Below are 144,179 nucleotides of genomic sequence, written 5' to 3' on the forward strand. Positions count from 1 at the left end.
TATGGACACAATATATTTACGGACACACACAACAAAAAAACATGCTTCGCATCGCAGTTCTAAAACAGTTCTCTCTCGAACCAGAGTGTCAGTGTGTGTGGGAGGAGTCGGATTAGCCTAGAGCACGTGATTATCACGCGCTCACTAGATGAAATTAACTGATAGATTAATAATTTTAATTGGAATTTCCAACAGTCTGGTGTTCAATGCCTGGAAGCAGATCTTGTGATACACTTCAAACGATCCTGGGAAAACATCATCCATGAGTCTTGGGTTTTCCTTCACTTGAGGAAATGCAAATACAGGAGGGATGAATACCCTAGCTGCACTTATGCATGTTTCAACAGTAACCAAAACTCCTCATTCGGCTGAGGACAAGCTACCCACTTGCTTTTTGCCTCGTAGACTCAACACTTTTGAAGGCTTGTTTGGCACTGTTAGAATTCCTGTTTCATCAACATTATAAATATCATTTGGAGTGATCCTATGTTTACTTAATAGAGAATTCAAAAGTTAAAAAAACTGCTTAACTGCAGTGCGATTAAACCCTTTTGCTCGGACCATACCCGTGGGTTCTGGATTTTGGTGACTAAGTTCTTCATGCCTGCCTAGAAATGATTAAAACCAACACTTCCCAGCCATTTTTTTTCCTGTGTTAAAATTATGCTTAATATTGTTTCTCTCAGCTAACCCAATGCTAGCATTTGTTTGTCCGTTAGAGTTATACCAAATAATCTCTCTTCTAGAGCCAATACATGCTCACGCGTTTTTTTCTTGTTCAGCATTGAATACTGTCTCTTATCTGTCCAACTTTTTCACTGCTGCCAATCCAGGGGTCAATGTATTTGTACGAGCCTTTTTTACATTTCTTTCAATATAGTAATAATAATATAGTAAAAGTATTAGGCCAACAAATAAATAGGTGGATAAAACGGGATATAAAAAAACTCTATCCCGTTTTATCCAACTCATAAGTATCCCGTTTTGTCAGACTCAGACACTTTTCAAAACAAACATGGCTGCTACCTAAACGTGAAAGAAAAATTAGATTGACTAGACATGAGAATACTCGTTAATAAATGCTTCATTAAATGTAATACTCACCGGAATTGTAATCCTATATATATAGGCAGTACAATGTGAAAAACAACGCACGTAAATGTAGAAAGTAGCAAAAAAATGGAGTAAAAAAGTTTTGAGATCTACAGCTTTGTATCAACTAGTGATCTCGAGACGGTACGCACTGAAAATGATATAATCACAGTCAAATAACAAGTTTCTGTCGTCGTCCGCTAGACAGCTGCAATAGTCTGGTCCCTAGGCGAGGTATCCCATTTTGTCCGACTATCCCGTTTTATCCAACTGTCCCCTATTAATTGGTAATAAAAATGAACCTAGCTTGCCAATCTGTTTTTTTAGCCCTAGACAAAAGATTTCGGCTAGCCTTAAAAAAGTACTGAAAACTATTATTTTCTTATTATTGACGCCCAGGAGTTGAAACTTAACTTGAAGCCAAATGAAAAGCTTTATGAATAAAAACATTTAATAAAGACTGTTCACATTAAATTGGAATTTATGTAAAATGCGTTTTAGTTAAATTTGACAGCAAATACTTGTGATGCGTAAAGCACAAAAACAAATGAAACAGAATAACTAGTCCAATTCGAATATAAGGATGACCATAATAACTAGTCCAATTTCGAATATATGGATGAATACAAACTTAGAGTTCATATATAATTATTGAATAATTTAAAAATGCGGAATGCGTACTTGACGTCATGTCGCTTCATTACTCTTCTTCCAGTAAAAACCTCATTCGAACGTGTCGAGAAATTTAGACGAAACTTTAGTAGGTCTCCCAACACTTGATGACTTGTTGGAAACAGCCTTCTTTTAACGGTTCGTTAGAAAAAGTAACCATTTTCACTTTAATATTTGGAGTAGATTATTTATGAATAGGTGGTGGTATACTGACTGTGAATAATCAAAGGAGTGTTCTTCAAGTCTGTAGACTGTTTCAAACGTTTTATAGAGATCTTTCTAGAATTGTTAATGCTCTAATATTTGTAATTTTTAATGTTCTCGGGATGTTTTTCAAAGGTCCAATTATGTCAAGATGAATTTTGTCGAATCTTTCTAATGTTGGTAGATACCTCCCAAGCGATTTATATACGTGTCGCTGTTTCTTGGAACTTTGACAAGATATACAGGCCTTAATGAATTTCTTGACATCCTTGTACATTGAAGGCCATGTACACTTCTTTGACTCTGTGTTTTGCTTGAGCTCCTTGAGGACATAGATTACTTTTCGAAAACAATTGGAGGCATACATGGTTGTGGTTTTCGGAAAGAAATATTGCAATATAAATAGAAGAACAAACTTAGAGATCATAAATAATAAAAGCAGAAAATAATTTGATTTATGTCTTAAATGTGTGTACTCAGCAGATATGTAACGTAAGAATGTTTGGTTGAGTTATCCGCTGTTTTTGCTCAACTGTCATCTCTATTGGATACAAGGATTATGTGTTGTCTGTATTTTCGAGTTGTCACTCACACAAACATTAACACCCATTGTACAAATTATAGTATCGCAAGCAAGGATTGTCAAAAGTGTATAGTTATATTTTCTGTATCAATCTAATTTCTACATTGGTAGATATATATTTCTTTACCCAAAATAAAATGTAACATCATTCAGAATAATATCGTATTCAATTATCGTTTTGTATAATATTTATAATATTCTCATATTCAATGCACAGATATGTATTATCTATAGCCGGTGACCTGGGTATATCAGAGCCTGGCGTTGTCTAATATAAATAATAGAATAGAAATAATAGAATAGAATAGAAATAATGAAAAGAATAGAATAGAAATAATGAAAAGAATAGAATAGAAATAATAGAATAGAAATAATGAAAAGAATAGAATAGAAATAATGAAAAGAATAGAATAGAAATATTGAAAAGAATAGAATATAAATAATGGAAGTAGTTACTTATGAGCTTTGGCTTCTTAGTACCAACAATTTATAAGTATTATTTTTTTTAAAAAAAATTATGATAATAATACCTTTAAAGGATCCCTTGTATTCTTATCCTTTAAAGGACCTTTAAAGAAGAATATTATAAGGGTCTTCAATGGTTTTTCGAAAAATATCTCCGATTACTTGTTAAAATTATGTTTTAAAGTATGTATCATTCTTTGTTTTATGCAAAACTAATATTAAGTTATTTCCCGTAACCACATGTAAATGCATTTGAAATGCCACTTAGTTTCAGCTCTCTCGTGATAAGGCTCTCAAAATTTTGGCAAAATTATCAAAAATTATGATTATAAGATTTAGTTTGTCTTTTAGACATATACAGAGTTTTTAATTTTCTACCACTCTTAAAAATTTTACCTTGGGCAATTCAAATTTGGTCGATATGAGTCCTATCAGAACATGCACAGAGGTACCAATATTGGGATGTCTAGATTTTTTTAATATTGGTTCTATAATGGCCTATATAGGGCCTACATTGGCCAATATAGAACCTACATTGGTTAAATAATAGATAAAACATATCGGGAGAATTTGACAGTTCTATATAGGACCGATATTGGTTGTAAAGTGGCTGTAAAATATCGGGTAAATCGGAAAATTCAATATAGGGCAGTATCGCAACAATAAAGGCCCTTTGAACCCTTACTGGAGCCAAGATTCATGAATATTGGCCCAGTGAGGAATCAAGACGGGCCCGACTTAGCCTAATTGGGGCCCGGGGCAAGAAAGTTCTTTGGGGGGGCCCCCCTCTGCTTCACTACTTCAGTAATGAATAACCGAACTTTATGGAGGTATTTAAATTTTTCACCTCATTATAGATAACATAATACGAAAATTGACTAGAACCTGGACAGACGAAATATCTTTCAGTCCATTTTATTATTTTTCTGACTATTCTGTGTCCATCATGCCGATTGCAGTTTTTTGATTAATCATCTAGCTGCGAAAAATTCATATCCATGCTGACAGGGCGGAATTCAGCTAAATTTTCGCAGCGTCCATGACTCAATTAAGCCAATCAAAACCCCGTACTTTTGTAGACATATCGCATTTTGCGATATGTAAAAATGCAGGATTTTGATTGGCCATATTTGTCCATCGTAATTGCAAAAATTTTGCTGAATTCCGCCCTAAAAAGTCACGGATTTGCGAAATATAGATTTTTTGTGTTTATACGATAGATTAATGAAGAAACTAACATGAAACTGACAGGATTTTACACTGCACTGATATTTTGTTTAAAAAAAAGTTCAGTAAAGAAGGAAACTTAAAATAGACTTTCTATTCGATTTGGGGGTCCGGGGCAACAGCCCCTGCCTTAGTCAGGCCCTGGACCCAAATTGTTTTGCTGCGAGGGGCATAGTAGTCAGCCCTAATATTATAATATGGTTTAAGAATTTTAAATTCTTGACTAAAGAGCAATTAATTAGTATTATTAATAGTAAGTGTTAATTTGTTTTAGTATTGGAGTTTAATTATACTACATTTCTATTTTCTTCTTAGTTTCGCTTTTTTGTTTTGATAAGCAAGAACATTTTATTTATTACTTATTATTTCTTTCACATTTCAGGCGTAGGAAAAGCAAGTTTGGTTCGAACATATATCAGTGGAAAATTCGAAGGTAATTTACATAAAAATTAATTTTTGTTTAAGCATACTTTTTTAAAATTAATTTAAAAATATTCATTTTAAGATAATAGTTTAATACTAGTGGGCTGCGCCCCCTGCTGGTTAACGCTCACCAACCCCAGAAAATTGCTACGCAATCTTATATGGTTTGCTTCGCACACCAAGCTCGCTTCGCTCGCTACTAACTTAGGTACATTGCAAATGCACAAAATTCTAAGAATTCAAAACAATCATTCAAATCCATATAACAACTTTTTTTTTTTTTAAAGTTGTTATATGGATTTGATAACGATGATACCCCAATGAGGTGGTGCACCATCTTGTTGCAAAAAGTTGGCTGAAGCTCTTCTAGTTGTGGAAATACGAAGGTATCATCGAATACGAAGGTATATGTGGGTATCATCGTTCGTAGTTCTTTGAATGACCATTTTCCAGGAAGATGTGGGCGAGGAGGTTCAGTTTCTTGGCCATCCAGATCACCTGATATAACGCCGCTGGACTTTTTTCTTTGGGGATTTATAAAGGACAATGTTTACAGGAGGATCGTGTCGAACATTGATGACCTAAAAGCCAGAATTACAACCGTAATAGCCTCTGTAAATGCCGACATGCTTGCCGCTACCTGGCTTGAAATTGACTATCGACTTGCGACGAAGGGGGCACACCTGGAAGTTCACTGACAAGGGTCATGAAACTTTTTGAGTCTATCTAACCATTTATGTTATTAATTTTAATCTATTTTTATTATTTTATGAGTTATTAAACATCAAAATGAGTCTGGGACTTTATAAACACCCTGTATATCTACAAATTGGCTTAAAATTGCTATAAGGACTCGAAACAAACAGTAATTGAGTACGTTTAGGGTTTTAAAAAAAAAGGTTTTTCCTGTTTCTTCTTTTAGTAATTTTCAAATCTGACTTTTTTTAAATCTATTGATGAAAAAAAAATCTGCAGATGCTCTGATAATCTGCAGCTCCCGTTTCCGAGCTGGAGGAATTCTGCTACCGGAATCGTAACTATCTTATGTTTTTAACCCTTTAACGCATTTGAAATTCATTTTTATATATTTTTTTCTGATTCTTTAATCACAAGCAAAAGTATATTTTGGTATTTTTCAAAAATTTATCCTTAATTTATTTTGTGAATTAAAGAAATTTCAATGAAGAATAACTGTTTCTCTTAGACCTAAGTAACCGCAAATTTGAAAAATGTTCTTTGGAAATGAGCCGTGTTAGAAAGATTTTACCTTTCACGCCGACACCGGTGTTTCATGCTGTATTTCATGTCCATAAATTATTCTACGTCAAAGGTTTAACTCTATTCTTATTTTCTCTGTTATCTACTGCTAGGACAATTTTCCATAAATTTTCAAATTTGTATCGAATGAAACAAAAAATAATAATAATTCAATGACCATTAATAGTAGTGAGATCATCATCAGCATTGGTACGACAGCCCTTTGTGAGCCTGGGCCTTCCTCAGAAGCTTTTCCCATTCTGTCTTTCCCCCAGCAATTGATTTCCAGTTCTTTACTTTTAGGATGGCAAAATCCTCATCCACACAGTCTTTCCATCTCTTTTTTGGCCTTCCTCTTGGCTTTTAATTGGAGGGGGTTGCATTAAAGACTGCTGTTCGCTCTGGGCTCATTCTCACTACATGCCCGACCCATCTCATTCTACTTAGTCTAATAGATTTAACGATATCATCACTATTAAAGATCTTATATATTTCAAAAAGTAGTGAGTTCATTGCACAAAAATATAGAACATTGTTATGACTTAAGGAGAAAGGATAAATAAAATTTTTAAAAAATTTAATGCTTTGGAGTGCACATAGTTGGTACTTTTACCTGATTATATTTTACTCATGTTTGTCAGTTAAAGTTTTACTTCAACTAAAGGGTATATCATCATTTTAGACATTTATAATCCGATATTCCACGGGGGCAACTACACTAAACGACTTAAGGTAAAGGATAAAACTGTGCATTTGTTTTTTGCGGTTCATCCTGGCAATGAGAGATTTCGTGCATTGGTGCCAATGTAAGTTCAAAAATTTCATTTTTAATTAAACTTTGTTACATTTTAGAGTTACGTAAAGCTTACTTTTTGCAAAATATTACATTACCAATAAAAAATTTATTTGATTGTATTATTTACTTACATCATCACTGTGTCGTAACTTAATTAATATTTATTTTTAATAACCATGACTAACTTCGTTGAATACAGGATTATTGGGAAAAACTTTAAGGGACGGTAGGGGGCCATCACAAGGATTCAGAATTGCTCAATTAGTTATGCTGAATTGAAAATTTTAACCACTTTCATCCTGATCAAATACTGATATCTGATGCTTTTTTAAGCTGGGTTGTTCCGTTTAAATTTAAATTATAATTTCTACTTAATTCTTTTCCTGTCTTAAACTAATTTTAAACTTTTAGAACTTTTATCTTCCCCTTAACTGATTTTGGTAAATTTATATCATCGCATAATGAGAGTTTACGCGGGAAAAATATTACTTAAATTGCTCATTTGCTTTATTTCTTACTTTATATCAAATTTTATTAGAATATAAAGAAGAAAATTTGAAAAAGATAATGCAAATTATTTTTAAAAAAATTCTCTATAACTTACCACTATTATTACAAATCTCTTTATAACAAACAAGATTGTTGCCAGATTGTTAGTGATGATGTTAGATTTCAATAAAGTTTCTTGAATGACCAGAATTCGATGGAGCAGGAACATTGATTGACATTTACCTTACTGATAAGTTAAAATCCTTTAATAAAATCTTCTCCTGAAAGAAAAAAATAAAACACTTTTGATGATCCAGTTAGAATCTACTTAAAAATTTTCTTTCCAGAATGTCGGAAAATCCACACGGTATTCTTCAGATTTTTGATATTGCAAATGTTAGTACCCTTAAGACAATTATGAAAAATTTTATTATTTACGTATAATTTGCGGTCGCGTTTGCGGCCCTGTGCACTTTTGCGATTTTTTATTCTTTTCCTATCTTACAATGAATTGTTCGTAAGACTTAATTTCCAGTAGATCACCAAGGTAAAGCGTCAATGGCGTTGGACGATGAACCAGTGGTATGTGTATGTGTCAGTGTGGGTGGGAATGAGAGTGTGCGATATCGATCCTCGTTAAATTGTTCTATCGTAAAGTACTCGATTTCACATACAGATATCTGAGCTGTCAAAGTGGGGAGCCATCCTCTGTATTGAGGATCAAAACTGTGATGGCGTGTCTTCAGATCATCCTGGGGTGTTTGCCAGACCATCGCTATTATCCCATTTTGCAGCTCTAAAGCAATTTAAATGACGTACTACTGCAACTAATTCTTTTTGCATGCCTACTTTGTCCCTTCATTTTTTTAAACTTCCTAAATTTATTTTTATATTTACCTTAATAATTAGTAAATATCCTTCAGTAATAAACTTTTCTCCTCGAAGAGAAACAGCATCAATTAAAAAAAAAAATATTTATTGATAATGCTGACAGATATATTTAAATTTTTTTTTCTTCCAGAGCAACTAGAAATGCAAGCGGTATTCTTCTGGTTTATGATACTGCAGACATTTGTACCTTTGAGAAACTTCGAGAATGGCGTGAGAAAATGAGGAAATTAACTCCAGAAGCTATCATATTCACAAGTATTTATTTTATTAATTACTTCTAGTATTTGGGCCTAGATAGCCTGGTTTGTAGGACGTTGGGATTGTGTTCTTGAGATCATGAGTTCGAATCCCGCGGGCTGAATAATTCCCATACATCAAATCAGTGGCGTATCTAGAGAAAATGGCGCCTATGGCAATCCTCCCTATCGGCGCCCCTTCTTAAAATATTTTATATATATATATATATAATACAGTACTGAAGCGCGTTTGATTTGTAAGTTTCCAAGGATTGGCTCGAAAATGGATGTGCGCGAGTTGATATTATTCTGGATAAGTTAATAATTAATAGGTTGACATTTAATTATACAATTTTAATGATTTTAGAAAAATAACATTTATTTAAGAAGAAAAAAAGAGAGAAAGAAGCATGAATTGCCGTTTGGCGCATATTTTTAGCCACGGATTTGCCCGAAATAGATTTGCACGTGGTAAAAATTATATAAATTAACCAAGAAGTTTTTAATTAACTTATTTATAATAACATACAATTAACTCAATGATTTCACATAGAATTTTATCACTTTAGTTGGGTATCAATTGTTTTTTTTCTTTCAAGTTTTGAAGAGTTTGTCAATTTTTTTGGAGAAAAAAACCATTACTTTATGTTTTTTTATTCCTATTCATTTGATTAAACATCGTATTTGAATAGATATTTTAGAAACATTAAAATTCTAAGTAATTAGTTTATTTACATTAAAATCATTTCTTTTATCGTTTAAATCAACAAAGCAAATATTTTCTTCTTTTACAATACCCAAATCTAAAAAATTTTAATTAATGTTATCATCATGATTACAAAGCAAGATTAATTCTTTGCGGTAAATATTATTTAATAAAATTGTATAACTTTGAAAATTAAAGATAATTAAATCACCAATAAATCTAAAAACATATTTAATAATAAGTGCATGATTTTTTTCTTCATAATAGTGCAAAAATAAATTAGCTAAGAGAGATGAAAGATTAGATCCTTGTGGTATTCCATCAATTTGAAAAAATATTCTTTTCCATTGTTAAGGTAGTTATTAAAAATACTATGAAAATCGCAATTAAGGATATTTTTAAAATCATAGTAATAATTCAAAAAGACATCTTTTAGTTTAAAAAGGGGAATGCTATTGAAAAGATCCTGGAAATCAAAAGTCGCAATCGGGTTAATTTTATTATCTTTAATATATTCTAAACTCGAGTGATTATTAGTGATAATTCAAGAAAAAGTTTCTTTAATGATATTGTTAATAATTAATGTTTAAGTAGGTTGAGAAAATGGAAACTATTATGAACATATTTTTGCGGCATCGTGCTTGAAATTTTTAAAAGGAAAATAAAGACAATTAAAGTATAGACATTTTAGTTTCGTTTCGAATTTTTCTTCTTTTTAGGATTATAAAACTTTTTTTAAAAATCGTATGGTAGACTTGGAACTATTCAAAAGATTTAAATATTTAATTAAAAGTTTGTATATTTAAATTAAAAATTCTTATCTTTAATTCTTGTTTGTTCATTTTATACACATAAGTCCGAAGGTGGTTGGAACCCATCAAGTAAACTAGAAAAAGAATTACCTTTGAACTTTGGTAATCCTAATTATTAGTATCAGATAATCATGTATTATTACAATTTTAATGGTTCGATAGGGAAACGTTAAATATTTTATTTTAAATTACAAAATATTACGATAAAATTGTAAGTTACTCTATTTTTCTTTAAACCCATAGAAATTAGTGCATACATTAACTTGAGCAATAAAATCAAATGTAAAAGCATACTTCCCCTTAATAAAAACATTTTTAATCGAATTTAGGTTTTTGATCTTCGTATTCCCCAGAACCTTAGACTAGAAAACAGGTCCTCCCCCTAATATATTTCCTTTAAATTTGAGCTAAATAGAATATTATTTTTATGTAAAGAAACAAAAAAGTAACAAAAGTACAATAATAACTGAAAACACATTTAGAAAATCTGCACTAATATTAAAATGTTAATAACACACATTGATTTCTTTTGTTCATATTTGAATTTGTCACATAATTTTCGCATATTTCACAAAATAAATAAAATGGAGGATAAAAGCTTTATTTCTAAGAAGAAATATTCTGAAGTAATGCAATAAATTAAAACTGTTTTGCAATAATCTTATTTTTCCAAACATGGCCATGGCTAAGGTACCAAGGGTATTGTTAAAAAAATCCATAAAAGATATGATAAAAAAATTGCTAAAAGAATTAGTTTAAAAAAATATTATTTCGAGCGGGCATAAAATGCTTTTTAAAGGAAGGTAATGTAATATTATTATTAAATATTTTAAATAGTTCTGAGAATTTTCTATAGTTACGGTTTATTAAAACCAAAGTAGGCTGTTATGTGACCAAATTACTACGTTAAATCTTAGTTAATAAAAATGTCGTTTCTTAAAATTTGCATTCAAGCGTCAATTAGTTGAAAATATTAAAAAGAAAGAAGGTAGAGAAGCTGATATTATTCAATTGATGTTTATATTAAAAATATTTCTTCATAATTTTTGCATTCTTTTTAATTGTTTTGAGTACATTTGTCAAATTTTTGTGCAAGAATAATAATTATCATTATTTATCTAAATTTTCAGCTTATATTTTTAAGGATTTATTACAAGGTCTATTAAATATCAGAGAGAATAAATGTGATACGGGTTTGAAGTATCAGTTCTGCTCTTGTTGGTGTACAATGACTAGGATGTAAAAGAGCAACAGCCCCGGGCATCCAGCCAAAACGAGCATTCAATATATCAAAGGAACACACTAAAACGTTACATCAATTAGCAATTAGTTTAAGATAATTACAATTATAGAATAATTATTTTTATTATAGAATGAAATACTATAAAAGACAAATATTTCTTAATGTCTAATATTTAATCAAAGAAAGAACATAGCCAATATTGAAATCTAACAAATAGCCCTTGATAAATTTTGTGACAGAAAAAAAAATTAAAGCCAGATAGATTTCCGGATTTCGAAAAATTTTCTAGTTTTACTATTCAATCAAATTGGTTTCGATGCCTTTCATCCCACCTGTCTCACTAGTGATTCAGCATATTTTGATACCATTTTTGTTTCGTTCTTACTTCATATTAATTTGTTTGCGACAATTAATTTGTATACCTTTTTTTACTACATTTTTGCGAGGAGTTTAAAAATATAATATTGAAAGCATTAACTGAAATTAATTTTTTTTTATACACCTCTTTTACTTGTATCATTCACACACCCGCAAGCATCTGTCTGCTCTAAATAATGAGATAATATAAATACGTGTGAAGTTATTTAAATTCATAATCATAAGTATTAATTAATTGTTGTTTTGAATTGACAATTTCAGTCATTCTTTAGGTATTTAAAACTGCAGCATATCACATGAAAGTATTAAATATATCACTTTTACAATATTAAAGTAAAATAAAAAGGAATTCTGATCCTTAGGAACAGATATTAAGTATTCTTATGATCGAATGATGGGGCAAAATTACCTTTTAAACTAATCAAAAACTTTTTTTATATTTTACACTAAAAAATTGCTTATTTTTAAATAATTTATTAATATTCAAATTGTTTAACAAATATGCTCCCGTCTAATGACAACGAAGTATTTTATTTTATCCAGTGATTTATTTATATTTTTTATTTGTTCTTATTTTATTAAATTAAATGAAAATAAAACTTCATTAAAATAAAACTAAAGCTGCCAAAATTTCATATATAGTTTCGATTTACAATTTTAAGAAGTTGTTTCGACTTTGCTTTAAAAATTTAAAAGCCTTTTTAAATAAAAAAAATTTAGAAGCCTTCTTAACTTTAAACACATAACTTTAACAAGAAAAATCAAGGAGTTAAAAATGGAAACAAATATGATCAATAAACAATAAAATCATAAGCTAACTAAATAAATGAATTTTGTGTCTGAAATATAATATTACAAATTAAACATATTTCATATTTAGGGGAAACATGGAAAATTTGGTCATACAGGAGATTTAAACAAATGATGCTTCAGATTTCTTACTTTTCATTAGTAAATAACTATTAAATTTGATGTTTCTTTAAACAAAATTATCAAATTTTTTTATACACTTATTGCTTTGTTGGTTCTTTAACTACTCATCCTTCAGAATAAATTGGGACAAATTACCCTTTAATAAGAACATTTGACCCAGTTTTTTAGCTCTTAAAAAATTATTTATAAAATATATTTTTTAATTTGATAAAGTTTCGAATTTGGGTAAAAAATATTGATGTAAACAGGGGACAAATATTATAAGCTATTAGATAATAAATAATTTCAACTTTAAAATTTATTATGTTAAAAATTGTTTTAATAAAAAACTGTGCAAACTTTTCATGTTTTCCCTAACTGCAACAAAAGTTGATTTAATAAAAACATTTGCTTACCTCCACAGGTGAAAAATTTCTGTCTTCTTGATATCCTACAAAAATTTGATACAGAAATTCCTCGTTCGCGGATTCATGTACAATTAATTTGGAAAATTACAAAATAAAATCAGTTACAATAATTAAGTAAACTAAACAATTAAGCTAGTTGGAACATTTAAGATAATTAAAGAATATCTAAATTTTAAATCAGAAAAAAAATAATAAATTAGGAAAAATATTTAAATTTTGTTTAAAAGGAAAAATTAAAATTGAACGAGGACCAATTTAACGATAATGTGACAAAACGCAAATCTCGAGACAGAATGACCCAAAGAATACTAAGAAGACCCTTCCCCTATTTACAGCCCTAAGAATTTTTTGTTTCAAACAATTTATGACCAGGAATCAGACAAAAGGGTGTTTCGAGGATATCTGATATTTCCGAAGCTGGGAAAAAAAGAGCCCAAGGCAATTTAAAGAAACTAAAAGCATTTTCTCACAGAGTAAAGTGAGGAGGCTATTTGACAACTCTGTGGGTGGTAGCTGGGAAAGAGGGGATATTTTCGTTACCGGAAAGAGTGTTTTATTGCTCTTTTGAATAGAAAAGTGAAGAGTAACAATTTTATAATTGTAAACACTTCTTCGTTTAGATTTTGAAAGGCGTCCGACAATCTAAAAAAGAAAAACAATGTATTATGGGCTTCAGAGGACTCCAGCTCCGAATAAAACTTTTCTAAAAAAGAAGAAAAAAGTGGGATCTGGGGGACCTTTTATGTTATAAATAATAAATGAGTTAGAATTTAAAGAGAAAAAAAAAACAATTAATGCCATGAGATTTTAGACTTTTCGGGGGCCCCTATGGAACTCGGGGCCCTGGGCCAGGGCCCACTGGGCCCATCCTTAAAAACGGCTCTGGGAGAGACGAAATGCACGTTTATAGAAAAAATGATTTAAAGTTCATATGATCAAATTTAATCTTAACACATAGATCGACAAATACATAATTATTAATAAAGTAAATTTTTGCATTAGCGGTTATTCGTTTAAACATTTAATGGTGCAGAGACATTTTTTTTATATTTAAATATTGTCTGGGGTAATAAGTAAGTTTAAAATTTTAAGCGGTTAAAAATTTACCCAATCGAGAACCTTTAGATTAAAATGCAACTTCAGTTTACAAGCAACAAATAATTAATATTTAAAATAAAGGATGTAACCATCGATATTTTTTAGACGAAGTCATTATCCGAATAAGTCTTTCCAAAATTTAAAAAAAAAAGCGAAATATAAATCTTTTGAATATTTTGAGGACAGAGGGCTTTTTGAATTTTTATAAAAATGCATATGTTTAATAAATAAACAAGCTCGAATTTTTCTATAAGATGTTTATTATTAATTTTTTCTTATTTTCTTAAAATAAAGGGAATTAATTAATGAAAAAAAATTTTTATTGTGCTGCTTTAATAGATAGTTATAAAATACATATGTGCCTACAAATAAGCCTCAAATACATATAAGCCTCAGTGATATTTTCTTCCATTTTATTTTAATTATAATGGACAAATAAGATGCTTTGAAATTAAAAAAAATACTAAGTAAGGTCTTGATAAATTACACAACTCTTTTTTTTCTCAATTTGTAAACAAAAGAATTATTTAAACTTGAGCTTAAGTCATTAATTTAAAATTAAAATTGAGTGTGAATAATATTTCTGTGACTTAAGGGCAAAATTAAAAAAAAAAAAAAAAAAAAAGATCAGTTTGAACAATTAACGATACGTTCCTTAATCTATTCATTCAATAAATAAATTAACCAATTAAAAATAAATAAATTGAACTTTTATGAGTGTTTAAACCTAAAATCTATCTTTTAATGAATGAAAGGAAATCTATTTCGTAATGCTACCTAATTTACACAAAAATATTTACTTATTGCAATTATGTTTCCAACATTTCAAATTTTAACATTCGTTTTTTCTTCCCATTAGGACATTGTTTTTAATAATAATACAATAACGAGCATTTAATTCACGAAGTTCACTTTTTGTTACCAAAATATCATTGTGCATATTAAACGATTTTGTTTTATAAAAATAATTATATACAAAAACAAAATATTATAATGTAGTAAACGCCCCTCTGAATCTGCATATACAGAGATACAAACTTGCTCTGCTCCGTATAGAAAAATATTTTTTATTGAGTGCAAAAGTTACATTTATTGTATGATTCTTTGTTTATTTAATGTAAAACCATTTTCCCTTTCTACGTTTAAATAATAAATAATTGAAAAAAATCACGTGAAACATACTTTTGTTTACTGTTATTTTGTTTTGGTTATTTTGAGAATTATAAATTTTACCAGAATTATCTTAAATTCTGCATGGTTTCGTTTTTGACTACCACTGAATAAAATATTTTAAAGAAAGTGGAGCAGTTGGCATTGCTAGAAAGTATATCGATCGCTATAAAATATAACGTGAAATAATGAAGTGAGCATGATTTCAATACATAAGAAATGATTACTTACAATTTAATCCTTGATTTTCAGAAAATCCTAATACTTCGTTTAAATTACATTTATGGCTGTCTGGTTTAAGCAAGGCAAAGGCACCTCCTGTTTTTAGTATTTAAATGTTTTGTGACAGTGATTCCCACCATGTGTGGCAAAACTTTCCTTTTTGAAAGGATTTACGCTAATTTACAGCAAGGGTTCTATTTGTATATTCAACAAATTCGAAAGTCGCTTTTCAAAGTGATTTTCACCCCTGATAAAATTTAAGATAATTGGGCTAAACTGGACAGGGACACCCCATGGTTTTCACATCTCTTTGCCCTCTGTCACCACCAAAGGGCTATTTTCTATGCCTGCAGGTGTTCTATTCATCCCCAGATAATTGCCCTTTTACATCCTGGTAATGTGATATGAAGAGATGTTTATCTTGTCTTTTTGCTTGTGGTACTGGAAAAAGAAAGATTTATCTGAGGATCCGATCATTGTAAGTTTTTATTCTGCTTTCTGGAGAGTTTTCTAAATGATTCTTTTCAATGTTTTATTTATTTTTTTGAAATTTGTATTATTGTTTTTAAAATTTGTATTAGTATACGAGTTAAATTAATTTTTTTAAAACAAGCAAAATATCAAAATATTTTGAAAAATTGAAAAAACGAAAGAAACGTTGCAGTTGATTTTGCGCCTTTTTCAAATAATGCGCCCATGGCTCTAGCCATGCCTGCCATACCCTAGATACGCCACTGCATCAAATACTGACTGGTGCACGTTAAATCTGCCGGAAACGCAAAGTCTACCAAGTTCCTGCAAGAAATCAATACCTCTAAAAGTACTGAATTGGAGATTGAGCGTTCTCTGTTTAAGGTTTAAGTTACAATCTGTGTATGAATGAATTGGTTTCCCCCTGTAAAACGGGCTGTGACGTGTTCGTATGACTTAAGTCGTAACATTGGCAACAAAGGGTGCCACTGAAAATCAAGAAAAGCATTCTCTATCTTGCAAATTCGCTATAATTTCCCATGATATTGGTATGATGATATCCCTTGCTGATATTGGCAAGTAGCATAAGGAACAACTTTAAAATAAATATTACATTAGCTTTACAACTTTAAAATAAATACAACAATAGCTTTAAAATAAATATTTATACTGAAATATTACTAGCTGTTTTTATTTGGAAATTAAAGGGTTTCTGAAGTAAAAATACTAATTTGAATCGTTTGCAGAGTAATGCATGGGTTGTTTATGACCATGGAGATAGCGTAATCTTCAGTTTGTATCCCTTAGGCTTGATACAAAATGCGCATGATTTAAAACGTAAGACAACTTCTCGTGTCGAAATCTCTCCACTTCTCAGCTGCCTACGCGCAATCTCATTTTTATAAAATGAACCATCTACGATATTAGAGTATCCACTGATATAATTCAGGAACAGTTGCGTATTTAACGAAATACGAATTTAACGGATTGAGCAATAACGCAAAAATAATGTTACATTCCCAGAAAAAAAATTATCTATGACAATTTTTTTCTTAAGATTTCAAGTTTCTTTTAATGAAAATATTTTATAATTGACAGTTGGTGCTCGATCTGACCTTTTCTATAAAAGGGAAGTACTTTTTAAAGAAGGCAAAATTTTGCCAAAAGTGAAAATCTCGAATTTTTGAATGCAGTGCCAAGACTGGTGAAATGCAAATTCGCTATGATTTCCCATAGCAGGTTTTAAATTGGGCATTGCAGGGTTTCTGAAGTAAAAATACTAATTTAAATATTTTGCCGAGTAATGCAAGGGTTGTTTATGACCATGGAATTAGCGCAATCCTCAGTTTGCATCCCTTAGGATTGATACAAATTGCTCATGTTTGAAACTTTAAAAATTTCTGGATATCTCAATGGGAAAAAAATATGCGTATGTGTGCACTGTGGCATTTAGATGATACATATTAAAATTGACATTGGAAATTTCATTTATAAAATATATTTTTTTTTCCAATGGCAGGTACTGAATTTGAATCTTTGCCTATACTATGCCAGAATTGTTGCTCATTTCGCGTTACCCAGTGGGCACCTGTGAACCTAAGTCATGGAGGCGAGCAACATTGCCCACGCCACACTGCCACAAACCTGTTTTATAGGGTGGGCCACATTCACACATCAGACACACACACAACAGAGGACAGCACAAAGAGAGAGAGAAACATCCATGCCCAGAGCGGGATTCGAACCCGCAGCCTATGGCCTCGCAGTCAGGCACGCTAACCGCTCGGCCACCTGGCCGGCTTTTATAAAAAATATATTTGGGTGAGAAAATATTTGGTTTGAATATATTACTGAGGAGGAGGCATTCATTTGGTAAGACAACTTCTCGTGTCGAAATCTCTCCACTTCTCAGCTGCCTACGCGCCATCTCATTTTTATAAAATGAACTATCTATTATGTTAGAGTATCCACTAATTATAATTCAAGAATAGTTGCGTATTTAACGAATTGAGCATTAACGCAAAAATAATGTTAAGTTCCCAGGAAAAAAAATTATTTATGACTATATTTCTTAAGATTTCAAGTTTCTTTTAATGAAAATATTTTATAATTGACAGTTGGGGCTCGATCTGACTTTTTCTATGGAAGGGAAGTACTTTTTAAAGAAGGCCAAAATTTTGCCAAAAGTGAAAATCTCGAATTTTTTGAATGCAGTGCCAAGACTGGTGAAAATGTTAAAGAAGTAAGGCATTTTAAATTTAATTCAAGCTTTCATGCAAACTTATTTTACGATTCTCACCATCACTACGTACATACATCTGATATGATAGTCTCATTTTAAACTAAATTCGTGAGGTACTTAAGAAACTGAAGAAATGGCAGCGAAATTAAGAGGATTAGACGCATTATATTCACCAAATACGTTTTATATTCACCAAAATATTCAATTTCGCCAACTACAATTGCCTGCTTAAAAAATTGTGGGTTTCGAAACTTTAATATTAAAGTAGTTAAAAATTATTATTATATAAGTTTCTTAAAAAAGAAAATTTGTGTTTATAACATTCCTAATTAAACAAACGTAACAAATGTTGCAATTTTCACAATACTTTATTTAACGCTCACTCGTTTCATCAGAAAACTTTTTTTTTTCTTGAACAAAAATTCCATTCTTGTCTTGTTTATTTCTAATTTTTCTCTCTTTTCACTCTCGTTTATATAAATCTGTCATTACCTTCTCTTTTTTTTCATTTTGACAAACGATTTCGTTTAAAATTTCATTTTTATAAATTAGCCCCAGTCCACGCGTTCGTATAATTACTCGCAATTTATGTTTGACATAATCGAATATACAAGAGTTATACACACATAAAGTTTGAATGTTAATACAATTAAAGTAATATCTATTTGTAAGTGATTCAAGTTCTTAAACTTACTCGGAAATTTAAATTAACCTTTATACAACTATGATTGCATTATTGTATTTTTCTGTTAGGAGAATGTATATATAATCGATGAGATACAAATCCAGGCGTCCCGTAGTGGACTGATCGTTAAGACACGGTTCCCAGCAGATCACCGAAGTCAAGCATCACTGGCTGCGGTCAGTGGGCGGGTGGGTGACCACTTGGATCAGTCTGCGTAGGGACCGAGGGTGTGCGGTATTGGTCCTCGTTAAACTGTGCTACCGTAAAGTGCTCGACTTCGCGCGCAGGTCGTCGGGCTACCGAAGCGGGGGTGCCATCCCCTCCGCAGACGATCAAAATTGTGATGGCATGTCTTCCGATCATCCTCCGGGGTGTTTCCCAGACCGTCGCCAATAGCCCATTGTGCAGCTCTAGTGCGACGTAAATTAATAATAATAACAAATCCAGGTGTGACTTTTATTCCATTTCAAAAATTCCTGAACGTTAGCTACTGTAATATTAGTTTAATGTGACAATATGACTTTTTTTGAATATTTGCGGTAGATTTATTCTAGTAGTATAATATTTAGTATAATTAATTTATACTAAATTATTTTAGTTAGTATGATAGAGTATATAATGAAGTATTACTTTTCGAAACACCATAAGTATTATACAGTGTGTTGCAAAATTATAAGACCCACCTGAAATATCCCTCGTTTTTATAGTACATTGCATAAAACATACAATTTTAAAATAGTGAAGCAACTTAAATAAGTTGTATTTTCTCAAATAAATTAAAAAGTGAAGAAAAAAAATAGTTGGGTTCACACGCAATCGATTTTGATCAGAATTACCTGCAACACAGTATAATACATTGTATATTATTACTTAACGCGATATTAAAATAGGTTTTATGTAAGATAAGGACAAACACTCTCACACTGAAATAATAATAACTTAGTCACAAATTTCTGGAAAAACAATGCAGTACAATTCGTTTTGGCTGTTAGCTTTACAAATACTTTCAACTTTTATAATTATAATGTAATTATAATTTCATTGTAATTATAATAATTGAAAATTATAATTATAATTTTATAATTATAATTATAATTTTCAATTATTTATAATTACAATGAAATTATAAAATCAAAATCAATACAATGCCAATTATTTCGAATAAATTAAAAATAAAACCAGATAAAATTAGTCAGGTGTGCTCGCAGGGGCAAACAGATCATCGAGGGTATATTTAAGAATTTCGATGATTTTCTCCCTGCAGTCAATATCAGCATAAAGTTGATGTTGAGTGTATTGATCCCATTTTCTGCCACGGATCCTCTGGAATTTGGGACAAAATTTTATGAGGTGGTCAATGTCTTGTACTCTGTTGGAAACTTTAAAAATTTCTGGATATGTCCATGGGAAAAAATATGTCTGTATGTATGCACTGTGTCATTTAGATGATACAAATTAAAATTGACATTAGAAATTTCATTTATAAAAAATATATTTGGGTGAGAAAATATTTGGTTTGAATATATTAGTGAGGAGGAGGCATTCATATAGTACGACAACTTCTCGTGTCGAAATCTCTTCACTTCTCAGCTGCCTACGAGCCATCTCATATTTATAAAATGAACCATCTATTATGTTAGAGTATCCACTGATATAATTCAAGAACAGTTGCGTATTTAACGAATTGCGAATTTAACGAATTGAGCATTAACGCAAAAATAATGTTACATTCCCAGAAAAAAAATTTATTTATGACAATTTTTTTCTTAAGATTTCAAGTTTCTTTTATTGAAAATATTTTATAATTGACAGTTGGGGCTCGATCTGACATTTTCTATGTAAAGGAAGTACTTTTTGAAGAAGGCCAAAATTTTGCCAAGAGTGAAAATCTCGAATTTTTTGAATGCAGTGCCAAGACTGGTGAAAATGTTAAAGAAGTAAGACATTTTAAATTTAATTCAAGCTTTCATGCAAACTTATTTTACGATTCTCAACATCACTACGTACATACATCTGATACGATTGTCTCATTTTAAACTAAATTCGTGAGGTACTTAAGAAACTGAGAAAAATGGCAGCAAAACTAAGAGGATTAGACACATTATATTCACCAAATTATTCAATTTCACCAACTACAATTGCCTTCTTAAAAAATTTTGGGTTTTGAAACTTTAATATTAAAGTAATTAAAAATTATAATTAAATAAGTTTTTAAAAAAAGAAAATTTGTATTTATAACATTCCTAATTAAACAAATGTTACAAATGTTGCAATTTTCACACTCGTTTCATCAGAAATTTTTTTTTTCTTGAACAAAAATTCCATTCTTGACTTTTTTATCACTAATTTTTTTCTCTTTTCACTCTCGTTTACATCAATCAGTCATTACCTTCTCCTTTTTTTTTTCATTTCGACAGACGATTTTGTTTAAAATTTCATTTTTATAAATTACCTCTACTCAGCATTCGCATAATTTTTCGCAATTTATATTTGACATGATCGAATATAGTTATACCCACATATACTTTGAATGCAATATTAAAGAAATACGTATATATTTGTAAGTGATTCAAGTTTTTAAACTTACTCGGTAATTTAAATTAAACTTTATACAACTATGATTGAATGATTATATTTTTCTGTTGGAAGAATGTATATATAATCGATGAGATACAAAAACAGTTGTGACTTTTATTCCATTTAAAAAATTCCTGACTTTTAGCTACTTTAATATTAGTTTAATGTGACAATATGACTTTTTTTGAATATTTGCGGAAGATTTATTCTAGAAGTATTTAGTATAATTAATTTATACTAAATTATTTTAGTTAGTATGATAGAGTATATAATGAAATATTACTCTTCGAAACACCATAAGTAGTATACAGTGTGTTGCAAAATTATAAGACCCACCTGAAATATCCCTCGTTTTTATAGTACACTGCATAAAACATATAATTTTAAAATAGTGAAGCAACTTAAATAAGTTGTATTTTTCTCAAATAAATTAAATAGTGAAAAAAAATTAGTTAGGTTCACACGGCAATCGATTTTGATCAGAATTACCTGCAACACAGTATAATACATTGTATATTATTAATTAACGCGATATTAAAATAGGTTTTATGTAAGATAAGGACAAACACTCTCACACTGAAATAATAATAACTTAGTCACAAATTTCTGGAAAAACAATGCAGTACAATTTGTTTTGGCTTTAAACTTTAAAAAGCACTTTTAAGGAGGTCAAAAAATTCCGTTACACTTGAAATGGCAATGTCGAATGAGAGGAAATAACCCTTAGCCTCAAGTAGTACAATGTCAATTATTTATAATGACAATGAAATTATAAAATCAAAATAAATACAATGCCAATTATTTCGAACAATTTAACGTTTCCATTCTACTCGAAATTATATGAAAATGTGTTTTTTATTTGTCGATTTAAAATTTATTCTAGATTTATTTTAGGGTATACTTTAGAGCGTATTTTAGTCGAACTTTTCTTTACACCCTATATTATTGTAATATGGTGGTACAATGGTGTGGAGGTAAACATGGCATTCAACAGTTTTTCCTTATCATTGCTGAAGTTTAAATAAATGATAGTTAAATTGTTTCTCGTGTCAGCTTTCAAGCAATAAAATATTTCGCCTATTCAATGCTGATGTGACAAAAGTTTGATTCAAAGAAACAAAAAGATTCCTTTCACAAAACTAGTATCTTTATATTAGCTTTTGTTATTTAATTATTAAAATGTACATTGAATAATCTATAAATATATTAATCCAAATATATGAATACATACTAATCATTATTATATTGCACATTATTGTAATTGTTCACTTCATAGAATGAATCAACAAAAATAAAAACAGATGTATAACCACATTCAATCAGCAATATGTTTTTGTAAAACTTCGTAGAATGTTATATTTTATTAAAATCTCTTTACAAAATAAAAATTAAATTAGCTGACGACTTAATAAGAAACATTGTATTTTGTAATTAAAAAAAGTTTAGTAATCGTCTAACAACGAAAAATTATAAAAGAATTTTTTAGCTTACGTTTGCAAAAGTTAAACTTTTTGTAAGTTAAACACATTAGGTATTTATTTCTTGAAAAATAATATATTTAAATTTTCCTCGGATCCCCTCCCACTCATCATAAATAGTTTAAACTTTAAATTTCTCAGCAGAAAAATACGTATATTAATATAGTATAGAAAAAATTATGCCTCAGATTCAAAACTTTTATTGCTAATTAATTAGCATATCTGCAACTCATTAGTCAGCATATATTTGAGGTCACATATCCTACTGGAACCACTAAAATTGCTAAATACGATTTTTAGTGGAAAAATTATTCTAGGTGATATCCTTTTTTTCCGCCTAGTACGTTACGTTTGAATACATGCAAAGGTAACTGAAGGTTAAACGAGATTAAAAAGTTATAATTCATTCAACCCCCTTTTTTCTTTTTCTTTTTTGATTTTTATACTACACATATTCATTTTCCTTTCTTAAAAAATTGCAGATATTTGAACATATGACTTTGAGAATACTCGAAAAGAAAGAATTGATACCATTTATTCATCCTGTTAAAATTGAAATAGAAGGAAAGTCTCCCGAATGGAAGCAAAACAAGTTCGTGCCTGCTACGCGCACTACCGAGGAAGAAATACTCAATGGATCTGCTAATAAAACAGAAATTCTTCCCCAAAAAGATACAAATTATCCAGAAGATAGCGATTTGGAGTCTAGAGCTGAAGTCGAGAACTTGAGTGTGATAAAAGAAGATATTATTGGTACTCAATCAAGCAGTAAGTTAAAACCTTTAGAGATAAACGAAAATTACCATCCTTCGAATGATGAAAAAGATGTGATTCCGAAAGTAGAAAATTATATGAAAATTATATGAAAATTATATGAAGAGATGCTACTAGAAGGAAAATGTCCAGCCTGGTTTGCTTGAAGAAAAAAAATGTTATTTGCACCTATTTGGCTCCCTTTAAGTTATGATGTTTAAAGACAAGCTTGTTTTTACCTCACAGTTGTAAAGTTTTATCTGACAATTTTTATTGGTATTTTGTTTTCGCAAATTCTACTTATAATGGATGTAAACAAGACGTACAAGTTTAGTACAAGACGTAACAGGTTAAGGTCTGGTTTCTTAGGACAAGCGCCTTATCTGGGCGTCAGCGGAAAGTTGACGTAGGGCTGGCGCCAAAAAAATACTTTTTTGTTAGCTCAGCGTGAGCAGTCGGTCCAACGCAGACATTATCTCTCATTGCGCATGCGTTAATAACGTAAACAAATATTTATTTTGAATTTGTTTTGATTTTGTTATTGTCGACCAGTGTTTTAGAGAACAAATAATGACTTTGTCCAAGAAAAAACACATTATAGCTGAGCTAAATGACGAGTGCTATGTTTAATTCAGAAGCTATGTTTAATGTCAAAATCAAAATCTTGGCTGATTTCAATGTGCTGATGGATGTTGTCCGCCATTGCTTCTGTGGTTAACCCCTTGTGAAAAAATCGAGGTATAAATGAGGTATAAACGAGGTATATTTTAAAGGTATAAAGGAGGTTGTTGTTTAAATACGTCGTAAAGGTTGAAAAGGGTGCAAATGAATACCTCAAAATCAACCTCAAATATACCTTAAATATACCTCCAGAGGTATATATGCTTCAGCCTGAAGTATATTTTTTTACACTTGTGGAAGTATTTATTCAACAACCTAAGGTGTGTCATTTTACACTTCAGGTTATTATAAATCAACCTCAGGTGTATTTTGTTCGACTTCAGGTAATTATTTTTCAACCTCAGGTATCTAATTTTATGCTTGTAGAGGTAGATATTTTTCAACCTATGGTGTGTCATTTTACACTTCAGCTTATTATAAATCTACCTCAGGTGTATTTTGTTCGACATCAGGTAATTGTTTTTCAACCTCAGGTATATAATTTTATGCTTGTAGAGGTATATATTTATCAACCTGTGGTGTGTCGTTTTACACTTCTGGTTGTTATAAATCAACCTCAAATGTATTTTGTTCTACCTCAGGTAATTATTCTTCAACCTCAGGTATATAATTTTATGCTTGTAGAGGTATATATTTTTCAACCTAAGGTGGGCCATTTTACACTTCTGGTTGTTATACATCAACCTGAAGTGTATTTTAACAATTGGAAAGGTTATTTTTAATTAGCGCCATGTGTTCCATGTTCTACCTTAAGTTATTATTTCGTAACCTCAAGTATATATTTTTGTATTTTTAGAAGTATTAATTTATCAACCAAAGATGTTTTTTTTAGCACTTACGAAGGTGAGGTGTTATACGGACCACCTAGTTTATTAATTTTTAGACTCACTATATAAAAAATATAATATATATATAAAGATATTATATATATTATATGAAGAATAATGTACATTACATTTTTTTCACTAGTAGAGATCATTTATCAACCTGAAATTTTTAATATTAAACCTTCGGCAGTAATTGCTTCTTTTGTTAAGCTATAAAAGAAAGTTTCAAATGCATAATTCTTCTATAATTTTAATAGATTGATTTAAATCATCTTAAAATAACACTTATCCAAATTCTACACTTAGTAAAAATTATTTATGGGAACTCATACTCGTATTTTTAGAAGATAGTTGTCTAAGGTGCTTGAATTTTTAAAGCTATAAAACTACAAATTTAAATAATTAGTCAGCTGAAATTCAAAGTACTTTTATTTAAAACTAAAATTTCACTTTTTTTTACAAACCAACAAAATTATTTTAAATACTGTTTCCGTCTACATGTTGAAACTTGTAATTATTGGAACCTAAAAGGAAAAAAAATATAAATTAGTAAGAAAGTCATATTTACAATAATAGTGGCAGGTCTTAAAATATTAGAAAGTATTTTTTTTATCATTTAAATTAACTGGATGAAATTAATTTTCCTTTTCAGATAAATATCTTCTGCCATTTCTATTCAGTCCTCGTAGCTAAAAAGCATGACATGTATCACAGCCACAAAATAAAATACACTGAAGACAGTATTACCATTAACAACATTTACAGAAATTCAAATATACAGGGTGTTTTTAAAGTCTCGGACCCATTTTGATGTTTAATAACTCATAAAATAATAAATATAGATTAAAATTAATAACATAAATGGTTAGATAGACTCAAAAACTTTCATGAACCTTGTCAATGAACTTCCACGTGTGCCCCCTTCGTCGCACGGAGAATATCAAGTCGATAGTCAATTTCACGCCAGGTAGCGGCAAGCATGTCGGCATCCACAGAGGCTATTGCGGTTGTAATTCTGGCTTTTAGGCCATCAATGTTCGACACAATCCTCCTGTAAACATTGTCCTTTATAAATCCCCAAAGAAAAAAGTCCAGCGGCGTTATATCAGGTGATCTGGGTGGCCAAGGAATTAGACCTCCTCGCCCAATCCATCTTCCTGTAAAATGCTCATTCAAAGAACTACGAACGATGATACCCCAATGATGATGATGAGGTGGTGCACCATCTTGTTGCAAAAAGACATGTGGCTGAAGCTCTTCTAGTTGTGGAAATACGAAGTTTTCCAACATGTCTAAGTATACGACTGATGAGATTGTCTTTTCTGTAAAAAAGAAAGCTACCTCTCGTGAAATTGACTATCGACTTGATATTCTCCGTGCGACGAAGGGGGCACACGTGGAAGCTCATTGACAAGGGTCATGAAACTTTTTGAGTCTATCTAACCATTAATGTTATTAATTTTAATCTATCTTTATTATTTTATGAGTTATTAAACATCAAAATGGGTCCGGGACTTTATAAACACCCTGTATAATTCCAATCTTATTATGCAATTTTAACACTTTTTATTTTTCTATACATCTATAACATTGTGGTACTTGTAAGTTTAATAATTAGATTTCCTTCCCTTTCTTTTTTAAAAATCTTTTAACTCAATAAACCTAGTCCATATTTTTCAACTTTTTGTCAGACTTCATGAAACTAGCAGCTTTTTTTTAAATTTTTGACGCTGATTCTGAAAAGGACTTATGTTATTGCCAATCACATCAGAGTTTCTTAAAAAAATAGTTATTTTAATCAATGTAATCAAGAATCTACAATCGTTTAATAAATTAAAATTTTAAAGTTATGTACCAATTTTTATTCTTTTTTTACACTCTATCGAATAGAACAAATTACAAGCTGATAAGGAGCATTTATTTTAAAGTTGTGAGTAATTTTATGTGAGGAAAATGTCTAAGAGAGAATGATTTGAAATAATACTTTTAAAATAAATTGAGTATAATATCTCCTATATAACTTATAATACCGAGAAGAATAAAACTAATAGTTAGTTGTTACAAACACTTGTTTAAATATAAATACACATCCCATAGGATGAAACTCAAAATAATACATATTACTTTCAACAATAAATGTTTTTATTTGCAATTGATTTTATTCAATTCAGGATTAAAATTGCATACTATACTGACTTATTTCTAAAATATTTAAGATTTCCGAAATTCGCACATTTTTGAAGTAGTGAACCATAAACAGCTGCATGAAAAAGCTCATAACATTGAAACAAATTGTCATATAAACTTGAAATCGGATTTAATTTCATTCTGCCCAATATTCTAATAAGTAATAACAATCTGGTTAGTAAATAATTAACGTGGGTAAAATGCGAGAAAATAACATGTAGTGAAAATAGCAGTTTTGTGATCAAACATGAAGAAGTGAGCTAGTACAGTTACTAGTTTTCAATTATCAAATATCTAGCAAACTATTGTTATCAACAATTACATAAATTCTGTAGTTTATTTGGAGAGATTACTTTTTCTTTTAGGCATAAATTCAGAACTATATCCTAGGGGAAGGCTGAGCAGTAGCTTGCTTGTCTCTTCTTCTGCGCCGTCGCGCATGTGCTATTTACAGCCTAGGCCATCTCAGTAATATCAGGGAACTGTGGATAAGTTCTGTAAATATATATATATATATATATATATATATATATATATATATATATATATATATATATATATATATATATATATATATATATATATATATATATATATATATATATATATATATATATATATATATATATATATAAACAATAATATAAACTTTGCAACAAATATCCAAACGATAAGCATACAGCTATAGTAGAATTTCAAAGCAAAATTGCTATTTTAAAAATCTTTCAATTTTCAATGATTTATTTATAAGAGAAATTGTAAACATTTATCTCAATTAATCAGCGTGCGTACTGCTACGTTAAAACATATACATTTAAGCAAAATAAAAAGAATAGTTCTATTTGACTGAACTACAAACAATAAAATATACTGTGCAGAACCTGCTGTAATGATTCACCAGTAATGTTACCCAAAACAGTGACGAAAAATATTTCGGTTATTCTCTCTTATTGCTAAGCCTACAACGATAGCCTCTGAGAATATCCTCCAACTTAAATTATTTAAGATCAGGACGCGTCGTTAAAACAAAAATAATAAAATTTAAGTTTCAAAATTGAAGCATATTTGATTAAAAGTGATAAAACTAAATTAATAAATGTCAAGCACACTTACCGAATTTCGAATAGACTTTCGATTGTCAACACACACGCCATTTGCCGGCTCGCATGGAACTCTGGGAAGTGAGTTAGTTAATATGAAGTGTACTTTAAGCAACCTTAAAACAAGCTTAGGTATAAATAAAATGACTTCAACAGCTCAATAAATACCTCACTCTCTTTAGTTGAAATAAAGTATATTTTTTTATACCTCATAAATACCTCAATATCGTTAGTAGAAAAAAGGTATATTTTTTATACCTCGTAATTACCTCACTCTCGTTAGTTGAAATAAGGTTGATTTTTTTATACCTCATAAATACCTCTTTTGTTACAAGTGTAAGAGAATCAACCTCGTATACCTTAAAAATCATCTTATCAGTCTGGATGATTTGAAGTGAATTTAAAACAACCTCAAAATAAGCTTAGGTATAAATAAAATGAGTTCATATACCTCAATAAATACCTTTTTATCGTTAGTTGAAATAAGGTAAAAATTTTATACCTCAAAAATACCTCCTTTGTTACAAGTGTAAGAAAATAAACCTGGTATACCTTAAAAATCTCCTTATCAGTCTGGTTGATTTGAAGTGAATTCAACAACCTCAAAACAAGCTGAAGTATATATAAATCAACCTCGTACAACTTAATTACAACCTTTACGAGGTATAATTTCTATTGCTGTTTTCTCTGCAACCTTAAATATACCTCAAATAAACCTCAAAACAACCTTAATACCTCAAAAATACCTCAAATCAACCTTAAATATACCTTAAAATTTCGTAAGGGACGTCACGTTGTAATCCAACTGCAGTTGACTTGGACGGCAATTGTAGTTCAAGATGAGCGTTCGATGATGTATACTATCAAACTCACAAATGAACCAATCAGAGGTTAGCGCTGATTTCCAGCTGACGGCGTCCTGTCCTAAGAAACCAGGCCTTAAAACTTCTTGGTATTATAAAACGCAGGCGATGATAGCGTTCTCTATCAGAGATTCAATTGAAGACACTATATGAAATGTGCAGATTTTAATTTCATTTTTAGATTAAGCCAAACATAGTACTTTTAATGCTTGGAATCAAGTTTTAAAGTAAATTTTTTTAATTGTTTTTTAATAAATAAAAATTTGTTATATTTTTTTAGATCAATACTTTTAAAGATGGGTTACTTTTTCAGCGGAAATAGTTCTCTTATTTCATCAATAGATGACTGCACTGGTTAGCTCTGCTTATTTTCGAATTCTTGTGAGTGTTTATGGTGTATAATATGATTTGCCTTCAGGTGGCACCGCCATTATAAATTTGAAATTCAATCACAATAGTGATATTTATTAGAAATTTTAATTATCCTTTTAAACTGGGATTTCAGTGTATAATTATGTGTAATTAAGTTTATTTATATTTCATTAGGATTGTCTTATCACTTTTATAATGTATTATTTAATTTGTGACTGTTCTTATAATGGAACTTTTTTGTTGTTGTGATATTCACTGGTTGTGCTGCAGCTCATGGGATGATAAGCAGCTCATGGTCAGTCCGAGATTCATTCCCTTTGCTGAAAGGAGAGTAAAAGATGGTGAAGCTGAAGAACTGAAGAATGGCTGAGAGGAGAATGGACTAGGCCAGAGTCCCTGAGTGGATGAGCGGGAGTTTTGAGCAAGGTTGAGCCGAAGCCGCTATGTTCGAATCTATTTGCCTATCCACAGAGCGTCCCAATGCTGAAAGTCTGTTGTCCCACAAGTGCTAATTGCCTTACTAGAAGGAAGCCCTAAGAAGTTGGAGTGCTAATTTCGATTTTAGTACAGTTTTAAAGGAACAATTTACCCTGACTTTTCATTGTTTCTACTATATTTTAAGATATATATTTTAAGATAAGCCTTTTATTCTTAATCGTGCTTACCGGATTCAGAGAATATTGTGATCTATATATTTTTTTAAATTGATTTTAGTAGATTTCATGATAAGTGTGCCTTTTATTCTTAATTGTTTTTTCTGGATTTGGAGTAATAGAATATTGTGCCTTAGATTTTTAATTGCATTTTATTGAAAAGATAATTTTGTATTGATAAATTTTAAACTTTAAGTAACGTATAATTTGAAAATATGTGATATCTACTTGATAGCATTTGGAAATGTTTAGAGTGTGTTTTTGTTTGAAAATTTGAGTTTTAATAAAATTGGTTGCAAATGTTAAATGTTTCAAGCAATTCCTTTGTTGAACCTGGGTAGCTCTGTAACCACAGTAAATTTATTGATCACAGCATAATTAAAGTTTTAAGGGTGACAGTACAGTCTTTGAAATATAGTTATTAAAAATTGCTTTTTTCATAGCAGTAACCTTTTTTAATTTCATTCTTTAAATTTTTGTTTACTTCGGAACTAATCATTTTTTACAAGCAGGTATTTAATTTTAGCTTTAATAAAAAAAGTTACTTAAATTAAAAATCGCCTTGTGCCGATGATTCCGTTTGGGTGATTTTGGTGCAGCAGCGGTAGCTGGCGTCGTTGCACAATTAGCAAAAGGGCCGAATTTATCGAGGAGTGTCTTGAAAAAGAAATATCTGAGATAAAAATATTAAAAAAATCAATCTATCTATAAAAATCTCTTTCTCTCTCTCTCTCTCTCTCTCTCTCTCTCTATATATATATATATATATATATATATATATTTATATATATATATATATATATATATATATATATATATATATATATATATATATATATATATATATATATATATATATATATATATATATATATATATATATATATATATATATATATATATATATATATATATATATAACATATATATATATATATGTATAATATATATATATATATATTATATATATAAATTCAAAATGAAGAATGAAACAAAGAAAAATTAAAGACATGTAAAAAGGGAGAAATAATAAGTAAAAAAATAACAAGCAACAGTTTAAAAAAAAGGGTTGAAATTTTATTTAAAAAATTGGAATTCATCAGCCCACACGATTATATCCATAAAACAGAGTGCTTTCTGATATTGTATCATTAAAGCCAAAGCAAAATATATTAATACAATAGTGTAAGGAGCACTCAAAAAAATTTTTTATAAAAATTACAACAAATAAAATAGAACACAAAAAGTAAAAATATGTAAAAATAACATGTAAAAACAGAAAATAAAATAAAAAGAAAAAACAGTAAAAATGAACTATAAAGCGAGTAGCGAAATCAGATCAACTTACATGGACAGAAATTTTTCAAGAATGATTTAAAAATGTTTTCACAAAAAGATTGCCAGATTACAAAATATGAAAACAAAAGAGCAAATCGAGTGTAACAAGAGGGTTTTAAAGTGTCGTTCTTACTGCACTGTTGAAGTGATTTGTTATTCTGTCCATTGATTTGTTAGTTACCAAGGATGGGCCCGAAATGGATGTGCGCAAGGTAATATTATACTGGACAATTTTAAAAATTGACCATAAATAGTTTAGGAAAATAGATGTTTATTTTAGAAAAAATATAAAATAGAAAAGAGAAACATAAATTGCCTGTTTCGCAAATAATTTTAGCCACGGATTTGCACGAAATGGATTAGCGCATGGAAAAATTATATACATTATCAAAGAAAAAAATTTTAATAGATAATTTTAACACGGATTTGCCCGAAATGGATTTGCACATGGAAAAATTAACAAAGAAAAACATTTTAGTAGATAATTTTAGCCACGGATTTGTCCGAAATGGATTTGCACATGGAAAAATTGTATAGATTAACAAAGGAAATTATTTAGTAAAGGAATTTTTAGTAAATAATTTTAACCACGGATTTACCCGAAATGGATTTGCACATGGAAAAATTATACAAATTAACAAAGAAATTATTTAGTAAATAATTTTGGCAATAGATTTATTACAAATAACAAATTCTTAGTATTATTTCAGAATCAAAATCTAATCAAATAAAATATAAAAAAGTTGAATTAAATTGGTGAGTAGTTCACAATAAATGAAAATTAAGGAAAGAAATACAAAAAATGAAATTTAAAAACTTACTAATTTTTGTTATTTTAACTTTATTCTTAGTTTTATTTATTTTTGAGTTTGATTTATTACTTAATTTATTCTTTCAAATATACTCTAGTTGGTAGAATTATATAAAATTAATTTATTTAAGAATTATGTAGTTGTGCCATCTGTTAGCTAAAATGTGTATAATTTTTAAATTTTTAGGGATATTCATCTAATTTAATTAGTAATATTTCTTAAATAATATTTACTGAAAGGTATGTTTAAATATATAAAAAAATTTTAAAAAAATCTTCGATTAATCCATAAAATATTTATTGAAAATATCAATCGTTACAAAAGTTATTTATGAGAAGTAGAGACAGCAAAATTACCCAGTATTTCAAAAATTATATTGACTTGTACTTGACAAGTGCAATAAGCTTAAAAGACTGTTGTTTTTTTTTCCATTAATATTCTTATACTTTTTTTTAGTTAATATAATTTTCTTCTTTCTTATGGTCATTTTTACATAGGTTTTGTATAAAATCGAATTGAATTTTGAAGTCGTATTTTTAAAAATCGATTTTTCGGGAGCTTCAACTGATTTTGCTCAAAATTCGTATTTTGTCATGTACATACTTCAAAATGATGCAAAAAACTGCATACTTCGGAATAAAAATATTTTTGGACCATTATTAAATAAAATAATAAATATTTACTTAAAATTCATTTTTCGTGTAGAATTATCTTTGGACAGAAGAATTTTATAATTGTGCGCCGAAAATTTTTCAATTCTCGAAAAAAAAATGAGAAAAGAAATTCTGGAGATATGGCAAAATACGCGAAAGGTAAAATTCACGATAAGGGGTCAAAACTTTGGATCGCACTCATGACCAAACTACAGGAACCATGTTTCCCAGATTGTAGCTATCCCCTATATTTTGGGGGTCAGAAATCCTAATCCGTCGAAAAAAAGTAAAGGTATAAAGGCCGGATAAACTATTGATTTAAGCAAGATTAAATTGATAAACAAATCTATTTCAAAGGTATGATAAAGAAAGCACTTGAAAATTGTTTGCAATTAAAATAAATAAATAAAATAAGAAATAAAATTTCAGATTACCAAGGACGCCGGCAGAATAATATAAATGGGGGTGCAACCCTCTAACAAACTAGCCCCCTCCCCAACCAAAAAAAATTTAAAATGTTCTGTTATTACATTTTGTTTTGTTATGACATACTTTTATCTGTTCATTTTTTTCAAGATGCATTTCTTCATTGTTAACAAGATTTTTTTTTTTTAAATATAAGTACGGATTTCTTGTAGTTGCAAATTTTACCACGAGAAACTGGCACTGCCATAGCTACTGACTTTGAAACACAAATAACTACAAACAGAAATTTCGTGTACTAACGTGTTTGCGCACGCATTCTTATTTATTGTGTTGATGAAGTTTTACAGTTGTGAGAAGTCAGTTTGTGTTATACACCTTTGTTAAACTAAATAACTAATGGAAAATATAATATTATTTATACTCTATTAAATGAAACTTAAAAATATAGCTTAGATATCTGCCAAGTCTGTGCATGCTAAGTGTGCATAAGAAAAGAATCAAAGATGATTCAGAATTAATTGAAAACGTTATGAACTGATTTGGACAGCAAACAAGACGATTACAATTCTTGTTTGATTAAAAAAAATTTTATTTGTTATATATCAATAATTACTTAATTATTTTTTTGGGAATAAAAATATTTTTTAAAAAAAAATTGTATAACGAAATTATTTTTCTATATCTCTAATTGTTTTAAAAATAATCCAGGGGGTGCAAGTACACCTTGCACCCCGCTGCCGGTGCCCTTGAGCGCTACACTTAAAAAGAATTTAAACGATCGACCACTTTTCTTAAATGTAATTCTTTATTGATTATCATCAGTATTATAACTTAAATAAAAATTAATAATGAAAGGTGATAACTTAAATAAAAAATTAATAATGAATTAATAATTTCTCTTGTTCCTTTTTTCTATTTCATTGCATAATAAATTGTTGCGACTTGAATTTATAAATCCAAAGTGAAACTTGATGCTACAGGAGCCTTAGATGCTACTACATAATTATCACGTTGATTGTGACGTAACTTTCGTAGATTATCTCACTTTATTGAGATTCATTGTTTCGAAAGGAACTCTTTCATTTAGATAAGAGATTATCACACGACAGATGAAAGATTTCCACATTATTATTGAATATTGGAGTCGGTTGTTCAGCGAAGTCTTGAACGGTGAATGTAGCAAAATAAATGGAATGGGTAATAAAACAAACAGAACGAGCAACATAACAAATGGAATGGATAACGAAAGTCAACCTATTATAAAGCTTAAGATTGGCGTAGTAGGAGAAGCCTGTGAGTAATCTCACTTTTTTTATATTGACAATTAAATATTATTTTTTGCAATTAGGATTATGTCACTTTTTTTCTACAAGAAATTAACAATTCTTTTAAAAGTTAAAAAAAAATTATAAGAAAGTTTAAAAAAAAACAAGATCCTTACCAAGATAAAAAAACAAGTGCTTAAATGTACAGTGTTCAAAATAAAAAATGGACCACCCTGAATAACTTTTGATTTAATCATCGGATTTTCACGTTCTCTGAATAAACATACCTTTTTTTCGACGGATTTGGATTTTTGACCTCCGAAATATAGGAGATAGCCGTAATCTTGGTAATATGGCCTTCATACTTTGATCACGAGACAGGGCAAAAGTTTAGACCCCTTAATGTTAATTTCATTTTTTGTGTATTTCGCCATATCTTGAGAACTTTTTAAGCAAATTGAAAAAATTTTGCACACAATTCTAAAATTTGTTTATCCAAATATAATTCAACTCAAAATATGACTTTTAGTACATATTTATTATTATTTTTTTATCATTTTATTTGATTATAATTGAAAAAAAATTGTAAGGTATAAAATTTTTTACAGCATTTTAAAAGATTTAATTTTTACGTGGCAAAATACATAATTTGAGTTCCTAAAAAAATCGAATTTTGAAATACGGCTTCTTTAAAATCCTATTTCTGAGAAATTACTTGACCGATTTTGCTCAAATGTTGTATTTTGCTATATAAAATTACATTCTTTAAAATGGTGTAATATCTTAAATTCCTTACAATTAAAATTTCTTTTGACCAAATATTTGCATGCGTGTCGCTGTTAAATAAAATAATAAGAAATATTGAAGGAAAGTTATATTTTGCATGGAACTATCGTTGGATAAACGATTTGTATCATTGTGTGCAAAATTTTTTCATTTCGCTTAATAATTTCTGGAAACATGGCGAAATATGCAAAAAGTAAAATTAACATTAAGAGGTCCAAACTTTGGACCGCTCTCCTAACTAGACTGTGTGGACCATATTTTTAAGATTACAACTACCCCCTATATTTCAAAAATCCTTATCTGTCGAAAAAAGTTATTTAGACTAGGTGCGTTTTCGAATCGGATTTCGTAATTTAAATTACCGTCTACACTAATTAATTAACACATATTTCAGATTACCCCCTAGATAATCATTAAAATTGAGTCCTAGAAGGTGAAGATCCGATCATTAGATCAAAAGTTATTCACAGTGGTCCATTTTTTATTTTGCGCGCTGTACACAAATATCTTTTGAAGATAATGACGGCTATTAAGCAGATAAATTATATAATATGAGTTTAAATACATAAAGAAGATCTAGATATCTTTACCTTGCCATAGCCTAAAATTAATAAAAGTTTCTTACACGTATATTATTTACTTATCCTTTATTTTACAGTATTTACCGGAAATATTTATTAATCTTCCAAAAATTTGTCTGTCCACATTAAATTACAATTTATATAAAATGCGTTTTAGTTAAATTTGGCATCAAATATTTGTGATGCGTCAAGCACAGAAACAAAGTAAGCAGAATAACTAGTCCAATTCGAATATAAGGATGAATACTAACTTAGAGTTCATAAATTATAAATCGCTGTTAAATAAAATAATAAGAAATATTGAAGGAAAGTTATATTTTGCATGGAACTATCGTTGGATAAACGATTTGTATCATTGTGTGCAAAATTTTTTCATTTCGCTTAATAATTTCTGGAAACATGGCGAAATATGCAAAAAGTAAAATTAACATTAAGAGGTCCAAACTTTGGACCGCTCTCCTAACTAGACTGTGTGGTTTTCGAATCGGATTTCGTAATTTAAATTACCGTCTACACTAATTAATTAACACATATTTCAGATTACCCCCTAGATAATCATTAAAATTGAGTCCTAGAAGGTGAAGATCCGATCATTAGATCAAAAGTTATTCACAGTGGTCCATTTTTTATTTTGCGCGCTGTACACAAATATCTTTTGAAGATAATGACGGCTATTAAGCAGATAAATTATATAATATGAGTTTAAATACATAAAGAAGATCTAGATATCTTTACCTTGCCATAGCCTAAAATTAATAAAAGTTTCTTACACGTATATTATTTACTTATCCTTTATTTTACAGTATTTACCGGAAATATTTATTAATCTTCCAAAAATTTGTCTGTCCACATTAAATTACAATTTATATAAAATGCGTTTTAGTTAAATTTGGCATCAAATATTTGTGATGCGTCAAGCACAGAAACAAAGTAAGCAGAATAACTAGTCCAATTCGAATATAAGGATGAATACTAACTTAGAGTTCATAAATTATAAAATAATTTAAAAATGCAGAATGCGCGCTTGACGTCATGTCGCTTCATTACTCTGCTTCCAGTAAAAACCTCATTCGAACGTATTGAGAAATTTAGATGGAACTTTAGTAGGTCTCCCAACACGTAATGTCTTGTTGGAAACAGCCTTCTGTAACGGCTTATTAGAAAAGTAATCATTTTCACTTTAATATTTGGAGTAGCCTACTTGAATGTCTGGTGGTATGCTGACTGAGAATATTAGAACAAGTGTTCTTCTTCAAGTCTGCAAACTGTTTCAAATGATTTACAGGTATGTTTCTGGAATTGCTAATGCTCTAATATTTGTAATTTTTAATGTTCTGGGGATGTTCTTCAAAGGTTCAATTATGTCAAGATAAATTTTGTCGAATCTTTCTACTATTGGTAGATACCTCCCAAGCGATTTATATACGTGTCGCTGTATCTTGGAACATTGACAAGATGGACAGGTCTTAATGAATTTCTTGACATCTTTGTACATCGAAGGCCATGTAACTTCTTTGACACTAATTGTGTTATTGCTTGTGCTCCTTGAGGACATAGATTACTTTTCGAAAACAATTAGAGGCATATATGGTTGTGGTTTTCGGGAAGAAATATTGCAATATAAATAGAAATACAAACTTGGAGATCATAAATAATAATAAAAGCAGAAAACGTGATTTTATGTCTTAAATGTGTGTACTCAGATATGTAACGTAAGAATGTTTGGTTGAGCTACCCGCTGTTTTTGATCAACTTTCTTCTCTATTGGATACAAGGATTATGTGTTGTCTGTTTTTTCGAGTTGCCACTCACACAAACATTCACACCTATTGTGCAAATTATAGTATCGCAAGGATTGTCAAAAGTGTATAGTTATATTTTCCGTATCATTCAAATTTCTACATTGGAATATATATTTCTTTACCCAAAATAAAATGTAACATCATTCACAATAATATCGTACTCACTTATCGTTTTGTATAATATTTACAATATCCTCATATTCAATGCACAGATGTGTATTATCCATTGTCGATGACCTGTGTATACCAGAACCTGGCGTTGTCTAGTATATATAATAGAATAGAATATAAATAGTAGAATGGAATATAAATAATAAAAATAATAGAATATAAATAATGGAATGAAATATAAGTAATGAAAAGAATCGAATATAAATAATAGAATCAAATATAAATTATAAAAAGAATAGAATATAAATAATAGAATCAAATATAAATAATAAAGAGAATAAAATATAAATAATAGAAGTAGTTATTGATGAACTTTGGCTTCATAGTACCAATAACTTATAAGTACTTTTTTAAAAAAAAGAAAATTTTGATGATAATACCTTTAAAGGATCCCTTGTATTATTATCCTTTAAAGGACCTTTAAAGAATAATAATATAAGGGATCTGATCTTCAACGGGTTTTTGGAAAATATCTCCGATTGGTAGTTAAATTTCTGTTTTAAAGTATGTATTATTCTTTGTTTTATAAAACTGATGTAAAGTTATTTCTCGTAACCACTACATGTAAATGTATTTGGAATGCCATTTAGTTCCAGCTCTCTCGTGATGAGGTTCTCAAAATTTTCGCAAAATTACCAAAAATTATGATTGAAAGATTTAGCTTGTTGCTTAGACAGATACATAGTTTTTAATTTTCTACCACACGTAAAACGCCCCTAGCAACAATTTTACCATGGCCAATTATGTTCGAAATTTGGTCGATATGGGTCCTATAAGAACACGCACTGAGGTACCAATATTGGGATGTCTAGATTTTTTTTATTATTGGTCCTAGAATGGCCTATATAGGGCCTGCATTGGCCAATATAGAATCTAACATTGGATAAATTGGTAATTGGTTAACATTGGTAATGGATAAAACATATCGGGAGAATTTGACAATTCTATATAGGACCGATACCGGTTGTAAAGTGGCTGTAAAATATTTGTTAAATCGGAAAATTCTATATAGGGCCAGTATCGGAAAAATAAATGCCCTTTGAACCCTTACTGAGCCAAGATTCATTCGATTTGGGGGCCCGGGGCAACTGCCCGTATGCCCCTGCCTTAGTCAGGCACTGGGCCCAAATTATTTTGCTGCTAGGGGTGTAGTAGTCAGCCCTGATATTATAAAGTTTGAGAATTTCAAATTCGTGATCAAAAAGCAATTAATTATTATTAATAATAGTTAGTATAAATTTGTTTTAGTGTCAGAGTTTAATTATATTACATGAATTAAAGATTTCTATTTTGTTCTTAGTTTCACTAATTTGCTTTGATAAGTAAAAACAATTATTTATTACTTATTACTTCTTTTAAATTTCAGGCGTAGGAAAAACATGCTTGGTTCGAACATATATCACTGGAAAATTCGAAGGTAATTTACATGAAAATTAATTTTTATTTAAGCATATTTTATTTAATTAATTTAAAAAAAATTTTTAAGATAATAGCTTAGTATTTTTATTGTCAAGTATGATACATTTATTTTTTTAAAAATAGTATTCATGATAATGTATGTTGATTGAATGGACTGAGCAATTTGTGTGACGTATGAAAATTCGTTAGAATTCACTTATAAGAGAATAATTTATTGTACAGTAAAAAAAAAAAGGTTTAATCTCAACATCTAAAAAAAATATCCTATCCCTCAAAAAACTGCTAAGAGAGTGATAAAAATTGCTGACATCTTGAAATTTAGTCAGCTGAAGAAGATTATTCCTATTTTAAAAAATGTAAAAGTTTTTCACAAGCTTCATCAAACTTCTTGATCACCCTACATTCTGGAGATTTTTGAAAATAGAGATGAGCCTCACAGAGCTTACTCTTCAAAAGTTACAAGGCTTCCGCAGCAGTAAAGTGAATAAGTTTATATCTTTTTTCTGACTAACAAACTACTCAAAAATTTGAGAATTACCTGAAAATCCAATTGTACTAAAGTTAAATTTACTTGAGTTATTTACCCCCACATAAATTCATTGCAGGAGCACTGTGCATTGTTGTAACCCCGGTAGTAGAATTTTCAAAGTCAATTTCGCAACACTATCTTCATAATTTTAAACAGTCAGATTGAGACTTTTATTATAAATACTAGGCTTACTTTGATTCGTTTATTCAAAGATAATTCCATGCAAAAATTAAATTTTAGGAACTATTTTTTATTATTTTATTTAATAATGGTCGAAAAAATTTTGAATTGCACTACACAATTTTTTACATTATTTTTACAGAGTATAATTTTACACGGCAAAATATAAAATCTGAACAAAATCGGTTGAATTGTTCATGAGAAATTAAATTTCAAAAATTTCAGGTATTTAATATTCGATTTATCAGGAACTATTCGACCGATTTTGTTCATTTTTCAAACATTCTTAAATAAAATAATAAAAATTTATAAACATTAACTCAAAGTTATTTTTTGCATTTAATTATCTTCGGATAAACGAAATTTGTAATTGTGTGCAAAAATTTTTCAATTCGGTTAGAAAGTTCTCAAGATATAGCAAAATACGCAAAAAGTAAAATTAACATTAAGGGGTGCGAATCGCTGCTGTTTCTCTTAGATCTAAGTAATTACAAATTATAAAAATTATTGTTTGGAAATGAGCCGTGTTTGAAAGATTTTATCTTTCACGCCGACACCGGTGTTTCATGCTGTATTTCATATCCATAAATTATTAAAATGTTAAATATAATATTTTTCACTTACATTGTCCCAGATTAATACAAAATAATGAAAAATATGTTTAAAAAAAGTTCTGTGTAAAAGGGTTAACTCTATTCTCCTTTTCTCTGTTATCTTCTGCTTGGACAATTTTCCATAAATTTTTAAATTTGTATCTACTGAAACAAAAATAATAATAATTTAATGACCATTAATAGTAGTGAGATCATCATCAGCATTGGCACGACAGCCCTTTGTGAGCCTGGGCCTTCCTCAGAAGCTTTTCCCATTCTGCTTTTCCCCCAGCAATTGATTTCCAGTTCTTTACTTTTAGGATAGCAAAATCCTCAGCCACACAGTCCTTCCATCTCTTTTGGGACCTTCCTCTTGGCCTTTTATTGCAGGGGGTTGCATTAAAGACTCTTTATGCTGTTCGTTCTGGGCTCATCCTCACTACATGCCCGGCCCATCTCATTCTATTTAGTTGAATAGATTTAATGATATCATCACTATTTAAGATCTTATATATTTCAAAAAGTAGTGAGATCATTGCACAAATATATAGAACATTGTTATGATTTAAAAAGAAAGGATAAATAAAATTTAAAAGGAAGGATTCTTTTAAAAAATTTAAATTCTTTGGAGTGCGTATAGTTGGTACTTTTATCTGATTATATTTTACTCATGTTTGTCAGTTGAAGTTTTACTTCAACTAAAGAGTATATCATCATTTTAGAAAATTTTAATACGATAATTGGCTGGGACTACTTCACTAAACAACTTAAGGTAAAGGAAAAAACTGTTGATTTACTTATTGGAGTTAACTCTGGCTATGAGAGATATCGTGGATTGGTGCCAAAGTAAGTTCAAGAAATTCAATTTTTAATCAAATTTGTTACATTTTAGATTTACGTAAAGCTTACTTTTTTGCAAAATATAACATATTTACCAATAACACTTTTATTTAATTGTACTATTTACTTACATCACTGTGTCAAAACTTAATTAATATTTATTTTTAGTGACCACGACTAACTTTGTTGAATATTGCCTTACTGGGAAAAACTTTACGAGACGGTAAGGGGCCATCACAAAGATTCAGATTTGCGCAATTAGTTATGCTGAATTTAAATTTTTATCACTTTCATTCTGATAAAATACTGATATCTGATGCTTTTTTAAGCTGGCTTTTTCCATTTTAAATTTAAATTATAATTTCTATTTAATTCTTTCCTAATATTAAACTAATTTTAAATTTTTAGAATTTTTGTCTTCCTTTTAACTGATTTTGGTAAATTTATATCATCGCATAATGAGAGTTTACACGGGAAAAAATTATTTAAATTGCTCATTTGCTATATTTCTTAAATCTCTTTATAACAAACAAGCTTGTTGAGAGATTGTTTGTGATGATGTTAGAATTCAGTAAAATTTCCAGAATGACCAGAAGTGGGTGGGACAGGAACATTGATTGACATTTACCTTACTAATAAGTTCAAATCCTTAAGTAATAAAATCTTCACCTAAAAGAAAAAAATAAAACTGTTTTGATGATCCAGCTAGAATCTACTTAAAAATTTTCTGTCCAGAATGTCGGAAATACCACACGGTATTCTTCATATTTTTGATATTGTCAATGTTAGTACCCTTAAGATATTTTAAAAAAAATAAATTATTTGCGTATAATTTGCGACTGTTGGTCGCGTTTGCGGCTCTGAGCACTTTTGCGAGGTTTTATTCTTTTCCTATCTTACATTGAATTGTTCGTAAGACTTAGTTTCCAGTAGTTTGGTAGTACATCACCAAAGTAAAGCATCACTGGCTGTGGACAATGAACCAGTGGTGTGCGTATGCGTCAGTGTGGGTGGGTGACCACTGATCAGCCTGCGAACGGAATGAGGGTGTGTGATATCGATCCTCGTCAAATTCTTCTATCGTAAAGTACTCGACTTTACACACAGATATCTTGGCTGTCAAAGCGGGGAGCCATCCTCTCTATTGAGGATCAAAACTATGATAGCGTGTCTTCAGATCATCCTGGGGTGTTTGCCAGACCGCCCCCATTATCTCTTTTTGCTGCTCTAATGCGATTTAAATAAAGTACTACTACAACTAATTCTTTTTGTATGCCTACTTTGTCCCTTCATTTTTTTAAACTTCCTGAATTTATTTTTATATTTATCTTAATAGTAAGTAAATATCCTTCAGTAATAAACTTTTCTCCTCGAAGAGCAACAGCATCAATTAAAAAAAAATATTATTGATAATGCTGACAGATATATTAAAAAAATATTTTCTTCCAGGGCAATTAAAAATTTACACGGTATTCTTCTGCTTTATGATACTGCAAGGATTCGTACCTTTGAGGAACTTGGAAAATGGTGTGAGACAATAAGGAAATTAACTCCACACGCAATCATATTCATAAGTATTTACTTTATTAATTATTTCTAGTATTTGGGTCGAGATAGCCTGGTTTGAAGGATGTTGGGCTCGTGTTCTTCAGAACATGAGTTTGAATCCCGCGGGCCGAATAATCCCCGTGCATCAAATACTGACTGATGCACGTTAAATCTGCCGGAGACACAAAGTTTACCAAGTTAAGATAAAAAAATCAGTACCTCCAGAGGTACTGAATTGGAGATTGAGCGTTCTCTACTTAAGGTTAAAATTACGATCTGTGTATGAATGCATTGGTTCTCCCTATAAAACGGGCTGTGACGTGTTCGTGAGACTTGAGTCGTATTCTTGGCCGTAGATGGTGCCACTGAGAAACAAGAAACGCACCCTCTACCTTGCAAATTGGCTATGATTTCCCATAGCAGGTTTTCAATTGGGTATTGCAGGGTTTCTGAAGTAAAAATACAAATTTAAATATTTTGCCGAGTAATGCAACGGTTGTTTATGACCATGGAGTTAGCGCAATCTTCAGTTTGTATCCCTTAGGCTTGATTCAAATTGCTCATGTTTGAAACTTTAAGACCAATAGTAACCGACCTACCCCCGAAGGAGTTTGCGGATAAGGGTTTCACCCGTTTGCACGTGACTAAACACTACCAAACTACAGAAAAGTAAAAGTACTAAATTAAAAAAGTTAAAACACATAGGAAAAATCCCGAAATCGAAAAAGTAAAATAAAAATAAAACAGAATAAAGATTAAAAGTGCTTAAAACATCAAAGTGGATAAAATCAACAGACAATAAAAGTGTCAAAAATATGGGTAAAAACATATAAAAGTAAGGTCAGGTAAAACATCAAATGGTAAAATATGAAAAATCACATTAAAAATAAAAAAGACTAAAATAAGCCCAGTAGAATAAATAAAATAATCGACTAAAAGTTCAAGTGTCTCCCTTTCAAGGCTAAGTGCCTCTAAGATTAAAATGTTCTAAGGTAAACCAAAGTTTCACTGAGATGATAACACTCAAAGATGGCACCAGGTAAGACAGAGGGTGATGAATTTGACCAAGAGCAAGATTTCATTTCGAATGTCCCATGTATAATGAAGATGCCAGTTCAAGGGGAGAATAAAGTCATGGAAACGGCAAGTGCCGAAGTAAAATACTAAAAGCAGAAATTTAAAACCAGAAAACCTAAAAGCCGAAAGTTTAAAAATAAAACCAGATAAAATTAGTCAGGTGTGCTCGCAGGGGCAAACAGATCATCGAGGGTATATTTAAGAATTTCGATGATTTTCTCCCTGCAGTCAATATCAGCATAAAGTTGATGTTGAGTGTATTGATCCCATTTTCTGCCACGGATCCTCTGGAATTTGGGACAAAATTTTATGAGGTGGTCAATGTCTTGTACTCTGTTGGAAACTTTAAAAATTTCTGGATATGTCCATGGGAAAAAATATGTCTGTATGTATGCACTGTGTCATTTAGATGATACAAATTAAAATTGACATTAGAAATTTCATTTATAAAAAATATATTTGGGTGAGAAAATATTTGGTTTGAATATATTAGTGAGGAGGAGGCATTCATATAGTACGACAACTTCTCGTGTCGAAATCTCTTCACTTCTCAGCTGCCTACGAGCCATCTCATATTTATAAAATGAACCATCTATTATGTTAGAGTATCCACTGATATAATTCAAGAACAGTTGCGTATTTAACGAATTGCGAATTTAACGAATTGAGCATTAACGCAAAAATAATGTTACATTCCCAGAAAAAAAATTTATTTATGACAATTTTTTTCTTAAGATTTCAAGTTTCTTTTATTGAAAATATTTTATAATTGACAGTTGGGGCTCGATCTGACATTTTCTATGTAAAGGAAGTACTTTTTGAAGAAGGCCAAAATTTTGCCAAAAGTGAAAATCTCGAATTTTTTGAATGCAGTGCCAAGACTGGTGAAAATGTTAAAGAAGTAAGACATTTTAAATTTAATTCAAGCTTTCATGCAAACTTATTTTACGATTCTCAACATCACTACGTACATACATCTGATACGATTGTCTCATTTTAAACTAAATTCGTGAGGTACTTAAGAAACTGAGAAAAATGGCAGCAAAACTAAGAGGATTAGACACATTATATTCACCAAATTATTCAATTTCACCAACTACAATTGCCTTCTTAAAAAATTTTGGGTTTTGAAACTTTAATATTAAAGTAATTAAAAATTATAATTAAATAAGTTTTTAAAAAAAGAAAATTTGTATTTATAACATTCCTAATTAAACAAATGTTACAAATGTTGCAATTTTCACACTCGTTTCATCAGAAAATTTTTTTTTTTCTTGAACAAAAATTCCATTCTTGACTTTTTTATCACTAATTTTTTTCTCTTTTCACTCTCGTTTACATCAATCAGTCATTACCTTCTCCTTTTTTTTTTTCATTTCGACAGACGATTTTGTTTAAAATTTCATTTTTATAAATTACCTCTACTCAGCATTCGCATAATTTTTCGCAATTTATATTTGACATGATCGAATATAGTTATACCCACATATACTTTGAATGCAATATTAAAGAAATACGTATATATTTGTAAGTGATTCAAGTTTTTAAACTTACTCGGTAATTTAAATTAAACTTTATACAACTATGATTGAATGATTATATTTTTCTGTTGGAAGAATGTATATATAATCGATGAGATACAAAAACAGTTGTGACTTTTATTCCATTTAAAAAATTCCTGACTTTTAGCTACTTTAATATTAGTTTAATGTGACAATATGACTTTTTTTGAATATTTGCGGAAGATTTATTCTAGAAGTATTTAGTATAATTAATTTATACTAAATTATTTTAGTTAGTATGATAGAGTATATAATGAAATATTACTCTTCGAAACACCATAAGTAGTATACAGTGTGTTGCAAAATTATAAGACCCACCTGAAATATCCCTCGTTTTTATAGTACACTGCATAAAACATATAATTTTAAAATAGTGAAGCAACTTAAATAAGTTGTATTTTTCTCAAATAAATTAAATAGTGAAAAAAAATTAGTTAGGTTCACACGGCAATCGATTTTGATCAGAATTACCTGCAACACAGTATAATACATTGTATATTATTAATTAACGCGATATTAAAATAGGTTTTATGTAAGATAAGGACAAACACTCTCACACTGAAATAATAATAACTTAGTCACAAATTTCTGGAAAAACAATGCAGTACAATTCGTTTTGGCTGTTAGCTTTACAAATACTTTCAACTTTTATAATTATAATGTAATTATAATTTCATTGTAATTATAATAATTGAAAATTATAATTATAATTTTATAATTATAATTATAATTTTCAATTATTTATAATTACAATGAAATTATAAAATCAAAATCAATACAATGCCAATTATTTCGAACAAGTTAACGTTTCCATTCTACTCGAAATTATATGAAAATGTGTTTTTTATTTGTCGATTTAAAATTTACTCCAGATATATTTTAGGGTATACTTTAGAGCAGGGGTTTCCAACTGGCGGACCGGGGGCCGCATCCAGCCCACGAAGCCTTTTATTGTGGCCCACGAACTAAAATATATTAGTTGTCATTTTTTAGCGGACAATTTTCGTAAAAAATCTATATGGTTTTAAAATACTTCTCTCGTTGATAAAAACTTAATTTCTTCGTTTCTGTGAAATTTAACATACCAACGGTGCAAAGAAATTTATTTCTCAGGTTTTGCACCCAAGAAAATATTTATTAAAATACAAAAATAATCGTGTATGTTGCTCTATTTTATTTCATTTTTTTGTATTTTGTGAATATAATTTAGCATGTGCGAAGTATCAGAAATTTTCTCGAAGAAATTCTCCAATTTAACTTTTTGAAACCACTCATTTTGGACGAAAATATTTACACACACGTTTGTAAATTTTAAGTTTAAAATGTAAATATCTATTCTCTGGTGGTTGCAGCAGACAAACCTCTATTTTCTAATTGAATATTTTGTGTGCTACTATGTAAATTTTAATACCAACCTTTTTAAAGTTTTATATATTAACAATTAGATATCTGCTGCACATTAATTGCTTAATACATGGGTGCACATTAAAGTTATTGTAGCCCGAATTCTTATTATTTATTTAATATTCTTAAAAATATTATTAATAACAATTAAATATTTTTAAAAATATACTTATTTTAATTTGTAATTCAATACTTTTGTTTTGTACAACTTGATATAAAGTTGCGGCCCGCCATTTAATCTGTGTTTTTAACTGTGGCCCCCGGCCTCATGTAAGTTGGAAACCCCTACTTTAAAGCGTATTTTAGTCGAACTTTTCTTTACACCCTATATTATTGTAATATGGTAGCACAATGGTGTGGTGGTAAACGTGGCATTCCACAGTTTTTCCTTATCCTTGCTGAAATTTAAATAAATGATAGTTAAATTATTGTTTCTCGTGTTAGCTTTCAGGCAATAAAATATTTCGCCTATTCATTGCTGATGTTACAAAAGTTTGATTCAAAGAAACAAAAAGATTCCTTTTACAAAACTAGTATCTTTATATTAGCTTTTGTTATTTAATTATTAAAATGTACATTGAATAATTTATAAATATATTAATCCAAATATATGAATACATACTGATCATTATTATATTGCACATTATTGTAATTGTTCACTCCATAGAATGAATCAACAAAAATAAAAACAGATGTATAACCACATTCAATCAGAAATATGTTTTTGTAAAACTTCGTGGAATGTTATATTTTATTAAAATCTTTTTACCAAATAAAAATTAAATTAGCTGACGACTTAATAAGAAACATTGTATTTTGTAAATAAAAAAAATAGTAATCGACTAACAACGAAAAATTATGAAAGAATTTTTTAGCTTATGTTTGCAAAAGTTAAACTCTTTGTAAGTTAAACACATTAGGTATTTATTTCTTGAAAAATAATAAATTTAAATTTTCATCGGATCCCCTCACTCATCAAAAATAGTTTAAACTTTAGATTTCTTAACAGAAAAATACGTATATTAATATAGTATAAAATAAATTATGCCTCGTATTCAAAACTTTTATTGCTAATTAATTAACGTTATATCTGCTACTGATTAGTCAGCATATATTTGAGGTCACACATCCTACTGGAACTTTTAAAATTGCTAAATACGATTATTAGTACAAAAGTTATTGAAGGTGTATCCTTTTTTTCCTGCCTAGTTCGTTACGTTTGAATATATGTAAAGGTAACAAAAGGTTAAACGAGATTAAAAAGTTATGATTCTTTCAACCCCCCCTCCCTTTTTTTTTTGATTTTTATACTATACATATTCATTTTCCTTTCTTAAAAAATTGCAGATATTTGAACAAATGACTTTGAGAATACTCGAAAAGAAAGAATTGATATCATTTATTGACCCTGTTAATATTGAAATAGAAGGAAAGTCTCCCGAATGGAAGCAAAATAAGTACGTGCCAGCTACGCGTACTACCGAGGAAGAAATATTCAATGGATCTGCTAATAAAACAGAAATTCTTCATTGTTCAAAAAAAGATACAAATTATCCAGAAGACAGCGATTTGGAGTCTAGAACTGAAGTCGAGAACTTGATTGTGATAAAAGAAGATATTATTGGTACTCAATCAAGCTGCAAATTAAAATCTTTAGAGCTAAACGAAAATTACCATCCTTCGAATGATGAAAAAGATGCGATTCCGAAAGTAGAAAATTATATGCTTTCAGAAGAAGAGATGTTACTTGAAGGAAAATGTCCAGCGTGGTTTGCTTGAAGAAAAAAATTTTATTTGCGCCTATTTGGCTCCCTTTAAGTTATGATGTTTAAAAACAAGCTTATTTTTCCCTCACAGTTTTAAAGTTTTATCTGACAATTTTTATTGGTATTTTGTTTTCGCAAATTCTACTTTTAATGGATGTATACAAGACGTACAAGACGTAGCAGGTTGTACTTCTTGGTACTATAAAACACAGGCGATGATAGCGTCCTCGGTCAGAGATTCAATTGAAGACACTATATTAAATGTACAGATTTTAATTTCATTTTCAGATTAAGCCAAACACAGTATTTCTTAATGTTTGGAATCAAATTTTTAAAAAAATATTGTTTTTGAAATGAAGTTATAAAAAAAAAATTTTTTCACAGCAGTGACTTTTTTTTAAATTTGTTCTTTAAATTTTTGTTTACTTCAAAACTAATCATTTTTTATAAGTTGGTATTTTTTCTACATAATAATTACATAAAAATTACATAAATTAGAAATCGCCTTGTGTCTATAACTCCGTTTGGGTAATTTTGGTGCAGCAGCGGTGGCTGGCGTCGTTACACAATAAGCAAAAGGGCCAATTTATAGGGGTGTGACTTGAAAAAGAATATCCGAGATAAAAATAATAAAAAGTCTATCGATATCTGAGTTGTACCTTTAACCTAATATCATACGAAGATAAGATTTGCAGAATGGGTCAAGTCTCCTAACTAAAAAAAACAAAAAAAATAATAGTTTTTTCTATCTTATTTCAAAAATAGTACAATTTCAGTTTAATCTGCTTAATTGAGTACATCAAAAATCGGATGATAGAAGGAAAAAAATAGACACGTTAGACTTTTTAGGTTCTATGTCTCATAAGGATCAAACATGAAATTAGCTCAGTAGTTAAAAAAAAATTGTTCTCATATGCTTTGCTTAAATCACAGACAAAAGAATTGATCTTCGTTTTCAATAGCGATCCCACAGAGGAAAAAATAGTGTGTGTTTCATCATGTTCATTTGTTGGCCTTGAACTTTCATCATATGTTGCATCTTTAAAAATTATATTTACCAAACGTGTTTTGAACCTAGTATATTCAACATAGTATAAATAAAATGCATCAAGTACTTTTTTTTAAATGACAATTTGGACGATTACAAATTATTCGAAATCATCTGTAGTCTTGTAAGGTGTTGTCTGTTGCCAAACATGTGCATTATTAGATTCTAATTAGGACTGGGCTATAAATCGATATATCGCGACATATCGATTTAACGCCTATATCGGCAAACCGATACAGCGACTTTCATTCCAAGCGATGCATCAGAAATCTGATTTAAGCCGTCGAGTGAAGAAGACGATATAACGATATAGCGATATAGCGATACACGCAAGGACTTTCTCTTACGTTCCGATGCCAACTCGCGCTGTGGAAGACGATATTGTTTCGTTACGTTGAGACGGCCTTGACTGATGAGCGGTAGAATCAGAATCACTTTTGAGACCTTATATCGTTATATCACATGTTCGTTTTCGCAACTTCGCGATTTGAAATCGTTTCTTGTAGATTATTTTCAATGGGATTAACTTCGTGATCGCCGTCGTAACCTTGTTCTGAACGCAATCTATTATTGAAAAGAATTTATAAAGAAAAGTTTCTTCATTAATTAGGTAAGTTTTTTATTTATTTTCTGTCAAAACTTTTTTTATATTTTTAAATGTGAAAATTATCGGAAATCTAATTTAAGGCACCCATAAGAAATTAAATTACAAAGTAAATAAATTTGTTAGGTTATTTTTTTACTTTCTTTTAATTTATTAAAAACCTTTCGGATAAAACTTCTAATAATTTAATGGGCTTCTATTACTGATTTTAAATTTATAAATCTTGAGTTGCTTTTATTTTTAGAAATAAAGTTAAAACAAAACTTATTTTTTGGACATAAGTCAATAAACTTTGTTTGTTCAAAGGAATTTGAAAAGTTTACGAATTTTATTCATTTCTTTCTTTTTTTTTATCAATTACTACTTCGTTTTATTAGAGAGTAAAATCATTATTTTTTTTTAATTTTCGTTTTATATTAGTTAATTAGCTAAATATATTACCGAATATCACAATTCTTTTGTTTTTATTTTTAAGAATTTAGAAACTTTGCCTTACTTTGTTTTTCGTTCATAATTCGGTCATTATTTAATTTAATTTAATTATTTATATGAAATAATAATAAAAATAGTGTTTAAGAAGCATTTTTTTTTCTAAAATTTATTTAGCTCTTTGTTTTAAGCATACAAATAATTTTTTAACGAACTTATTTTTTAAATTTTGTTCCTATGCTGTTAGGTAAATATATTGATAAATTTCACTTTTATTTATTTTTTTATTTTTAAACTAAGAAATCTTTTGTTATTTGCGTGATCATTTTTAGAAAATATAACAAAACTTGTGCTTACTTCTTCATTAAGAATTTGAACATTACGATCGAACTAATAATTCTGTAATTATTTACGCATAATAGTACAAGCAAATATTGATTTGTTAAAAAAAGTTTCTTTTTTTTAAAAAAAAAAATATTTTTAACACTTTGTTTTAAGTGTATAATGAATTTCTTAACAGGCTTTTTTTTTAATTTTTTAAATTTTCTTTCAATAATTTCAGCTAGATATCTTTATAAAATTCCCTTTTTATTTTTAAACTGAGAAATCTTTCAGAGAACGAAAATTTTAAGAAATTATTACAAATCTTATGTTTACTTTTTAGTTTAAAATTCGAAAATTTTTAATTTTAAACTTCGGCTTTTAGTCAATCTAACTTTTATTTTAATTAAAATATATTTTGAAATTTTAAAATCAGCTTTTGTTTAATAACAATATTTTTTTTCATTAAGGGTGTTTTAGGGGTTAACTTAAATTAAGACTGCTTATACCTTATAAACGATAAAGAAGTGCAAATATTTCATTCTGTATCTACACACATTTTTTCAATAAATATTTTAAGTAAGATTTGTACATCTTAGTCAATTTATTTAATATCTTTCTTAAGCAAAACACATATATTTTCAAATTTATAAATTGATTTAAATCAATATGCGTATGAAGTCTTGATAGAAATCTGACTTTCTGTGCCTTAAAGTAAATGAAATTCAAAAATACTATATCGCGATACATCGCTATATCGCGATGCAAAACTGACGATATATCACGATATATAATTTCTAATATCGCCCAGTCCTAATTCTAATATCATGATTAGAATATTTGATAACTCGCGCTGCAAGATATTCTATAATAACGAAATAGATAAGTCTATTTCATTCGGAGAAAAGTGATTCAACACGATTGAATCACTTTTTTCCGACATGATTCAAAAGTGATTTAGGTATTAAAATTGGAAAAGCTCTATTGAAATTCTAATTTTAATTTTATGAAATTAAAAATCCTTATTTTCCAGACACAGGTAGAATTTGAAAAAGGATCAGAGAATCATTCGTTTTGAACATATTAAAAGTTAAAGTTGCATTTAAAAACTCTTAACCAGCAGGTAAAGATTTTTAAAGTGTGTTGAGTTTACTTAGCAGGTAACTTCGTATCTTTCTAGACAACGACTCTATATGAAGTGTTTATACAGTTTGAAACGATTGTTTGTAAAAGTTGGATTAAAATGCTAATCTGAAACTCATATCGAAAATTTCTACTTAATATTACGTTTTTTTTCTTTTTTTTTTTCTAAAATTGTAAACTGAAACTCAAATCAATGACAAAATATACAAAGAAATTTGCAATGCTACACAAAGGAAATTGAATATATTTTCGCGGATTATAAAACAATTTTTTTTTCAAAATTAAAGAATCGGATTTTTTAAAATAGAATTTAATTGCAGAATTCGTATAACGAACTATAGTTACATTCGACGTCCAACTGATCCACTCTCACGAAAATCACAAATTTGTCTTGTCCCCATGACTTGCCGCCCTTTGGAGCACTGTCTTAAGTATTTTGCTCTTCCTCGCAGAATCGTAAATGCATAGCTTTAGATTTATAAGCTTCAAATCATCAATTAAAAAGACGTGAAGACTGTTGGGGTACTCAGGCAAATTTCTAGACTCTGAAACAAGAATAGTAATCACTGGTTTAAAAAAAAACTAAACTAAGAAGAAAACTAAGCATAGCTTAAATATATATTTTTAAAAAATTAAATTGATATCTCATAAAAATAATATATTCTTTTAAATATTAATACACTATCTTTGCTGTTTTTGAAACAATATTTTCTAAAACTGCGAAAAATCCATGGAAGAATTTCTTATTAAAACTGTACCAATTACCATAATCCAGCACTATTATGAAGTATCCCTGCCCTGGTTTTGCTTTCTTTATTTATATCAGAATTTCTTTTTGTTGCATCATATCTTCTTCTTCTGCATGCAGACTTTTGCTTTATTTTAAAATACAAAAATTTTGAATGCTGCAAAAAAAAAGAAAGAAACAGGAGATTTTCCTAATTTTTTAGAAACGTGAAAATAAAGCTAAACAATTTAAATGAAGCTTAAATAAGGCGAAAAAACGAACACACTCTAGTTTCGGCTATATACTCAACAAATTCTCTCATCCAAACACAGAAGAAAAGACGGATAACCAAGATTTGTAGATGGAAAGTCACAAAACAGATATTATATCAATACAGGATGGGAAGCAAGTTAGAACAAGATATTTAAACAATGGAGGGGATTTAAGAAATAGATTTGGGATACAGGGTGAGAACCTCAAGTCTGCAAGATGTGAAAAATTTAAGTCGTGGCCGATGAGCATAGTTGAATGATTTTAGCAGAAGAAAACTCAAACCAATGACATCCCAGCTATAGACAAATCTGATATATCGTACTTATTAGTAAGTTACTTATTCGTGCTCAGTAATCGTACTTATTTTGATTTATAAACTGATAAATAATTTGCTTTATAAATCATTAACCTCTACAACGAAGTTTACTTTCAGTGAATTTCTTCATATAACAAAATTTTTATTTGGAATGTTAAATAGCATTTAAAAAGTAGTTGCCACCTTGGAGTAAATTTTTTAGACTTTTTTTTAAATATGGTCCTTTTTGAAATTATTTGTGATGCTTTTTTTTATTATTCATTAAATTTTTTTTTAATAATTTTTGACGAAAGTTGCATTTCTGAAATAATTATAAAAAATGTCTTAACTTAGCTAACGCTTTCTTTCTCAAATTTTGTTAATTAATCAAATACGTTCATTTTTTTCTTCCAAAGACATTTTAGAACCTTTGTAAAAATAGAGTATTGTTGTGATTCAAATTTGTAACCTACACATTTCACGGGTGACTGACCTTCAAAAGTGCAAAAGTACCTTGAGATTTAATAGAATTAAACCTTTTGTGTATTTTTTTTCTAAGCATTTACAGGGTTATTTAAATGACAATATCTATGGTACTGAAATTTGCAATCTGGAGGAATTAATAAAATAATTTGGCTATTAGTTTTTGTAAGTTATTCAACGAATTAGCATTCTTATGCACAAATTGATTTGAAAAGATGTCTAGAACAAAATTCAGACCATAAATGGTCCAATCAAAATGGGAAGATAGTGTTACAATCTAAACTTGAAAGATTTTCGACATCTCAATGAAGTTTTATACAGTTAATTTGAAATTTCATTTATTTTTTAATTCATAATAATGATGATAATAATTGCCATGCTGAAATATGCGAAACATTATTCCTATCATTTCAAAAATCCTTTTTCAATAAATGAAATAAATATCAATATATAAAGTAATATTCAATAAATAAAATAAATTTCAGTAAATAAATATCCTGGTCTCGGCGCAATTTATATCAAGGAAAATAGCTTTGTGTGCTAGATGAAATTTATATTTTGTTGAAGAGATTTGATTAGCGTTTGCCATAAGTTGAAGAAGTTCGATGAATTTACCCTTCGTTGAAGAGGATGTTGATTGGTGTTGTCCATATATTAATCCAGTCTGATGTAGGCAAGCAATTATTTAACAAAAATCATAAATTGCTCAAGAAAGAATTAGATTAGAATAAATAAAAATGTTTTATTTTTTAAATTTTGTGTGTAATGTTATCGAGCTCCAAAGTAAAAAAAAATGATTCATACATATTAATTAATAAATGTAGAAAACGGTGCGGCTACAGGGCCCAGCCCCTTGATGCACCTCCGTCCATCAAGAAATCAAAAATGCACGTACGTTGAAATAGTTTGCTCCAAGGAAAGTTACGAAATCCGTATATTGCCTATCAATTGATTGAATTTAATGCCAAGGCTCTTTTTCTTAGCCTTACGCATTCAAATGTGTTGGCAGAAAAGAAAACGGGAGAAATCCTAACGAATTTTAATGAAATCAAAGCATTAGCAACCATATAATGGTTTTCGATTTTATGCTAATGCGTTAGGCAGAAGTAGAGAGAATCTCTAAAAATAGATTTTATTCTGCACTCAATTCAAGGCTATGGTATTTATTTTCATTTTATCCGTCGTTGAACAGCCGACCCAATTTTGGGTTTACGACTACTAATGTTCAGTTCCACAGCCTTGTAATTTTGAGCCAATCCATAAGACAAGAAAACTCCTGGATCAGTACCCCCAGAGGTATGGATTTGCATTACAGAATAGTCCTCTAAGTATTGCTTGAGAAATTCAAAGAAATGTCAATAACGGAAAGTGTCTTTTCTATTAGTGTTGGGTAGTGTATGGCAAAATACACAAAAAGAAAAATGAACAATAGGGGTTCAAACTTTGGATCGCTCTCCTGATCAAACTACAGGAATCATATATCCGAGATTGTGGCTATTTTGGAGGTCAGATATCCTAATCCGCCGAAAAAAGGTATAAAGGCCGGGTAAACATTTAATTTTGTCAAGATTAAATCGATAAACAAATATATTTCAAAGGTATGCTAAACGAAAGAACGTAAAAATTGTCTGCAATATGAAAAAGAAAAATGAAATAAAATTTCAGCGCTACACTCTAAACGAATTGAAATGACCACTTTTCTTAAATGTAATTCTCTATTGATTATCATCCAGTGGCGTACGCAAGGGAGGGGTTTAAACACCCCACTTGCGCTCAGACAAAATGGCAAAAATGAAAATTTTAGTAGAAATTATGCGGGCTATTATTTTTTAAGACTATATATTTTTATTTGCCTTTTGCCTACTTTTTTTTCTGAAGGTATTTCTCAGAATACTGAAAAAACATTTACTATAATAGGGTTGTACTTTTGAAACCAAATTCATGTGATAATGTTACGGACTGGTTCCGTTCTGTCCTGCCAGTCGCGATAGTTTTCGAGACTGACTGGCATTCGCGAGGTCTTTACGCGATGATTCTGGAATCCTAGAATAGTGTAAATAATTCTTTTATCTTCAATTGTTTCTATTATTATGTATCAAATTGCGATTTTATTGTTATGTATAACCCAGACTAGAATTATGATTTTCAACTATTGTACGTTCTGAGATTTAACTTAATCCTCCAATTTATTTTTCTATTGCGATGAAAGAGCAGATATCCAACACTGGATAGGTACTCTGATAAAACTTGAATAGTTAGTTAGTGGAGTTAGTTAGTCGGGCTAAGAGTTATCTCTTTCGCTTGTCTTTCGGAGCTTGTAGCTAAATCTGTTTTTCTTAACAAAAAGTTCATTCAATCGCCGAACCCGTCGTCGCCACTATTTCGACTAGTGAAGAAATCAGTAACAATACCATTGGTGATACCTCGTTGAAGTTATTCATTCCAGCTCGAAACTTTGAGATCGTAACATAGCGGATATTTCTGCACCAATATATATATATATATTTGCTGTTCTTGGATCTTTAGGATGTCAAAACGCAAGAATTTAACAATTTTTAATTACTTTGAGAAAAAATCACGACCTGAAATTAGTGAGTGACAGCATCTAGTACCAATGTAAGTTTTTCTGTTGTACGGAAATGTGATACTTCCGTTGAAGAAAACGTTTCTAGCATAACAAAATCTGATGAATGTGAAAGTGGCCCTCAAAGTGTTACTTCACACCCATATGACTTTTTTCAGAAGATATTACATTATGCTCTTAAATTTAAAAAATCAAATCAAAATTTAACTAAACAATGTTGTCTAAATAAAAAGTTAAAATTGTCTAGCTGTCTTAATTAGGGAAATACATAATAGTGCTTTATTACATATTCGAATTTCTTTCAGTAGTTACAGAAAATTATGAACACCCCCTTGAAAAAATTCTGCGTACGCCACTGTTATTATCATTATTATTACTTAAATAATAATGAAAGATAAAGTACAATATTTGTGACACATATATACCGTCTTTTGATCCTTCTTTCTATTTCATTGCTTTATAAACTGCCTTGAATTTATAAATCGAAAGTGAAACTTGATGCTACTACATAACTATTACGTAGGTTGTGACGTAACTTTCGTAGATTATGTCACTTTATTGAGATTCATAGCTTCGAAAGGATTTCTTTCATTTAGATAAGAGATTATCCCACGGCAGGGAAAAGTTGATTTCGACATTATTATTGAATATTAGGGTCGGTTGTTCAGCGAAGTCTTGAATGGAGAATGTAACAAAATAAATGGAATGGGTAATAAAACAAACAGAACGAGTAACATAACAAATGGAATGGATGACAAAAATCAACATATAGTTAAGCTTAAGATTGTCTTACTAGGAGAATCCGGTGAGTAATCTCACTTTTTTATAATGATAATGAAATATTACTTTTTGCGATTAGGATTATGCCACTTTTTTTCTATTGGAAATTAACAATTCTTTTAAATGTTAAAAAAATAATGCTAGGAAAGATACTGTTCAGTTTTTAAAACTTTTTGTCGATAGATGGCGCGATTTTCAATTTCAATGAAGAACTTCTATTATTATTTTAATGACATTAAAAAAGATTCAGTTGTTAGAAATTGGTTGTCATTGAAATAAAAGCTAATCGATCTTGTTCCTAAAATGTCAATCATAAATCAAAATAAATCGAATTAAGATAGTAAATTTCGTAGTCCCTTTTCTTGGTATAGTTGGAATTCATATTTTTCAGATAATTAATATTTTTTTTAATTTTTTTATAGCAGCAAGATATCACAAGTAAGCCCATTTTGATATCATTTCAAAAACTTAGCAATCGAAACAGATACTAAGAACGAGATCTTTTGTGCTTAAATGTACTGCTTAAATGTGCAAAATAAAAAGCGGACCACCCTGAATAACTTTTAATTGAATGATCGAATTTTTACGTTCTCTGAATAAACATACCTTTCTTCGTCGGATTTGGAATTCAATGCAAAAAATAAATTTTAGTGCATATTTATTATTATTTTATTTAATAATAATTAAAAAAATTTTTATTGTAAGGTATAAAGTTTCTTACAGCATTTTAAGCGATATGTAATTTTACATGCCAATATACAAAATTTGATTTCCCGAGAAATCGAATTTTTAAATACGGCTTCTTAAAAATTCAATTTCCCAGGAATCACTTGACCGATTTCGCTCAAATGTTGTATTTTGCTGTATAAAATTACATTCTTTAAAATGATGTAAAAATTTATATACCTTACATTTAAAAATTCTTTTAACCATTGTTAAATAAAATAATAAGAAGTAATAAATATCGACTGAGAGTTATATTTTGCATTTTATGATCGTTGGATAAACGATTTTTATCACTGTTTGCAAAAAATTTTCATTTCGCTTAAAAAGTTCTGGAAATCTGGCAATATACGGAAAAAGTAAAATTAAGATTAAGAGATCCAAACTTTGAACCGCTCTCCTAACTAAACTGTGGGGATCATATTTTTTAGATTACGGCTACCCCCTATATTTTGGGAACCAAAGTCCGTATCTGACGAAAAAAGTTATTTAGACTAAGTACGTTTTTGATTCAGATTTCGTAATTTAAAATACCGTCTACATTAATTAATTTACGTATATTTCTGGTCACCCCTTCGATAATCATTAAAATTGAGTCCTAGAAAGTGAAGATCCGACCATGAGATCAAAAGTTATTCAAGGTGGTCAATTTTTTTCATTTTGCGCATGGTTCATAAAAATCTTTTAAAGATAATGACGGCTATTAAACAGATAAATTATATAATATGAGTTTAAATGCATAAAGAAGATCAAGATATCTTCACCTTGCCATCAGCCTAAAATTAATAATTTTTTTTTACTCGTATATTATTTATTTACAGTACTTACCACAATATTTATTAATCTTCCAAAAATTTGTCTGTTATTATTACGTTTTCATTTTTTACTATGGTTTAAATTAAAGATTGAAAAATAAAATATATAAACACACTACATTTTGAAGTAAAAAATAAGCTTTAAAAATAATTTAGCTCAAAAAATTAAAAGACAGCATTAGCAAGTAAATGAGCATTTGCGTTAAAAAACTTAAAATAAGTCTTTAGATTTATTTGACACTAGCCCTTGATTCTCGCAGTAAATCTGAATGTATACCGGGCAGTGGCCCATGACCTCAGAAAAAAACATTAGTGTAGGGTATTCCGGGCAAATGTATACCGGGCTGTGGCCTTTGACCTTAAAAAAACATCAGTGTAGGGTAAACCGGGCAAATGAATACCGGGCAGTGGCCCTTGACCTCAAAAAACATTAGTGTAGGGTATACCCGGCAACTGTATACCGCGCAGTGGCCCTTGACCTTAAAAAAACATCAGTGTAGGTTATACCGGGCAAATGTATACCGGGAAGTGGCAATTGTATACTATGATTAATCTTTCTAGATTTTACTTAGATTTTCTTACCTCAACTTCATAAAAATACATGAGATATAAAAAAATATTTCAGACACTATATAAAATTAGTTACGATTTAAAAAAAATTTAATCAGAGTGTAAAAAATATTATCTTTTAAAAACATCAGATTAATTTAAAACTTATTAGAAATGTATATTTAAATCCAATCCGAAATTGATAAATGGCGTCATCGTTTTAATTTTAAAAATCTACTTGCAGAAAGAATAGGAACTTATGTGTCTTCAAAAAAGATATTGGAATCGGATTCACTGTTAGTGATGGGCAATAACAGGTATTTTCAAATAACAGGTTCCAGCTGTTCCGATACAAAATAATACCTGTTCCAAAATAACAGGTCTTAGAAAAAAATCTTCAACTTTTTTATACTTAAAAGATAGTTTAAAATGTTTTGTGATTATTATTACGATCCCTTTGTTAACTAATCTCTTCATTCTAACACCACTTTCGTAAAATTATTTATACTTTCTGACATAATGAATTTGGTGAATTTTACTGATAGTGATATATAATTTCATTTACTTAAATACCTGAAAGTAGTCTAACTGCATACATTGCAACCTAGTTCAATTGCAACTTTTTTAAATAATTCGAATAACATCATTTTATAGTTTCAAACTAAAAAAAAAATATGTTTACTAAAATGTAATTGATTTAGTTTTACCAATTTGTACGAGCTAAAACATTTAACTAATTAAATACAACTAGAGCATAATCCGATATTTTTTTAAACATTTATTAAAAAAAATTAAATTTGCAAAATAAACACCAGTATACGAATTTAGCATAATTTTTAAAGAAACAAGCCTTTTTATAACAATTCCAAACTTTTCTTGGAAAATTTAAATAATATTTTCCTTTTAAAACAATTAGCACATTAATTTAAAAATATCACATACTATGTACCCCTTAATGATAATTTTTATGTCAAGTAAAATTCAAACCATTAAGGGAGAAAAATTCGCGAAATTGACAGTAATAGAAATTCAAAATAAATCAATCTTTTAAGCAACAAAATAATAGGCAATGCCAGAGAGACATCTATTTGTATGTGAGTGGACGAAATTCAGAGAAATAACAAATAACTTTTCACGTAGAACATTGGTTGAATTACCACAACAAATATTTATGAGGGAAGTAAAGGACACGCCTTCATTTAAAGATATTGAGAGAGTCAATTCGCAACCTCGAAGGTCACGGTCGACCTCAAAAACGAAAGCGGAAAAAGAAACCCGCAGTGAAAGTGAGGGAGGCGGGGGACCAATGGCGTAAAGAGGTGTCTGGATTCTTGAAGTAAAACTCCTTGGTTAGATGTCCCCCAAAAGACGATTGTAATTAATGCAATAAATACAGTAGTCGGAAAAAAGAGAGAAAAAAAATGGAGCATTTTTATGTAAATGTAGGCCGTAGTTACTCTATAGTGAGCAATTTACTATTTCAAAAAAAATATTCTGAATTTTTCATTAAATGTATAAAATACGCAAATTTAATGACCCTTAAAACTTTATTACTAAACTTCATTATTAAATCACATTCATAAAATATTTTGCTTAACCCGAACATCCATCAGATAGTTTCCTATTATATATAAAAATAACAGCAATGTAATTAGTCTTGGAGTCCATAATCGACAACTTTATGCTTCCTTTGGCTGAAAGTTAAGAATTGTTTCTCCTTTTTTTCATAAAAAAGAAAATAGAAATATTTACATATTATTCTACTACCCTTCATCTTCTCTGTAATATTGTACTACCCCTTCATGCTTCGTCATAAGTTCAGCATTTTAAAGTAGACGAAGTAAAAAAGGATAAACATTGGGAGAAAAAATATAGTGTTTGATAATAATATAATTATCAAACACTATATTATCAAACACTATAGCTTGCATACAAAGAAGTGTTTAAATATAGCTTGAATTCGCATACTAAATATAGTTTTAACAATTTTAACACCAACTTCTTATAAGGGAATAAAAAGTTAAAATATTTATTGTCTTAAAAAAAAAAGTTAAAAAAAAATGCGAAAGAGAGAGTGTGAGACTTAGGAGAGAAGAAATTAGACAATAAGACTCATATTTTGTAGGAAAATTTCGTGAATTTTTCTTCTATTCAACTTGTAGGAAACATGAAAATAAGGAAATATGGAAAATGCAATTGTAAACAGCCTGCCCCCCCCCCCCGTATGCCTGAAAACCCAAAGGTCATGGAAGACAGGTCACCGTGCCCGGCATTGCTGCAAATTAACTTAAACTGCAAAATAGTAAGAAAGGCTGTGACAAAATACTAGCTTGTTCCTAAATACTAGTCTGTGACAAAATACCATCTGTTCCAAAAATACTAGGCTGTGACAAAATATCGCCTGTTCCAAAATACTAGCTGTGACAAAATACTGCCTGTTCCAAAATACTAGCTGTGAAAAAATATCGCCTGTTCCAAAATACTAGCCTGTGACAAAATATCGCCTGTTCCAAAATACTAGCTGTGAAAAAATATCACCTGTTCCAAAATACTAGCCTGTGACAAAATACTGCCTGTTCCAAAATACTAGCTGTGAAAAAATATCTCCTGTTCCAAAATACTAGCCTGTGACAAAATATCGCCTGTTCCAAAATACTAGCCTGTGATAAAAATAACAGGCTGTTCCGATATAGCATGTTTAAAATATTAGGTGGTAGTTTTATTAATAATAGGTTGTTACGACACAGAAGTAGAACCACAAGAGGGGGGGGGGCTAGCAGTGGACTATCAATAATTTTATATTTTTAAAAAAATTTTTTTTTATTTATTTAAACTTTAGAAAGGCTATTTTTTATTGAGAAATTTAAGACTCCCTAAATGTATTTTAACAATATAATTGCAGAATAATCATTTTCTTAGGAGTGAAATAAAAAAAAGCATTTAATGATTTACTTCGGACGCAAAATAATTTTAACGAAACGAAATTTAAGTACTAATATTAATGTATGATTGGAATTAATATTTAAATTTAAGTTTATAGAACGAAATTTGATTTTATAGGAGCTAAATTTTATGACTTCTATTGCAGCTCTTTTATTTTTTAGACAAAGGAAACACAGAAATTGAGACTTACCATGATTTCACATATACGTTACAAAACTTATCGTATGGTACTCACGTCCCGCAGTGGACTGATCGCTAAGACACGGTTCCCATCAGATCACTGAAGTCGGCTGCAGTCTGTGTGTGCGGGTGGGTGACCACTTGGATCAGTCTGCGTAGGGACCTTGGGTGTGCGGTATGGGTCCTCGATAAACTGTTCTACCGCAAAGTGTTCGACTTCGAGTGCAGGTCGTCGGGCTACCGAAGCGGGGGTGCCATCCCGTCTGCAGAGGATCAAAATTGTGATGGCATGTCTTCGGATCATCCTCAGGGATGCTTCCCAAACCGTCGCCAATAGCACATTGTACAGCTCTAGTGCGACATAAATGAACTACAATTTATGCTACTCACACGAGAAGTTTTTAATTCTTGCTGATACAAGTAAACAATTTTTTAAAGTCTATAAATTGCTTTTAAGTTTAGAAATACCATGTTTACACTTAGGAGTGGGAAAAAAGGCTGTTGAAATTTTTTCAAGAAATTTTTCAATTTCTCAAATTCTAATTCTAATCAGTGATTCTAATTAACTAAATCGATCTTTTGTTCGATGAATTTGGGCTATTTGTTTTTCCTTCTAATTCTATTTAGGCTTGTTAATTTTACTTCTTACGTATTCCATGTAAAAAAAAAAAATTTAAACGAATTAAATTTTTTTATTCATTATTATAAAATTTCTTTAACTAAGGGAAAGACAATGTAATCGTTTTAAAATTATTTCTTAATTTATATTAATTTGTTTAATAATGGTTGAAAAAATTTTGAATACCAAGGCACATTAACTCATGTATCATTTTAAACTATGTAATTTTAAATGACACAATGTAAAATTCGAATGAGGTCATGTCTTTTTGAAATTTTTTAACTTAGAAACAATTTGATCAGTAATGTTCAAATTTTGCATTTTAAAATTACACAGTTAAAATGATGTAAAATTTACATAGCTTAAATTTTAGTTTTCTTCTAATTATAACTAAACTAAACTCAACGGCGCGACAGCCCATAGAGGGCCAAGGTCTACTGTGCCCTTCTCAGTTTTCTTGACCATGGGCTCCGGGGTGCAGGAGCAGATGTTCCCGGTTCGGTGGTCAGCCGAACGCGGAACCCCCATTGTTTAGTTCCCAAGTATGCTTATTGGTACTCATTTATCGAAGGGATGAAAGGCTGAGTCAACCTTGCCCGGCCCGAGGATCGAACCCAGGACCTGTGGCACGGGGGCGCAAAGCTTTACCACTCAGCCACCGTGCGTCTCTAATTATAAATAACAAACAATAATAGATAATTATTTAAAATTAATTTTTACATTCAATTTTCTTCGAATAAATAAATTTTATAAATGTGTGATCGAGGCCGGGATAGCCTGGTCGGTAGGGCCCTGGGCCCATATCCAAGAGGTCGTGGGTTCGATCCTCGCCGGTCGAAGACTCCCCGTGTAGTAAATGGTGACTGATGCACGTTAAATCTGTCAAGTCTCAAAGTCCTCCATGTTCCCACAACAAATCAATACCTCTGGGGGTACTGATCCAGGAGTTACCTTGTCTTCTGGATTGGTTCAAAATTACAAGGCTACGGAGTTGAACGTTAGTAGTCGTAAACCCATGAAATTTGGTCGACTGTTCAACGACGGTTATAAAATAAAATAAAATAATTGTGTGATCAATTTCTGAGAATAGATTTCTGCCATAAAATTTCTTGAGATATGGTGATAAACTGAAAAAAAAAGTGAATAATAATACTAATTATTAAACTTAGGATTTAAACAACCTCTTTGTTGCTTAAATTGTCGGGACCATACTTTACAGATAGTGACTCACCCCCCCCCCTCCCAAATCAAAATTTGTTGAATTAAAGATATTGTTATTCATGTAAAACAGTTTTTGTGTCTGATTCGATTCTGTGTGTCTGATTCGAATATTTAGCATATAAATATATAATAATTTAGCATAATATTTAGCATATTTAGCTAATTAGCATATTTAGGGTTAACCTTAACATATATAGTTCAAAATGAAGATAAAACAAAGGAAAATTATAGACATATGAAAAAAAAGGGGGGGGGAATAATAATGAAAAAAGGATGAAATTTTTTTTAAAAATCCGGAAAGTAAAAGATATAATCTTTTCATCAGCTCACATGATTATATCCGCAAAAAAGAATGCTATCTGATATTGTATCAATACAACCAAAGCAAAATATATTAATACAATAGTGTGAGGAGCACTCAAAAAAAATTTTACAAAAATTATAACAAATAAAATAGAACACAATAAGTAAAAATAACACGTAAAAACAGAAAATTAAATAAAAGAAAAAGAAAGAACAGTATAAAACAAAAACTATAAAGCGAGTAGCGAAATCAGATGTACTTACATGAACGGGAAATTTATATATATATATTTATATATCACCTTAAAATATCTAATAATAAATAAAAATCTTCCGCAGCAAAAGGTTGTGCTTCTCCCTTTTCAAAAAAAAAAAAAAATAAATAAAAAATAAATGAGTTCAAAGTTTCCATGATACGAGGAGGGGGGGGGGAATTCATAGAGTGGCTCACGTTTCATAGGCGGTATTTGTTATAAATATTATCGTAGAATGTTTTTCAGAACCTATACAAGACTGCCTAGGCATGGTTTTTGAATGCAGTTCTAGTGACACCACGAAATATGTAAAAAATAATAATAATAATAAAAATTTAAAAAAAAAAACTATATATAGAAATATTAACTATTGAACAAGAGAAAATAAGCTATAGATAAACATTTTTCGAATAATTCATTTGATTTTAGAAAAGTTACTCGTTAAATTATTAGATTTAAAGCAGCTCTAAAAAAAATTATAATACTAGAAGCGCAAAACTTGTATAGACCCTCGCAATGTCTGGCTACGACACTGTAATAATAAATAAAACGTGATTTTTTTTATTATTATTATAAAATCTACAAAGATTGCTAAAAAACAGTTTAACATTTTAAAAAAAGTAGAAAAATAAATTTTTGCCAAGATAATTGAATTAAAATTCTTGCCTAGTATTTTGGAACAGGCCTTTTGAAATAACCTGTTATTTTTATAACAGGTATGATTAAATAACAGGTTCCAAATACCTGTTCCAGAAAATATTGGACATCTCTATTCACTGTATAGTTCCTCCGCCGAAATGATGCGCAGTAAATTCTACTTTCCCCACCTTTGAAATAAATGGAATGATCCAGTCTCATTCAGATTCATTGTGAAATTCAGGGGCTACTATATTTGGCACGTATTAATTGGTAATAAAAATGAATTTAGCTTGCCAGTCAGCTTTTTTAGCCCTAGACAAAAGATTTCGGCTAACTTAAAACAAAGTACTAAAAGCTATTATTATCTTATTATTGACATCGAAGAGTTGAGACTTAACTTAGAGCTAAATGAATAGCTTGATGAATAAACACATTTAATAAATACTGTTCACATTAAATTAGAATTTATATAAAATTCGTTTTAGTTGAATTTGGCATCAAATACTTGTGATGCGTAAAGCACAAAAACAAAGTAAACAGAATAACTACAAGTGCAATTTTCAATGTAAGGATGAATGCAAACTTAGAGTTCATATATAATTATAAAATAATTTAAAAATACAGAATGCGTGCTTGACATCACGTCGCTTCATTATTCTTCTTTCAGTAAGAACCTCATTCGAACTTGTCGAGAAATTTAGACGAAACTTTAGTAGGTCTCCCAACACTTGATGCCTTGTAGGAAAGAGCTTTCTTTAACGGTTCGTTTGAAAAAGTAACAATTTTCACTTTAATATTTGGAGTAGCGGGCGATTCTTTCGTTACGTGTGTTACTTTTACACGACATATTTCAACTTTAACACTTATTATAATAAACTTGTTAGATATTTTTTATGTTTTTCTCAATTTGTTGTTAAATCTATATGTGTTGTAAGTTTACAAAACGAAGATTGAAGGCGCAAATTAATTTGATGTTGAAAAAAAAAATTCTGAAATTTTGTTACGTGTGTTACCCTTTATAATGCTAGATATTTGAAACTTTGAATATATTCATTTAATTCTGTGAAGTATAAAGGCAAAAAATTAAGATATTTTCTTTTATAGAGAGATACAATATCGAAGCTGTGTTTAGTGATTTTTAAAAATTTCTTGCAACAGTAAAAACTTCTTTATTTTGGTGAAATTGGTGCGTTACGTGTGTTAACTGAACGTTACGTGTGTTACCCTCTGTGAATATTTCAACTGAGAAGTCATAAATGTTGCACTGAAACATTTATTTATTTTAATTTAGCAGAAGAAAAACAATTTATTTTAGCAAATAAAATAGTTAATGGTCTGGAAAGATGGTTGTAGCCCTTCTTTATACTGGTTTAGAGAGTAAAACATAGCAAATCTTAGGCACATCTATTCCTTCAAAATCATTTCTGTTTGGAAACAAAAATATGCATATTTTCCAATTATTTTATGCAAATATTGCATTTTAAGTTTGCAAGCATGTGCATTTGCGTCAATAATGTTCCCGAGATAGAGCATATGTCGTTTTAATTTCAGTTATAGGCGCACTTCTGATCAGGAGGGAACAGAAATTGACTTACTGACTATTTGTGTGTCACAATGTGCATCTATGCATCTTATTCAAGTATCTAACGATACTTATGCATAGATTTTATGCTTTGTATTACCGTTGCCATGTATTGATCTTTTCAATTAATATCTTTATTTCCTTTTAGCTAATATATAATACTGTTGTATTAGGCATGAGTTGATTGGTTAGTTTTGCAAACAACACTGGATAGCAAATAAATTTTTTTTGTATAATAACACAATAATATAAATAACTTTGCTTTTTGCTTCGCTTTCAAGATTTTGTACTACACACCTATCCCATAGAAGGAATTTCTGCATGTGATATCGTAAAATATTTCCAAATTAATTTCTTTTTTTAATATTTTGATTGACAAAATATGAAATAATTCAACCATATATTTATTTTTAAATTCTTAACTTGACTTATTACTATAGAAGGTTTCTGTTAGCTCATCTTCTGAAGTAGAATCGTTTTTAAACAGTCTTAAAAAAAAAGTGTAGACATTGTTTCACCTTTGTCTTTGCCTTAGGAAAATATTGTAAAGGACTCTATTTTAAACTCTTTAGGAGAGTATCGTCTAAGACAACATGCTGCTGTGAATAACGGAACTGTGGCTGGATAGCATAATGCTGATTGAAATTCGTTTTGATATTCAAAAGAATATGTCTCTGCAAAGTCAACTTGAATTTCCCTGGTTTTAATGCTAGATATGTTTGTTTGGAAAGTATCACCTCGGATTCTTTTAACTCTTACGTATTATTGAAAGTTAGTCCAATTTTCAAGAGTTATTTCAAAACATTCTTCTTGCACATTTGCCATTATATATTTTTTATCGTGAGCTATTGTCATCTTTTTCTCATCGTTACCGAACTACAATAAATGATGGTTAGAAACCTATAACAAGCAATGAGAAATTTTTGTAAGTATCAGAAGCCCCTTTCCAACAATTAGATCAAAAATTTCTTTTACTTTATATACATAAATACTTCTACCCTCACCATGTATTGTCATAAACTTAATTTTAGCCTTCCAATTAAAGAATAAAAATTTCATGATATTTGTTTTGATTCTAAGTTTTACAGTAGCAATAAATTTTTTAGTCATAAAGCACTAAATATGGAAAATTAAACAATGTTTAGGATGCAACTGACAAAAATCAGTATAAGCCTCTCTTAGAAACATTGTTAGATAGTTCTTTCGTTTTATTGCCCGTTTTTCTCCGTAATAATCCAGAGAACCAGCTCTAGTTTCAATACAAGCATAGTATAGACAATCTAACTTTTGAAGAAAATCCATTTATTAATAATTAAGTTCATCTGAAATACTTAGTGGTGAACCTTTTACATCATTATCAATCTGTTTTGAAAGTTCAAGTCTAACTTTCATTATTTCCTTATTTTCTTTCCTTTGAAGTGCGGAATCTTATGCTCTTTTCTTTTTTTCTTCATCTTCTTATTCTTTTAAATCCAGATAAGGACACTATTTTAAGCTTATCCATTTTATAATAATCTAGCAAATGCAGTCGAAATATTCTACTTAAACATAAACGTATAACAAATAGAAGTTTGGGAAAACAATTTCCAAAAGTTTCAAAATTATCGTCTTATTATGCTGTTTTTTTATTAATGCTTATACCGACCTGATTTTACAAAAAACCACAATCTTACAATTCCGTATTTGTGACATTGAAGTTGCGCGGCGGTTATAAAAAATGTCCGAACATGATTTAAATCTTTTATTGAAAATAAATAAATAATTAAAGTGTATAAGTACCTCTAACACACATAACAGTAACGTGCGTAACTTTTCGTTACGTGTGTTACCTTGAATAAAATTAATTATAAAATTTTAACTATTGGCAGTTTTAATTCGAGAATTTTTTCCGTTGCATATCTTGCCTTCTTAATTTATAAAACAAAGAATTTTTAAATTTTCTTTTTTACTAAAGTTTTTACAGAAAAAAATGCAAAATTATGTTACGTGTGTTACTGGGAAATCAGACTATCTTGATTAATCGACTTTCAAACAAGCAAAAAAATTTAGGCCAAATTAAAAAAATACATTAAACAATGATAAAAGAGTAAAATAGTTATATTTATTACTAAAAACTATTTTATTGCTCTTTAATATTTTAAGAACTCCATTAGAATATAACATAACAAAGAAGAGAACTCCTGTTAAAATTTATAGTGTTCCACCTTTTGTTAGAATTCACAAAAATATTTTTTGTAATTCAAAAAACTATCTAAACTATTAAAAAATGTACATCTTTTAGATTCCGAAATTGTGTCATTTTTGATTTTACGATAATTTTGAAAATTTAGTCACTCAAGACCACTTTTCGTGGAATCGCCCTAGCCTATTTATAAATGGCTGGTGGTATGCTGACTGTGAAATGTTGTTCTTCAAGTCTGCAGACTGTTTCAAACGATTTACAGAGATGTTTCTGGAATTGTTATTGTTCGAAAATATGTAATTTTGAATGTTCTGGGGATGTTCTTCAAAGGTCCAATTATGTCAAGATGAATTTTGTCGAATCTTTCTAATGTTGGTAGATACCTCCCAAGCGATTTATATACGTGTCGCTGTATCTTGGAAGTTTGACAAGATAGACAGGTCTTAATAAATTTCTTGATATCCTTGTACATCGAAGGCCATGTAAACTTCTTTGACACTAACTGTGTCATTGCTCGAGCTCCTTGAGGACATAGATTACTTTTCGAAAACAATTGGACGCATGTATGGTTGTGGTTTTCGGGAATAAATATTACAATATAAATAGAAATACAAACTTATAGTTCATAAATAATAATAAAAACAGATGTTTTAAATGTGTGTACTCAGATATGTAACGTAAGAATGTTTGCTTGCGTAATTCGCTGTTTTTTGCTCAACTCTCATCTATATTGCTTACAAGGATTATGTGTTTTTTCGAGTTGTTACTCGCTCAAACATTAACACCCATTGTACAAATTATAGTATCGCAAGGTCGCAAGGATTGTCAAAAGTGTATAGTTATATTTTCCGAATCAATCTAATTTCTACATTGGTATATAATATTTCTTTACCCAAAATAAAATGTAACATCATTTCACTATAATAACGTATTCAATTATCATTTTGTACAATATTCACAATATTGTCATATTCAATGCACAGATGTGTATTATCCATAGCCGGTGACCTGTGTATATCCGAACCTGGCGTTGTCTAATATAAATAATAGAATAGAATAAAATATATATAATAAAAATAATAAAAGTAGTTATTGATGAACTTTGGCTTCATAGTACCAATAACTTATAAGTACTATTTTTTTAAAAAAAATTATGATAATAATACCTTTAAGGAATCCCTTGCATTATTATCCTTTAAAGGACCTTTAAAGAATAATAATATAAGGGATCCGATCTTCAACGGTTATTTGGAAAACATCTCCGATTGGTAGTAAAAAATATGTTTTAAAGTATGTATCATTCTTTGTTTTATAAAACTGGTTTAAAATTATTTCCCGTACCACTACACATGTAAATGTATTTGAAATACCACTTAGTTCCAGCTCTCTCGTGATGAAGTTCTCAAAATTTTCGCAAAATTACCAAAAATTATGATTGAAAGATTTAGCTTGTTGTTTAGACATAGACATAGTTTTTAATTTTCTACCACACGTAAAACGCCCCTAACAACAATTTTACCTTGGCCAATTAGGTTCAAAATTTTGTCGATATGGGTCCTATAAGAACATGGATTGAGGCACCAATATTGGGATGTCTAGATTTTTTTAATATTGTTCCTAGAATGGCCTATATAGGGCCTACATTGACCAACATAGAACCTGCCTTGGTTGAATAATGCATAAAAAATATCGGGAGAATTTGACAATTCTATATAGCACCGATATTGGTTGCTAAGTGGCTGTAAAATATCGGGTAAATCAGAAAATTCTATATAGGGCCAATATCGGAAAAATAATGGCATTTTGAACCCTTACTGAGCCAAGATTCATGAATATTGGCCCAGTGAGGACCCAAGTTATTTTTCTACGAAGTGCGTAGTCAGAGTTGGCCAAAAATGTAATCGATTACATTTTTTGATTACAGTAATCAATTACTTGTAATCATGATTACAATTTTCAAAAATTTTGATTACAGCTGTAATCATGATTATAATATTGATTACAGTAATCAATCACTTGTAATCGTGATTACAAAGTTTGATTACAGCTGTAATCATGATTACATAGTCGATTAAAGTAATCAATTACTTGTAATCATGATTACAACTTTCAAAAAAATTTGATTACAGCTGTTATCATGATTACAATTTTGATCACAGTAATCAATTACTTGTAATCATGATTCCAAGTAATTGCGATTACAAGTAATCACAACAAAAACGATTACGAGTAATTATGATTACAAGTAATCAAAATATATGATTACATGTAATCTAAATACACGATTACAAGACTATTGTATTCCTATAAATGATTATATTTTACAGTAGATAGTAGAATGTATTTTATAATGATACATTTTGCACGTATTAACATGTACTGCATTTTGTACTTTGTATACGTACAAATGAATGTAACTAAAATGTATGTACATATGATTTTATCTAGTGCATATGTTCAGACATTTTAGTTTCACACACATGTGCATACACTTATATTGTAGGTATAAAATATATGTACGTATGTATATAGATAATAATTACGTATGTATGTGCAAACAATGTAGACATGTACATTTATACACAAGGAATATATGCATTTTATGTAAATATTTGTGTATGTAAAATGTATATCTATGTTCATGTACGCATGTATATACAAGTACTTGTGTTTGTACTGACATACATACATTGTCTGTACAATGTATGTCCCAGGCATGCATGTGCAATTTATTTATGAGCAGTATAATATATGTATGCATGTACAATATAGGTATATCTGTAGGATGTACAATATATGTATGTATACATATACATGATATGCATGTCCAGTGTATTTATGTACATATACATAATATGTTCATGCTCAATGTATGTATCCAAATATGCATAATACATTTGTGTACGATTGCACGTACATTGGGCGTATTTATATTTTACATATATTTATACATACATTCGACATGCATAACGTACGTACATACACACATTTGAGATGCATATATTGTACAGATGTATATTCATATAATGTACATATGATGAAATGAACATATAATGTTCATATAATGTATATATGTGTGTACATATACAGTACATATGTGCATAAATATATATTGGGCATAATTCTTTCGTACAAATTTTACATGTGTACATACATGCTATCCCTATCTATGCATATGGTGCAATGTATATACGTCCAATGAATGTATCCACACATGTACAATACACGTATGTTCCATGTATGCATATCCATACGTACTATATATGCACGTACAATACATGAATGTATGTACATACATTGTACATGCGTACATACATTACACGTATACATATGTACATTACATTTATGTCTAAATATGTGTACAATGCAATAAATAAAATGCATGTAAGTTAACTTTTAATGACTCAAGCAAGTTAAATGACAAAATCAAACGATATTTAAATTTAGTTTTCAGCTTTAATTGTTCTATATCATTTTGAAATTCTCTGACTAAAAAATTATTTTCAGGTATTTTCATGAAATGTTTGACAATACAGATTTATTTTTTTTATAAAATAATGCCTGATTCATAGAAATTTTTTAAATGGTAAAAGAAACGGTAAATTTTATGTGTGGAATTAATATTTAGAAATTCAAAATAAAATTATCGTTTGCTTTTTAAAAAATATGAGGTCGAGTTTCATATGCCTTAGAATAAATTTTAAAACAAATTTTAATAACTTTACTCATATAAATTTTTTTAATGTATGCACAATGTAGGTGTATATTGTAATTACATATATTTAAATGTACGCATGTATTTGTACATTACTTGTAATTATGTACATGTATACGTTGTATGTACATTCGTACATTGTGCATATAACTATTTTTTTTTACATCCATGCATTACATGCATGGATGTAAAAAAAATGCATGGATAAAAGCATGTAAACGCATAAACATTATTTTCATATATGTTCATACATACATTGTCTATGTATACAAAGATACAAAACATTGCCTTTTTGTACAAACTAACATACATGCGTACATGCATCATAAATCTATAATTATATGTACTAAGCATATGCGCATTGCATTAAGTATATTACAATATAATTATGAATATTGTACGTACAAACAACGTTTGTGCATACATTGTATGTATAGGAATCGCAAATAGTACGTTTATGCGTGCGTACATTCTATGTACATAAAAATATGTAAACAGATGAATACTTACATAAAAAATTTGACTATAGTATACAATCGTAATAACTTGTAATCGTATTGTTTGATTACAAGTAATCACAATTACATGTAATCATATATTTTGATTACTTGTAATCATAATTACTCGTAATCGTTTTTTTTTTTGTGGTTACTTGTAATCGCAATTACTTGGAATCATGATTACAAGTAATTGATTACTGTAATCAAAATTGTAATCATGATTACAGCTGTAATCAAAATTTTTTTAAGTTGTTATCACGATTACAAGTAATTGATTACTTGTAATCGTGATTACAAGTAATTGATTACTGTAATCAAAATTGTAATCATGATTACTGTGATCAGAATTGTAATCATGATTACATCTGTAATCAAAATTTTTTGAAAGTTGTAATCACGATTACAAGTAATTGATTACTTGTAATCGTGATTACAAGTAATTGATTACATAGCTGTAATTATTTGTAATCAATTACAGTTGGAATCGATTACTGTAATCAACGGCCAACTCTGCGTAGTAGTCAGCTCTGATTTTATAAAGTTTGAGAATTTTAAATCCGTGATCAAAAAGCAATTAATTATTATTATTATTAATAGTTAGTATTAATTAGTCTTAGTATTAATTAGTTTTAGTATTAGAGTTTAATTATACTACATGAATTGAACATTTCTATTTTGTTCTTAGTTTCGCTAGTTTGTTTTGATAAGCAAGAACATTTTATTTATTACTTATTATTTCTTTCACATTTCAGGCGTAGGAAAAACATGCTTGGTTCGAACATATATCATTGGAAAATTCGAAGGTAATTTACATAAAAATTAGTTTTTATGTAAGCATATTTTATTTAGTTAATTTAAAAAAAAATAATTTTAGGATAATAGCTTAGTATTTTCATTGTCAAGTATAATACATTTATTTTTTAAAATAATATTCATGATAATGTATGTTAATTGAATGGACAGAGCAATAGTATCATTTGTGTGACATATGAAAATTCGTTAGAATTCACGTTAGAAGAATAATTTATATTGCAGTAAAAAAAAGGTTCAATCTTGACATCTAAAAAGAAAAAATTATATCCCTCGAAAAACTGTAAGGAAAGTCATAAAAATTGCTGATATCTTGAAATTTAGTCAGCTGAAGAAGATTATTACTATTTAAAGAAATGTAAAAGTTTTTCACAACTCATCAAACTTCTTGATCACCCTACATTCTGGAGATTTTTGAAAATAGAGATGAACCTCACAGAGCTTACTCTTCAAAAGTTACAAGGCTTCCGCAGCAGTAAAGTGAATAAGTTTATATCTTTTTTATGACTAACAAACTACTCAAAAATTTGAGAATCACCTGAAAATCCAGGTGTACTAAAATTAAATTTACTCGAGTTATTTACCCCCACATAAATTCATTGCAGGAGCACTGTGCATTGTTGTAACCCCGGTAGCAGAATTTTCAGAGTCAATTTGCAACACCATCTTCATAATTTTAAATTTGTCTGCTGCGCTAAAACAGTCAGATTGGGACTTTTATTATAAATACTAGACTTATTTTGATTCGTTTATTCAAAGATAATTCCATGCAAAAAATTAAATCTTAGGAAATATTTTTTATTATTTTATTTAATAATTGTCGAAAAAATTTTGAATTGTACACAATTTTTTACATTACTTTACAGAATATTATTTTACTCGGCAAAATACAAAATCTGAACAAAATTGGTTGAATTGTTCATGAGAAATTGAATTTAAAAAATTTCAGGTATTTAATATTCGATTTCTCAGGAACTGTTCGACCGATTTTGTTCATTTTTCAAGCATTCTTAAATAAAATCATAAAATTTTTTAAATATTAACTCAAAGTTACTTTTTGCATTGAATTATCTTCGGATAAACGAAATTTATACTTGTGTCTTGTGTGCAATAATTTTTCAATTCGGTTAGAAAGTTCTCGAGATATAGCAAAATACGCAAAAAGTAAAATTAACATTAAGTTTAATTAACGTTAAGCTAATTCTCTTAGATCTAAGTAATTGCAAATTAGAAAAATTATTGTTTGGAATAGAGCCGTGTTTGAAAGATTTTATCTTTTACGCCGACACCGGTGTTTCATGCTGTATTTCATATCCATAAATTATTAAAATTTTAAATATAATATTTTTCACTTACATTGTCCCAGATTAATACAAAATAATGAAAAATATGTTTAATAAAAGTTCCGCGTCAAAGGGGTAACTCTTTTCCCCTTTTCTCTGTTATCTTCTGCTTGGACAATTTTCTATAAATTTTCAAATTTGTATCTACTGAAACAAAAAATAATAATAATTCAATGACCATTAATAGTAGTGAAATTATCATCAGCATTGGCACGACAGCCCCTTGTAAGCCTGGGCCTTCCTCAGAAGCTTTTCCCATTCTGCCTTTCCCCCAGCAATTGATTTCCAGTTCTTTACTTTCAGGATGGCAAAATCCTCATCCACACAGTCTTTCCATCTCTTTTTGGACCTTCCTCTCGGCCTTTCATTGGAGGGGATTGCATAAAAGACTCTTAATGCTGTTCGTTCTGGGCTCATTCTCACTACATGCCCGGCCCATCTCATTCTACTTAGTTTGATAGATTTAATGATATCATCACTATTAAAGATCTTATATATTTCAAAAAGTAGTGAGTTCATTGCACAAAAATATAGAACATTGTTATGACTTAAGGAGAAAGGATAAATAAAATTTTTAAAAAATTTAATGCTTTGGAGTGCACATAGTTGGTACTTTTACCTGATTATATTTTACTCATGTTTGTCAGTTAAAGTTTTACTACAAGTAAAGAGTATATCATCATTTCAGAAAATTTTAATACGATAACTGGCTGGGACTACTTCACTAAACAACTTAAGGTAAAGGAAAAAACTGTTGAATTACTTATTGGAGTTAACGCTGGCAATGAGAGATATCGTGCATTCGTGCCAATGTAAGTTCAAAAAATTCTTTTTTTAATCAAATTTGTCACATTTTAGAGTTAAATAAAGCTTACTTCTTTGCAAAATATAACGTATTTACCAATAAAACTTTTATTTGATTGTACTATTTACTTACATCATCACTGTATCAAAACTTAATTAATATTTATTTTTAATAACCATGACTAACTCTGTTGAATACTTAGGATTATTGGGAAAAACTTTAAGGGACGCTAGGGAGCCATCACGAGAATTCAGAATTGCTCAATTAGTTATGCTGAATTTAAATTTTCATAACTTTCATCCTGATCAAATACTGATATCTGACGATTTTTTAAGCTGGCTTGTCCCATTTTAAACTTAAATTATAATTTCTATTTAATTTTTTTCTAGTCTTAAACCAATTTTAAATTTTTAGAATTTTTGTCTTCCTTTTAACTGAATTTGGTATATTTATATCATCGCATAATGAGAGTTTACACGGGAAAAAATTATTTAAATTGCTCATTTGCTATATTTCTTAAATCTCTTTATAACAAACAAGCTTGTTGCCAGATTGTTTGTGATGATGTTAGAATTCAGTAAAATTTCCTGGATGACCAGAAGTGGGTGGGACAGGAACATTGATTGACATTTACCTTACTAATAAGTTCAAATCCTTAAGTAATAAAATCTTCACCTAAAAGAAAAAAATAAAACTGTTTTGATGATCCAGTTAGAATCTACTTAAAATTTTTCTGTCCAGAATGTCGGAAAATCCACACGGTATTCTTCAGATTTTTGATATTGTTAATGTTAGTACCCTTAAGATATTTTTAAAAAATTGAATTATTTGCGTATAATTTGCGACTGTTGGTCGCGTTTGCGGCTCTGAGCACTTTTGCGAGGTTTTATTTTTTTCCTATCTTACATTGAATTGTTCGTAAGACTTAGTTTCCAGTAGTTTGGTAGTACATCACCAAAGTAAAGCATCACTGGCTGTGGACAATGAACCAGTGGTGTGCGTATGCGTCAGTGTGGGTGGGTGAACACTGATCAGCCTGCGAACGGAATGAGGGTGTGCGATATCGATCCTCGTTCAATTGTTCTATCGTAAAGTACTCGACTTCACGCACAGATATCTGGGCTGTCAAAGCGGGGAGAAATCCTCTCTATTGAGGATCAAAACTATGATAGCGTGTCTTCAGATCATCCTGGGGTGTTTGCCAAACCACCCCCATTATCTGTTTTTGCTGCTCTAAAACGATTTAAATAAAGTACTCCTGAAACTAATTCTTTTTGTATGCCTACTTTGTCCCTTCATTTTTTTTAAACTTCCTGAATTTATTTTTATATTTATCTCAATAGTAAGTAAATATCCTTTCAGTAATAAAATTTTCTACTCGAAGAGCAACAGCAACAATTAAAAAAAATGTTTATTGATAATGCTGACAGATATATTAAAAGAAATTTCTTCCAGGACAATTAAAAATGCACACGGTATTCTTCTGCTTTATGATACTGCAAGGATTCGTACTTTTGAGAAACTTGGAAAATGGTGTGAGACAATAAGGAAACTAACTCCAGACGCAATCATATTCACAAGTATTTATTTTATTAATTACTTCTAGTATTTGGGCCGAGATAGCCTGGTTTGTAGGACGTTGGGCTCGTGTTCTTCGAACATAAGTTCGAATCCCGCTGCCCGAATAATTCCCGTGCATCAAATACTGACTGCTGCCGGAGACACAAAGTCTACCAAGTTCCGATAAAAAAAATCAGTACCTCTAGAGGTACTGAATTGGAGATTGAGCGCTCTCTACTTAAGGTTAAAATTTCGATCTGTGTATGAATGAATTGGTTCTCCCTGTAAAACGGGCTGTGACGTGTTCGTGTGACTTGAGTCGTATTCTTGGCAGTAGATGGTGCCGTTGAGAAACAATAAACGCACCCTCTACCTTGCAAATTCGCTATGATTTCGCATAGCAGGTTTTTAATTGGGCATTGCAGGGTTTCTGAAGTAAAAATACTAATTTAAATATTTTGCCGAGTAATGCAACGGTTGTTTATGACCATGGAGTTAGCGCAATCTTCAGTTTGTATCCCCTTGGCTTGACACAAATTGCTAATGTTTGAAACTTTAAAAATTTCTGGATATCTCCATGGGAAAAATTATGTCTGTATGTGTGCACTGTGTCATTTAGATTATACAAATTAAAATTGACATTAGAAATTTCATTTATAAAAAATATATTTGGGTGAGAAAATATTTGGTTTGAATATATTAGTGAGGAGGAGGCATTCATATGGTACGACAACTTCTCGTGTCGCAATCTCTCCACTTCTCAGCTGCCTACGGGCCAGCCATCTTATTTTTATAAAATGAACCATCTATTATGTTAGAGTATCCACTGATATAATTCAAGAATAGTTGCGTATTTAACGAATTGAGCATTAACGCAAAAATAATGTTACGTTCCCCGAAAAAAAAAATATTTATGACTATATTTCTTAAGATTTCAAGTTTCTTTTAATGAAAATATTTTATAATTGACAGTTGGTGCTCGATCTGACCTTTTCCATAAAAGGGAAGTACTTTTTAAAGAAGGCCAAAATTTTGCCAAAAGTGAAAATCTCAAATTTTTTGAATGCAGTGCCAAGACTGGTGAAAATGTTAAAGAAGTAAGACATTATAGATTTAATTCAAGCTTCCATAGAAACTTATTTTACGATTCTCACCATCACTACGTACATACATCTGATACGATAGTCTCATTTTAAACTAAATTCGAGAGGTACCTAAGAAACTGAAAAAATGGCAGCAAAACTAAGAGGATTAGACACATTATATTCACCAAATACGTTTTACATTCACCAAATTATTCAATTTTGCCAACTACAATTGCCTTCTTAAAAAATTTAGGGTTTCGAAACTTTAATATTAAAGTAATTAAAAATTATTATTAAATAAGTTTCTTAAAAAAGAAAATTTGTATTTATAACATTCCTAATGAAACAAACGTAACAAATGTTGCAATTTTCACAATACTTTATTTAACGCTCACTCGTTTCATCAGAAAACTTTTTTCTTCATGAACAAAAATTCCATTCTTATCTTGTTTATCTCTAATTTTTCTCTCTCTTCACTCTCATTTATATCAATCTGTCATTACCTTCTCTTTTTTTTTTATTTTGACAGACGATTTTACTTGAAATTTCATTTCTATAAATTAGCCCTTGTGCACGCGTTCGTATAATTTTTCGCAATTTATATTTGACATAATCGAATATACAAGAGTTATACACACATAAAGTTTGAATGTGAATATTAAAGTAATATCTATTTGTAAGTGATTCAAGTTCTTAAACTTACTCGGAAATTTAAATTAACCTTTATACAACTATGATTGCATGATTGTATTTTTTTGTTAGAAGAATGTATATATAATCGATGAGATACAAATCCAGATGTGAATTATATTCCATTTCAAAAATTCCTGAATGTTAGCTACTGTAATATTAGTTTAATGTGACAATATGACTTTCTTTGAATATTTGCGAAAGATTTATTCTAGAAGTATTTTGTATAATTAATTTATATTCAATTATTTTAGTTAGTATGATAGAGTATATTAGTATATAATGAATTATTACTTTTCGAAACACCGTAAATAGTATACAGTGTGTTATAAAATTATAAGACCCACCTGAAATATCCCTCGTTTTTATAGTACTCTGCATAAAATATATAATTTTTTAAAAAATAAAGCAGATTGTATTTTCTCAAATAAATTTAAAAGTGAAAAAAAAATTAGTTAGGTTCACACGGCAATCGATTTTGATCAGAATTATCTGCAACACAGTATAATACATTGTATATTATTACTTAACGCGATATTAAAATAGGTTTTATGTAAGATAAGGACAAAGACTCTTACACTGAAATAATAATAACTTAGTCACAAATTTCTGGAAAAACAATGCAGTACAATTTGTTTTGGCTGTTTGCTTTAAAAAGCACTTTTAAGGAGGTCAAAAAATTCCGTTACATATGAAATGTCAATATCGAATGAGAGGAAATAACCCTTAGCCTCAAGTAATGCAATGCCAATTATTTCTATTTACAATGAAATTATAAAATCAAAGTAAATACAGCACCAATTATTTCGAACAAGTTAACGTTTCCATTCTTCTTGAAATTATATGAAAATGTGTCTTTTATTTGTCGATTTAAAATTTATTCTAGATATATTTTATGGTATACTTTAGAGCATATTTTAGTCGAACTTTTCCTTACATCCTACATTATTGTAATTTGGTGGTACAATGGTGTGGTGGTAAACGTGGCTTTCCACAGTTTTTCCTTATCATTGCTGAAGTTTAAGTAAATGATAGTTAAATTGTTTCTCGTGTTAGCTTTCAAGCAATAAAATATTTCGCCTATTCATTGCTGATGTGACAAAAGTTTGATTCAAAGAAACAAAAAGTTTTCTTTTGAAAACTAGTATCTTTATTTATACTCATATATCTTTCTTTATTTATACACTTTTGTCATTTAATTATTAAAATGTACATTGAGTAATCTATAAATATATTAATCCAAATATATGAATGCATACTGATCATTATTATAATTGCACATAATTGTAACTGTTCACTCCATAGAATGAATAAACAAAAATAAAAACAGATGTATAACCACATTCAATCAGAAATTTGCTTTCATAAAACTTCGCAGAATGTTATATTTTATTAAAATCTCTTTACTAAATAAAAATTAAATTAGCTGACGACTTAATAAGAAACATTGTATTTTGTAATTAAAAAAAGTTTCAGCAATAGACTAACAACGAAAAATTATAAAAGAATTTTTTAGCTTACGTTTGCAGAAGTTAAACTCTTTGTAAGTTACATTAGGTATTTATTTCTTTAAAAATAATTAATTTAAATTTTCCTCGAATCCCATCCCTCTCATCATAAATAGTTTTAAACTTTAGATTTCTTAACAGAAAAATACGTATATTAATATAGTATAGAAAAAATTATGCCTCAGATTCAAAACTTTTATTGCTAATTTCTTAGCATATCGGCTACTGATTAGTCAGCATATATTTGAGGTCACATATCCTACTGGAACCGTTAAAATTGCTAAATACGATTATTAGTACAAAAATTATTCTAGGTGATATCCTTTTTTCCCGCCTAGTACGTTACATTTGAATATATGCAAAGGTAACTAAAGATTAAATATTCATTTTCCTTTCTTAAAAAATTACAGATTTTTGAACAAATGACTTTGAGAATACTCGAAAAGAAAGAACTGATACCATTTAATAATCCTGTTAAAATGGAAATAGAAGGAAAGTCTCCCGAATGGAAGTAAAACAAGTACGTGCCTGCTACGCGCACTACCGAGGAAGAAATACTCAATGGATCTGCTAATAAAACAGAAATTCTTCCCCCAAAAGATACAAATTATCCAGAAGATAGCGATTTAGAGTCCAGAACTGAAGTCGAGAACTTGATTGTGATAAAAGATATTATTGGTACTCAATCAAGCAGTAAATTAAAACCTTTAGAGCTAAACGAAAATTACCATCCTTCGAATGATGAAAAAGATGATTCCAAAAGTAGAAAATTATATGCCTTCTGAAGAAGAGATGCTACTAGAAGGAAAATGTCCAGCCTGGTTTGCTTGAAGAAAAAAATGTTATTTGCGCCTATTTGGCTCCCTTTAAGTTATGATGTTAGTAGTAAGGGCAGGCATCTATGCGGCGGAAGTGATGGGCAGTCAAGGGGTGTTTATTTCTGCCCCAACCGGAAGTTGCTTTTTCTACCCACCTACAAACCGGAAGTTGCTTATTTCTGCCCACATACAAACCGGAAGTTGCTTATTTCTGCCCGCCTGAAACTTCGTCTGCAGCGTCATGGGGAGCTTATTTCTTTTTTTTCTTAAGCCTAAAATATTTTTAGTTTCGGTTCCTGTTTTTAATTTAGTTTCGTTTTTTAAATATTATTTAATTTATTAGTTTTTTGAGGGTGGCACCACTTATTATTTTAATATTAGTTTTTAAGGATGGCAACTTTTAGAAACTTTGTTACTTGGGGGAGAAATTGTGTATTATAAAGTTATGACGTCATCTTTTATTGTATAATAAATAAATTATATCATGCTTTTGATCTAGTGGCGCCATCTATGTGGGAATAAAATAACTTTAAATCCATTTTATTATTTAAATCTGTTTTTAATATTATTTATTAAATATAATTAATGCTGAGGATCGAACTCACGCCATCAAAAAGCCTTCGTGGGTCAGTAGTTGGACATCATAATAAATCGGTTGGGGCAGAAATAAGCACCCCTTGACTGCCCATCACTTCCGCCGCATAGATGCCTGCCCTTACTACTGTTATGTATCAATAATTACTTAATTATTTGTTTTTGAATAAAAATATTTTTCATGAAAAAATTTTCTAACAAATTTTTTTTTTTGTATCTCTTTAATAGTTTTTTTTTTAAAAAAAAGCCAGGGGGGTGCAAGTGCACCCTCTTGCACCCGGCTGCCGGCGCCCTTGCCTTTTTCCATCCTTCCAAAGTGTGTTCTACATGTACCTCAAGTAAAAGGACCGCTCCCAGAAAAAATGACTGATAAGAGAAAGAAGAAAACTGTAGTAATAACATCATCTCCATTTAAAAGTGAATTATAAATGGAAGAAAAAGAAAGGATGATTTAACTACAAGAATGAACCAAGAGAATTGAAGAAAGGACTGCTAAGAAATCCCTCTTAAAGGCAGACACATCTCGACAGTGAAAATTATGGAATAAGTGTTCATGATCATGGTTGAAAACTCATAAAATCTTTAAAAACTTATGTAGCATCATAATTTTTGTGTACTTAATTATAAAACAACAGTTTATATAAAAATGTTAGAAGCAATAAAATCCTATAAATAAAATTTTTAGAAATTTTGCTTTACAGTTTTCTGTTAATTAATTATGTTTTTAGTTAATTTTACACAAAAAATTAAACATTGTAAACCCTATCCCGTTTTATCCGACCCCAGAACTTATTAAGCGAAATGAAAAATTTTTGCACGCAATGATACAAATCGTTTATTCAACGATAATTCCATGCAAAATATAACTTTTAGTCAATATTTCTTATTATTTTATTTAACAGTGACAAGTATATAAATATATGGTCAAAAGAAATTTTAATTGTAAGGAATTTAAGATATTACATCATTTTAAAGAATGTAATTTTATATAGCAAAACACAACATTTGAGCAAAATTAGTCAAAAATTCCTCAGAAATTGAATTTTAAAGAAGCCGTATTTTAAAATTCGATTTCTCAGAAACTGAAATTTTGTATTTTGTCATGTAAAAATTAAATCTTTTAAAATGCTGTAAAAAATTTTATACCTTACAATTTTTTTTCAATTATAATCAAATAAAATAATAATAAATATGTACTAAAAGTCATATTTTGAGTTGAATTATATTTGAATAAACAAATTTTATAATTGTGTACAAAATTTTTTCAACTTGCTTAACAAGTTCTCAAGATAAGGCGAAATACACAAAAAATGAAATTAACATTAAGGGGTCTAAACGTTTGCCCTTACTCGTGATCAAAGTATGGGGGCCATATTTCCAAGATTACGGTTATCCCCTATATTTCGGAGGTCAAAAATCCAAATCCGTCGAAAAAAAGGTATGTTTAATCAGAGAACGTGAAAATCCGGTGATTAAATCAAAAGTTATTCAGGGTGGTCCGTTTTTTATTTTGCACACTGTACATTTAAGCACTTGCTTTTTATCTTTTTAAAGATCTTGTTTTTTTCTTTTTATCTTTCTTAATATTTTTTTTAACTTTTAAAAGAATTGTTAATTTCTAGTAGAAAAAAAGTGACATTGCAAAAAATAATATTTCATTGTCCTTATAAAAAAAGGGAGATTACTCACAGGCTTCTCCTAGTACGCCAATCTGAAGGTTTATAATACGTTGATTTTTGCTATCCATTCCATTTGTTATGCTACTCGTTCTGTTTGTTTTATTACCCATTCCATTTATTTTGTTACATTCACCGTTCAATACTTTGCTGAACAACCGACTCTAATATTCAATAATAATGTCGAAATCAACTTTCCACTGCCGTCTGATAATCTCTTATCTAAATGAAAGAAATCCTTTCGAAGCTATGAAGCTCAATAAAATGACATCATCTACAAAAGTTACGTCACAACCTACGTAATAGCATCAAGTTCCACTTTCAATTTATAAATTCAACGCACAACAGTTTATTAAGCAATGAAATATAAAGAAGGATCAAAAGACGGTATATATGTGTCACAAATATTGTACTTTATCTTTCATTATTATTTTTATTAAAGTAATAAAATGATGATAATCAATAGAGAATTACATTTATGAAAAGTGGTCATTTAAATTCTTTTAGAGTATAGCGGGGAAATTTTATTTTATTTTTTTGTTTGTTTTCTACTTGCTGACAATTTTTATGTTCTTTCTTTTAGCATAACTTTGAAATAGATTTTTTTATCGATTTAATCTTGCCAAAATTAATTGTTTACCCTGCCTTTATACCTTTTTTCGACGGATTACTATTTTTGACCTCCAAAATATAGGGGGTAGCCACAATCTGGGAAATATGATTCCTGCAGTTTGACCAGGAGAGCGAACCAAAGTTTGAACCCCTATTGTTCACTTTACTTTTTGTGTATTTTGCCATACACTACCCAACAATAATAGAAAAGACACTTTCAGTTTTTGACATTTCTTTGAATTTCTCAAGAAATACTTAAGAGAACTATTCCGTAATGTTAGTCATGCATAACAAATCCATACCTCTGTGTGTACTGATCCAGGAGTTTTCTTGTCTACTGGATTGGTTCAAAATTACAAGACTACGGAGTTGAACAATAGTAGTCGTAAGCCCAAAATTGGGTCGGTTGTTCAAAGACGGATAAAATAAAAATAAATACCATAACCTTGAATTGAATGCAGAATAAAATCTGTTTTTAGATATTCCCTCTACTTCTGCCTAACGCATTAGTATAAAATCGAAAACCATTATATGGTTGCTAATGCTTTGATTTCATTAAAATTCGTTAGGATTTATCCCGCTTTCTTTTCTGCCAACATATTTGAATTTGTAAGGCTAAAAAGAAAGAACCTTGGCATTAAATTCGTTTAATTCATAGCCAATATACGGATTTCTTAACTTTCCTTGGAAAAACTATTTCAACGTACACATTACACTTGCAGTTTTGATTACTTGATCGACGGAGGTGCATCATGGTTCTTGGCCCTGCAGGCGCACCATTTTCTGCACTTATTAACTAATATGTATGAATCACTTTTTTTTTTTTTTTGCTTTGGAGCTCAATAACTTTACACATAAATTTCAAAAACATTTTGATTTATTCTAATCTAATTCTTTATTAAGCAATTTATGATTTTTGTTAAATAATTGCTTGCCTACATCAGACTGGAATAATATATGGAACGACACCAATCAACATCCTCTTCAACGAATGGTAAATTCATCGAACTTCTTCAACTTATGATAAAAACATCCAACCTTTCAACTAATGGAATCGAAACTAACTTGAACTCATTAACATCTTCAACTTATGGTAAAGGCTAATCAAACCTCTGCAACGAAGTATACATTTCATCTAGCTATCAAAACTTTTTTCCTCAAAATAAATTGTTCCTAGACCAAAATATTTATTTATTGAAATTTATTTCATTTATTGAAAAAGGATTTTTTAAATGATAGGAAAAATTTTATGCATATTTCAGCATGACAATTATTATCATCACTATTACGAATAAAAAAATAATTGAAATTTCAAATAACCCTGTAAATGCTTAGAAAAAAAAAAAAAAAAAACACGAAAGGTATAATTCTATTAAATCTCAAGGTACTCTTGCACTTTTGAAGGTCAGTCACTTGTAAAATATGTAGGTTACAAATTTGAACCACAACAATACTCTATTTTTACAAAGGTTCTAAAATGTCTCAGGAAGGAAAAAATGAACGTTTTTGATAAATTAACAAAACATGAGGAACAATGTGTTAGTTATGTTACGAAATATTTAATAATTATTTCAGAAGAAAATTTTTTCAACAAATAAATTATTTGAAATGCTGCAAATAATTTATTTTTACATTGTTTCCAATATTTATACAGTATTAAATTAATAAATTCCCAATACAAATAAATAAATGAAGGGGGGAAAAGTAACAATTACAACAAGAAAAAATATTTATACATTATCAATATTTATGGAAGTTTGTAAAATAACATGATAATGAGCTAGTTAGGAATATTCATTGATGTTTTATTTATCTCCAAAATTTAGTTTAGTATTTAAACTCCTAGACTACTTATCACATAAAAGTGTGTTCAAAATATCTGTCAGAAATTGGAGTAAGAAAAATTCCTTGAGGTGTTATATGAAAATTTTAAATTATTTGTTTTCTGTGAGGGGAATTGTAGTCGAAAAATTCCTGAATCTAATCCCACTGTGATGAACCCGGGATAAAGTGAAAACTCAGTTTTAATGAATGTTTTGAATGGTCCTGCCCAAAACCTTATTTAACTAGCATTATTTCATACACTTAGAACAGATTTTTAAAAAATAGGTAGTCCTTCATAGTGCCCACAAATTTCCCTTTTACAGGTATTTAAATAAATGTTACAAAGTTTTTACTGTGTGTCATAAATTCAAAAGTATATAATTATGACTTTTGATTAAAAATGAAGTAATACATAGTATAAAAGAGTGTTTAAAATGGATTCATGGTCATTTCACTGAAATGAATAATGCAAGAAATTCCAATAACAGTTACAGGGGAGAGCGAATCAGTTGCACAGAATTTTTTTACTTTTAAATGCAAATTTTTTCAAAAATTACACAAAAAAAAAATGCATTGCAAATAATTTCAAAAAGGACCAAATTAAAAAAAAAGTCTAAGAAATGTAATTACTTTTTAAATGTTATTTAATGTTCCAAATAAAAATTTTGTTATATGAAGAAATTCGCTGAAAGGAAACTTCGTTGTAGAGGTTAATGATTTATAAAGCAAAGTATATATCAGTTTATAAATCAATATAAGTACGATTATAATAACCATTTTCCAACCACACACATGATGCGTCATTCAAGATTCGTTAAGAAAATTTAAAAATTAGTAGAAAATACAATTAATACAATAACAAATACAATAAAAAAATATTTATTTTATTACAGTCATTAATTAAATATTTACAAGTGGTGGTGAAGGGAATCCAAATGATTTTGCAATAGTCTTTAAGTCAAGCCTTGATGTGTCAAACACTTTTTTCATATGGCGAACTTTATAAGCAAGAATATAAGATTTAAAAGCTTCTTTAGCTGATGACAGTAGGCTAGGATGTTTTGATATTAATTCTTCAATCTGGAATAATATATAAAAAAAATAAATATGCTATAATATGTAACATTTCTTGAAAAATTTTTTTATCTACAAAATAATCTGAAAGTGGAAATTAAAAAACTTTAAATTCATGTCATTGTACACAACCAAAGCATTCTTGTTTTTGATACAATTTGTTGCAGTCAAAATGTAAGCAACAAACGAAGTATATTGCTTTTAGTTATGATTTCATATGTTATAAAAACTATCGATTATAATTAGATACATATAAAACTTTAAATTATTAACAGCCAGATTTTTTTTAAGAGTCAGACAAGTACTTCGACATTTCTGATTTTGTTAAAGTTTTGTTTCAGGATTGTTCTTTATGAAAAACTATTAGATACATTGAATACATATCTTTAAGCAAAAAATAATAATTTTTTTAAAGGTTTTTTTGGGGGGAGGATCCTTTGTTTTGGGAAAAACACATTTAAATATGATAATACTTTTTAAGAAATTAAGCAGAGAAAGAAATTTTCCTCATATCAGCCTCTGCTAGATTAATTGCAGGATAGAATGGGGAAATTTTGACTGTTTTTTCAAATATTTTTTATTTTCGAAAAACGAAATCAGCACTTCGTAAAAGAAAGCAAAAAACAAAATGAGATTAAACGAACTATTTTGTTTTTCACTTTTATCTCTGAAGAGGAAATACTTCACATGTGGGTATCAGCGTACAAGGGGTGGTAGGGAAGTTATAAGAAAGACTCTTTAAATATAATACAGCTATGCTAACTGTATAAATATAATAAAATCAAAAGAGAAGTGAAAACACAAATTTTTAATTAAATACTAAAACAGCAAAAGAACGAGTTTTTTAAAAAAAAAAAATCATTATAAAATAGGAATATAGCTAAGCTGCATTGAATAATTTTTTGGCAATCCAGAAATTCAAGGAATTCAAACATCCCAATCATTCCGGATATTTGGTTCAGTAATGCACAACAAAAAGGAAAAATTTTAGATAAAGAAATATCCTTAATAATAATCCTTAATAATCACATAAGAGTACACAAAAGTTGTGATAACCTGAAGTTGACTTCAGTGAAAGCAAAGAATATCATGGTAACCGGAAGCAGGTTCTCAGCTAAACTGAACAAAAATTATCGCTAAATCAAGAGTTTCCTGATTCTACACCTTAACCAAAAAATCAATTAATTGTATTTACATTAGAAATTTAAAATAAAGCAGAGAATAATAGGAAAAATTATAAATAAATACTACAGTCCTTAAAAACCTTTAAAATATGGATAAAGAAATATTTTATAATTAATATTCTTATAACTTTTATTAAATTAAAGCCAGAAATCTCTATTTAACCAGAAATTTATTTTCCTGACGAATAATACCATATGATTTTCTGCCCCCCACCCCCCAAAAAAATGCACTAGCATAAAGAAATTACATTTATTTATTTATTAGAAATTTCATTTCCAAAATTTTTAAATTATAATTATGTAATAGAAAAAAACATTAAAGTTTTAAAATTATTCAATTACTGTACAGTTACTTTGCAAAATTTTTTAATAATGAGTTCAATGATAGGATAGAATATAAAATTTTGATCCAAGTATGGTAAAGAAATGAAATTCCATAAAATAGAGATTATTTAAAACAATTTTTAAGCTCGTGCTTAAATGCATAATTTTGCTAGAAATTCACTTATTAATAAAAATTTAAATTTCACTTACGGCACTTTGACGAGCAAGAATTTTTTCATCCCATTGGAAGTCATAATTTTGCAAAGGCACTCTAGCTTGTTTTAAGCACTCAAGAAACTTCTGTTCTTCAGGTAAGAGAATAAGAACAGCATTTCCATTCACATTTTCCCCTCTTGCTGTTCTACCTACTCGATGTATGTATTCCTAAGACAACAAGAAATATATAATACTAAAATCAATTCCAATTCAACCAAGGAAGTTCTAAAATACTATAATTGCAAAAATATTATGAAATTAGGAATTGGCACAATTTTATAATCATGTGTTAATGTCTGACAATAACTTTAATGACAAGAATTCAATTCAAAAACTTACAATTTAGTTTATATATATACATACATGGCAGTACTCTTACTTGTAATGAAAGTAAAAAGTATGTACTTTTACTTGTACTTAGTAATAGACATTATACAGTTGTAAGCAAGAATTATATTATCTCTGCAAACACTTAATATTCTGAAAGGATGTTAATATTTCAATATATTTATTCTAATTATTTGTATATAATGGTAGATAAAATCATTATAAATTAACTTTGTTAAAATAAGAAAAAAATATTAATGTAGACATTTTATTAATACTTAAAATTTAAAAAAAATCTCCCATGAAAATCGCAGCTGCAAAATATTTCCAAGAGTTATTAGAAAAGTAATCCAAAGAAGCATATTTTTCATTTTCAGTTTGTCAGCAAAATACATCCCTGCATGCTATCGCTCACCTAACCCTGGAATTGGCTACTTTTGCAGTTGGCAGTTCAGATCACTTTTGCTTTCTTGATTATTGTTCAATACCTCAGATTTTACAGTTTATTTTAATAATACTTGACGAAATGCTCCTGCTCACAATCGCTCGCAACCGGAATTTGTCTAAAATAAACTGCTCACACCTAGGCACTCATAGATTAGACCAATTTTAATATTAGTGCGCCATGGCTCACACAGTACAGATTGCTTTGAAAACTTAAACATATTCTTTTTTTTTTTTGTCCATTTTTACCGTTATACTTTGAATTTATCTGACAAAAAACACAAGTTTATAGATGTTTTGAATTTGGAAGTTCAAGCATTTGTAAGGTATTTATGTTTCCCTAGCAAAATCTGTTTTATCTCCATACTAAATACTAAAAAAAGTTACTGCCGTCGTCAACACAGGCATGTTTCGCTGCCATAAATCAAACTATTTAATGAAATATATTAAATTTAACACATTTACAGAGAAATATTTTTTAAAAAAATTATGGTAATAAAATCATGAGTTTTTTCATTAGTTATTGAGTTATTTTATGTCAGAAATGAAACTTGCTGTTTTGCATCACCTTACTTAAAACTATTAGCAAAGGAAGTATGATTGTTTCTCGTATCTAGTATGTTACTAGTGACTAGTATAGTTTCCGAAAATTAATAATTCGTCTCAGATTTTTTTAAAATTTTGAATTAAAATATGTAATAGTTTATATTGTAATTAAATAGTTCATACAGACAGTATTTTGGATTTTACAATGCAAAGGAAAAACTTATCACAGTAAAAATATAATTTTTTGCAGACTGAAGATAAAAAAAAATTTAAAAAAAAAAAAAAAAAAACTAACAATTTCTAAAATTTTGGTGTATTTTTATTCAATTCCAAAAAGTTAACAAATGATACATACCTATATTTTTGATGAAACAAACTCAAGTACTCCCTTTCTTTAGGATTTGTTTTAATTAGGGCACTTGTTTAGGATTAGTTTTATTTACTTCGTGTTAAAATTAATATAAATAATATAGAGAGTTTTTCTGCTTCAGCCACATCTCCTTTCCCTCCGCGCCTGTAAGTGACATCGTATGTGTCTGTCCTTACTAAAGGTATCATTCTACTTTCTTTGATTCATTCTAAAATTATTCCTTTAAATTTCATAAAAAGGAATTCAAATTTTCAATTTTATGGATATCAAGGGGTTACACCTGTATATGAATAAATTTTTTTATTTTTTACTTATTTCTTTAAACCAAAATTATAATATTATCCAATTTGTTCAACAAATAAATTTATTACTACAAACAAAAACAAAAAAAAAAACGAATACAAAATCAAAACAAACAAGACTTTTAAAAATTTTTGAATTTTAAAATTTGCATAATTTAAAACTGTTTTTTACATGCAAACATTAAATTGTTATGCCTGGTTTGGTTTCTGGATATTTTCAGCATTCACTATTTCCATGAATTTTCTTGCATCTTAAAGATTTATACACTTAAATTAAACTTTAATGATTAATACTGTTAATAATTAATACTTTTTAATTAAAAAAATATTTTTCTAAGATTTTTTAAATGAAATCTAATGTTAATTTGAATTTTCAATTTCCTTAAAATGTACTTTAAAATTCTTACTTTTTTTGTATTGTACTTGTTCTTTTTAAAAGTAATGTTGCCGTGTATGTATATATAAACACTACTCTACATTAATGGAAAAGACAATTTCAGTTTTTGACATTTTTTAAAAATTTCTCAATAAATACAAAAAATAATTATTTTGTTAATTAAGATTAGTTAATGCGATTTTTCATACGTAGCAATAAAATTCAAGGCTTTCAGAGGTGTGAGAGACCTACAATAAAGTGTGAAAGAAAACAAGTATTTTTGAACACCCTATGCCAGAAAATCAAGCAATAATTTTTTAACTTCTATCGATTACTGTAGTTGTTATTTTTAATAAATGTAAGAAGTTTCGTAAACCTAAAGTAAATATTTATGGAGATACGGACATTTTAATAAAAAATTAATTTTTCCACCACGTTTTTTCGATATAACTTTATACATATTCAATGGAATTGAACAAAATTTTTGGAGCAACTTAAGATTAATTACAAAATTGTCAATTTAAAAAAATACCTACAAAACTCTAGAAGTTATGAGTATTTAAGCTAGTTGTTTTATACTGTGTATGCACAGAAAAAAGTTTTTTCATAATTTTGTAGTTATTTGGCAACTAATAAAAATAATTTGATTTGAATATCTTAAAAATTTAAAAAGTTTCAAGCAATTTTCCAAGTAGTTTTTGTATTTTTCAAAAGAAAGCTGAAAATGATCAGGGATTTTACACAATTTCATTTTGCATCATAAGGCAAAATTTAATAACAAATGATAATACTTTACAATAATCATCCGGAAACTAAACTTTGGTGGTATAGAGAGTAATAGAAAGTATACTTTTGGTGGTATAGGGAGTAATCCTCCACAATGCCGGTCTCATTTTTAATATAACTTATTTAATAGTATAAGATAAAATTTGTGTATAACCCCATACAGTTCTGAGCTTGAACTGGCTTAAATACTCATATTTTGCATAGTTTTTAATATATTGAAAATATTTTGTTACATTTGATATGAAACAAAAAAGATTTCATTTGCTAACAGGGCTAAGTTGTTGAGGACCTAAAAATTTGCAAAAAAAAAAAAAAAAAAAAAAAAAAAAAAAAAAAAAAAAACTATCAAATATAAAAAAAATTATGTACTTAAACTTTTTTTATCAATTTTTTTTAATTATAAATTTTAACTTGTGTTTTTAAATTAAATATAAAATATTCTAACAATTAAAATGAATATGCAAATTGTAGATGAAATAAATATAAATAAAGAAAATGATAAAGATAAATAAGAATTGATAAATTTTTAGTTACAATCTACAGTTTTGTACCATGAAAAAATCAGTTTGACATAAACACTTGTTATACGATTATATTTAATGTAACAAAATTCAATGCAAGATATGCACTAATTTATAAAAAAAAAAAAACATTTAATTCTGAAACAAAATTTTATCAAAGTTAAAAATATCTTTCAAAATTGATAAAAAAATTTATTAAAAAAAGACTAACAAATGGAAAAAAAAAGTCTTATGTATATGTCCTATAAAGGAAAAAATCAAAGAGTCCAAAAAATATATATTTATCATCATCCTAACTCTGCTAGTTAAGGAGATAAAAAGTATGCTTATTTCCAGACTAAAACAATGCACAATATAGAAACAATTATCTAAAATAGGACACTTCAGATAAAAAGTTCCTTACTGTTTCAAATTATTAAGTGATAGTGAGATTTTTTCCAAAGTTTATTAAGAGTAAATAAAAGTTATGTACACTTATGGACAGAAAATAAAATACTGGCATACATAAGGGCTTAACAAAATTTTTGATACACTATAGAGGTAGGTGAGTAGAGACCAAAGCAATGTGAAGATATTTCAGGACAAATTATTTGATAACTTGTAAACACCTAGGAGATGAAATAAATAAATTTATAACAAAATGTGTTATGCAAACAGAATTTCCATCCACAGCAACTGTTATTATACACAATTTGCAATTTGTGGACAAATCTTTTAGAAAAAAGGGTATCCAACATTTAATTTGAAATAATCATGATAAACAGATGAAAATTTAAGTAGGTTTCTTTTAGCATAACAGTTCTATTGAAAATAAGATTTCACTGATAGCTAATCCCATACCTAATAATTATTTTGAAAAAGACTGCATAAAACCTCAGTTGTTTGGGACTTTTAAGTTAAGGGGTTAATTATACCATATCAAGGTAACAGATTTGTAGCAAAACCTGTGTTACATTTTGAAAGTTTGAGATCAAAGCTTTTAGAAATTGTACAATTTGTATTCACACAAAATATGAATGAGCATTTATAGCAACAATTTTTAAGTAAAATAATGATTTAATAACATATTCATTACATACATTTTAATAATTTAACAGCATATTTATTGCACACATGAAAATTTTTAAAAAAATCTTTTAAAACATAATTTATTTTTTTAAAAAATTAAATTATATGACTTGAATTTAGTATGTAGTATGCAAATTAAAGCCTAGAACATTTTATGAATTTCATTATGAAAAAATAGAGGATACTAAAAAAAACTTCTACATCAACCAAATACTTAATGAATTTGTGATATAAATAAATTTGAATCAGTTATAAATGCTGTTTTATGATGAAAAATGATAATATTACAAACAGATAGTTTTCTTTGAAAAAGTATTCTCTTAATAAAGTGTAAACAATATTGACTTAATATACTTTAGGACTATTTGGTGGATCATATTGTACTATCCAATCAACTTCGGGAATGTCTAGGCCACGAGCTGCAACATCTGTACACAGCAATGCACCAGACTTTGCGTCACAAAATGACATGAATGTAGAAGTTCTTACACTTTGTTTCTGCTTACCCTATAAAAATAAAAAAGTGAAGATGGAATAAATAAAAAGGGAAAATCATTGAAGTAAAATTAATTTTTAAAAAAAAGTTGATTGCTTTTATCACACCTAAGTGAAAATAACAATAATATATATTAAGGCAATATTATTAAATTGTTAAGACTAATGGATGTTGCAACAGAAATTTTTACTTTTCTTATAGTTTGAGATGTAGTTAATGAATTCAAATATAATTTATTGGTATATTTTTATAGAAAAGAAAATTATAAGTATTAAACAACAAAAGAGTTAGCATAATTTATTTTAATGACAATACTAAAAACATATTCAAAAAATAATGAAGCAACTATATCTTCAAGATTTATCAGAAACATATTTGACACAGATCACGATTAATTCTAAGAACGATGGCAATATTGTTGCAGTAATAAGAACAAAAACAGCCCACTTCAGAAGTAAAAGAAGCATAGTATTGAAGAAGAAACATAGTTTAGTTAGTTTTGGAAATAACAATGAATTTTTGTATCTGTGGTTCCAATTACTTTTCTCTTTCACTGAATATAAAAAATGTGATGTAAAGACTTATAAGATCTTTGCAGTTTAGAGTGAAGACTGAAACATTTTTTATACCCAGATTTAGATTTTACTTATACACAAAAAATAAATAAACAAATTCTAAAAAAAATTTAGTTATCAAAAAATTAAAATTAACATCAAAACACATAAAATATTATGCTTTACAAAAAAATTTTGAGAATTAATGACTTTGAAAAAAAGTTTCTAATATTAAAGTATCTATTTAAATTATAATAAGTTTAAACTATTTCAACTAGTTAAAATTAATAAAAAAAATTAACAAAAGCAAAGTTGAAAGAAATGAAAGAATGATAAAGAAGCCTAGAAATTCAAACATAGTTTCATATCAATGTAACTAATTACACAAAAACAAGAAATAAATTTTGTTCCGAAAATGCCCATCACGAGAAAAAATTATAAAAAATTATTTTTAGCAAATATAATTGCTTCCAGAAAGAAAAGAACCTTTTTACTTGCCGCAAAAGCAACGACAATATTATTGGCCCGTAGAAAGTTTACATTTATTGTGTAATCAACACAATAGTTCTCAAATCAAAATATTGAGTAATCTACACAATAGTGCGACTCAAATTGATATAATCAGATAATATTTAGATTGATAAATATTTGACCGTTTTTTTGAAAGGTTTTACTTGAAGAATTTTACTATAATATCATAAAAATAGCAGGAAGTTCTGTATAAGTTTTAAAATAATTAATTAAAAAATTTCAAAAACTTGAAAATTATAAATATTTTTGAAAAGCTGTTTTATTGACAAAACTAAATACTTTTTTTATTCCATAAATAAAATAAAAAGCAAACATAATGCAGTGAATTCAAAGTGTTGGGAATATGAGAAGTTCAGAATTAAGGGAAAAATTACTAAATTCTGTTTAATGGTTTATGAAGTCCAATGTTGAGTAGAAATTGTAAAATTGTATAAGTTTGTCCTTATCTTACATATGTTTGAAAATGATGATATGAACAAAATAATTTTTCAAATAGGATTGTAAAAGTTTTCAGTTAATGACAAAAAGATAAAAAAATTCCTAAATTTGAATATGAAAATCATACAAGTTTTAAAAAGTAAGTAACTAAAATTTAATGCTGTTTTTAACATAATAAATTTACTGAAAACATTTGATTGAGTATTTAATTTTATAAATACTTACATGAATTGAATTTACAGGCAATTCTAGATAATTAAATAGCTCAAAATGAAATTTGACTGATTGGGTAGTACTAAAGAAAACCATGACCTTCTTTTTTTTGTTTTTCTTCAAGAACGTTAATAGAAGAAGCAATCTTTTCTCAGCTGGACACAAAATATAGCCCTATAATATTTGTGATTTAATTAAGAAATTCAGTACATATCACTTACATTATTCTGAATAAGACAAAGTAAAGAATGTGGAACACAAACATTAAGTTTTTTTCGTTACATTGAACTAAGTAACGAAAAAAACTAAAATGAGTTTTTTTTAAAAAAATACATGCAGTTGTAGTTCAATTATAGGCAGACATAATATTTCAAAGCTTGAAGAAAACCAATTTAAAACGAATGAAAGACAAAAAACAATGCAGCATCAAATTAAGCAATAACTAAAAATTGAGTAACAAATTAGGGTTCAGTAGAGATAATAGAAAAAAAGAAAAAAAAGATACACACCTAACATAACAATTGGATATTAATAACATGCCTTTTTAGGTCAAAATAAATATTTTTTCTTTAATTTCACTAATGTACATGTAATGTAATGTACATAAAGTTTATGAACGGCATGTTCATAAACTTCAAAAAAATTCAAACACAAAATTTAGGATTAAACAGAAGATACATACATTATGATTTAACAGAATAATGTATTTGGGCTGCTTAGATTCCAAAAAGACTGACAATCAGACTTAAAACAATAGCATGAATTATTCAGATTAATAAATGCTCCCACTGTCTGTTTTAAGAAAGTGGAGGTGCAGCCATTTAAGGAATTAAACTCTTTGAAAAAAAGTTTTTTTATTTTTATAGTAAATGCAAAATCTATCAAAGTATAACTATCAATTGAAAAAAAAAATATTTAACTTTTAAAAATATTGTAACAATTATTATTAAGTATTTACACTTGTTTCAAAGTAGGAAATTTTTTTCATCAAATATTTGGATTTTTTGTTTTTAGACATGCAAAAAAATATGCTTCTTTTGAATATTTCTCAAAATCATGCATTCTCTTTCTCTTCTTTAAAAAAAAATATTGTATCATTAGCAATCAGAGTCCAAATAGACAGACATGAGCTATTACTTTACTTTACTTGTAAAAAACGAAGCAGCACTTTAACTTCTCTTATCACCAAGCCGCTAATTTAAAAATATATAAATAAGACACAAACCCATTAATAAAAATTCATTTTATGAAAATATCATTTTCAATTCCCACAACTTGAGGGAATTAATTTTTTTAATCTCTCTAATAATTTTACAGCTGTCAGTTTTTAGAGCCTGTTTTATTTAATTATGATACAAGCTATTATGAAATGATAAAAGTTAGTTAAAAGTAACAAACAAACACAAGCACGAAAACTGCCTAAAAATATTTATTTGTTTAAATATTTATTTTTCCTATAATTACAATAGCATATTAAACTTAATTGTTAGTCATAAACAAAATAATAATGTGGCATAATCATATTTACTCAAGGGAAAAAAGCAGCAGTACAACAGTGCAAAACAAATTATGTAGCAAATATAAAATAGATAATTTATAACAGTATATTTGTTATAATTTAACACTTATGTTATATCAATAAGAAATTATAAGAAAAAAACCTTTTATTAAGCATTATAAAATCTAAGAGAGGGAATCATAAAAACACTTGACAAAATATTTTTTAATTTAGGGTGTTTGAAAAAATGAACAAAACCTGATTTAATCCTTCAATTGTAGCTTCTTTTTCGTCATCATCTATACCAATATACAAAGGTTGGTCTTTCATAGAAACTTTGATTAAATCCTCAGTTTTTTTGGAGAGTGTAGCACTAAAAAGGAGTGTTTGCCTCTTTTCTGAAAATTATAATACTTAAGTAAAAGGAAATATTTTATTATTAAAAATATTTCCATGCAAATGAAGTAGTAATACATACTCGGTAAAATTCGAATGATCTGTTTAAGATCTTCTTCAAATCCAGTATCTAGTATGCGATCAGCTTCATCAATTATCAAACACTTCAATTTTCTGTAGACAAATTTAGACGAGTTCTGAAAAAAAAAATTTTTTTTTTCAAAGACAGTCAAAAGAAGTAATTTTTTTATACAAACATTTCTATTTTCATATATTTAAAACTACACTGGTGTTCAAAACTTAAGCAACAAGTGCATTTTTTGTCATAACTCTACAAGAAATCATCCGATTGACATGAAATTCGAATATGATGTACATTATTTTGTACTTAAACGATGGTAAAAGAATAATGGCGCAGAGATGAATATATACTCGGTAAAATTCGAATGATCTGTTTAAGATCTTCTTCAAATCCAGTATCTAGTATGCGATCAGCTTCATCAATTATCAAACACTTAAATTTTCTGTAGACAATCTTAGATGAGTTCTGAAAAAAAATTTTTTTTTTTCAAAGACAGTCAAAAGAGGTAATTTTTTTATACAAACATTTCTATTTTCATATATTTAAAACTACACTGGTGTGCAAAACTTAAGCAACAAGTGCATTTTTTGTCATAACTCTACAAGAAATCATCCGATTGACATGAAATTCGAATATGATGTACATTATTTTGTACTTAAACGATGGTAAAAGAATAATCGCGCAGAGATGAATATAAAGCTTAAAGTAGGGTATAGAACAAAAAAAGGCTTTATTTGACATATAGTGGCATTACACATGATTGCCTGAAGAAGCGTAAGTACAACTGGCAGATGTTCCCTAGTATGGGAAATGCCCTCCCCTTATTGTAATTGTTGCTTGGCATCGTCTCTCCATGCTAAGCACCAGATAATCCAGTTCTTGGGGTAAACGTCTCCATTCCTGCTTTAACGCATCTTTCAGCTGATGGGTGTTACCGGGAGGATACTGTCGTGTCGCAAGACGTCTCCCTAATGCATCTCACACATGCTCTATGGGATTTAGATCTGGAGAGTAAGCTGGCCAATCCATTCGTGTGATATCTTCACTTTCCAGTAGCTCTTGCCCGATCATGATAATAGTCCCACGCAAAAAGTCAGCTACATGCATCCTCTGTATCATAACTATTTGATTATGGAACTGAGCAGCATATAGAATATTTGTAAACAGTTTGACTTTTTTTTTGCCACCATTTCTTATATAATCCTCTCTTACACTCTCGTCATTGTGACGTACTATCAGCATCATTTGATGGCTTCCTGTAATTTGCATATTATTCTTGAAAATTTGTGTGATAATTCAACAGGTGATATTTTCACTTCAGAATTAAATTTCCATGTGATTCTGAATTATCCTCAATTTATAGATATGAGTGTATATATCAAAACCTGCAGGATTTTATGCAAGCAATCACTAATATCCAAATGAGAATTAAAGCAGTACTGTTAAGCTGTAATATCAGGAGTAAACAAAAATACCATAAATTAATGCAAAAATAAAAAAAATATTTAGCTAATTTCAATGAAACAATGCTTTAAATAAGATTTAGGAAATTAACAAAATAATTAATATAATAATGCAACTTATATTTCAGTTGATTTGTAACTTTAAATATAATATAGGCAAAAAATATATTAAAAAAATAATAAACTGGATCTCAGCAGCCATTTTTAATAAATAAAATCGATCTAGATAGCTGCTAAATCTAAACGAAATCTAACAAATAAGATGCAAATGCAGGAATAAATATTTCAAACAGAGAAAGTACAGTTAATGAGCCATTTTTTATAAATAAAATACATCCTAATAACTACTAATTCTAAATTCTAGCAATGAGATGTGAATACCATGTGTCATAACTCCAAATTAAACCACCAAGAAGGAATAACATTTTCTGAGGGAAAAAAATTAATAGTTCAAACATGAAAAATATGATTAATTAACTTATTGTACCTTTCTAAAAAAAGGTTTACAACGATTGTGAATGCCTCCTTTTAAACCATGGAATTTCTTGTTGAGTTTCATATGACGGTGCAATATGCACTCCCTTTGTGACCATAGATCATGACCAACAAGGGAAGAAAAAAAAACCTCGGAGATTCTGTTACTTTTTCTTTTTACAAAAGAAATTTAAGAACCATCTAATTTTATTTTACGTGTGGAATAAAAAAAATAGTGGCCTAAATGATTTTGCTAAGACTTTAGTTAAATAAAGTACCATATATCTCCAAATGTAAGCCAAGATTTTTTAGAGAATTTTAAAAAACTAAAATTTGGAGAAAGCTCATAAACATCCACTAACTTTAAAAAATTCCAGACGAACATTATAAGCAGAAATACTTTTTCTTTTGTGGAGCAATAATGATAATCAGTAAACATCATGAAACAAAACACAAAATAATAACTGAAAATGGAATACCTAAATATAAACAGCACAGAATGAATTCAGGCTGACGAAACTGTTGTTTTTACTGGTCTTATATACACATAGCGATACTTATGGCAAATCTAGACTGATAAATTTGGTGATTGTTTATAATCAAGTTAACCCCCAAAATAATTTCCTATTAAGTTATTAGCATTAAAATTCGTGTTGTGCATAGTAATTGTATTATATCTGCCCCATTTATTTTTAAAATCAAATTCAAATGAAAAATCAATGTATACTACTTACATTTGTTTTGATTCAATAACCTCCACAGAAGTGCAATATGAATTTCATTTCTGAAAAACATTCATTAATTTTTCTTTCATAGCAGATAAACAACATAGGTGCATATTACAGCATGATAATTTTTAAGTGCTTTCTCAGCAAAAATTTTTTTTCTTTTTTTTTTTAAAAAATGTAGAAATTTTCTTACAAATTTAAACTCTATTTTCATTCAGAAAATACTTAAAATATTAGGGGAGCCCAATCTAAATTGCATAACAAAAAAGTGTTGTTATGTGTCTGGTGTTGTTGCTGAAGAATTAGACCAATAAATAATTGTAATACAATTTCATTTAAATGAAATAAAAGCAAAAATGAATCACACTAAAACTGACTTTAGATTAGATTTGCAAACTTTCGTTTTTGAAAAATATAGAAAGTATAAGGCTTGATGCAAGGAAAACGCATCATGCACACAACTGTTCACCATACATAGCTTAGCAGATAACATTAAGAAGCAGGGATTCGTCACATTTACAATAACATAGTCAACTCAAGTTTTAAATGTTTTTTGCTCTCAACAAAATACTTTGAAAGGCTAAAATTTCTTTTAGTAGAAGAAATTAAAAGCATTCTATAACTTTTGTTGGAAAATAACCAGACAATTTTTATACAAAGATGGGATATGTGGTTAAGAGACAGTAATAGAAAATGATTATTAATGAATAAATCTGAAATGCTCTGCAAAAAAAATTATTATTATTTTCCAGACACAGTTCTAAGATTATGTTATTTACATCTGAAATAACCCTTTGTAAAATTTCTAGTTAGATGAAAAGTAAATAAATAGCTTGAGAACAAAACTTATTGTTAGTAATATCAGTAACACAATCACTAATAAAAAAAAGTATTCTAATCAATTTGGTTCAGTAGCTCAGAATTCTAAAATGAGATCAACAAACATGGCTATTTTTATCCAAACATAGATTTCAATCACATGATTTTAAGGTCTTTTTCTGTGGAATGAATCCCTTTTGAGTTGCGTCTTCTCCTTCATCAGGAAATTTACCCAGAGTCAGTTTAATAATTGGATCAGTAACATTTTTTCTATAAATAGGAACCCACCTCCAGCGTTTTCATTACAGAAAAAAAAATGGGAGAGAATTTCTTATCCTTTCTCAAAAACTGGGAGAGATTTCAAAAAGTTAAGTGAGATTTCTAAAAATTAAAAAAAACAGGAATGGACTTGGAAAAAAAATTTTCTTTAAATATAATACATTTTTAACATCTTATAATTTCTAAACCATTGAATATTTTTGCTGCATCATCATATGGAAAATGTTCTATGTCTACTTTTTCATTAGGTTGCTCAAATGCCCATCAGTCAATCTTGCAATATTTTGTTTTAATTCGGTTTTGGGTGCTAAATGACCTTGCAACAGATGCTGAACTATTCGGAATCACTAATTAAATTTGTAGCATTGTGCACACACTTTCCTATCCTCTACATATGCTAGCATAGGCTTTTCAATTATTTCTGTTATAGAATAGTGAAGTTCGTTGAAGTCATTTCCATGTTTATACTTCTTGTTAGGTCTTCCAGCATAGTTTTCACAGACTTCAACTTTTACAAATTGCCGACAGGGAGTTTGGTAATTCATTAACAGCTAAAAATAGAGTTAGCTTTAAACAACTTATTATAAACGACTCATTTTTTTTCTCAACACTTGTTGTAGCTGTTTTCATATCTTTTTCAAAATGGCGGGAGACGAAATTTTTTTCCAAAATTCGAGAGATTCGCGGGCGAACTTCTCGCGTTAATCATTTTTTAATGCGAGAAAAAAAAATATGTGAGATTCTCGTGCTGTAGTGAAAACACTGACCTCCCTATTTTGTCAGATCAATCAATGATGTTTGGTTATTAAAATTTTCCGAACAATTCAGGATTATATTCAAATCACCAAACATCATTTACTTTCACCAGATTTATACAAAAGTTAGCATAACCATAAAAAGTAACATAAGTTATATAAAGAGCTCCAATTTATTGTCGTTTTTCATTATCTTAAATAGTTTTTGGACTTCTCAATTATTAAATTATTTGAAGATTTACTGCTGTCTGAAAATATTCCCAGTATAAAAAGAGAACACTTTCTGAATGTATTTCTTTGAACCATTTTTCTAACCACTGTGTATTTAAGACTGCTGTGTTCATGAAAAAAAAAATATGTGACACAAAGATAATCCTTAATTAGTAAAAACTGTTATAAAAATCACAGAAAATGTCTTTGAAAAATAATCAATAAACTTTCTTCTTACCTGTAAATGATCTAACAGTCTTCCTGGTGTTGCTACTAATATATTAACACCAATAGTTAATCTTTTTGCTTCCATCTTTCTATTAGTACCACCAATGATGCATCCATATGAAAATGCATGATATTTTAAAAGTTCTTGTAAAACTAGATTTGTCTGTATAGATAATTCTCGAGTGGGTGATATAATCAATACTCCAGTACCATCATCTGGTGAAAACTTAACTTTGCACAAGAGTTCAACAGCAGGAATGAGAAAAGCTAGAGTTTTTCCGCTACCTGTTTTGGCAGCCACAACTGCATCACTAAAAAAAAAAAAAAACAAAGTTTATAATGAATGAAAAATAATTACCTTTTTCTTCTATTAGGTGATTGAAAAAGTTTGTGCCTTTTTTAAAAACAAATTAAATAAAACATCATTGAAAATGTACCATCATTTTCTAAATGTCTCAACATTTTATTGTTTTTCTCTAAAGAAAGTTGCAAGAAGGATTTTGATTCTTTCTAGAGAAGGAATTTCTCCTTTTTCAGTCATTCAAATTATTTTATCGAGAGCAGAATACATGAAAGTCTTAATTTGACAAGTTCGGGAAGCACTTAATAAATGTATGGTAAAAATTTGTTTGTTTACTAGAACAAATTTGGCTAATTTGTTTGGATTTGATTATTAAATTGTTCAGTAAGTCACATATAGTATTTCTTCTCATTTAATAGTTGATCACATTCTATTGCAGTCTCACCAAATACATATCAGTTTGCCTCTTTAGATACAATTCTGATCTGTCATATTATTTTTCACTTCAATCACACACACACATACAAAAAAATAACCCTTTAATTTTCAATATGTTGGACAAATTTTCATACAAAAGAAAATTAAGTAATGATAAAGAATGATCTGGACTATTAAAATTTTCCTTTCTAGTTCAATTCATAAAACTGTTTAAAATACATAGACTAAAAGCAATCAATGTGTAAGATTAATTTATAGTCACCCTTAAATTTACATGCACGTATATATATGTATACTGTTACAATTTCATTAAAGTAAATTAAACTGAACATATTTATTTAAGTTTTAATATCTTAATATCTAATGTCATTTGATGATAAATATTATTATATTTTACTACTAAATATTAAAATTTATAACCTTATTGACTATCCATTTTACTCTCTATTGAATATCTTACTCAATAAAGTAAAAAGAAAAACAGAACCATCTTGGATAAATTAAACTAATAAGTAATTATTTTTTAATGAAAATAAAAACACGTCAATACTTAAAATCAGTAAAAAGGAGTTAAGGAGGTATTAAATAAATCAAAGAAAATGACAAAAGACTGGATAAGCATTACACAAATGTGAAAATTGTTTTAAGTAACAGGCTTTCAAGGAATTATGAATAAGGAGGCGTAATTTTAAATAAGGAGGCTCAGTTGATGATTTAAAATATTAATTTGAAAACGAATCAAATACCTGACCATTACTATTAAATATACAAACTTTAGTTCTTGTCAGTAAGAAGAAAAGAAATTTAATTTTAACTATTTTCTTATTTCAAGAGGTTTCTTTCATTACTTGGAAACAAAGAAATTTCTTCTGGGTGGGCCAAATCCTGATAAAAATACAACACGAATTAAGTTATTTTATTTCGCGGACTATTACAATTTATTTCGCATGGTATCAATGTGAAACTATCATATATATTTTCTTTTAAAAATTATTACTAAAATTTTCCGAAATACTAGTTAATCATTATGTTTAAAATTTCATAAACTATAAAATAAGGAATATACATTTTAAGGAATGAAAAGTTTTACATATGCAGACTGATTGCCTTCAGGGGAAGTTATTTAAACTCATGTTATTTAAATTTAATTAAGAAATTTAACAACAACCACTGAGCTTGAAAATTTCATTTTTTTGACATGAACATGCTTCAGTATGTATTCAAGCTGAAAAATAATTACCTGCCATTCAATAATCTGTTAATAGACCTAGCTTGAATATCTGTCATGTTATGGAAACCCATATCTGTCACAGCATTCAGTGTTTCTTCGCTAACTTTGCCATTTAATTCAGTAAAAGGAATTTCACTTAATCTTTCCATGACAAATCTTACTTTTTCACAGTAATACTTAGTTCTGAAAAAGAACATAAACTGAAATAATCATATCTCACCAGTACTCAGAATATTGAGCTTAATATGTCTATTAATTTTATGTTAAAAGAGAAATATATTTCAATGTATTTTTGAATTTCAGAAACTAGGACAGTAATTTAACTTTTTATTTTAAGTAGAGAAGAAATACTTTAAAAAAGAAATATTAATAAATAAAAGATCAATTGATCTACTTTAAAATCAAATCATCCAGTGTAATTGGATTCATTAAAAGCTATATTAAGAAATGATATAATAACATTCCATGGTTTCTTATTTAATTTTAAATGAATTAATCAATTTGCAAACTCACAAACTTTTTACAGAAGTTTCCGATCTGAATTATTCTTTGGAATAAAGTTTTAGTTACAATTTCATTTAAAAGAGGCATTAAATTACATCCTTACATAAATTATATTAAATTACATAAATTTATTTAGTATGAAATTGACTGACTGACTTAAGTGAAATGGTAGCTATTTTCTATTCAGTTGAAATTTTCTCATCTCTAAATAAATGAAACACAGCATGTTGTTTTGATTCCCCCGAGGACACTGTAAACAAAACAAGTACTAAATCAAGGCTGCAGTTAAATTTATTTCTTTATTTATTTTAATAAAAATAGTTTAAAAGTTTGATATTCGAAATCGGAATTATTTTGATTAAAATTCAATAATTATTTTTCACTGATTCCTTGTTAAAAATGTCCTCAAATAAATTCTTAGTTTTCGATTTTAGTAAATTATCAAACTAACTGCAACCCATATTTCTTTGTTTATATTTACTTGAGATTTATGCGTGGTCGCAATGGTCATGTCAATACATTTCAAATGATTTTTGTCGTGTTTCAACTAAAAAATTAATTTTATGACTTGTTTTAAAAGTATGTGTATGATAATAATTCAGTTTTTGTAAATTATTTGTGATTTAGTACTGATATATATGTAAATCTGAATTGTGTCTTCATAACTTCATTCGATTTTCCTTGTCCGCTTGTGTTAATTATTCTCCATAATTACAAATTAAACGATAAATACATTTTCCCCTTCCCAAAAATGTCCTCTAATTATAAATATTTGAATTTTATAAGCGTTAATTCAATTAAAGTTCTTCCCCACAATTTCTTATCGTCGGAAACATTACTATGTTATTTACCTTAGTAACAGTTTCTATTTTCTTGAGATTTGTATTGCTAACACTATTTTTTATAAACTATAAAATTTATTTTATCAATTATTTTGCGTATTTATGATTCTTTTGAAGTGAAAGAAAGAATGTAATATTTCGCCTAATCTGACTATAGAAAGAAGATTAGATGGTAATGTTTATGTATTAAAATCTTAGATTTAGTAAATAATGTTTTACAAAAAATTTAAAACCTCTTTCATTAGTGGATTTCTAACTTTTATCGTGCTTAGATCATAAATTTTATTATGTTGACATTTTTCAACATGTGTTATATGAATATCATTATAATCTCACAATAATTAATATGTTCCTTTTGATTTATCTAGCTTAAAAATTTGCAATGGAGAATCTGAGTAACATTAGTTTTGATACTCTTCAACAAAATGTGTCTGAAAATACCCTTAAAGCAGTCACTGACATGGGATTTGAACAGATGACTGAGATTCAAGCGAGAACAATTCCTCAATTACTTGAGGGCAGGTATATAACATTTCAATGCCTAAAATCTTCCTACTTCATAGATTCACAAAATTATTTAGCATATATATTTTACTCTAGTGATCTAGTCATATAATAAAATTATTTGAAGCTTTCTTATAATATAGCCTCCTATAACTAATTCTCATGTAACTTCTTATTATATTTTTATTTTATGATCTAAATTGTAGATTAATGCATTAGCCGATATAGTTTCCAAAACTTTGAAGCAAAAATAAAGTATCTCCCTTATAATAAATAAATTTTAGATTTAATGATGAGTGTTTAACTGTATATATATATCTGCTATTTGCAATATATAACTAGTTAAGTTCCTTATAAAATAAAGATAATGATTTAATACATATAGAATAATGTTTACTCATTATTATTGGATGTGATAATTATTAATAACGAAGCAATGCTGGAAATTTACAGGTGAAACTGTACTGAGCCAAAAAGCTTATGTCATTCCTTATAATCATTGCAGATTCAATTTAGTGTTCATCTGCAAATCACAAATATCAAAAGCTAAAAATAAGTACATAAATAAAAAATACTTTTCCAGAATTAACTAAAAATGGTTGCCATTCTCTTTCCTAAAGTTCTAAGGTCGTGGATATTTTTCAGGATACTTGTTTATTACATTAAAATAAATGTTTCAATGCTAAAATTTTATGATAACATTAAAAAGAAAAGCTTTCACAATGCTTGATGTTTAATGCAAGCAAACTGTTCCGATATATGTGTGTGTGTGTGTAATAACTTAAATTTGTAGATAAGGTTTAATTTCAATATTATCAGAATTTCCAAACATTGATTAAACAAGATTTTAAAAAAGTTTGCCAAAGATCAACACAAAGATGCTTTTAAAATGTTTTGTACAGCTGTGATTGAATACCGTAATAACTAATTCTGATTTACATCAAAGCAACAAGTCGTTAGAATTATGGCTGCTGCACGAGAACAGCATGTTTGTCAAATAGAAGCAATGAATTCTTTTTTAATTGGTTTTTAATAGCAATATTTCTGGTGATGCAGTTTTTATAGTTTTTAATAAAATTTATGAATTAAAAACAGAAGTTATGCCTCACAGGATTATGATACTTTGACTAAAAGATTTATCCATAAACCAGCTTTGATTTTAGGACAAATCTCACAGGTGATTATTTATGGTTAGATTCTACTAATTTATTTATGAGAAACACCATTGTATTTTCAGCACCAATAATGCTTAGTTAGTTTTGGTAATGGGTGCTACTGGTATTGTTGATATTGGTCCAGTTTTAATAGGTACCAAATATTTTAATATGGATAAAAAGAATATTAGTATAGCTCGAATGCTGTGCAATTTTACTATAGAAACTGTAAGGAGGCTTTTTATAGCCACTTTAAAATGGACAAGAACAGGAGAAAATCTCTTAATTGTGGTAAATTTTGACTCTGATGAGTTTCCCTCAGGCAAGAGCATCATGCCTAAATAATACTAAAGACAGTTAATCCTTATTTTAATTTGATAAACTATTAAAAATGTGTTTTTAATAGCATGAAGTCGCAAGAAAGGGCAAAATATAAAATTTTAAAAATTGAGATTATTTTGGCTTAATTTATTGTTTTTGCACACTTCGTTCAGTGTTTGTTATCGTATTATAGTGTTGTTCAGTACTGATTTATTCATTTAATTTTTATTTTCATCCCATACAAAGAAGGGTTATTCAACTATTATGCTAATTAAAGATCAGTTGGAAATTAATAATTGTTAAAAAGTTGCTTTCAACAAGAAAATCTACTAATAAAAAAATTTTAAACTTAATATTTCTCTATCATAATATGACCATAAATAAAAATGATGTATTGTCAATCTTTTATTTTTAAAGTTAAATTATTAAATGTGCAGATTGCTGACAATGTGAGTTTATTGATTTAAATCAGATGATTTTTATTTAAAGGAACTATAAATATATATATAGCATTTTATAAAAGGTTGAACAAAGATTTTATTGATCTTCATTGTTTTAAATGTAGCTGCAGATATATTGCTGGGTTAAAAGATTTTAATTTGAAATACAGTCGAACCTGCCTATCTCGAATCTCGCGGGAACGGGGAAAAAATTTGAGATAGAGAGGTTTCGAGATATACAGGTAAGTTTAAAAAATGAAATTCGAGCAGCAATGTTTAATTAAAAGAAACTTTAAATCATTTATGTTGTAAAGAATTTAATTATGATTACATATTAATCACATCTAATAAAAGTTTTTAACAGTCATACGCACCTCATAGGTAGTCTTTTAATGATTTCTGACGTCGGATTTTCTTTGATTCGATAATTTTTCGAATGTTGGAGAGAGCAGCGAACCCCTCGTGTCCAACGTTTTCTTGACATTCAAGAAAGTTTGTTAAAAGTTCCACAGCTTTTTCAGCTTCCTTTACTGTCACTTTCGGTGCTTCTATATGCTCTTCGTCTATTTCATTTTCGTCTTCGGAAATGCATCTGACATTATCGACAATTTCCGAATCTGTCAAAGTTCCACATGTGGCCAAGGAGTCATCCACTTGCAAAAATTCTTCAAAGGAAATGTTCACTTTTAATCCAGATTTTATTGCATTCCAATCTTGTGAATTTATTTCGATCATTTCTTCATCAGGGATATAAGTTTCCTCAGCTTCCTTTTCGGAAATTTCAGTCTCTTCTTCAATAATCCCCATCTCTTCTTCACGCTCATTCTTAAACCCAGCTTTTTTAAAACCATTTTGAATGGTCTTCTGTGTTACATTTCTCCATGCGTGGTCTGTCATTCTGATAGAATCCAGTACATTTATCTTGGGAAGGGTACTTCCTTCATCAATTGCATCTACGAGTTTGCGGATCAACTGTTTTCTGTAGTTAACTTTAAAACTTCTGATTACTCCCTGATCCATAGGTTGAAGCTTTGAAGTGGTGTTTGCGGGAAAATACTTAACACAAACATTTTTCAGTTCAGGCAGATTGTTATGCGCACTACAGTTGTCTATAAAAAGAATAATTTTTCTTTTTTTTAATCGCATGGATTTGTCTAAGGACTTTAACCAATTTCCAAAGATTTCACTCGTCATCCAAGATTTTTTATTTGCCTTGTATGGAAAAGGGAAGGATTTTACTTTAGAAAAGCATCTAGGCTTTTCTGAGCGTCCGATCATGAGAGGAGGAAGTTTCTCTGTGCCTGCTTCATTTGCAGCTAAGAGCAATGTCAAACGAGCTTTACTTTGTTTTCCTCCCCTGCATGCTTCATCTTTAAACATAGCAGTTTTGTCTGGCAAACATTGATAAAACAGTCCTGTCTCGTCAGCATTGAAAATATTTTTTGGCTCATCGCCTTTCACTAAATCAGGAATGTTTTTAATCCAGTCTTCGCATACACTTTCCGGAACAGAGGCACTTTCACCACAAAGTTTTCGAAAAATAATACCGTGCCTATTTTTAAAACTTTCTAGCCATCCGTTACTGCCTTTAAAATTATCTTCATGGCCAAGCTCTTTAGCAAAATCCTCAGCTTTTTGTTGCATTATTTGTCCACTGATAGGAATACCGCTGCTCCTGCATTGTGTAAACCATTTTAAAACACATTCATCCACGTCCGGAAAAGTGCATTTTCGGCTTTTTTTCGCATTCTTGTTGCTGCTATGAAATTTTTGCTCCACAGCTTCTCGATTCTTAATAATTGTAGAAAGAGTGCTTGCTGGTAAACCGAACTTCACCGCAACTTCGTTTTTTTTTCATTAATGGATTTCCGTCCAAGAATGTTAAAATTTTCATTTTTTCTTCAATGGAGAGAACATTCAATTTACGTTTAGCCCCTGCCATACTTAATCAAAATTCAATTGAACAATGTTTTAAAAAAGACTGCGACGCTCAAACCAACGACCTCCTAAAAAAATTCTACTGATAAAATGAATTTCTCTTTGCGTTGTTCTTATCCATGTGTGGAAACTGATGCCTAGTGGTGACGCCTCCTCATCAATCAACTTTTCATTGTCCGAATACACTCAATTGGTTGAAGAGTGTGGAGATAGTAATCGGAAATTCCAAGAAACGACCCCCCAATCTGCTCATTCTTACTTCCCATGGGGCTAAGGAATTTTTCGGTTCTTCTAATGTAGCTTGTTTGAACAAGTTCTGCTGTCCAGGCATCGGTTACGATGATGTACATTCTCCTTCAAAATTCGAGAAACACAGGTTTTGAAAGAAATTTTTTCGAGATAAACTTGGAAAAATACATTAAAATTAAATCATTAATGTCGGGAAACTAAGAAATTTCGAGAAATACAGGTTTTCGAGATAAGCAGGTTCGAGATAAACAGGTTCAACTGTATTACAATAGTCTTTGAGAAATGAGAGCTCTCAAAATAAAATAGTAAAAAAATGTGAAGACAAATTGAAAATATTTATTGTGGCATCTCTAAACTAAAATTTCTACTCTGATATGATCTTCATATTTCAGTAATATATTTCATATCTTCATTATGTTTGCATATATTTATGTACTCATGTATGTTAATTTGAATATATGTGTTTTTTTAAAAAATATTCTCTATACTGTTAAAACTTCGCTTGCATTATAATAATCTTAGTTTTTTAACAGTTTAAATCAGTTTAAGACAGTATAAACTAGTTTTTGATGTTAAAAAGCTCAACCCAGTTTATAATGATATATTTTGCATGTTAAAATCTTAACTATTGATTTATCATTTATAGTGATGCTGTAGTGTCTGCAAAAACAGGCAGTGGCAAAACTCTAGCATTTCTTATTCCTGCAATTGAACTTTTAAAGAAGCTAGATTTTACTGAAAGCCAAGGAACTGGTATTTTAATTATATCTCCTACACGAGAACTTTCAATGCAAACATATGGAGTCCTTCAAGAATTGGTAAAATATCACTCTTTCACTCATGGACTTATCATGGGTGGAACAAGTAGGCAATCAGAGGCTCAAAAATTGTCCAAAGGAATGAATATTTTAGTTGCTACACCTGGTAGACTTCTTGATCATTTAAAAGTGAGTATTTTGATGCTTCATGGATCTTTCGATCTTCTAAAACTTCTTTAATCCCAAAACCTTGGTAAACTAGTTTCCCATTTCTTATTTCTCCCCCTTTTTTTGCCTGTATTTTGCTTTGTATATTTTGAGTAGTACTCTAACTGCATGTCCAAGTTAGTGAAGCTGTAACCAAGACTTAAAACAGGTTTTAAAAGTTCCAGGACCCCCTTAAAAATTATTTTCATATTTTGGAGAATTTTCAAAAAGCCTTTATTCGAAAGAGTAATTTTTACATTTATGAGCGAATTCTTTTCAGTTTTCTTTTTAAAACGTAATTAAAAAGCACTACATTTTTTATAATTAATTTTGACTGGGCCGGATCCTGGAATAGTTACAAAGATCTTCCACACCTTGAGTACTAGGCTTAGCCGGAACAAAAGTTTTCTTGACACCGAGTAACAAAGCGCCTGCATTTGTTTAATTATGTGTTACACCGTAAGATCATCGATTTGAAAGATAATTTACTAAATTCATTAAATTATTGGATGTCCATATCAAGACATATTTTTTCTTTTAAAGGTTTATAGTCTTAATTAAGATCCTATTAAATTAAATTGAACTGGTTTAAGTAGAAAAGATGGTCTAGTTAAATAACCTCTTTTGGGCCACCTGTATAAGTGGGATATACATTTGTTTAAAAGGTAGGTTACTTAATGCTGCGAATAAGTCACTAGAAATAAAGGCATTTCTTTTTCATTCATACTCACACATTATTGCCAGGCATAATCAAGCAATTTCATCTATACATCATAGTTCAAAAGAGCTACTCTTTTGGTTTAAGAATTGCAAAAGTTGTATGTTTACGCAGTAGCACAATTGGGCTTCAACATGATCTGAACCACGCTACACTGTAAGGGTCACTATAATCGTGTTTGCCCTAAATTAAAATGGGAACCTTTTTCAGGAACATTCTAAATTATTTTTTGCGTGCAATTTCAAATTTAATAAATTGAAACATTGTCTCATATTTCTTTCCATACTAGAAATCGATTTTCCTTTATCCATTATGGGAGAAAATTGCTGCCTTAAAACTTCAGAACAAATAAAAATGCTTGTTTGCTTTATTGAAAAATCTTCTGAAACCAACTAATGCTTGACATTTTTTTCTGATAATGTGAAATTCCATTTCTTGCTTTAGTGTTTTTGATTTAATGTTAAACTATTGTGTGCTCATTTTTTTTTTATTTATTTATTTATTATTATTATCATTTATTTATTTTTTTTTTTTTTAGAATACCAAACAATTTTTGTACAGAAATTTAAAATGTCTGATAATTGATGAAGCTGACAGAATCTTGGACATTGGATTTGAAGAGGATATGCGTAGAATAATTCAAACTCTTCCAAGTAAATCTTAGTGTTAAATTCTCTTTTGTCATTATAAATAAAGTACAGTAAAAGGCCATTGCAACAGCAAATTACAATCAATAATCATTGTTTATTTCAGTAGTAAGCTTGCGAGAGAAATGACAGTGCATAATAGATATTTAGTTAAAATCATGGCATTCTTTTAAAATGTGTAATTAAGTTTCTAAAAATAACAGAAACTTTTTTCTTTTGGTAGGAGAAAAATTGCTTTATTTCCCACATTTGTTTGCTTTATTGATATAATTGATTCTGACTGTCAGAAATAAATAAAATTGTATGCCTTTTTCTCTGTATATTGTTGCAATAGCAGAAGAGTTGTGTTTAAATTGTTATAAATAAACCATTTTTGTGTCTTTAATGTTAGATGTTTTAACAACGGAACTGGTGGTAATTCCGTACTCCTTCTAATATGCCATACTCAATTTAGCCTTTTTTTGTAGTTTATTTTTGAATTTATTTATTTTACATTTTGAAAATGCATTTTTCGCTTCATTGCATTTTTCTAAAAAGTCCCAATAAGCTCATAAAATTTTCTTGATCAATTAATTTTGTTGTTTCTTTTACGTGTCTAGTTACTTGGATGTACAAAAAAAAAAAAAAAAAGATTCATTAAGTTAAGTACATTTTATTAGTAATTTTTATTAAACTGGAAGCATATTTTATTTCTTTATTTCATATTCAGAATATTGTTAAAAGTCTTGTTACAAAACTGGAGTCTTAACAGTTGTATTTGATGTATTATTTTTGCCATTTTTGAATAATTATTCCTGTTTCTTTATAATGTTTCAAAGATGTGTGTAATGGTTTTCCTTTAAATAATAAAATTTTTTTTCTCTTTTACCTAGAAAAGAGACAAACACTCCTTTTTAGTGCTACCCTCACGAAGAAAACTAATGATTTGATTAATGTAGCTTTGAAAAAAGATCCTCTTTATATTGGGGTTGATGAAGTAGAAGAGAAAGCAACTGTTGAAGGCTTAAAACAGGTAAACAAGTAGATGTATTATATATAGTAAAACTTCTGTTAACGACCACCTTTGTACAATTATAACCTCCCGAAAATGACCTTATGTTTATTATACTGACATATAGGCAGTGTTTTCACTGCAGAGCGAGAACGCGAGAATCTCGCATATTTTTTTATATTCTCGCATTAAAAAATGATTACCGCGAGAAATTCGCGCATTCTATAAACCAATTTCAAAATTCGCGAATTTCTCGCATTTTGAAAAAAATTTCTCATTTGCACCATTTAGAATAAAATCCGTTTCACTTTTCTTCCTGGTTCTTTTATTATTTTCAACATCTGCCCCATTATCTAGCTTCCCTATTTACCAGTATTGTTCAGAACCTTTAAGAACAACAGAACACCATCCTTCGGAACCACGGAACCTCTTTCAGAACGCATTTCTCTGCAACCACGTGTTTACCGTAGGTAAGGTTTCTTCATGTAAGATGTTCAAACTTTTTGCTCGTTAATGTAAGATGGACAAATACCTTGTAAAGCCAATATCTTCTACTCCGAAACGGACAAATGAAAATGAAACAAATGTGGGTAGAAACGATCAAAACGAAACAAATACGCATTTGAGCAACCTAATGAGAATAGCTGATGAAAAAGTAGATGTAGAACATTTTCCATATGATGATGCTGCAAAAATATTCAATGCTTTAAAAATTAGAAGATGTTAAAAATGCATTATTATTAAAGAAATGATTTATTTTTTTTAAGTCTCTTGTTTTTTTTTTTTTTTTTTTTTTTTTTTGAAATCTCACTTAACTTTTCGAAATCTCACCCTGTTTTTGAGAAAGGGTGAGAAATTCTCACCCATTTTTTTTCTGAGATGAAAACACTGTATAGGTTTCATGGAATAGGTTCCATGGTATTCCATAGGTTTTATGGAAAACCTTTGAAAGAAAATTTCTGAACAACATTGACTTATTGCTAGTGTAAATTTTTTATCATGGTGTGTCTTAGTCAATTTTTTCAAATTCTTCATCTACAATACTTATCTACAATAATTTTAACTGATCACTACTATACATATAGATAAGTCAATCACAGTTATGACAGTTCAATGCACATAATTTGCGGTTATTATGGGTTGTCTGCAAAAATCACTGGGAATCTTGTTCTAACTTTCACAATGAGGGCTAATTTTTGATATGTCATTGGTCAGGTTTCAACTAATAGCCATTTATAAAAATTGCCTGCACTTGCAAGCAAAAAATAATGTGTACTTTCCCCTGACCAGTGTTGGTTAAGCGATTTCATTTTTTTCCCTTCATGTTTTAAATATTAGAAGAATGGATAACTTTAATAGAATTCTGATTAATGAATAAGCGAAAATTACATTTAAATATTAAAAAAAAGTTATTTATAGTAAAAAAAAAATATTATATGCTCATGAAAATTAGCTTCACTATATGGCTGTCCAAAATAGCAAATCGATGCCATTTTTTAAAAAGTGATCGTTGTAATAATGATAAAAAAATAGTAGGTAAGTTAACTATTTATTTGAGTCATCTTGTTTGTAATTATTGATTTTTTTTTTTCTTTTGCATTATTGTTTGATGCTGTTTGTAATTCTTTAACAAAAGAATTTTAAGAAATTCACATATAACTCCAAATAGCAGTGGCCTCTTAATACCTGTCACATAGGCACAGTCCTATTAGGAACTGTTTTTCGGAAGTTTTATTGCATGATGGCTGCTCTTAAATGCTTCAAATTATTAATCAGTAAGTAAGTCGAATATCAAAAGTATTAGCCAAATTTCAAAATTCTTAACCGGGAGCAAATCTTAAAAGAATTTTATGATTGATTTTTTCCCCATGGAAAACTTCAGATTAAAATACAAATTTACAACAAATTGAATTATTTTATAAAATGCAAATTCAAATCAAGAGTCATTTTGTAGTGGGGGAGGAATAAATGAGCAATGAATGGGTGAGGGGATGAAAATATTAATGCTTTATCATTAGACTCGAGCAGTAATATTAGTATAAGGATAAGCATAAAGCATGTTATTGCATATGTTATCACAGGAAAACATATTTTCTGTAAGAACAGTTAGATGACAATATGCATCTTGCTACCACTAAATTTTTTTTAACACAAACAGTAGGGCAAAATTTTGTCACATTGGGATCAGCAGCTAATGTAGTGATCAGTATTTTACAGTAGTTTGCCTCATGCTTACATAATCTTTTTTGTTGCTTACATTATCTGAACTAATTGGATCTGTGTGGGTGCTGCTACTCTTCAGTCTTAGGAACTTAAATCAGTCTTGAGAAAAAAATGTCACCAAATTTATGATTTTTTCACATTTGGTGAGGTGCCGAATGCTTAGCACAGGGCCTACTATATATGTATATATTCACAAGGTGGCCACCCACCTGGAAAACCTGGAATTATCAGGGAATTTTTTGTATACTGGAGAAAACCTGGAAATATCAGGGAAATTTAGATAAAAGCCTGGAATTTTAAAGAAAAGCTGGAAATTTTTTCTTTGGTAATTTTTTTAATTTTACTAATTTTCTTAATTTAAATTATTTCGTCCATTATCCCACTTTTTTTAAACGGAAATGTATCACCAAACAGTTTAAATATCATCAACTTTGCTTGCATCATGCTTGATACTTTGCTTGCATCAAAATTTGCTCCATTACAGTGTTAAACTGGAATGCCACATAAAATTCTCCCATGGTTGCTAAACGATTGTAGAAACCTTTGACCGCTATGAGACTGTGCAATTTAGATAAGATTCTGGTGGAGGTGGAAAAAGGGATTAGGATATTAGCTTCTGTTTTTAAATTCTGTCCTTGGGCTGAATCCATTTATGGCTCAAGTTTGTTCTGATGCTTTGGTGGTAATTCTTTTTTTCTATTTTGACAAAATGTTTTTATATTTTTAACTTCATAAAATTCTCCAAAAATTAGTTGGTTATAATTTAATTATAGTAGATTTTGTATTGCACTCTTTTTCTGAAAGCTTTTCTACTCCCATTCAAAGAAATCTGTGAATTATTTTTTCTCAGCAAACCAACCAATCGCACATTTTTTTACAATAGCTAACAGCAATGTTTGTCGACAAATCGTTACAATTGTTGCATTAATGCTGATTTTTTTTAATTTCATTTGAACCTTTTATAACATATTTTAATTTTTAAAAAAAGTTTTTATTAATTTTACTCCTTTGTTGGTCAATATATGATTTTTGATTCAAAATTTTGTATCAAAACATTAAAAAATAAATAATAAATCTTGCCAAAATAAATTATTTTTTTTCAAGATGATATGTTTAAAAAATAACATTTTGAATAAAATATTTCATAATATAGACACTTTTCTTGTACACATCCTACACTTTATACGAAAAAAGAAATAAAAACGTGGAAATTTTAAGATTTTTATCTGGAAAACCTGGAAAAATCAGGGAAATTTGAAATCTGATTTGAGTGGCCACCCTGATTCATGTTATGGAAAGGAGCTATTAATCTGTGAAAGGGAAAAAGATAATAAATAATGATAAAGTGTATTATGCTAATTGAATTATATTTTTATTTTGTATATTTTCTTTGATACAAAATTCAACCTTTTAAACTAATTGAACAGTTCCTAATATAACTGTTTGCTTTTAATTACCTATGTCTTTTTTTTTCTTCTTAAATTGCTGTTTAGCTTTTTCATAAAATGTCTGCTATGTGCTATATAATCCTTAGCTTTTGTAACCCCAATAGCACTTTTAAGAGCCCCCTTTTTTATATTTGATCCACCCTAAAAGTAGGGAATATATTCAGAGAATTGTTTTATTCATTTGCATTTGGTTATAATATATAATGTATATATTTTATTTTTTGATGATTAGGGCTATGTAGTTTGTTCATCAGCTGAAAGGTTTCTTCTACTTTTTACATTTTTAAAGAAGAATAGAAATAAGAAGATGATGGTGTTCTTCAGCTCTTGTTTATCTGTCAAATTCCACAATGAACTGTTCAATTACATAGATTTACCTACAGTTTGCATTCACGTGAGTAAAAACTGTCATATTACATTTGTTTAGGTTTGGAAATGTAAAATAAGTTTAGAAGCTTTGATGTCTTGAAGCAGAATCAAAAGACCGAATTTTTTTAATGGTTTTATATTTTTATTTATTATTATTTATTTATTTATTTATTTTGTAGCTTTTGAATGTTTGACTAAGGTATTATTAAATGTATTTTTTTATTGTTATTTTACAAATCTACGCAAAATATGAACATCTTCATTATGTATGTTTTATATGTTGTGACGTTTTTCTGTATAGAAAATTCCCCAAGGATTCTAAGAACACTAAGCACAGCAAATTATTTTTTTCTTTTAACTGTAACTTAGTTATTTTAAAAAGTTATTAACTTTACTGGACTAAAAAATGGGTTTTAATAACAAACCAAGATTCATTGGGTATCTAAACTGTCATGAGATGCTTAAAAAGAGTTTTTATTGTTTTTAAAGTCTTTACTGATAGTCTACCAATCTAACCTTTAGTAATAGAAGTAATCTAATCAATGAAGCTGGTGTTTAAAAACAGAATTATGAAATTACCAGAAATTATTAATTAATAGAAAATCCAGTTCCAGAAGTTTAAATTTATACAGATGTTTATGTACATTCTTTCTTTTATGTTTTTGTATATTATAGTAATCAAAAAGCATATTTTTTTCCCCCTTTTAAAGTATATAGTGTATTTAACATGTTATTTTTGTTTTGCTTAGCTAAAAGTAGACAATTAATATTATATTGAGATGAGAAATACTACTTTTTTTAACATTTGAATTGTTTTCAGTAATCTGATTTTTATTTTTTAACTTTGCCACTTTTTCCAGAAAAATGTCAATTTAAGTGTTTTTCAAAAATTTATCTGAGTTTCTAATATAATAATTATATTACACAAATATTTCTGTTCTTTTTTTCTTTATAATCGATAGATTTTTATAGGAGTAAGGAAGTGATGTGGCATAGTTTTAACTTGAAAAGTACATGTCATATAAATTTTTTTTCCCTTCACTATCAATTATTTTTCATGTGTCAAATTACAAATATTCCTTCATTATTTTATCCAGAAATTTTTATAGTTTTCATTTTACTGTTCTAAGAGTTCTGAACTGAAGCAAAAAGCACTATTTTAATCTGTATCAGTATCTCTTTGGTTAAGTATATTATATAACAGTTCAAAAAATAAACTACTGTTAATTGTAAGGGAAAATCAGTCAAAGTTGATCGAAATTTTTACATACCTGCCAAGTCTCTCTCTTTTTTTTCTTACTTTTTTTTACGAAGCATAATCCTTTTTTACTTATTTATAGGGAAAACAGAAGCAAAGCAAAAGAACATCAACTTTCTTCAACTTTTGTAAAGCAAAATCTGGTATTCTGCTATGTACCGATGTTGCGGCCAGGGGCTTAGACATACCTGAAGTTGACTGGATTGTGCAATATGATCCACCATCAGATCCAAAGGTAAAGATCAATCAATAGAAGTGTTTTCTTTAAATTGTTTTTTTTATTTTTAGGGTGGCCCATTGTCCCTGTTTTTTAGAAGAGATAAATCACCCATTTTGCAGAAATGTTGCCATCTTAACTTCTCCCCTTAAAACAAGATCTATTGGAAATACCCTTTAATTTAATCTAAATGCTGTAAATGTCCATTCTTCCATAGAATCTTTTTCATATAATTTTATTTTCTCTCTTTTTTTCTTTTCATTTGGAGCATTGATAAATAAAAACAGTGAAGATTGTTTTTATTTGCATGTATAATTAGCCCTCATGTCATGCTATGCTACCCATATAGTTACCACTAAAAATTACTTTACAACTGGTAATGTACTGAAGTATTTTCAGAGGAAATACTTCACTTATTAACGAATACGTTTTTTTTTTAAATATTTTATATTCAAGTGAATTTTATAATTTTGTTAAAATAATTATTTGTTTCAATAATTTTATAAAATTAATAAGGCTTAATATATATTATAGGATTTTTTTATTGATGGCTGAATGTGTCATACAGTACATTATATTTCACTTAATTATTATTCATTAAATATGATAGTTAGCATTAAATTTAAATTTAGTGAAAGCTTCTATACACTTTTTAGTTGGGGAAAAATTGGATTAATTCCTCTTTAGCATTTCTATTAACACAATTTTATTTATTATTATTTTATTTTTTTTTCGATCATGCTTACTTGCCTTAAATTAAATTGACAAAGAAATTTAAGTTTTATCTGCTTGTTGGGGTATTTAAAAAAATATTTTATTATTTATGATCTCAATGTCTTTAACGACTGCCTCAAAACAAATGCAAACCTTTTCCGAAGATTTTCATTCGAGTAAACCTCTAAAAAATTTCTTTCTGCACAATGATATCATTGCTAGGGTGAATTTTGTCTCACAATTTTTCACAGTCGAATATTTTAACTTTTTTTTTTCATTTAAATTTAGAAATGTTAATTTTTTCTTTTTGTAAATATTGGGGAAACTTTTTAAGAAACATTCTAAAACTGGTAAATGACAAAGGTGCATAATCATAATGTTGGAGCTATTAACCTTTAGACGTATAGAAGATTTTACAATCTTGTTCTTAGCACGATGCAAAATGTTGCTTAGTTTCTTTCAAAAATGCACCACGGCAACAGAAGCAGGTTCATCCCAATTTTTGATATAACAGTCTGTTTATCTTTAGAGGCAGACTCAAAATTACAATGTTAGAGAGTTGAATATTAAAAACTGCTTTTCCATTAACTGCTTTATAAATTGACTGTTAGCAGGTGATAAATTAAAATAGTTGTTTAAACTGCACGTTTTGTTCATGGTAATGCAATGCATTTAAAAATTACATTTTTATATAAATTTACAATGACTCAATACATGTTTATTTTCAGGCTGTATAAGCTTATTTAATATGCTTTTTGATGTTTATATGTATTTTTACTCTAAAATTCTTTTTTTCTCCCAAAATATAGGAATATATTCACAGAGTTGGTAGAACTGCTAGAGGTGAAAATAAAAACGGACACGCTATACTCATACTTAGACCAGAGGAATTAGGTTTTCTGAAGTATTTGAAACATGCAAGAGTTCCAATTCAAGAGTATGATTTCTCAAAATCAAAAATTGCAAATGTTCAGAATCAGGTATTAATTTTCGATCTCAAGTAGTTCTGAAAAACTATCATTTTAATTGTATTTTTGTAACTCATCATAATCTGTTAATAACATAAATCTGCTTTTATATTTATGTATAAACTAAAGTTTTAACCAACTTTTAACTAATTTGTTACCTAATTTAATAATAATATATATACCTATATAAATAAAATATACTCATATAAGCTTATGTTAATAAGCTATGCTAATTCATTCTAACATACTTTATTCAAATTTTTTTTATATATATATATACACACAGTTTGACCTGTTTATCTCGAATCTCGTGTGAAGGGCTAAAAATTTGAGATAAAGAGGTTTCGAGTTATACAGGTACTTTAAAAAAAGTTAATTTAATTAAGAAATTTGATTAAAAGTGCTTTAATTGTTTTTAGTTGAAAAATACAGGCATTTCTGTATATTAAGTATACTACATATATCTATTTACATTAAAAAAAAAAAAAAAAATCATACTTTTAACCATGAAAATAATAATTTTAAAGGTTTTTGATGTCTAACATTCTTTGTTTGTTTTATTGTTTTGGCATTTGTGCTCGCTTAATTAGAAAATTAAAAAACAGAGATTTTGAAGGGGAAAGAATTTCGAGAAAGACATAGAATATACATTGATTTTAAATAGTAAATAAATGTAAAGAATTACATCGAATGAATAGACATCGTGATTCCCATTAAACTGATTCTTGATTTACGAATCGGAATTCATATAAAGTGTTCTACGAATTGCGGTTTAACTGAAAGTGATTTATGAATCTCATATTAAATATTACTTTGAAGTGATTTGCAAATTACTCATCAGAATTTATATTAAGGTATTTTATGAATCACACATGATTTTCAACAAGTGATTTTCACTAATCTTGATTTCAATTAAAGTTATTTCTGAATCATAACGTGATACGTATTTAAGTAAGTTCAGAATCATGCCTCACAATTCTCATTCTATTAGTTTACAAATCACTCATTGCGATTCACAAAAGAGAGATTTAAGAATTACCACCCACAATTCTCATCAAAATGATTTAAGAATCACGCATAACTGTTCTATATTAAGCACCTTTCGAGTCACAAATTGCAATTTGCATCATAACGATCACTATTCACATGAAAACAGTTAGCTAATCATGCAACAGAATTCAAATTTAAGTATCTCACATTGTGATTTATGTGTTATTAGTTCGTGCGTTTTGTATAATTTGCTATTCATATTATTCTGATTTAAGAAACATGCACCGCAATTCAATTACAAATCACACATTGTGATACATGTTTTACGCAGTCTTCGAGACTTACTTCACCTTTCTTATAATTTTGATTTACATATAGTACATCTAGATTTGTATAAATGCAATTTAAAAATTAATCTTGGTGAAAATTACACGTATTCACAAAATTTTAAAAATCACGCTTCACATTCCTTGGATATATTTTACAGAAAATAAAGTTCAGTAAGTCTTAGTTATCTGTGAAATATTGCTCTACAATAGATTTTATTATGTTCAAAATACATTACTGATATTCTGAAATAACAAATTCGAAAATTTGATATTAAGATTGAAACAGATTTTGATAATTTATCCTAGATTATCCTAGATTTTGATAATTTATCTAATTATATACATTTCCTGTAACCTAAAATTTGATCTAACATATTAAAAAAGTATTTATATTTTAATAACCGTGCTATTACACAAACTTCATTTATTATTTACTATGCTCGTTTAATGTAATCTGCATTAAACATTCATTCAGTTTCATTGATTCTAATTCACTTCATTAAATTTCTTATGAAGTTTCACTGATGCTAGTTTTAAATGTTGGCTAGTATCCTATGTCAATTGGAATTTTTCAAAGTGATTTGAAACAGCAATGTAACTATCAACCATTTGTATTATTAGCTGATAAACTTAATAAATAATTTTTTTTGTCAAATAAGCATTGTGATTTAAAAATATATAATTTCTACTTCTTCGTAATTGTAGTATCTGGTTGACATGTACTTTAGCATATAACAGTATTATCAAATAAATCCTTGAAAGTCATTGAAAAGTCCTTGAATTTTTTTTTTAAAAATTGAATGGGAACCCTGTTCTTTTTCATTTATAAAAATTTGATTTATGAAAAACTTGCTTAAATGCTTTGTATAGTTAAACTTACAGTGTTTGCGCTGAACTCTAGTTAACTTCAGTACCAGAGACAACTAATGAAAAAAAAAAAAAATAATATCAGATAGCATTCATGCCTTTTTATATTTTGAATGAAAAACGAGATTCCATTATTTAACATCAATGGTCACATTCTTTCTTTTTTTTACCTTCATAATATTGTGTTTAAAAATTAGGATTTTAAAACCATTGTGAGCAATAATTCCCAAAATTTAAATTTATGTATCAGATGTTTCCAAAACTTCTAAATCAAATTTAAGATTTGTGCTCTGTAATTGTAGTATCATTTTCAAAAAAGAGAATTTTTAAAACCATGTGAAAAGCCTTAAGAGTAGCTGCATATAAGAACCATCAAAACTTTGAATTTTATTGGAACTAGCTTAAATTGAATGCATCTCGAAGTGATCCTGCCAAATTTAAAATTCCTTATTAAAAGTATAAGAATTTTGAAAGTTATCGACTTGCAATGAAATTACCACTTTTATTTCAGCTAAATATAAGTTAAATGAGGTAACAAAGCAAAGATTCCACACTGAATTAATAATTCTTTGACTTTGGAAATAAATATTAAAGGCAGTCTTTATGAACCACCATGTATTTTATTTCTTTATATTTAAATAAATTTCTTGGAAATTTCACATTTTGTTGTCTTTAAATATAAATCAAAATGTATGTCTAAGAAACTAAAATATTTAATAATAGTTATATTTGCTATAAAAGTATTTATCTGTTAGTTGGATATCAAACGAAAATCCCAGCACCAGAGTAGACACCAAATTTTTTTTTACAGTATTAGGACTTATTGAAATTATAAATATGGCTGACTCTATATGTTTACAATTTCATACTTACTGCATGAATTGATTGTAAATATTTGTTTAATTTTACAGTTGTTAATAAAATATGAAGAAAATAAGTATATTTAAAAAGTAGCTGGAGTTAAAATGTTTTAAAAACATATTGTATTGCTAATATTGATAACAAATTTTAGAGATTTAGAAATACGCACAAAATAATTTTGTAATGTTATTTTGCTTCTGTATTTTTCAGCTGGAGAAACTTATTACAAAGAATTACTTTCTTCAAATGGCTGCAAGAGATGCTTACAAAAGCTATGTTTTAGCTTATAAATCTCATCATATGAAAACTGTTTATGATGTGACAAATCTAGATCTAGCTGCTGTTGCGAAATCATTTGGACTCACTGTACCTCCTTTTGTTAAAACTTAAAGTTTTAAATAAATTATATTGTTTTTATTTAACAACATTTCACTTAGTGCAAGCAATAGTACTAATTGCTGGTATCTACTAAGTATCTTGTAGCTCAGTTACAAAAATTCCCGTGTGGGCGCAAACCCTTATGTGTTAATCAGCAATACATGTTGGTTTATAGTTCAAAAACTTTAAAAATATGTAAAAATTAATATAAAATTAATACATTTATTGGAGAAAGATCCACAGGTTAATTTAAAGGGAGTAAAATTTGAAATAGATGAGTGAATTTCATGAAGGAAATTGCAATTGAAAATTACTCTTATTTTCTAACAGAGATTGATTATATAATAACTAACGGGTAACTGATTAAAGATTCTTGAATTACTGCTTCAGTATTAAGTCAAGAAAATTACTTCACACATTATTTACAGTTTTTTCAGACATTTTTATGCTTTAATTAGACTAAGGTTTCTAAAAAGATATTATTAATAAAATATATAGATTTTTTTTCCTCATTGCCTTAATGTTTTTGTTTACACTATGCATTGTATACGAACTAACACAAGCATTGCTGAGGAAAAAGGCAGACCTTTACAAAAATAAAGAAAGAGTTAACTGCTCAAAATTAAAAACAAAAAAAAGCTTGTTTTCTTTAGATATTTTTTTTAAAGCTACAAAAACTATTCACAAACAGCTGTATTTCATAACAGTGTTAGATTAGTAGCAATGAATGTCCTGAATTCCAGAGCTGATTGTGCTCCGAAAAAGTCCGGATTTTTTGCTAATCGCTATTTGGAGGTTTCTGGAAATCCAAGGTCCAGGAGTTTCAAGAAATCGATTACATTTATGTTTAAAAATTCTTGTACGTTTATTTAGAATTATTAGAATTAGAATTTATACTTGATATATTTTTCATTTGCAAATATTTTTTGTGGAAGAATAATAAACGTGATTAAAGATAAAAGTAAACTTATACATAATTATTGATTTAAATTATGCTACATATAATTTATTTAGAATTTCATGTTTTGATTTGATGCCTTAAATTTATAAAGACATAAATTTTTTTGAAATGCGTCATTAATGATTTTTCTTAAGAAATTTTCAGGATTTATGAGTAGGGCTCACAATCACCCCTGGAATTCGGAATACTTAAAAGAGGTTTCATTGTAATCTCGCAACTCATATATTAATTCAATGATTCATTCTCAAAGCTATTTTCTTTCTCCAATGTCTGATGAAATAACTAATAGTAGATATTTTTCTTGCCAAATGTAACAAACAATAGATAATTTTTTTTGCCAAATTCTGTATATTTGCTGGAACTTTTAAGAGACTACAATGTTCCCTGATACTTTTCTTTCCCCAAACAAAGTAGTAAAAAATAGACTTTTATAACCGATACTTTTATTTATTAATTTTTTTTTTTTATGTACCGCATCGTAGATTTTGTTCCGTTGAAGGAAAACTAAATTTATATTCATTTTGCTTGCTCTTTCTTTATTAGAGGAGGAAAAATTGAAAGCAAGCTGTTCACAATACCGAATAAAGCTTTTCAGTAATAAGTAGGCGTTTCCCTTTCTAGCATACCTCTGAGTTTTCTGATGTCAAAAGCTTCCAGCATAGAGTAAAAGTTTCTCTTTAAACGACGAAATAAGACAAAAAATGTGGAACGCTTCACGATTTTGCGTGTCATCCTTGCGCAGGGGCCATGCTAATCTTCTCTGTATCGTTCCAATTTTAGTATATGTACTGCCGAAGCAAGTACACTAGAGGACTGGTTAGAGTTTTCTTATATACTATGCTTGAAGTAGAAATATATTAGAGTGGTAGCCGTTTTTGAATTATTTATTGGGTTTCTTTCTTCGGCGAAGCCCTAGACAGGAGAGCGGCGCATGCGCGTGGACTTTGAGAAAAACATCTCCTCAGTATCGCGCGAGACTCGTGTCTCTTTCATTCAGCTCGAGCAGAAAATGATGGTACGAAGAAATAAGATCTATCTCTCCTTCGACAGCGTAGCTGCGGCAAGAGCCGGATAGAAAAGTTCCGCCCACCATCTTCCCGAATTCTTTTCTTAGTTTTATAACCCCACCGTTGGATGGGGTTCCAAAAATTGAGTCAAGCTCATTAAATTGTTCCTCTCCACGGTAATCTTTAGTAAAAGGCGAAAGATTAACTCGATGGATGAAGAGAAACCAGAGCATGTGAATGCCATATTTCAGTTTTTACATGTAAGATTTTAAAAAGAACAAAAAGTGGTACCTTCGCTTTTTCGAAATTGCGCACACTATCTAATTAACGTGCAATGCCCCCTCGTATCGCTATGTGGATTTATTCTCTTTAGCTTGCGATTCTATTTCGGAAGAAAAAAAAATGAAGGAGATAGTAACTCTTTTCGTCACGGTCCTCCCTTCAAATTGCGCGACTTGTTAAAATAAGTTTATAGAGCAAAAAGCTATACGTTACTTGAGATTCGCTTCATGTAAGATTCGCTTCATTCGAGCTTACCTGAACAACGCAAACTTGTTTGAAGTGGGCGTAAAGAGTAAGCCGAATGAGAGAGAAATAATATTGTCATTTGCGTGTCTGCTTTTTATGTAATTATTTGTCGCATGATAATGCCATCCTCGGGCTTCAAACCCACTGCTCGGCAGTTGGAAGCATTACCACGGAACCAACATAGCACAGCTATGCTATGGACGGGGAGGATCCTTCAAAATAATGCAAACATTTCTCTCATAATTTCAGTGGTAGATATCTAAAAAGTAAAAGTTGTAAGTACTAATAATAATGTTGTGTCGGATGGTGACTGAAATTCACGATGAGGTTAATGAGGATTTGAGATAGCCAACAACACGGGCAATTAATCTCAGTTGCATTTGTCGAGCACACTGCAAATTCTGTATATTTGCTGGAACTTTTAAGAGACTACAATGTTCCCTGATACTTTTCTTTCCCCAAACAAAGTAGTAAAAAATAGACTTTTATAACCGATACTTTTATTTATTAATTTTTTTTTTTTTTATGTACCGCATCGTAGATTTTGTTCCGTTGAAGGAAAACTAAATTTATATTCATTTTGCTTGCTCTTTCTTTATTAGAGGAGGAAAAATTGAAAGCAAGCTGTTCACAATACCGAATAAAGCTTTTCAGTAATAAGTAGGCGTTTCCCTTTCTAGCATACCTCTGAGTTTTCTGATGTCAAAAGCTTCCAGCATAGAGTAAAAGTTTCTCTTTAAACGACGAAATAAGACAAAAAATGTGGAACGCTTCACGATTTTGCGTGTCATCCTTGCGCAGGGGCCATGCTAATCTTCTCTGTATCGTTCCAATTTTAGTATATGTACTGCCGAAGCAAGTACACTAGAGGACTGGTTAGAGTTTTCTTATATACTATGCTTGAAGTAGAAATATATTAGAGTGGTAGCCGTTTTTGAATTATTTATTGGGTTTCTTTCTTCGGCGAAGCCCTAGACAGGAGAGCGGCGCATGCGCGTGGACTTTGAGAAAAACATCTCCTCAGTATCGCGCGAGACTCGTGTCTCTTTCATTCAGCTCGAGCAGAAAATGATGGTACGAAGAAATAAGATCTATCTCTCCTTCGACAGCGTAGCTGCGGCAAGAGCCGGATAGAAAAGTTCCGCCCACCATCTTCCCGAATTCTTTTCTTAGTTTTATAACCCCACCGTTGGATGGGGTTCCAAAAATTGAGTCAAGCTCATTAAATTGTTCCTCTCCACGGTAATCTTTAGTAAAAGGCGAAAGATTAACTCGATGGATGAAGAGAAACCAGAGCATGTGAATGCCATATTTCAGTTTTTACATGTAAGATTTTAAAAAGAACAAAAAGTGGTACCTTCGCTTTTTCGAAATTGCGCACACTATCTAATTAACGTGCAATGCCCCCTCGTATCGCTATGTGGATTTATTCTCTTTAGCTTGCGATTCTATTTCGGAAGAAAAAAAAATGAAGGAGATAGTAACTCTTTTCGTCACGGTCCTCCCTTCAAATTGCGCGACTTGTTAAAATAAGTTTATAGAGCAAAAAGCTATACGTTACTTGAGATTCGCTTCATGTAAGATTCGCTTCATTCGAGCTTACCTGAACAACGCAAACTTGTTTGAAGTGGGCGTAAAGAGTAAGCCGAATGAGAGAGAAATAATATTGTCATTTGCGTGTCTGCTTTTTATGTAATTATTTGTCGCATGATAATGCCATCCTCGGGCTTCAAACCCACTGCTCGGCAGTTGGAAGCATTACCACGGAACCAACATAGCACAGCTATGCTATGGACGGGGAGGATCCTTCAAAATAATGCAAACATTTCTCTCATAATTTCAGTGGTAGATATCTAAAAAGTAAAAGTTGTAAGTACTAATAATAATGTTGTGTCGGATGGTGACTGAAATTCACGATGAGGTTAATGAGGATTTGAGATAGCCAACAACACGGGCAATTAATCTCAGTTGCATTTGTCGAGCACACTGCAAATTCTGTATATTTGCTGGAACTTTTAAGAGACTACAATGTTCCCTGATACTTTTCTTTCCCCAAACAAAGTAGTAAAAAATAGACTTTTATAACCGATACTTTTATTTATTAATTTTTTTTTTTTTTATGTACCGCATCGTAGATTTTGTTCCGTTGAAGGAAAACTAAATTTATATTCATTTTGCTTGCTCTTTCTTTATTAGAGGAGGAAAAATTGAAAGCAAGCTGTTCACAATACCGAATAAAGCTTTTCAGTAATAAGTAGGCGTTTCCCTTTCTAGCATACCTCTGAGTTTTCTGATGTCAAAAGCTTCCAGCATAGAGTAAAAGTTTCTCTTTAAACGACGAAATAAGACAAAAAATGTGGAACGCTTCACGATTTTGCGTGTCATCCTTGCGCAGGGGCCATGCTAATCTTCTCTGTATCGTTCCAATTTTAGTATATGTACTGCCGAAGCAAGTACACTAGAGGACTGGTTAGAGTTTTCTTATATACTATGCTTGAAGTAGAAATATATTAGAGTGGTAGCCGTTTTTGAATTATTTATTGGGTTTCTTTCTTCGGCGAAGCCCTAGACAGGAGAGCGGCGCATGCGCGTGGACTTTGAGAAAAACATCTCCTCAGTATCGCGCGAGACTCGTGTCTCTTTCATTCAGCTCGAGCAGAAAATGATGGTACGAAGAAATAAGATCTATCTCTCCTTCGACAGCGTAGCTGCGGCAAGAGCCGGATAGAAAAGTTCCGCCCACCATCTTCCCGAATTCTTTTCTTAGTTTTATAACCCCACCGTTGGATGGGGTTCCAAAAATTGAGTCAAGCTCATTAAATTGTTCCTCTCCACGGTAATCTTTAGTAAAAGGCGAAAGATTAACTCGATGGATGAAGAGAAACCAGAGCATGTGAATGCCATATTTCAGTTTTTACATGTAAGATTTTAAAAAGAACAAAAAGTGGTACCTTCGCTTTTTCGAAATTGCGCACACTATCTAATTAACGTGCAATGCCCCCTCGTATCGCTATGTGGATTTATTCTCTTTAGCTTGCGATTCTATTTCGGAAGAAAAAAAAATGAAGGAGATAGTAACTCTTTTCGTCACGGTCCTCCCTTCAAATTGCGCGACTTGTTAAAATAAGTTTATAGAGCAAAAAGCTATACGTTACTTGAGATTCGCTTCATGTAAGATTCGCTTCATTCGAGCTTACCTGAACAACGCAAACTTGTTTGAAGTGGGCGTAAAGAGTAAGCCGAATGAGAGAGAAATAATATTGTCATTTGCGTGTCTGCTTTTTATGTAATTATTTGTCGCATGATAATGCCATCCTCGGGCTTCAAACCCACTGCTCGGCAGTTGGAAGCATTACCACGGAACCAACATAGCACAGCTATGCTATGGACGGGGAGGATCCTTCAAAATAATGCAAACATTTCTCTCATAATTTCAGTGGTAGATATCTAAAAAGTAAAAGTTGTAAGTACTAATAATAATGTTGTGTCGGATGGTGACTGAAATTCACGATGAGGTTAATGAGGATTTGAGATAGCCAACAACACGGGCAATTAATCTCAGTTGCATTTGTCGAGCACACTGCAAATTCTGTATATTTGCTGGAACTTTTAAGAGACTACAATGTTCCCTGATACTTTTCTTTCCCCAAACAAAGTAGTAAAAAATAGACTTTTATAACCGATACTTTTATTTATTAATTTTTTTTTTTTTTATGTACCGCATCGTAGATTTTGTTCCGTTGAAGGAAAACTAAATTTATATTCATTTTGCTTGCTCTTTCTTTATTAGAGGAGGAAAAATTGAAAGCAAGCTGTTCACAATACCGAATAAAGCTTTTCAGTAATAAGTAGGCGTTTCCCTTTCTAGCATACCTCTGAGTTTTCTGATGTCAAAAGCTTCCAGCATAGAGTAAAAGTTTCTCTTTAAACGACGAAATAAGACAAAAAATGTGGAACGCTTCACGATTTTGCGTGTCATCCTTGCGCAGGGGCCATGCTAATCTTCTCTGTATCGTTCCAATTTTAGTATATGTACTGCCGAAGCAAGTACACTAGAGGACTGGTTAGAGTTTTCTTATATACTATGCTTGAAGTAGAAATATATTAGAGTGGTAGCCGTTTTTGAATTATTTATTGGGTTTCTTTCTTCGGCGAAGCCCTAGACAGGAGAGCGGCGCATGCGCGTGGACTTTGAGAAAAACATCTCCTCAGTATCGCGCGAGACTCGTGTCTCTTTCATTCAGCTCGAGCAGAAAATGATGGTACGAAGAAATAAGATCTATCTCTCCTTCGACAGCGTAGCTGCGGCAAGAGCCGGATAGAAAAGTTCCGCCCACCATCTTCCCGAATTCTTTTCTTAGTTTTATAACCCCACCGTTGGATGGGGTTCCAAAAATTGAGTCAAGCTCATTAAATTGTTCCTCTCCACGGTAATCTTTAGTAAAAGGCGAAAGATTAACTCGATGGATGAAGAGAAACCAGAGCATGTGAATGCCATATTTCAGTTTTTACATGTAAGATTTTAAAAAGAACAAAAAGTGGTACCTTCGCTTTTTCGAAATTGCGCACACTATCTAATTAACGTGCAATGCCCCCTCGTATCGCTATGTGGATTTATTCTCTTTAGCTTGCGATTCTATTTCGGAAGAAAAAAAAATGAAGGAGATAGTAACTCTTTTCGTCACGGTCCTCCCTTCAAATTGCGCGACTTGTTAAAATAAGTTTATAGAGCAAAAAGCTATACGTTACTTGAGATTCGCTTCATGTAAGATTCGCTTCATTCGAGCTTACCTGAACAACGCAAACTTGTTTGAAGTGGGCGTAAAGAGTAAGCCGAATGAGAGAGAAATAATATTGTCATTTGCGTGTCTGCTTTTTATGTAATTATTTGTCGCATGATAATGCCATCCTCGGGCTTCAAACCCACTGCTCGGCAGTTGGAAGCATTACCACGGAACCAACATAGCACAGCTATGCTATGGACGGGGAGGATCCTTCAAAATAATGCAAACATTTCTCTCATAATTTCAGTGGTAGATATCTAAAAAGTAAAAGTTGTAAGTACTAATAATAATGTTGTGTCGGATGGTGACTGAAATTCACGATGAGGTTAATGAGGATTTGAGATAGCCAACAACACGGGCAATTAATCTCAGTTGCATTTGTCGAGCACACTGCAAATTCTGTATATTTGCTGGAACTTTTAAGAGACTACAATGTTCCCTGATACTTTTCTTTCCCCAAACAAAGTAGTAAAAAATAGACTTTTATAACCGATACTTTTATTTATTAATTTTTTTTTTTTTTATGTACCGCATCGTAGATTTTGTTCCGTTGAAGGAAAACTAAATTTATATTCATTTTGCTTGCTCTTTCTTTATTAGAGGAGGAAAAATTGAAAGCAAGCTGTTCACAATACCGAATAAAGCTTTTCAGTAATAAGTAGGCGTTTCCCTTTCTAGCATACCTCTGAGTTTTCTGATGTCAAAAGCTTCCAGCATAGAGTAAAAGTTTCTCTTTAAACGACGAAATAAGACAAAAAATGTGGAACGCTTCACGATTTTGCGTGTCATCCTTGCGCAGGGGCCATGCTAATCTTCTCTGTATCGTTCCAATTTTAGTATATGTACTGCCGAAGCAAGTACACTAGAGGACTGGTTAGAGTTTTCTTATATACTATGCTTGAAGTAGAAATATATTAGAGTGGTAGCCGTTTTTGAATTATTTATTGGGTTTCTTTCTTCGGCGAAGCCCTAGACAGGAGAGCGGCGCATGCGCGTGGACTTTGAGAAAAACATCTCCTCAGTATCGCGCGAGACTCGTGTCTCTTTCATTCAGCTCGAGCAGAAAATGATGGTACGAAGAAATAAGATCTATCTCTCCTTCGACAGCGTAGCTGCGGCAAGAGCCGGATAGAAAAGTTCCGCCCACCATCTTCCCGAATTCTTTTCTTAGTTTTATAACCCCACCGTTGGATGGGGTTCCAAAAATTGAGTCAAGCTCATTAAATTGTTCCTCTCCACGGTAATCTTTAGTAAAAGGCGAAAGATTAACTCGATGGATGAAGAGAAACCAGAGCATGTGAATGCCATATTTCAGTTTTTACATGTAAGATTTTAAAAAGAACAAAAAGTGGTACCTTCGCTTTTTCGAAATTGCGCACACTATCTAATTAACGTGCAATGCCCCCTCGTATCGCTATGTGGATTTATTCTCTTTAGCTTGCGATTCTATTTCGGAAGAAAAAAAAATGAAGGAGATAGTAACTCTTTTCGTCACGGTCCTCCCTTCAAATTGCGCGACTTGTTAAAATAAGTTTATAGAGCAAAAAGCTATACGTTACTTGAGATTCGCTTCATGTAAGATTCGCTTCATTCGAGCTTACCTGAACAACGCAAACTTGTTTGAAGTGGGCGTAAAGAGTAAGCCGAATGAGAGAGAAATAATATTGTCATTTGCGTGTCTGCTTTTTATGTAATTATTTGTCGCATGATAATGCCATCCTCGGGCTTCAAACCCACTGCTCGGCAGTTGGAAGCATTACCACGGAACCAACATAGCACAGCTATGCTATGGACGGGGAGGATCCTTCAAAATAATGCAAACATTTCTCTCATAATTTCAGTGGTAGATATCTAAAAAGTAAAAGTTGTAAGTACTAATAATAATGTTGTGTCGGATGGTGACTGAAATTCACGATGAGGTTAATGAGGATTTGAGATAGCCAACAACACGGGCAATTAATCTCAGTTGCATTTGTCGAGCACACTGCAAATTCTGTATATTTGCTGGAACTTTTAAGAGACTACAATGTTCCCTGATACTTTTCTTTCCCCAAACAAAGTAGTAAAAAATAGACTTTTATAACCGATACTTTTATTTATTAATTTTTTTTTTTTTTATGTACCGCATCGTAGATTTTGTTCCGTTGAAGGAAAACTAAATTTATATTCATTTTGCTTGCTCTTTCTTTATTAGAGGAGGAAAAATTGAAAGCAAGCTGTTCACAATACCGAATAAAGCTTTTCAGTAATAAGTAGGCGTTTCCCTTTCTAGCATACCTCTGAGTTTTCTGATGTCAAAAGCTTCCAGCATAGAGTAAAAGTTTCTCTTTAAACGACGAAATAAGACAAAAAATGTGGAACGCTTCACGATTTTGCGTGTCATCCTTGCGCAGGGGCCATGCTAATCTTCTCTGTATCGTTCCAATTTTAGTATATGTACTGCCGAAGCAAGTACACTAGAGGACTGGTTAGAGTTTTCTTATATACTATGCTTGAAGTAGAAATATATTAGAGTGGTAGCCGTTTTTGAATTATTTATTGGGTTTCTTTCTTCGGCGAAGCCCTAGACAGGAGAGCGGCGCATGCGCGTGGACTTTGAGAAAAACATCTCCTCAGTATCGCGCGAGACTCGTGTCTCTTTCATTCAGCTCGAGCAGAAAATGATGGTACGAAGAAATAAGATCTATCTCTCCTTCGACAGCGTAGCTGCGGCAAGAGCCGGATAGAAAAGTTCCGCCCACCATCTTCCCGAATTCTTTTCTTAGTTTTATAACCCCACCGTTGGATGGGGTTCCAAAAATTGAGTCAAGCTCATTAAATTGTTCCTCTCCACGGTAATCTTTAGTAAAAGGCGAAAGATTAACTCGATGGATGAAGAGAAACCAGAGCATGTGAATGCCATATTTCAGTTTTTACATGTAAGATTTTAAAAAGAACAAAAAGTGGTACCTTCGCTTTTTCGAAATTGCGCACACTATCTAATTAACGTGCAATGCCCCCTCGTATCGCTATGTGGATTTATTCTCTTTAGCTTGCGATTCTATTTCGGAAGAAAAAAAAATGAAGGAGATAGTAACTCTTTTCGTCACGGTCCTCCCTTCAAATTGCGCGACTTGTTAAAATAAGTTTATAGAGCAAAAAGCTATACGTTACTTGAGATTCGCTTCATGTAAGATTCGCTTCATTCGAGCTTACCTGAACAACGCAAACTTGTTTGAAGTGGGCGTAAAGAGTAAGCCGAATGAGAGAGAAATAATATTGTCATTTGCGTGTCTGCTTTTTATGTAATTATTTGTCGCATGATAATGCCATCCTCGGGCTTCAAACCCACTGCTCGGCAGTTGGAAGCATTACCACGGAACCAACATAGCACAGCTATGCTATGGACGGGGAGGATCCTTCAAAATAATGCAAACATTTCTCTCATAATTTCAGTGGTAGATATCTAAAAAGTAAAAGTTGTAAGTACTAATAATAATGTTGTGTCGGATGGTGACTGAAATTCACGATGAGGTTAATGAGGATTTGAGATAGCCAACAACACGGGCAATTAATCTCAGTTGCATTTGTCGAGCACACTGCAAATTCTGTATATTTGCTGGAACTTTTAAGAGACTACAATGTTCCCTGATACTTTTCTTTCCCCAAACAAAGTAGTAAAAAATAGACTTTTATAACCGATACTTTTATTTATTAATTTTTTTTTTTTTTATGTACCGCATCGTAGATTTTGTTCCGTTGAAGGAAAACTAAATTTATATTCATTTTGCTTGCTCTTTCTTTATTAGAGGAGGAAAAATTGAAAGCAAGCTGTTCACAATACCGAATAAAGCTTTTCAGTAATAAGTAGGCGTTTCCCTTTCTAGCATACCTCTGAGTTTTCTGATGTCAAAAGCTTCCAGCATAGAGTAAAAGTTTCTCTTTAAACGACGAAATAAGACAAAAAATGTGGAACGCTTCACGATTTTGCGTGTCATCCTTGCGCAGGGGCCATGCTAATCTTCTCTGTATCGTTCCAATTTTAGTATATGTACTGCCGAAGCAAGTACACTAGAGGACTGGTTAGAGTTTTCTTATATACTATGCTTGAAGTAGAAATATATTAGAGTGGTAGCCGTTTTTGAATTATTTATTGGGTTTCTTTCTTCGGCGAAGCCCTAGACAGGAGAGCGGCGCATGCGCGTGGACTTTGAGAAAAACATCTCCTCAGTATCGCGCGAGACTCGTGTCTCTTTCATTCAGCTCGAGCAGAAAATGATGGTACGAAGAAATAAGATCTATCTCTCCTTCGACAGCGTAGCTGCGGCAAGAGCCGGATAGAAAAGTTCCGCCCACCATCTTCCCGAATTCTTTTCTTAGTTTTATAACCCCACCGTTGGATGGGGTTCCAAAAATTGAGTCAAGCTCATTAAATTGTTCCTCTCCACGGTAATCTTTAGTAAAAGGCGAAAGATTAACTCGATGGATGAAGAGAAACCAGAGCATGTGAATGCCATATTTCAGTTTTTACATGTAAGATTTTAAAAAGAACAAAAAGTGGTACCTTCGCTTTTTCGAAATTGCGCACACTATCTAATTAACGTGCAATGCCCCCTCGTATCGCTATGTGGATTTATTCTCTTTAGCTTGCGATTCTATTTCGGAAGAAAAAAAAATGAAGGAGATAGTAACTCTTTTCGTCACGGTCCTCCCTTCAAATTGCGCGACTTGTTAAAATAAGTTTATAGAGCAAAAAGCTATACGTTACTTGAGATTCGCTTCATGTAAGATTCGCTTCATTCGAGCTTACCTGAACAACGCAAACTTGTTTGAAGTGGGCGTAAAGAGTAAGCCGAATGAGAGAGAAATAATATTGTCATTTGCGTGTCTGCTTTTTATGTAATTATTTGTCGCATGATAATGCCATCCTCGGGCTTCAAACCCACTGCTCGGCAGTTGGAAGCATTACCACGGAACCAACATAGCACAGCTATGCTATGGACGGGGAGGATCCTTCAAAATAATGCAAACATTTCTCTCATAATTTCAGTGGTAGATATCTAAAAAGTAAAAGTTGTAAGTACTAATAATAATGTTGTGTCGGATGGTGACTGAAATTCACGATGAGGTTAATGAGGATTTGAGATAGCCAACAACACGGGCAATTAATCTCAGTTGCATTTGTCGAGCACACTGCAAATTCTGTATATTTGCTGGAACTTTTAAGAGACTACAATGTTCCCTGATACTTTTCTTTCCCCAAACAAAGTAGTAAAAAATAGACTTTTATAACCGATACTTTTATTTATTAATTTTTTTTTTTTTTATGTACCGCATCGTAGATTTTGTTCCGTTGAAGGAAAACTAAATTTATATTCATTTTGCTTGCTCTTTCTTTATTAGAGGAGGAAAAATTGAAAGCAAGCTGTTCACAATACCGAATAAAGCTTTTCAGTAATAAGTAGGCGTTTCCCTTTCTAGCATACCTCTGAGTTTTCTGATGTCAAAAGCTTCCAGCATAGAGTAAAAGTTTCTCTTTAAACGACGAAATAAGACAAAAAATGTGGAACGCTTCACGATTTTGCGTGTCATCCTTGCGCAGGGGCCATGCTAATCTTCTCTGTATCGTTCCAATTTTAGTATATGTACTGCCGAAGCAAGTACACTAGAGGACTGGTTAGAGTTTTCTTATATACTATGCTTGAAGTAGAAATATATTAGAGTGGTAGCCGTTTTTGAATTATTTATTGGGTTTCTTTCTTCGGCGAAGCCCTAGACAGGAGAGCGGCGCATGCGCGTGGACTTTGAGAAAAACATCTCCTCAGTATCGCGCGAGACTCGTGTCTCTTTCATTCAGCTCGAGCAGAAAATGATGGTACGAAGAAATAAGATCTATCTCTCCTTCGACAGCGTAGCTGCGGCAAGAGCCGGATAGAAAAGTTCCGCCCACCATCTTCCCGAATTCTTTTCTTAGTTTTATAACCCCACCGTTGGATGGGGTTCCAAAAATTGAGTCAAGCTCATTAAATTGTTCCTCTCCACGGTAATCTTTAGTAAAAGGCGAAAGATTAACTCGATGGATGAAGAGAAACCAGAGCATGTGAATGCCATATTTCAGTTTTTACATGTAAGATTTTAAAAAGAACAAAAAGTGGTACCTTCGCTTTTTCGAAATTGCGCACACTATCTAATTAACGTGCAATGCCCCCTCGTATCGCTATGTGGATTTATTCTCTTTAGCTTGCGATTCTATTTCGGAAGAAAAAAAAATGAAGGAGATAGTAACTCTTTTCGTCACGGTCCTCCCTTCAAATTGCGCGACTTGTTAAAATAAGTTTATAGAGCAAAAAGCTATACGTTACTTGAGATTCGCTTCATGTAAGATTCGCTTCATTCGAGCTTACCTGAACAACGCAAACTTGTTTGAAGTGGGCGTAAAGAGTAAGCCGAATGAGAGAGAAATAATATTGTCATTTGCGTGTCTGCTTTTTATGTAATTATTTGTCGCATGATAATGCCATCCTCGGGCTTCAAACCCACTGCTCGGCAGTTGGAAGCATTACCACGGAACCAACATAGCACAGCTATGCTATGGACGGGGAGGATCCTTCAAAATAATGCAAACATTTCTCTCATAATTTCAGTGGTAGATATCTAAAAAGTAAAAGTTGTAAGTACTAATAATAATGTTGTGTCGGATGGTGACTGAAATTCACGATGAGGTTAATGAGGATTTGAGATAGCCAACAACACGGGCAATTAATCTCAGTTGCATTTGTCGAGCACACTGCAAATTCTGTATATTTGCTGGAACTTTTAAGAGACTACAATGTTCCCTGATACTTTTCTTTCCCCAAACAAAGTAGTAAAAAATAGACTTTTATAACCGATACTTTTATTTATTAATTTTTTTTTTTTTTATGTACCGCATCGTAGATTTTGTTCCGTTGAAGGAAAACTAAATTTATATTCATTTTGCTTGCTCTTTCTTTATTAGAGGAGGAAAAATTGAAAGCAAGCTGTTCACAATACCGAATAAAGCTTTTCAGTAATAAGTAGGCGTTTCCCTTTCTAGCATACCTCTGAGTTTTCTGATGTCAAAAGCTTCCAGCATAGAGTAAAAGTTTCTCTTTAAACGACGAAATAAGACAAAAAATGTGGAACGCTTCACGATTTTGCGTGTCATCCTTGCGCAGGGGCCATGCTAATCTTCTCTGTATCGTTCCAATTTTAGTATATGTACTGCCGAAGCAAGTACACTAGAGGACTGGTTAGAGTTTTCTTATATACTATGCTTGAAGTAGAAATATATTAGAGTGGTAGCCGTTTTTGAATTATTTATTGGGTTTCTTTCTTCGGCGAAGCCCTAGACAGGAGAGCGGCGCATGCGCGTGGACTTTGAGAAAAACATCTCCTCAGTATCGCGCGAGACTCGTGTCTCTTTCATTCAGCTCGAGCAGAAAATGATGGTACGAAGAAATAAGATCTATCTCTCCTTCGACAGCGTAGCTGCGGCAAGAGCCGGATAGAAAAGTTCCGCCCACCATCTTCCCGAATTCTTTTCTTAGTTTTATAACCCCACCGTTGGATGGGGTTCCAAAAATTGAGTCAAGCTCATTAAATTGTTCCTCTCCACGGTAATCTTTAGTAAAAGGCGAAGATTAACTCGATGGATGAAGAGAAACCAGAGCATGTGAATGCCATATTTCAGTTTTTACATGTAAGATTTTAAAAAGAACAAAAAGTGGTACCTTCGCTTTTTCGAAATTGCGCACACTATCTAATTAACGTGCAATGCCCCCTCGTATCGCTATGTGGATTTATTCTCTTTAGCTTGCGATTCTATTTCGGAAGAAAAAAAAATGAAGGAGATAGTAACTCTTTTCGTCACGGTCCTCCCTTCAAATTGCGCGACTTGTTAAAATAAGTTTATAGAGCAAAAAGCTATACGTTACTTGAGATTCGCTTCATGTAAGATTCGCTTCATTCGAGCTTACCTGAACAACGCAAACTTGTTTGAAGTGGGCGTAAAGAGTAAGCCGAATGAGAGAGAAATAATATTGTCATTTGCGTGTCTGCTTTTTATGTAATTATTTGTCGCATGATAATGCCATCCTCGGGCTTCAAACCCACTGCTCGGCAGTTGGAAGCATTACCACGGAACCAACATAGCACAGCTATGCTATGGACGGGGAGGATCCTTCAAAATAATGCAAACATTTCTCTCATAATTTCAGTGGTAGATATCTAAAAAGTAAAAGTTGTAAGTACTAATAATAATGTTGTGTCGGATGGTGACTGAAATTCACGATGAGGTTAATGAGGATTTGAGATAGCCAACAACACGGGCAATTAATCTCAGTTGCATTTGTCGAGCACACTGCAAATTCTGTATATTTGCTGGAACTTTTAAGAGACTACAATGTTCCCTGATACTTTTCTTTCCCCAAACAAAGTAGTAAAAAATAGACTTTTATAACCGATACTTTTATTTATTAATTTTTTTTTTTTTTATGTACCGCATCGTAGATTTTGTTCCGTTGAAGGAAAACTAAATTTATATTCATTTTGCTTGCTCTTTCTTTATTAGAGGAGGAAAAATTGAAAGCAAGCTGTTCACAATACCGAATAAAGCTTTTCAGTAATAAGTAGGCGTTTCCCTTTCTAGCATACCTCTGAGTTTTCTGATGTCAAAAGCTTCCAGCATAGAGTAAAAGTTTCTCTTTAAACGACGAAATAAGACAAAAAATGTGGAACGCTTCACGATTTTGCGTGTCATCCTTGCGCAGGGGCCATGCTAATCTTCTCTGTATCGTTCCAATTTTAGTATATGTACTGCCGAAGCAAGTACACTAGAGGACTGGTTAGAGTTTTCTTATATACTATGCTTGAAGTAGAAATATATTAGAGTGGTAGCCGTTTTTGAATTATTTATTGGGTTTCTTTCTTCGGCGAAGCCCTAGACAGGAGAGCGGCGCATGCGCGTGGACTTTGAGAAAAACATCTCCTCAGTATCGCGCGAGACTCGTGTCTCTTTCATTCAGCTCGAGCAGAAAATGATGGTACGAAGAAATAAGATCTATCTCTCCTTCGACAGCGTAGCTGCGGCAAGAGCCGGATAGAAAAGTTCCGCCCACCATCTTCCCGAATTCTTTTCTTAGTTTTATAACCCCACCGTTGGATGGGGTTCCAAAAATTGAGTCAAGCTCATTAAATTGTTCCTCTCCACGGTAATCTTTAGTAAAAGGCGAAAGATTAACTCGATGGATGAAGAGAAACCAGAGCATGTGAATGCCATATTTCAGTTTTTACATGTAAGATTTTAAAAAGAACAAAAAGTGGTACCTTCGCTTTTTCGAAATTGCGCACACTATCTAATTAACGTGCAATGCCCCCTCGTATCGCTATGTGGATTTATTCTCTTTAGCTTGCGATTCTATTTCGGAAGAAAAAAAAATGAAGGAGATAGTAACTCTTTTCGTCACGGTCCTCCCTTCAAATTGCGCGACTTGTTAAAATAAGTTTATAGAGCAAAAAGCTATACGTTACTTGAGATTCGCTTCATGTAAGATTCGCTTCATTCGAGCTTACCTGAACAACGCAAACTTGTTTGAAGTGGGCGTAAAGAGTAAGCCGAATGAGAGAGAAATAATATTGTCATTTGCGTGTCTGCTTTTTATGTAATTATTTGTCGCATGATAATGCCATCCTCGGGCTTCAAACCCACTGCTCGGCAGTTGGAAGCATTACCACGGAACCAACATAGCACAGCTATGCTATGGACGGGGAGGATCCTTCAAAATAATGCAAACATTTCTCTCATAATTTCAGTGGTAGATATCTAAAAAGTAAAAGTTGTAAGTACTAATAATAATGTTGTGTCGGATGGTGACTGAAATTCACGATGAGGTTAATGAGGATTTGAGATAGCCAACAACACGGGCAATTAATCTCAGTTGCATTTGTCGAGCACACTGCAAATTCTGTATATTTGCTGGAACTTTTAAGAGACTACAATGTTCCCTGATACTTTTCTTTCCCCAAACAAAGTAGTAAAAAATAGACTTTTATAACCGATACTTTTATTTATTAATTTTTTTTTTTTTTATGTACCGCATCGTAGATTTTGTTCCGTTGAAGGAAAACTAAATTTATATTCATTTTGCTTGCTCTTTCTTTATTAGAGGAGGAAAAATTGAAAGCAAGCTGTTCACAATACCGAATAAAGCTTTTCAGTAATAAGTAGGCGTTTCCCTTTCTAGCATACCTCTGAGTTTTCTGATGTCAAAAGCTTCCAGCATAGAGTAAAAGTTTCTCTTTAAACGACGAAATAAGACAAAAAATGTGGAACGCTTCACGATTTTGCGTGTCATCCTTGCGCAGGGGCCATGCTAATCTTCTCTGTATCGTTCCAATTTTAGTATATGTACTGCCGAAGCAAGTACACTAGAGGACTGGTTAGAGTTTTCTTATATACTATGCTTGAAGTAGAAATATATTAGAGTGGTAGCCGTTTTTGAATTATTTATTGGGTTTCTTTCTTCGGCGAAGCCCTAGACAGGAGAGCGGCGCATGCGCGTGGACTTTGAGAAAAACATCTCCTCAGTATCGCGCGAGACTCGTGTCTCTTTCATTCAGCTCGAGCAGAAAATGATGGTACGAAGAAATAAGATCTATCTCTCCTTCGACAGCGTAGCTGCGGCAAGAGCCGGATAGAAAAGTTCCGCCCACCATCTTCCGAATTCTTTTCTTAGTTTTATAACCCCACCGTTGGATGGGGTTCCAAAAATTGAGTCAAGCTCATTAAATTGTTCCTCTCCACGGTAATCTTTAGTAAAAGGCGAAAGATTAACTCGATGGATGAAGAGAAACCAGAGCATGTGAATGCCATATTTCAGTTTTTACATGTAAGATTTTAAAAAGAACAAAAAGTGGTACCTTCGCTTTTTCGAAATTGCGCACACTATCTAATTAACGTGCAATGCCCCCTCGTATCGCTATGTGGATTTATTCTCTTTAGCTTGCGATTCTATTTCGGAAGAAAAAAAAATGAAGGAGATAGTAACTCTTTTCGTCACGGTCCTCCCTTCAAATTGCGCGACTTGTTAAAATAAGTTTATAGAGCAAAAAGCTATACGTTACTTGAGATTCGCTTCATGTAAGATTCGCTT

At 29.9% G+C, this 144,179-nt stretch overlaps 5 protein-coding genes and 22 non-coding genes across 29 annotated transcripts; 4 read left to right on the forward strand and 23 right to left on the reverse strand.

Annotated features, from left to right (window-relative positions):
- The first annotated feature begins 310 nt into the window (after positions 1 to 310).
- Positions 311 to 49,329, forward strand: LOC107442723 (uncharacterized). The gene is made up of 7 exons (XM_087156539.1): positions 311 to 422; positions 4,626 to 4,676; positions 6,606 to 6,729; positions 8,230 to 8,354; positions 17,893 to 18,017; positions 23,240 to 23,859; positions 49,129 to 49,329. The coding sequence occupies exons 1-6, from the start codon at positions 311 to 313 to the stop codon at positions 23,621 to 23,623; spliced, it is 921 nt and encodes a 306-aa protein (XP_087012665.1). The 3' UTR covers positions 23,624 to 23,859; positions 49,129 to 49,329.
- On the forward strand, positions 34,503 to 49,329 carry LOC147814919 (ras-related protein Rab-6A-like). Its single transcript, XM_087157180.1, has 6 exons — positions 34,503 to 34,715; positions 39,394 to 39,444; positions 41,471 to 41,594; positions 43,038 to 43,162; positions 44,990 to 45,114; positions 48,527 to 49,329. Exons 1-6 carry the CDS (start codon positions 34,532 to 34,534, stop codon positions 48,956 to 48,958), a joined length of 1,041 nt encoding a protein of 346 aa, XP_087013306.1. The 5' UTR covers positions 34,503 to 34,531; the 3' UTR covers positions 48,959 to 49,329.
- An 8,194-nt stretch (positions 49,330 to 57,523) lies between these two features.
- Positions 57,524 to 82,577, forward strand: LOC107455303 (ras-related protein Rab-6A). Its single transcript, XM_087157182.1, has 6 exons — positions 57,524 to 57,657; positions 74,610 to 74,660; positions 76,699 to 76,822; positions 78,271 to 78,395; positions 79,348 to 79,472; positions 82,069 to 82,577. Exons 1-6 carry the CDS (start codon positions 57,558 to 57,560, stop codon positions 82,171 to 82,173), a joined length of 630 nt encoding a protein of 209 aa, XP_087013308.1. The 5' UTR covers positions 57,524 to 57,557; the 3' UTR covers positions 82,174 to 82,577.
- Positions 82,578 to 88,045: 5,468 nt separating this feature from the next.
- LOC107453757 (ATP-dependent RNA helicase DDX18) lies at positions 88,046 to 106,637 on the reverse strand. Of its 3 annotated transcripts, none has more exons than XM_016070694.4 (9): positions 106,515 to 106,637; positions 105,864 to 106,037; positions 103,895 to 104,195; positions 98,929 to 99,043; positions 98,709 to 98,848; positions 96,965 to 97,126; positions 95,075 to 95,227; positions 89,975 to 90,148; positions 88,046 to 88,262 (listed from the first exon to the last, which is right to left on the reverse strand). In XM_016070694.4, the coding sequence occupies exons 2-9, from the start codon at positions 106,001 to 106,003 to the stop codon at positions 88,083 to 88,085; spliced, it is 1,365 nt and encodes a 454-aa protein (XP_015926180.2). In that variant the 5' UTR covers positions 106,004 to 106,037; positions 106,515 to 106,637; the 3' UTR covers positions 88,046 to 88,082. The 3 variants fall into 3 exon arrangements, with proteins under 3 accessions (XP_015926180.2, XP_015926182.2, XP_015926181.2); XM_016070696.4 differs by having other exon boundaries at positions 106,511 to 106,626; XM_016070695.4 differs by having other exon boundaries at positions 106,368 to 106,625.
- Positions 106,602 to 125,788, forward strand: pit (probable ATP-dependent RNA helicase pitchoune). The gene is made up of 9 exons (XM_087157183.1): positions 106,602 to 106,937; positions 107,569 to 107,722; positions 112,453 to 112,753; positions 114,028 to 114,142; positions 115,009 to 115,148; positions 119,031 to 119,192; positions 120,508 to 120,660; positions 122,166 to 122,336; positions 125,582 to 125,788. Exons 2-9 carry the CDS (start codon positions 107,583 to 107,585, stop codon positions 125,759 to 125,761), a joined length of 1,362 nt encoding a protein of 453 aa, XP_087013309.1. The 5' UTR covers positions 106,602 to 106,937; positions 107,569 to 107,582; the 3' UTR covers positions 125,762 to 125,788.
- Positions 125,789 to 127,407: 1,619 nt separating this feature from the next.
- On the reverse strand, positions 127,408 to 127,514 carry LOC147814920 (U6 spliceosomal RNA). The gene has a single exon (XR_015432227.1). It is a non-coding gene; the product is annotated as a U6 spliceosomal RNA (small nuclear RNA).
- Positions 127,515 to 127,831: 317 nt separating this feature from the next.
- LOC147814921 (U5 spliceosomal RNA) lies at positions 127,832 to 127,950 on the reverse strand. The gene has a single exon (XR_015432029.1). It is a non-coding gene; the product is annotated as a U5 spliceosomal RNA (small nuclear RNA).
- A 1,051-nt stretch (positions 127,951 to 129,001) lies between these two features.
- LOC147814922 (U6 spliceosomal RNA) lies at positions 129,002 to 129,108 on the reverse strand. Its single transcript, XR_015432238.1, has one exon. It is a non-coding gene; the product is annotated as a U6 spliceosomal RNA (small nuclear RNA).
- Positions 129,109 to 129,425: 317 nt separating this feature from the next.
- LOC147814923 (U5 spliceosomal RNA) lies at positions 129,426 to 129,544 on the reverse strand. The gene has a single exon (XR_015432030.1). It is a non-coding gene; the product is annotated as a U5 spliceosomal RNA (small nuclear RNA).
- Positions 129,545 to 130,595: 1,051 nt separating this feature from the next.
- Positions 130,596 to 130,702, reverse strand: LOC147814924 (U6 spliceosomal RNA). Its single transcript, XR_015431946.1, has one exon. It is a non-coding gene; the product is annotated as a U6 spliceosomal RNA (small nuclear RNA).
- A 317-nt stretch (positions 130,703 to 131,019) lies between these two features.
- On the reverse strand, positions 131,020 to 131,138 carry LOC147814925 (U5 spliceosomal RNA). Its single transcript, XR_015432031.1, has one exon. It is a non-coding gene; the product is annotated as a U5 spliceosomal RNA (small nuclear RNA).
- Positions 131,139 to 132,189: 1,051 nt separating this feature from the next.
- Positions 132,190 to 132,296, reverse strand: LOC147814926 (U6 spliceosomal RNA). Its single transcript, XR_015431957.1, has one exon. It is a non-coding gene; the product is annotated as a U6 spliceosomal RNA (small nuclear RNA).
- A 317-nt stretch (positions 132,297 to 132,613) lies between these two features.
- Positions 132,614 to 132,732, reverse strand: LOC147814927 (U5 spliceosomal RNA). The gene has a single exon (XR_015432033.1). It is a non-coding gene; the product is annotated as a U5 spliceosomal RNA (small nuclear RNA).
- Positions 132,733 to 133,783: 1,051 nt separating this feature from the next.
- Positions 133,784 to 133,890, reverse strand: LOC147814928 (U6 spliceosomal RNA). Its single transcript, XR_015431968.1, has one exon. It is a non-coding gene; the product is annotated as a U6 spliceosomal RNA (small nuclear RNA).
- Positions 133,891 to 134,207: 317 nt separating this feature from the next.
- On the reverse strand, positions 134,208 to 134,326 carry LOC147814929 (U5 spliceosomal RNA). The gene has a single exon (XR_015432034.1). It is a non-coding gene; the product is annotated as a U5 spliceosomal RNA (small nuclear RNA).
- A 1,051-nt stretch (positions 134,327 to 135,377) lies between these two features.
- LOC147814930 (U6 spliceosomal RNA) lies at positions 135,378 to 135,484 on the reverse strand. The gene has a single exon (XR_015431979.1). It is a non-coding gene; the product is annotated as a U6 spliceosomal RNA (small nuclear RNA).
- A 317-nt stretch (positions 135,485 to 135,801) lies between these two features.
- Positions 135,802 to 135,920, reverse strand: LOC147814931 (U5 spliceosomal RNA). The gene has a single exon (XR_015432035.1). It is a non-coding gene; the product is annotated as a U5 spliceosomal RNA (small nuclear RNA).
- A 1,051-nt stretch (positions 135,921 to 136,971) lies between these two features.
- LOC147814932 (U6 spliceosomal RNA) lies at positions 136,972 to 137,078 on the reverse strand. The gene has a single exon (XR_015431990.1). It is a non-coding gene; the product is annotated as a U6 spliceosomal RNA (small nuclear RNA).
- A 317-nt stretch (positions 137,079 to 137,395) lies between these two features.
- LOC147814933 (U5 spliceosomal RNA) lies at positions 137,396 to 137,514 on the reverse strand. Its single transcript, XR_015432036.1, has one exon. It is a non-coding gene; the product is annotated as a U5 spliceosomal RNA (small nuclear RNA).
- Positions 137,515 to 138,565: 1,051 nt separating this feature from the next.
- On the reverse strand, positions 138,566 to 138,672 carry LOC147814934 (U6 spliceosomal RNA). The gene has a single exon (XR_015432001.1). It is a non-coding gene; the product is annotated as a U6 spliceosomal RNA (small nuclear RNA).
- Positions 138,673 to 138,989: 317 nt separating this feature from the next.
- LOC147814935 (U5 spliceosomal RNA) lies at positions 138,990 to 139,108 on the reverse strand. Its single transcript, XR_015432037.1, has one exon. It is a non-coding gene; the product is annotated as a U5 spliceosomal RNA (small nuclear RNA).
- Positions 139,109 to 140,159: 1,051 nt separating this feature from the next.
- LOC147814936 (U6 spliceosomal RNA) lies at positions 140,160 to 140,266 on the reverse strand. The gene has a single exon (XR_015432012.1). It is a non-coding gene; the product is annotated as a U6 spliceosomal RNA (small nuclear RNA).
- A 317-nt stretch (positions 140,267 to 140,583) lies between these two features.
- Positions 140,584 to 140,701, reverse strand: LOC147814937 (U5 spliceosomal RNA). The gene has a single exon (XR_015432167.1). It is a non-coding gene; the product is annotated as a U5 spliceosomal RNA (small nuclear RNA).
- Positions 140,702 to 141,752: 1,051 nt separating this feature from the next.
- LOC147814938 (U6 spliceosomal RNA) lies at positions 141,753 to 141,859 on the reverse strand. Its single transcript, XR_015432023.1, has one exon. It is a non-coding gene; the product is annotated as a U6 spliceosomal RNA (small nuclear RNA).
- A 317-nt stretch (positions 141,860 to 142,176) lies between these two features.
- On the reverse strand, positions 142,177 to 142,295 carry LOC147814939 (U5 spliceosomal RNA). The gene has a single exon (XR_015432038.1). It is a non-coding gene; the product is annotated as a U5 spliceosomal RNA (small nuclear RNA).
- A 1,051-nt stretch (positions 142,296 to 143,346) lies between these two features.
- LOC147814940 (U6 spliceosomal RNA) lies at positions 143,347 to 143,453 on the reverse strand. The gene has a single exon (XR_015432032.1). It is a non-coding gene; the product is annotated as a U6 spliceosomal RNA (small nuclear RNA).
- A 316-nt stretch (positions 143,454 to 143,769) lies between these two features.
- On the reverse strand, positions 143,770 to 143,888 carry LOC147814941 (U5 spliceosomal RNA). Its single transcript, XR_015432039.1, has one exon. It is a non-coding gene; the product is annotated as a U5 spliceosomal RNA (small nuclear RNA).
- Between the last annotated feature and the right edge of the window lie 291 nt (positions 143,889 to 144,179).

Source organism: Parasteatoda tepidariorum, chromosome 2 (genome assembly GCF_982258835.1).
Source record: "Parasteatoda tepidariorum strain Cologne lab strain chromosome 2, Ptep-v5.0, whole genome shotgun sequence".
Lineage (NCBI taxonomy): Eukaryota > Metazoa > Arthropoda > Arachnida > Araneae > Theridiidae > Parasteatoda > Parasteatoda tepidariorum.

What these genes read in the sequence shown, in the direction of transcription:
- LOC107442723 (XM_087156539.1), top strand. Translation starts at nt 311, where the DNA reads ATGAATACCCTAGCTGCACTTATGCATGTTTCAACAGTAACCAAAACT. An exon ending in TATCAGTGGAAAATTCGAAG is followed by an intron (nt 4,677 to 6,605) that starts GTAATTTACATA and finishes TCATCATTTTAG; the next exon opens with ACATTTATAATCCGATATTC. An exon ending in TTTCGTGCATTGGTGCCAAT is followed by an intron (nt 6,730 to 8,229) that starts GTAAGTTCAAAA and finishes TTTTTCTTCCAG; the next exon opens with AGCAACTAGAAATGCAAGCG.
- LOC107453757 (XM_016070694.4), bottom strand. Translation starts at nt 106,003, where the DNA reads ATGGAAAGATTAAGTGAAATTCCTTTTACTGAATTAAATGGCAAAGTT. An exon ending in AACAGATTATTGAATGGCAG is followed by an intron (nt 104,196 to 105,863) that starts GTAATTATTTTT and finishes TTTTTTTTTTAG; the next exon opens with TGATGCAGTTGTGGCTGCCA. An exon ending in GACTGTTAGATCATTTACAG is followed by an intron (nt 99,044 to 103,894) that starts GTAAGAAGAAAG and finishes TTTTTTTTTCAG; the next exon opens with AACTCGTCTAAATTTGTCTA.
- LOC107455303 (XM_087157182.1), top strand. Translation starts at nt 57,558, where the DNA reads ATGGGTAATAAAACAAACAGAACGAGTAACATAACAAATGGAATGGAT. An exon ending in AGACGCAATCATATTCACAA is followed by an intron (nt 78,396 to 79,347) that starts GTATTTATTTTA and finishes TATAATTGACAG; the next exon opens with TTGGTGCTCGATCTGACCTT. An exon ending in CTGGTGAAAATGTTAAAGAA is followed by an intron (nt 79,473 to 82,068) that starts GTAAGACATTAT and finishes AAAAAATTACAG; the next exon opens with ATTTTTGAACAAATGACTTT.
- pit (XM_087157183.1), top strand. Translation starts at nt 107,583, where the DNA reads ATGGAGAATCTGAGTAACATTAGTTTTGATACTCTTCAACAAAATGTG. An exon ending in GACTTCTTGATCATTTAAAA is followed by an intron (nt 112,754 to 114,027) that starts GTGAGTATTTTG and finishes TTTTTTTTTTAG; the next exon opens with AATACCAAACAATTTTTGTA. An exon ending in CTGTTGAAGGCTTAAAACAG is followed by an intron (nt 115,149 to 119,030) that starts GTAAACAAGTAG and finishes TTTGATGATTAG; the next exon opens with GGCTATGTAGTTTGTTCATC.
- LOC147814919 (XM_087157180.1), top strand. Translation starts at nt 34,532, where the DNA reads ATGAAAGATTTCCACATTATTATTGAATATTGGAGTCGGTTGTTCAGC. An exon ending in TATCACTGGAAAATTCGAAG is followed by an intron (nt 39,445 to 41,470) that starts GTAATTTACATG and finishes TCATCATTTTAG; the next exon opens with AAAATTTTAATACGATAATT. An exon ending in ACACGCAATCATATTCATAA is followed by an intron (nt 43,163 to 44,989) that starts GTATTTACTTTA and finishes TATAATTGACAG; the next exon opens with TTGGGGCTCGATCTGACATT.